This window comes from Nicotiana tabacum, chromosome 16 (assembly GCF_000715075.1).
Source record: "Nicotiana tabacum cultivar K326 chromosome 16, ASM71507v2, whole genome shotgun sequence".
NCBI lineage: Eukaryota > Viridiplantae > Streptophyta > Magnoliopsida > Solanales > Solanaceae > Nicotiana > Nicotiana tabacum.
Window position 1 is genome coordinate 106,461,585 of NC_134095.1, and position 144,179 is coordinate 106,605,763.

The 144,179-nt window shown below is 39.4% G+C and overlaps 1 long non-coding RNA gene across 11 annotated transcripts; it reads left to right on the top strand.

Moving 5' to 3' along the window:
* Nucleotides 1–49,607: 49,607 nt before the first annotated feature.
* LOC107829531 (uncharacterized) lies at nt 49,608–53,479 on the top strand. Of its 11 annotated transcripts, none has more exons than XR_012700215.1 (4): nt 49,608–49,731; nt 49,856–51,692; nt 51,907–51,988; nt 53,237–53,479. It is a non-coding gene; the product is annotated as an uncharacterized LOC107829531 (long non-coding RNA). The 11 variants fall into 11 exon arrangements; XR_012700212.1 differs by having other exon boundaries at nt 49,856–51,688; XR_012700216.1 differs by having other exon boundaries at nt 49,856–51,473; nt 51,604–51,692; nt 51,907–53,479.
* The last annotated feature ends 90,700 nt before the right edge of the window (nt 53,480–144,179 follow it).

The window sequence follows — 144,179 nt, forward strand, 5'->3', positions numbered from 1 at the left end:
GCTCAGAAGGCGATCCAGCAGAGAAGGCTGAGGTGGCTGGGTACCCGAATGGAGTAGCAGGATAATTTATGGGGACATTAGAAGTCCCGCTTGATCTGGAGAATAACTCAGGGAATCCGGGGACGACACTTGGCGGCTCTTTCCCATTATTCCAGTCGTCCAGCATTTCCAACATGCGGAGTCGTAAGATTCTATTTTCTTTCGCAGTTGCGGATTCAGGTGTGAGGACGGCTGAGATCGAGCTCTCCTCGGAGACAGGGATTGTTTGCAACGGAATTTCTGAAGACATTTCCACACTTCCTTTTGACCTGGTGAAGTAAGTGTGAGTGCTGCTTCTGGTTCTAACAACAGGTAGTTGAACACTTCTCCTTGACCTCGTGAAGTATGAGTGCGAGGCCAGACTTTCACCAAACCAACCGTCTTTTCCAAAAACCTGGAGATACTCTACGACAAACGCACGGTTAATTTGAAACAAAATAACAGATAAGCAACCTCACGTTGAGCATGATGCACCTATATAGTTAAGTGAATTCTACATGTTTGCGATGAAAGCATGCGTCATTCCGGCATTCTTTTTATTTTTTTTTTTAGGCTTCCCTTTTCTTATCATTTTTTTTCTTTTATGTTTTTTTTATTTTTGCGGTAAAAATGCGACCGGATCCGATGAGGATTGCCTACGTATCACGACGCCACGTGAATCAGATCATTACGTAGTTCAAAACACAAATGAAAGAAACACACCTTTTATTGTTGAAACGGTCTATTACAAAACTACATTTTGCAAAAGAAAGAGCAAACTTTAAAATAAACCTAGACTCATCCTAGACTAAACAAACTGATTGGAAAAACAAGCAAAAGATGCTAAGATACAGACTCAACTTATGAGTACATTATGGTTTTGATAATTTGTGTCCGCGGGGCATCGTTCGGCCTCGCCGCGGTCCTAGGTGTGAGATCCCTCTCAAGTTGCTCCAACTCATGCATGGTCTGCTTGACATAACTCATCACTGCCGAGAGGACGGTAACGCTGGTCATGTTCTCACATCGTAGACATCGTCTGGTGATGGCATGGGCAATGTCCTTGATCCTATCTCTGGTTTGCTTCTTCTCTATGAGTAGGCGTTTTATCTGATTGCTACATATCTTGAACACCTGAGCATCCTGTATATGCTGATGCTTTAGTTGCCGTACTTCTAACTTCATCTGGGCCAACGAATCGTACCAGTATCTGCTCTCAATTTGGAAATCCTTGGCCTGATTAGCTGCTTTGATCTCAAGTGTAGCCATCTCTCTCTTTATTTTAGCAACAGTTTTCTCGTGGTCGCCTTCCAATTGATTCAAGTATCGGCGATGCTTATCTGCTCTTGTATCCCACTGTGCCCTGAGCTCTGCTATGACGTTTTTAGATTTCTCTAAATCTTCTTGCCATTCCCTGACTTTGCCTTTTAGCCTTTTTATCAACTGCTCATCTGATCGACGCCTTGGCTGCTTATCCGCATCCATCTTTATCTGTTTGATCTGGGCTTTGAGCATTTCGTTTTCCTGAATCAACCTGTTTCGTTCTCCCAGATTGGTAGCAACTTGCACGCTGTGCTCATATTTCAAGCTTTCCACTTGTTGCTTCAACCTGCTGATTTCGGCGCAATAGCCTCTTTCTTTCGCTAACCAATCCCACTTCTTTCGCGATGATTCGGCGAAATTCAGGATGTGGGGTCTTTTAGCCGGTCTTTCATGCTCAATTTCCCTTCTATACCATGCAAGGTAACCTGGCGCCGTCTCTCCTTTGGCTTGATCCCGCACGCAAGTATCTGATTTCAAATATTGACACTCACTCCAGATTTGGCGAATTTTCGCTTCTAGAAACTGTCCGTCAGGACCTATCTCAATTGTTTGAGTGCCAAGATCGTCCTCATGCGGTACTGTCTGGCATCTTCCTAGCTGTCTCAAAACTCGGCAGGGCGCGTAAGGTTGAATGCACTTAAGTCCCATCAGTAAGAGATGAGTTCTAGCTGCTGGCATATATATGACCTCGTCAACAGGAAACCATCCCAGTGTCTACTGTATTTGGCTGGCAGTAAGAGCTTGAAAGAACGAGGTCCATGCCATGACTCCTTTGGGCAAACTGATCTTTTTGGTTCTCGTGTAAAATTCTTCTATGCAAGTCTTTTCCGGGGAACCATGGCTCAAAATCTCGGAACGATGGCAGAGGTGCTCGGCCATCCACATTTGTAGGAGCAAGTTACAACCTTCGAAGAAATTTCCTCCAGCTTTACAAGCTGTAAGAGCTCGAAAGATGTCAGATACCAACATAGGCGTGAGAGTACTGTCACTTTGCGTGAGTAAGGTGCTGACGACCCCGGATATCTTTAAATCAATGTTTCCGTCTTTCCTTGGAAATACCAGAAGGCCCAGGAACATCATCATGAAGGCTACCCGTCTGTGTTTGTCCCACCTCTGACGAATACCTTTGCTGCACAGTTTGTTGATTGGATTATTGAATCCTTCTTCATGACCGTACCTATCATATATGAAGCATGGAGTGCAAAAACCGGCAGCCAGATCTGGGTTGTGGACCGTTCTGGGTATCTTCAGTGAATCTAGGAACCGATGTACCGTGACAGCTCTTGGGGAGACCAAGTATTTTTGCCTCAACGGAAGTTCAGCATTTCCGATGTACCCAGCCATTTCTTCCAAAGTCGGGGTGAGTTCAAAATCAGAGAAATGGAAAACATTGTGTGTCGGGTCCTAGTAGGTAACCAAAGCTCTTATGATATCTCCCCGAGGCTGGATTTCCAACAAACCCACGAGACCTTTCAGATATTTCTTGACCTCATTTTGTCCTTCAACACCTAGATCATTCCACCATAGCCGTAACTCGACAGGGATTTTGGTCATTATTGAAAAATATTCATTTTGCATCGTGCTCATCCTGCACATTTATTAAGGTGATTTTAACAAAATGACTTGACTCAATAATATTTTTCAAAGGGCACCAAGTTTTGAACATGACCCTCAAGCGCTTCGGGGACGAAGATTTTAAGGCCGTGGGGGTCAACCGGACAAAAATACTAAACAAGACCCAAAGGTGGCTATTTATGCAAAGTCAGCCTTCCGGCGTCCCTTTCGGGAACACTCAGCTATTTATGACAAAACAGCTTCACCTGACTTATTTATGACTTTTTTTTAAAAAAAAAAAAATTGACACACATTTTTTTCTTTTTTTTATTTATTTATTGATTTTGGCTACTTTAGCAAAAAATGGGGTTGAACCCGACGATGGTTGCCTACGTATCTCACATCCTGTGAGAATCAAACCTGCGTAGTTCGGGACATCATGAATAGAGAAAATCAATTAAACCCAGAAAGCAAGAATATTTTTTTTTTCTTTTGAAAAGAGATAAAGACTAAAGAAATTTTTTTTTAAGGAAGTATTTGGACTATTAGTCTGAATTTATAAAAGAGGTGCTACGAAAAAACAACACATTTTTTTTTTGAATTATGAATGTCCAAATTTTTTTTTTACTTTTAAATAAATACCCTTTTTGATTTTTAAAAGAAAAGAAAAATTTTACATGTTTTTTTTTTAATAAATCAAACTAAAAGACAAATGTTGGTTTTATTCTTTTTTTTTAGAAAAATTCCGGCGAAGTTGTGACACTACTTGGATATTGGTTTTATTTTTCCAAAATAAGTAATTATCTCCCTACGCTGCTATTTTTCCTCTCTTTTTTTTAGAAACCGGTCAGCATGCGGAACCGAAGCAAATAAATGCGCAAAACAAATAGGATGCAGCAGGGTGGTTTTTTCATTTCAGGTTGCCTGTCCTAGACGGACCCAACCCCTGTGTTGAGCCCCCTAAGTCAAATGCAACATGATGCAAATAAACGTTCCTACTAGGGATCCAGCATGAAGTTTCGTTATACTAGGTTTATACCCTGGGTATTTCTTCTAGACTGTGTACCCGAGCGGACAACTCGAGTAGAGGAGGGGGCTACGTACCAGGGACCCGCGAGATCGTCCGGCTTTGTAACTTGTCCGACCTCTTTCTTATTTCAGGTATCGACACTAACAGAATAGGGAGTCTCGACCAGCGAGCTTCTCCCCGGAGGTAAGAAGAGAAGGGTTTCGGCACAGTTTATATACAGTTCAGATAATATCAAAGCGGTAAAAGACAACATTTAGCACATTATGCAAGAACATGTAATAAAGATCAGATAATAAAGCCAAATATAATAATTATTCTAAGCTCGAATTCTTGAACCCTGAACCAGTGGTTCTGGGCAAGTCCCCAGTGGAGTCGCCAGAGCTGTCACACCTCCTTTTTGTGCGCCCACCCCGAAGGGTAGAAATGCGCGAGTGGAGTTTTTCCAATTTAAGTGACAATATTCGAAATGGGATTATTTATTTAATTCAGAGTCGCCACTTGGGAAAAGTTGGGCTTTTGGTGTCCCAAGTCACCGGTTTATCTTGAATCCCAAATCGAGGAAATTTCGACTTTTCAAAATGAAGTCTGCGAACCAGAAATTCTAAGTAAGGAATTTTGTTGACCCGAGGGAAGGTGTTAGGCACCCTCGAATCCCGTGGTTCTAGCACGGTCGCTTAAATTGTTATAATGGCTAAATATCTGATTTAAATACATGTTGTGACTTATGTGCTTTTATTAAGTTTAAACTACTTTTATTATTATCATTTATTCTTATAGAATTGCAACATCGTGAAAATGCATCTCGAACCACGTCACAATCAATGCACCCGTAGTTATCAATACATTTCAACTCTGTTGAGATTTGGATTCGGATCACATCAATGTGCACCCGAGTTTAAGAAGGTAATTTTGATTAAGTCGTGCCTAAAGGGCCTAACGCGTTATTATCTTTGGGAAAGACCATAAATTCACTAAACGGCCCGTCCCGAATTCTAAATATTTATTATGTTTAGTTATTGAGGGACCCGCAATTTGCATTTTTTATTTGGCGAGGCTCGTCTCATTATTTTAGAAAAGGATATCCTAAAGTGACTACATTTCTATTATGTTTGTTTCCAGAAATAGAAGAAAGAAAATGTATGCTAATCGAAGTATATGCTTTGGCCTAAACCGGACTCTTATCAATTTCTGATTAATTACTTATAAAGTGCAGAGACGTCATACCTTACGAAAATGCTTTGGTTGGACAAAGAAATTACATATGAGATTGACGAAATGCAACACTTAATCCGAGCAACATCCTTAAGTCGAGTTTAAATTAAATTGCTTAAACAGGATTAATAGAGTTCCTTATTAAAGGATGTTACTGATGATGTTCAAAACTAGTCCTATAAACTGCCTAAAGAAATCGAAACTGGATGATTCAAAACTGTATTATATTTGGCTAGATTTAAAAGCCATTTGCCCCTACCTATTCAAAGCATGCTAAAAGAGTGAGTTTAAGTTTAACAATTGTATAAATAGTTTCACATTCCAGGGATTGTATTTACATCCTGTATGCTACTAAACGAATCAAATACCGCAGTTTCAGATTAACATAAACTTTAATTAAGTACAAACTTACTAATGTATTCTCTATTAGCTATAAACTAAAATTTACACAACTTAACAACATTTATGAAAAGGCAGTCAGTAAATAGCGGGTGATTATAACTCCTTCAAATCTTTCTATTCATGCTTTTCAATGTTACAATCAGCTACACCAATGTGAGACTCGAGATGTGTACCTGGAAATACTGAAAATGCAAAGGAGAAGAGGAAGAAGATAGGGAAATCAGCAGTAGCAAGAAACAGAATAGCAGCAGCAGCAGGAAACAGAATAGCAGCAGCAACAACAAACGAAACAATTGGAGTGGAATCAAGACCCCAACTAGACCAAGTCCCCGAGTAAAACAACAACAACCAGCAGACTCAGTTGGGATTTGGAAGAAATCAGTGTTGCACAACCAGGTCAAGACCAGTGAAATCAAGACAGCAATAAAAAATGTAATTTGTAACTCTGTCTGTCTGTGTTATCAAAGAGAATTCTTTTCCAGTTTTCTGTTTTTCAGAACTTCAGCTCTCAATCTCCAAACTAAGTTTTCTGTGTGTATTCTCTTTGTCTCTGTCTGTGTGTGTGTATCTATGTCTATCCTAAGGTCTGTATACCTGTCTATGTGTGTATGTGTATCTATTCAGCTGCTTAAACTGATGGAAGTCCTCCTCTTTTATAAGCCTCAAATCACCTCTTTATCAGCCTGTTAGACAATCAGAATACCCCTCCCATGTGCTACCCTCTTTTCAGATTCCACTTAGCTATTTAAGTATAAACCCCCCATGATATTCCCTGGCAGACTTACTCTTTTAAACGAGGTTTAATACTTCTTAAACTAAAGCAGGGTATGGGCAGCAGAATATAATCTGACAGCATATGCTGTCAAACTATTTTAAATCACAAAGTCTTTATGCAGGACCCAGGCTATGCACAAATGCACCTGTGGTGCACAAATGCACATGTTGTGCACAAGTGCACATGCCCTCCAATTTCAGAACTGTAACTAAACAAAACATTCATTTTACATTTCTGATTCAAATTAACAAATATAAGTACTAAACTCAGTTCCTAATTGATTCAAACAATGCTTAGCAGAAGCAAGTCAATTTATTATTGTTCAGGCAGCTGAAACTAATTGACGACACATGTCGACTCGACTATATTAATCATAACATGTACAATCGTAGCCAAAATCAGATGTCTAATAGTATCGAACACATGACTCGAGTCATACTGACCTAGCAGAATTGTACTCGAGGAATCAGTTAATCAGTCAAATTTGAAATTCAGCTAATTGCACAGCACATACATACATACATATTATCAGTGAATAGAACAAGGCCTTTAATCAAACACATAGGTTCAGGAAAGGTGGACAGGATACATTTGGTAAAATTCAAAACACAAATTATACAAAACATGAACAGCCCTTTAATCAGCACATGGACTAAAAATAAAGAAAAAGGAAAACAAAAACTCACCTTAAATCCCGAAAAATCAAAAGTCTTAGCTTGGATTCGAACAGACCCTTCTCAGGGTTGAACGGACTTTAATCGAAGTGTTTCTCAAATGAGAAACACTCCGATTAAGGTCCATTAGACCCTAATCTCTTGGTTTGAACAGGCACGGGACAGGCACGAGGAAACCTAGGGTTCTAGAGGGCAGATTTGGGTTTTGGGCTTTCTTGGTTAGATTCGGACCAAACCAAGCATGGTTTGGTCACGAGGGGGGTCCGGGGACTATCTGGTATGAAACTGGGGTGCATCGGTGTAGATCGAGTTTTGCTCGAATCTTCAAATGAAGATTCCAGAACCTAGGGGATGATTCGAACTGTGCGGTTGGTGGATTTGGGTTCAGGACGGTGAGGAGCATCTATGGTGTTAAGGGTGGGGTCACCGGCGTCCATGCCGCCGGCTTTCATGGTGAAGGTATACAGGGCGGCTAGGGTTTGGAGGGGAAGGGGATGAGGACGAAGGCGGGGTCTTGGATAGGGGGCAGGGTATGGTAGGAGGCTTATATATGGAATGGGTGGGTTGATCTCAGCCGTTGGATCAATCGAGATCAACGGCTTGGATCTGAAGGCTTAGGAGAAACGGTGTCGTTTCATCTAAACGGGGTTTGGGTTGGTCCGGGTGGAAATGGGTCAGGTTCATCATGGGTTATGGGGAGGTGACCTTGGTCGTAGGATGAGGAATGGATTAACGGCTATGATTAAAAGGCCTCATACGGCGTCGTTTAAGTAAAGGATTGGCCAGATCTGGGCCGTTCCTTTGAATCCATCAACGGCTCACAGAGATGGTGCCTAGACGACGTTGTTTAGGCGTCTTGCAGAGGGCCTGGTGGGACTGGGTCGTTTGTATTGGTTTTGGGCCTGATTTCATTCGAAATTATGGCCCAAATCCAATATTTCCTTTTTACAACTTAAAAAATAAAATTCCTAAAAAAAATAAAAAATCATACCAAATTTAATTAATACTCAAAAATAACAATTATCACTTGCATTGACATTTAATTATACTAAACACTTAATGGCAAAAATACAATGAAGGAAGCACACATTTTATTATATTTTCTTTTAATAAACGGATTACGGTTCACACGACATACAGACATATATATATATATATATATATATTTTTTTTTGTTTGAATAAAACAATTGTGGGAAAATCACAAATAATTATCAACAAAAATGCCATGTAAAAATCCAACAAATGTACAGCAAGACCAATTGCTATTATTTGTTTCTTTTGGAGCGGTTGTTGCATAAAACAAAAATCACGTGCTCACAGCTGCCCCTCTTTGTTCGGAAACACGAAGGGTTTTCGTGCATAGATAAAGTGAGCGGATACGAGCGATTTTTGCCTATGGACTACTCCGTGTGAAGCATGTTTTTGAAAGATCTGACCGAATCTTTGCTTCAAAGATTTCCTACATATCCTGGGCTAAACAGGAATCAGGTCAATGTAGTTCGGGAAGCTTCGGTAGCTGGGACTACCATGGGATTGCAATGTTTGTTGTTGCATAAATTGACTCAATGTCTGGACTGCATAGCTAATATCTGGTCGAGTGACTGTCAGGTAGAGCAACTTCCCAATCAGTTTTTGATACTTATTTGCATCTGCCAAGGGATCTTTATCTTGTATCTCAGTAACTCTGTCATATTCCACAATTGTAAGCTTCTGATTGACTTCAAGTGGTGTTAAAGCTGGCTTGGCACCTGATCACGCCCAACTATGCCTTATAAAAAGGACATGCGAGCATTGCAAATATAATCTGAGTATTTAGCCCAGAGTCGAACCCACAAGGAATTAACCTATCAATTACTCTTGTTAGACTTACTAAATTCTATGGAATCAACTTCCCAAACGTTGTAAATAACAGTTGATGGTATTTTTACTAACTACGAATGAATGTAAATAGGCAACTAAAAACTAACTATGATTGAGTTGTAAACAATTAAGAGAAGATTCTAAGGTTTTTATTTCCCCTATTGATGGAATCCCTTCCTGTTATGTTTCACATAGCTTCACCCAATAATCTCTATCAATCATGAGCACTCTTATTACCGTAAATTTCTCCCAAGTAATCACGAGTTCTAGACACACACTCCTGAGTTACGCTAGTTGGCTTTATTTATTACAGCTCACTTTAGATTACACCCAAGGATTCGTTATCCCTAATCCCACCTTTAAACCCTCAGTTATTGATCCCTCATATACTTTGAGAGTGGTGTTGTTCAACAATTACCTAAATATGCACTCTCTCCCGAGTTATGCATACTAAATAGGCACGACTAATTGAGGATCATGTCAATTAACTACAACAAGCACATAGTTGAGCAAATAGAGATTAAACTGGGCAAACTATATTAACATAACAATAAGTTAATCCTTCAATAGGTTCCATCAAAACCCTAGACTAGGAAATTAGTTACTCATGACAAAACAAGATAAAACTACTAAATTATTCATAATGGGTAATTGCAAGAAAATAAAAGGAGATAGAAAAACTCTAATGTTTGGTTGATCTTCTCACACTTTTTCTTGCCTCCAAAGTAGTCTAAAAATAAGCTTCAAAATATTTTGGGCGAGTTTCTAAAATTTATAAGGGTTTGGGACAAGTTTTCCCCGAGTTACACTTTGGTCCCCAAATTTCTGGCGCGTGAACAGTTCACTGCGGTCGCGGCAAGACCGCGGCTCGACCGCGGTGAACGTTGAACATTCTGCCTCGAGTCTTGATCTGTCGCGGTTCCACCACAGTCGCGGTGGAATTCACTTAGTCCATTTTTGCTTCTTTGTGCTCGGGTACTTCTTGATTGGGCGTTTTCTTCACATTATCGACTCCAAAATACTCTATAGTGTTTCCTCACTTAGATTAATTCCTGCAAAGCAAAAGAACACTATTTAGAGCATTTTGTCATCAATTTACCTATAAAACAATAATAAAGCATGGTAATATTAAGGTGTAAATATCATCTATATAGCCTAATATCAGCACCACGTAATCCCAATTCAGAAATGAGTTCTAAACTGTATTTCCTTTTATTGAGTAATATTCCATGATTAGATCTCAACACCTCAATCCCTAAGAAATACCTCAGTTCTCCTAGGTCTTTGATTTTAAACTGCTAATGCAAAGCTGCCTTAGCTTTATCAATTAAATCCTTATTGCTTCCAGTCAATAGCAAGTCATCAACATAGATGAGGATGATGACAATATCCTTGCCTGACCTCTTAGTGAACATAGAGTAGTCATGAGTGCTTTGTACAAAACTTGCTCCCACCAATGCTTCTGTGAGTTTCAAATTCCATTGCCTAGATGCTTGCTTGAGACCATATAGGGACTTATTCATCTTGCACACCTTCTGCTCCCCCAGCCTTTGAAAACCCTGTGGTAAATCCATATAGACTTTTTCAAGCGAATCTCCTTGAAGAAAAGCATTAAAGACATCCATTTGGTATAAGGACCAATCTTTTCCAGCTGCAAGTGCTATCACAGACCTAATAGTTACCATATTTGCAATTGGTGAAAATATCTCATGATAGTCCAATCCCTCTTGTTGATTGTATCTTTTTGCCATTAGTTGTGCCTTGAATCTTTCTACTTCTCCATTAGCTTGGTACTTTATTTTGTACACCCACTTGGATCCAATAAAGGTTTTACCTGGTGGAAAGTCAACAACCTCCCAAATCTTATTATCTTCTAATGCTTGTATCTCCTACTTTATGGTTGTGATCCATCTCTCATCCTTTACGGCTTCCTTGAAGTTATAAGGCTCCTTCAAGACTGAAAAAGCTGAAACATAGCTTCTATATTTTGATGACATCTTCTCATAGGATAAGAAGTTTGAGATTGGGTAATTGCATTGTGAGGGCTTCTGTTACTGCAGCACATAGTCTCTTTGCCATATAGGTGGATTCTTTGCCCTTAGTGACTGTCTAGTTGGTACATTAGAAACAGGTTTAGTCCTGGTTGTGTCTTGCCCATGTTGAATATCTTCAGTGACACCACCTTGAGCAAGTGAACCAGCAGATATATCTTCAACATTCTCCAGCACAGGTTGTGCAACATCATGATTTTCATTTAACACTGATGGCTCTTCCAGATCTTCTGCTGGTGATGATGCAGTACTCACTCCAATATTGCCATCCTCTACTGGTGAACTGGTGCTTGTGTCTGCAGCAGGAGGAACCTGAAATGATTTCTCAAGGTTGGAAACTGCTGGTAGTCCACCTAGTTAACCCTGCACATCAGTCTACAAAAAGCTAGAACCAAAATCATTAGATATGAATGAATGTTGTGTCATTTTCCTAAATGAAAATTCATTATCCCTAAAGGATACATCCCTGCTAATGAAGAAGGTTCCAATAGTTAAATCATATAATCTGTAGCCCTTTTGTGTAGTTGAATACCCCATATGAACAGCCTGTCTAGCCCTTGCACCAAATTTATCATCTAGGATCATATTTGTGGCATAACATAAGCATCCAAAAACCCTTAAATGTGCTATTGAGGGCTCTCTACCATACAACATTCCATAAGGGCTTTTACCATTTAGTATCCTGGTAGGCAGTCTATTAATCAAGTAAACAACAGTTTGTACACATTCCCTCTAAAACATATCTGGAACATGACATTGAAATTTCAATGCCCTGGCAGTAATCAGTATATGTCTATATTTCCTTTCAACTACTCCATTTTGCTGGGGTGTATATACACAACTACTTTGGTGAATGATTCCCTAAGATAGCAAGAATTCATTCCACTGTGTATTAAAAAATTCTTCACCATTGTCTGTTCTCAAAATCTTAACACAAGTATCAAATTGTGTCTTGACCATGGAAATAAATTGCTTTAGAAAAGTAATAGTTTCACTCTTATACTGCATCAAGAAAATCCAAGTAGCTCTAGAGAAATCATCCACAACTGTAATAAAATAATGCTTTCTATCATGAGTACTCTTCTTATATGGTCCCCATACATCCTTATGAACTAAATAAAAAACTCTAGCACTCTTTTTCTCACTGTTAGGAAAGCTAAGTCTAGACGGTTTAGCTAAAGGGCAAATAGTACACTTATTCTGTATATTATCATCTACTTTATTATGCAAAAAATAAACATAATGCATTACAGGAACAGAAGCATGGCTGAATCTCTCATGCTATAAATAAGCTGTTTCATCACTTGAACCTCTTACATCCACATTTGCTGCTAAAAGTCTGATTCCTCTTCCTTTTAGTATGTACAAACCTTTATTCTCTTTACCAATCACCTTCACCCTTCCATTGTAAAGGTCTTGAAACACACATAGTGTAGGCAGAAATGTGGTAGCACATTTTAGATCTCTAGTTAGCTTTGACGTTGATATTAGATTAAACTTAAAGTCAGGAATATGTAGTACATTCTCTAGCTTATCAACATCTGACAAATATGAACTCCCCACATGTTCAATTTTTGTAGTGACACCATTTGGCAATGTCACTTTATCGTGTATGCTGTTATCTACTCTTCTTACATTATTCATTAAATCTAAGGCTGATGAAATGTGATGTTTTGTTCCTAAGTCTACAATCCAATCATCATTCCTTTTGTTTGAGATATGCACACTAGAAGATAATGAAGTGATTATACCTGCAGTTGTTGGTTAATTTTGTGCCTTCATGTCACTTCGTGGTGAGTCTCTCAACAAATCTAGAATCTGTTGATACTGTGCTTCTATAAAGAAGTGGTCTCCTCCTCTAGCTTGTGATGTGCCTGATGTTCCTTGTGAACTCTGAGCCATATTTCCTTATTCACGATTCACAGAACCTTCCACACGATTTGAAGTTGTTAGAATTCCCTTAGGATGGAATGCTTTCCTCCTTCTGAAATTTTCAGGGTATCCTACTATTTTATAACAATTTTCCTTTGTGTGTCCTCTCATATGACAATGTTCACATTGCAGATATTGCTTCCTTCCACGAAATCCTTGACCTCTAGCTGCTTTTATGGCTAAGGGATCTGACTTGTGACCTAGAACTCCACCTCCTGCACATTGTTGACTCTCATCTTGTGTTATGAGTGCATATGCCTGATTAAGTGTGGGTTCAGTTGTCTTTATTAAAATTTATCTACGAGCTTGATCATATGTATCATTTAGTCCATCTAAGAATTGCATAAGTCTTTGTTGCTATAAATGAGTCATGTGTTCTTTAGATTTTGGACAACCACGGTCCGGATATGGCACCAAAATATCATACTCAGCCTACATCTCCTTCAATTTGGTAAAATATACAGCTACAAAATCTATTCCTTCAAATTGCCTCGAAATTGATCAGTGTAACTGAAAAATATGAACTCGATTTACTTTATCAAATCGCTCCTGTATATCTTCCCAAACTGCATGTGCATCTGATGCATAGATGATACCACTAAGCAGATCTTTCGAAATAGAGTTCATAATCCAGCTGTGCACTATCGCATTGCAAGTCTCCCATTCCTCATGGAGATTTTTCTCGAATGACCCCTTTGCACAAGCTCATGTTAAAAATCCTAACTATCGCTTAGTCTTGAGAGTAAGACGCATCGATCTACTCCACAATCCATAGTTCTCAGATCCTATGAGCTGAATCGGAATTAGAACCAATCCAGGTGTGTTTGCTGCCATTAACGCTCATGCAGAGTATCAAAAAACTAGAAATTGTTTCAAATCAGGAAATGAGAAGGTGAATTGGATCAAGTTGTCGATTAGTTGGAGAAATTTCACAATCTCACGGATCAGTCTCCATGGCTCTGATACCATGTCAAAATACCATTAGAGAGCATTTGCAACGTGAGGAAGAAGAAGAAGAAGAAAAAATTGGGAAATTTTCCAACTGCATTTACTGTGCTAACAGAATTAGTTATATACAAATAATTGAGAAAATAAAATAATAAAAAGACCCCTAACTCCTAGTAATTATATTTGGGTCCCAATAATAACTAACTTCTAATCTAACTTCTAAGCCTCTAACTTCTAATACTATCTTCATTGAATATTTACTCTATTTATGTGCTATCTCCATCTTCAAAACCAATTACTATTAAGGATATGAGAAAAGAGTAATTAATTTTATCTTGAACTTCTAAAATGACAAATAATTTGAGACAACTATTTTTAGAAATTACGACAAATAATTTAAGATAGAGGAAATAATATTTCCTATTAAAGGGAATTCAGTTCAAAAAATAAAAAGAAATGAAAGATTGACATTAATGGACATTAATTTTGCAGATTAAAGCATATTTTTGTAAAAATTAGCATAAAGTTCGTATTAATAATAACCAAAAGACTATTCACATTGAACTTATGAAACTAAGGTTCGAACTCTATATGCTAATTGTCGTGTCCTTTGTTTTAACTAAACACTCGTGAATTTTTCAATGCGAAGTAGGAAAAGAAGGTTTAAAAATAAATGTGAAAAATAACAAATCCACATAGATTAACATAAAAAAAGGGACGACTGGAAAGTGAGAGAAACTTTACCTTTTCTCTAACCTACAACTAATCTTCATCTTTTCAGTTCAAAACACTGAAATGAATCCAAACATCAATTTCCATAATCCCCCTAAACCACCAAATAAGGATACTACCACTCAAAAAGAAGAAATCCAAAGTTTTAAGGACAAACTTATCGAAGGAGTACAGTATTCCCTAAAAATTGTTGAGATCCCTACATATATTGATACTACCAAGAAACAAATGGCATACCTAATCACTCAATATTCGTGGATGAACAGAGAATCCATCTGACAGAGGAAGACCAAGAACGCATATATCAACCATGGCGATATTCTCTCATTATCAAACTAATTGGTAGGAAAATCCAACATTATATCCTCAAAAAAAAAATCACGAAGCTTGGAAAATTATGGATAATTTTCCCCTAATTGATTTGGGAGCAGACTACTACATAGCTAAATTCAAATGTGAAGAACACATTTGATCAAAGTCTTAAACACTGGCCCATGGTTCATATTTGGCCATTTTCTCTCTATTTAGAGATGGAAGCCAAACTTTGTGGCAACAGAAGTAAAGAGCTCCCTCACAGCCATTTGGATCCTTCTACCTCAATTACCAACTGAGTTTTATGATGGTATTATATTGGCAAAAATTGAAAATGCCATTGGCAAATTACTAAAAGTAGATGCATGCACTTCTTCAACTCTAAGGAGACGCTACGCCAGACTATGCATTGAGCTACCACTTGATATTCCGGTAGTCCCATACATCAACATTGGCCGCCATAATCAAATCATCCAATACAAGGGTGAGAGCACTCTATGCAAGCAATGTGGGAGACTAGGTCATGTGGCAATGAAGTGCCACTATGTAAAGACTTCACTGCCAACAAACTCCACTCCAGATAATCAAAATCCTATCCCTAAAGAAGTGACCAATGTCAGTGAAGTAATGGCAAAGCATGACAAACGGTTAAGTTCCCTAAGAAGAAAAGAACCAATGGGTGGAGTTTTGGAACCATTCAAAATTATCCAGGTATTCAATCAAAACCACCTCATCCAATACCACGTAAGTTTTCTACTCCAACCCCTAATACTATGTATATCCTCTCAAACACTGAACATACGAGTAACAAAAAAACCTCGAGTAATCATTCCTCATCTCCTCAGGGAAATTTCGTAACATGTAGTAACAAGTTCTCCACTTTGGAGAATCCGCCCACAAAAATAAAAATAAAAGAAAATTATTTACTAAATTCTGAAAATAATTTAAATTTAGACATTGATAACGTGGCTTTACCAAATACTCCCAATCACAACGTGTCTGACATGGAGGTCAGTGATTTACCCAACATGCAGTCCCTAATAACGCTAACTAATCAAATTAATAAAGATAATAAAGCTACAAAAAATAATATTATCCTTGGAAGAAAAGAAACATCTTCCGATAACAATTCCCTAAATCATCCTATTAAAATTGATAATACCTCTAACATCTGCATGGATGAAGATCAGACCCCATAACACATGTCCCACATGCCCCCACCTTCTAAAAATTTGTCCAATAGTAACTACCACGAGCCTAACCCTACTACTACACCAAATCAACTTAAAATCTCTTCTCCTGCATGCAAAGAAAGCATGCAAATAGGCGAAATCATTAACACCCTAGGAAATCCTTCTGTTGGAACCCCTACAACTTCCAGTGAGCAAGTCGTTCCAAAAAATATAAATCAACCCCTAAGTAGTCACTATGCCAAGAATTCCCATATCACAAAGAAGGAGGTTCGAACTTGTTCAAATCCTAAGGCACCAAAGAGCTCACACAATGGCCAACCTACCTCCAAATTTGAACAACCAACAGGGAAACCAAACAGCCTTCTTCATCCAACCACCTCTCCTTCAAGATCATCAACCTCTATCATGGATAGACAAGCACTGATGGGCCATGCAGCAACTTTCAACATGATGCTAGATGTCCAGGAAACAATGATCATCCTCTAAAACTCTCACTTCCTAGCCCAACTTGTCTCCGAGGGAATGCACATGGCCATGAGCAACTACCACAACCACGTTTGGCTAAACAATATACTTCAACCTTTGGACCTCACCTTGAATGCACACCAAGCTCAAGCCATGAGGAACTAGTGGAATCTTCCTCACCACTTCAATCCCCTCCAATCACAGAATATGTCACTGGATCTCCCTTTCTTTCCCCCAGGGGAGATCCAGAACTTAAACCCAATCTTCATGCCATGGGCAGCAGCCCCCCACTTTCACCAAAATCAAACTCAAGAAGTACCCCCAGTAAACAACCCACCTCCACAACCAGTCAATCCCAATGTGCAAGAACACGAAGAGCCGCCAGTAGAGAATGTAGAAGAAATGAACTTACTACGGTCAGAAGAGATAATAGAATTCTCAAGTCTAAACGATGTAAAGGTCTATCTCTTCAAAGAGATGCAAGAGAAGAGATATGTGCTCAGTTTCCCCCCAGCCTTGTACAAGTTCTCAATGGACATCAGGTCTCCACAAAATCCAAAAGTGGGGAACCATGCAATGATACTGGTTCCATCCCTGAGGAGGAACCCAATGCTCCATGTAAGAATGGAGAATAGCTCAACCAACTATCATGTTTCAATGATGTATAGTCCTACTAATATAATCATTTGGAATATTCGTGGTGGTAACAATGACAACTTCCGTATCAACTTCAGGGAGATGGTTGATACTCACAAACCTTGCATGGTAACTTTGTTAGAAACCTGTATGGAAAATCATATCACCCTCCTAAATGATTTTCCTTTTACAAATATGGTTGAGGTCCTAGCAGAGGGTCAAGCTGGGGGTATGGTTATTATGTGGGATGTCAGCATAGTGAGAGTTCATGATTTTGTTAGGAGGAACCAAGAGATTCACGCCAATGTTGAGGTAACTCCTTTCAATACTGTTTGGTTATTTTCCTCAGTATATACTAGTACTAGCTTAGGAAAGAGATGTACCCTGTGGAATAATATTGAAAACGTTCATATAAATAACTCTAAGCCTTGGTTCCTAGGGGAGATTTTAATGACATTTTTAGTGCTAATGATAAATTTGGTGGAAATCCAATCAATCGTAGGAGAAGTAACAATCCTTGGAATAGAATCAACAAGTGCAACCTATTGGACCTAGGTTATAAAGGATGTAAGTATACTTGGACTAATAATAGGAAAAAAATCTAGAGGCTTAATTATGGAAAGATTAGATAGGATTTTTGTAAATAAGGACCCACGACAATGATAGAATGTCCTGAATAATCGATTCGTTTGCCAAGCAGAGTCTCACGAAATCTTTCCTCTTTGCCTTCAATTACATTAGAAAATGACTTGTAAACTTTATTATAACCGTCCCTCATTGGTTGTCCCCGGATTCCATTATCAAGAAGTGTATCCACGGCTTCTTGTACTAATTTCTCCTGACACATTACTAATTTTCCTGGCGTAGATCTACTTGTTGTTAATAGATCGGTAAGGGTATTGTTCCGATAGATAACTCTTCTATAGAGTTCATTAATAGCTGAGCTCATTAGTTTGCCACCATCTATCTGAATGATCGATCTCAACTCAGTGACTGGCTATCCCTTTTTCCAAAGGCTATGGTCACACATCTGCCCAGAAACCACTCCGACCATAGCCCGTTATTAGTCCAATTAAGCCTAAAAAATGTAAATTTCTTAAACAAACCATTTAGACTTGAAACTATTTGGTGTAGACATCCGAATTTCATTAACATTGTTAAAAAGTGTTGGTCAAACAATAGTTTAACTAAAGCTCAAGCTAGTTTCAAAGACATTGTTATGTACCGGAAGAATGAGACATTTAGAGATATTTTTAAAAAGAATAAAATACTCTTAGCCCAACTAAATGGAATTCAAACATCCCCATCTTACAAAAGAAGTTTCTTTTTACAAGACTTAGAATCTAAACTCCAATTAGAATACAACAATATTCTGAAAATGGAGCAAGACTTTTGGAAATTACGCTCCACGATCTCTTGGTTAAACGATGGGGATGCAACGTCACGACCCAAACTGAAGGGCCATGACTAGCACCCGACCACACTTGCCGAGCACCAACGTACATTTCATCTAACCTTCATTATTATCTTTTAAGGCTAAAGAGATCAATATAAATGGTAGACCTAGATCATGGACAACCAGCAATAAAATATGACGGCATGAACATACATAGCAGGGGATGACCAGACAATCAAGAAACTACATATAAGGTATGAGCTACCACGCTACTATGAAAGACTATAAAACAAAAACTAGCCGACAAGGCATACCAAACTATACATGAGCCGACACCTGTCTATGAGCCTCTAAAAGAACATAAGTGTTGCAACATAGCCGGAACAGGGCCCCGACATACCCATAATGTCAATAACAAAAATTGCATACCAAGACCAAGGCAAGTCCGGAGAAGGGATCTCGCCAATCACCGCTGAACTGGACAGTCTACTGTGGTGGGGGAGCTGCACCTGCCTGTCTATCAGGACCTGCAGCACGACATGCAGCGTCCATAAATAAAAGGACGTCAGTACGAATAAAGTACTGAGTATGTAAGGCAAGGAACCATAAATACGATCAGTAATGTAAGCAAGGATAGAGAATATACAACCTGTAACATCTTAGTACCTCTGAGGGCTAATTACATGAAATGCATGATACATATGTATAAATACATAAACCTTTAAAGCATTCGCCTCTGTGGGCATCATCATCATCATATCGTACCCGGCCATAATAGGCTCGGTAGAATCGTACCCGGCCACGTGGAGCTCGGTAAAACCCAACTAATCAGTGGTTGCACAATAGGTGCCGTACCCGGCCAACTATAGCGTGGCTCGGTAGAGTAAAATAGATACATATATATAATGCATGTTTGACTCATGGAATCACAATCTAAACCTTTCGGAGTGACGTAAGGTCGGTATCCTCTGTACACGTTATTAGGACTAACTCTTCACTATGAACCTTATAAGAATCAGGAAGTACCAACAACATTGATAACATAAGACTAAGAGAAGCAACATTAACATCAATCGTTCCATAAGAGGGAAAACAATGTAAGTACTGCTAGCTTCTAAGAGTAGAGTATCTTGGAAGATCGTTCATTACATTATGTGCAATCGGAGTCGTGCAAAAGAAGGAAAGGGATAGCCTCACATACCTTGTATATACTGCCCCAATCTCAAGCTATGTAATTGTCAAAACTCCTTAGTCTACAATAAGAGAAACGATACTATCGTTATCATTTAAGCGTCATAACTATTATGTATCGACCACAACCTATTTTACGATGAAACGGAGAGCACCTCCCCTATATATATGACCTCACACCATTCAAAACAATCACCAAACAGCCCAAACAACATCAATAATAAACATATTGAGCCTCCCAAAATAGTCCACACACAGCCTAATCACTCCATACATACGACGACCACCGTAGTCGTGTCAAACAACTTGGAAATGTTACGAATAACTATCAGCCCATAACCCTACATATATATGGTGTTTCTCCACACCCTTCCTCCTCCAAAACTCCACAAGATAGTAGTAAAATACGCAACCCTACAACAACGCAAAACAGTCCACAAAACAATAACATTACTTCCAAGTCTTTCGATATATATTTCACAAGTTCTAGCTTCAATGGCTTAGCTGCAACTTGGATAATCTTAAATACATATAGAGTAAGAGGTTCTTTACCTTTATACAGAAATAACAACTCCAATTTGACCTTAAATTTCCATGAAATACCTCCAATGCTGCCACAACAACAAAAAAGCGAAACTAGCGATCAATTAGTGTTTTTCGGCACTAGAATCACTTTAGAAGGCTTGAAATCACCTAGGATTGATATTAAGAACATGAGGGAGTATTTATAGAACATAAAACCTTTAAAACAACCTCCCACACGAGCTGGAACGACACAAAAATGAGCAACAACAAGAAGAACAAGAGACTTACTAGCGCCACGGGATTCCCGACACTTGATTTGTGTTGTTTGCCCTTTTTTGGGTCTTGAATCTTGAGAGAACCTTGAGAGGATGTTCCTAGGGTTCTAAGGTCTGAAAATAGTGAAAAGAAATGACTTAAAACGGGTTGGAGTCATCCTATATAGGTCCAAATATCTTAAACCGACTTAGTGGGCCCCATAGAGAGGTATTTGGCGCAGTCTCGCGAAAACGCGAATATCTCTCTACTCCGAGATCGTATCGATGAACGGTTTAATGCGTTGGAAACTAGACTCCTATATCTTTAATTTTGTTGGTAGATCACCCCGTAATTCCTTGTAAATTATGAGAAAAGATTAGAAACATTTGACCCAATGTTTAAGTAAAATTATGAACCTAAGTTGCGACAACTTTTGTCGACTTTTGTTTCATAACTCGTTTGACTTCAAGACTTATGATACGGATATTATATGATTAAAATACCTTAATAAATGACCTCTTGAGTATATTAAGCACCGCTAGATTACCTGAAAATATGAGTTACAACATCCTTGATTCGTTTAACTTCTAATACTGGTTAATCACCCTTATACACTCTTGTATCACTTAAGACCAATAGGATTGACTTCTTATCATCTAAAAGATAATTCCTTCTTGGATTTATGTTAACTAATATATGGAATGAACTAACACATGTGGATATGGGTTGTAACACCCTCCCCCCTTAGGAACATTCGTCCTCGAATGTAAGGGTTTATGGGGAGTTTAAATCATCGTGGATTCCAATGGAAATTTCCGATCAATTTTCCCCTATAAAATGGTCACTAGCAAAACTTGCATGTAATTAAGCCCAACATATGGCTTCACAAGGCTACACAAAGCATTATGCGTATTTACATTATCTACATATCACCATTTTGTATTAAGGAGGAGTATTCTCAAATTATTGCTTACCTCATAGAGCCGTTTCACCTTCCAATGTATCCTGTCTTCCACCAGCATCCTTGTTATCTTCATTCTGGAATAAGTAAGGGTATTTAGACTTCATCTCCTCTTCTGCTTCCCATGTCATTTCTTCCATATTTTTGTTCCTCCATAATACTTTGACGGAAGCTACATCTTTTGTTCTCAGCTTGCGGACTTGCCGATCTAATATCGCCACTGGCACTTCTTTATATGATAGGTCCTCTGTAACTTGTACATCTTTGATAGGGACGACTCGAGAAGGGTCTCCAATACATTTTCTCAACATAGATACATGGAATATCGGGTGGACAAATTCCAATTCGGATGGCAATTCTAACTCATAAGCAACCTGTCCAATCCGTCGAAGAATTTTATACGGCCCGATATACCTTGGACTCAGCTTACCTTTCTTCCCAAAACGCATAATACCCTTCATTGGTGAGATCCTCAGGAAAACCCAATCACCAACCTCAAACTCTAGATCACGACGTCGGACATCAGAATAAGATTTTTGCCTGCTTTGTGCCGTCCTCAATCGCTCCTGTATCACTTTCACCTTCTCAATAGCTTGATGAATCAAATCTGGCCCATATAATTCTGTTTCACCGACTTCGAACCATCCAACTGGTGATTTACATCTCCTCCCGTATAGTGCCTCGTATGGGGCCATTTTAATACTGGAATGGTAGCTATTGTTATAGGCGAATTCTATGAGTGGAAGATGATCATCCCAATTACCCTTAAAATCTAGAACACATGCTCGTAGCATATCTTCCAGTGTCTGAATGGTACGTTCAGCCTGTCCGTCAGTCTGCGGATGAAATGCAGTGCTGAGATTTACTTGTGTGCCTAAACCCTTCTGGAAAGACCTCTAAAAGTTAGCCGTAAATTGAGCTCCTCGGTCTGATATAATAGATATGGGCACACCATGAAGCCTAACAATCTCCCTGATATACAACTTTGCATAATCTTCAGCCGTGTAAGTTGTCTTCACTGGCAGAAAATGGGCACATTTTGTAAGTCGATCAATTATCACCCAGATGGAGTCAAACTTATGATAAGAGCGAGGTAATCCAATAATGAAGTCCATATTAATCACCTCCCACTTCCAGGTCGGAATCTCTATATTTTGAAGCAATCCACCGGGTTTCTGATGTTCTATCTTTACTTGTTGACAATTGGGACACTGGGCTACAAATTCTGCAATAGACTTCTTCATATTATCCCACCAATATTGCTCCTTGACATCATGATACATCTTTGTCGAGCCGGGATGGATGGAATATCGGGATTGATGAATCTCATTCATAATCTTCTCTCGCAACCCTGCCACATTAGGCACACACAATCGGCTCTGGTATCTCAGTGCCCCATCTTTTCCGATCCCAAAAGCCATACTTTTACACTGTTAAATGCTTTCTCTTATTCGTACTAAGATAGGATCTTCATATTGTCGTGCTTTTACCTCTGCTACCAAAGATGATTCTGATGTATTCTGTACAGTAACACCTCCATCATCAGAGTCTAACAATCTGATTCTCATATTGGCTAGCTGATGAAGCTCTTTAATCAACCCCCATCTACCTGCCTCAATATGTACTAAGCTTCCCATTGATTTACGGCTGAGAGCATCTGCCACAACATTGGCTTTACCGGGATGATACAATATCTCGACGTCGTAGTCTTTCAATAATTCAAGCCACCTACGCTGCCTCAAATTCAACTCTTTCTGCTTGAAGATGTATTGTAAACTCTTCTGATCTGTGTAGATGTCAACATGGACGCCGTATAAGTAGTGTCGCCATATCTTCAAAGCATATATTACTGCAGCCAATTCCAAATCATGGGTTGGATAATTCTTTTCATGCTTCTTCAATTGTCTTGATGCATAAGCAATCACATTCCCACACTGCATCAATACGCACCCCAAACCTATACCTGAGGCATCACAATATACCACATAACCTTCTGTTCCTTCAGGAAGAGTGAGCACTGGTGCAGATGTCAATCGATTCTTCAGCTCCTGAAAACTACGTTCACAAGTGTCTGACCACTGGAATTTGGTAGCTTTTTGTGTTAACTTAGTCAATGGTGATGATATAGAGGAAAATCCTTCTACAAACCGCCTATAATATCCTGCTAGCCCTAGGAAGCTGCGGACTTCTGATGGTGTTGTAGGTCTCGGCCAATTCTTTACTGCATCGATCTTCTGAGTGTCGACACTAATACCCTCATCAGATATCACATGGCCAAGGAATGCTACTGAGTTCAGCCAGAATTCACATTTGGAGAGCTTAGCATATAACTTACGATCCTGAAGCGTCTGTAATACTATCCGCAAGTGGCCCACATGTTCCGCCTCCGAACAAGAATACACTAGAATGTCATCAATGAATACAATCACGAACACATCAAGATAGGGCCTGAATATAGTATTCATAAGATCCATAAAAGTTGTTGGGGCATTTGTTAGCCCGAACGACATCACTAAGAACTCAAAGTGCACATATCTTGTCCGGAAGGCTGTCTTTGGAATATCTTTCTCCCTAACCCTCACCTGATGATACCCTGAACGTAAATCAATCTTAGAGAAATACTTGGCACCCTGGAATTGGTCAAACAGGTCATCAATTCTTGGAAGTGGATACTTGTTCTTTAGTAGACTTATTCAACTGTCGATAGTCGATACACATCCGTAACGACCCATCTTTCTTCCGCACGAATAGGACTGGTGCACCCCAAGGTGAAGTGCTAGGCCTAATAAAGCCCTTATCGAGCAAGTCCTTCAACTGCACCTTCAACTCTCGCAACTCTGCCGGGGCCATTCTGTATGGAGGAATAGAGATCGGTTGAGTGTCAGGCAACACATCAATGCTAAACTCAATCTCCCTTTCAGGAGGAAGGCCCGGGAGTTCATCTGGGAAAACATCTGGGAATTTCGTTAACCACAGGGATTGATTGTAAAGTAGGCGGTTTCGCCTCCGCATCCCTAATGCGAACGAGATGATAAATGTAACCTTTTGAGATCATTTTCCTTGCCTTAAGATAGGAAATAAACCTACCTTTCGGTGTAGCAATGTTCCCTTTCCATTCAATGACGGGTTCACCCGGAAATTGGAACCTAACCATCTTCGTACGATAGTCAACATTTGCATAGCATGAGGCCAACCAGTCCATTCCCATTATCACATCAAAATCAACCATTTCTAACTCAAATAAATTTGCCGAGGTTTGACGACTACAAATCATCACAGTGCAACCTCTATATACCCTTCTAGCAATCACAAAATCTCCTATCGGAGTAGATACCGCGAGGGGTTTACTTATCAATTCAGGTTCAATGCCAAACTTATTAGCCACAAAGGGTGTAACATATGATAATGTAGATCCCGGATCAATCAGCGCATATACATCATAAGAAAACACAGATATAATACCTGTAACAACATCTGGAGACGACTTGAGATCCTATCGACCTACTAGAGCATAGGTTCGATTTTGAGCACCACTCGAACTCGGCACTGCACCTCTACCCCTACCACGACCTGTCGACTGCTGAAAACCCCGTGCTGGAGGTCGAACTGATGAGGAAGAACCAGACACAGATCCAGTCAGCTGAGCCATACCATCACCTCCTCTATTAGGACAATCTCGCATCATATGTCCAGGCTGCCCGCACGAATAGCATGCATCAGAACCTCGACGACACAGTCCAAAGTGGGCCTTGCCGCACTGATCACAATGTGGTGTTGGGGGTCTCATCTGACTAGTATCCCTGTGATGTTGCGAGCCAGATGCCCGCGAACTCTGACCTGGACCAGAATAGGATCGATCATATCGAGGCCTATGAAACTGTGGAGGAGCACTAGCTACAGGTGGCGCCGAACTCCTCGAAAACTGTGGCCTGATGCGGCCTCTGAAGTCATCAGAATACCCTGCAAATCTCGCCCTCTTATGTTGGCCTCTATCCTGCTCCCTAACTGCCCTCTGCTGGCGCTTACGATCCTCTAGGGTCTGGGCATAAGCTTGAATACGGGAAATATCCATGCCCTCCACCAAAGAGGCTATCGTACACTCATTTATTAGATGTGGTCCCAACCCATTCACGAACATATGCACCCTATCACTCATCTCGGCCACCATATGGGGAGCATACCTTGCCAAAGAATCAAACTGCATACTGTACTCTCGCACACTCATATTACCTTGTCTAAGGTTCAAGAACTTATCAGCTCGTCGTATCTCAACTGGCAAGTAGTGACGAAGAAAGGCCTCAGAAAATTCCTTCCACACAGCTGGAGGAGGGTTCGGACCCCTGGATCTCTCCCAACTATCATACCAGAGAACCGCTAAATCCCGTAGCCGATAAGAAGCCAACTCTACTGCCTCTGTATCACTAACATGCATAACCCGAAGTGTATGATGAACCTGGTCAATAAAAGTCTGTGGGTCCTCCTTGGGGTCTGATCCGGTAAACACTGGAGGGTCTAAATTAATAAAATCACGAACTCTTGTACTAACTGGTTTCTCAGCAGCACCTGTATTCTGCCTCTGAGCCTGAGCAGCTACCAAGCTAGTCAATAACTGCAAAGTACTCTGCATATCCTGGTCTGGAGTGCCAGACGGAGGAACTGGAGGCGCTGGGTGCCTTCTAATATCCTCTGAAGGAGATGGAGTAGATGAGGTATGAGAGGGCATCTCACTTTGAGCCTCACTTTGTCCTGCTCTGACTTGGGGCACCTGACTGGTACCCTCTCCCGCTGCTGTATCAAGCCGTCTACTAATCGTTTGCTTCCTAGTCGAAGGCATCACTGAAAAAAAACAAGGTGAATATTAGAGACAAACACTTACGACTCAACTCTACGCACGATCTAGATTCAGGAAGAAGGTAACAACCCTAGATGTCATGTAGCCTCCTGATTATAAATGTGGCGCGCTACACATCCATAATCAAGACTCTACTAGACACGGCTCATAGACAACCCCTAGGACAGACTTGCTCTGATACCAAGTTTGTCACGACCCAAACTGAAGGGCCATGACTAGCACCCGACCACACTTGCCGAGCACCAACGTACATTTCATCTAACCTTCATTATTATCTTTTAAGGCTAAAGAGATCAATATAAATGGTAGACCTAGATCATGGACAACCAGCAATAAAATATGACGGCATGAACATACATAGCAGGGGATGACCAGACAATCAAGAAACTACATATAAGGTATGAGCTACCACGCTACTATGAAAGACTATAAAACAAAAACTAGCCGACAAGGCATACCAAACTATACATGAGCCGACACCTGTCTATGAGCCTCTAAAAGAACATAAGTGTTGCAACATAGCCGAAACAGGGCCCCGACATACCCATAATGTCTATAACAAAAATTACATACCAAGACCAAGGCAAGTCCGGAGAAGGGATCTCGCCAATCACCGCTGAACTAGACAGTCTACTGTGGTGGGGGAGCTGCACCTGCCTGTCTATCAGGACCTGCAGCACGACATGCAGCGTCCACAAATAAAAGGACGTCAGTACGAATAAAGTACTGAGTATGTAAGGCAAGGAACCATAAATACGATCAGTAATGTAAGCAAGGATAGAGAATATACAACCTGTAACATCTTAGTACCTCTGAGGGCTAATTACATGAAATGCATGATACATATGTATAAATACATAAACCTTTAAAGCATTCGCCTCTGTGGGCATCATCATCATCATATCGTACCCGGCCATAATAGGCTCGGTAGAATCGTACCCGGCCACGTGGAGCTCGGTAAAACCCAACTAATCAGTGGTTGCACAATAGGTGCCGTACCCGGCCAACTATAGCGTGGCTCGGTAGAGTAAAATAGATACATATATATAATGCATGTTCGACTCATGGAATCACATTCTAAACCTTTCGGAGTGACGTAAGGTCGGTATCCTTTGTACACGTTATTAGGACTAACTCTTCACTATGAACCTTATAAGAATCAGGAAGTACCAACAACATTGATAACATAAGACTAAGAGAAGCAACATTAACATCAATCGTTCCATAAGAGGGAAAACAATGTAAGTACTGCTAGCTTCTAAGAGTAGAGTATCTTGGAAGATCGTTCATTACATTATGTGCAATCGGAGTCGTGCAAAAGAAGGAAAGGGATAGCCTCACATACCTTGTATATACTGCCCCAATCTTAAGCTATGCAATTGTCAAAACTCCTTACTCTACAATAAGAGAAACGATACTATCGTTATCATTTAAGCGTCATAACTATTATGTATCGACCACAACCTATTTTACGATGAAACGGACAGCACCTCCCCTATATATATGACCTCATACCATTCAAAACAATCACCAAACAGCCCAAACAACATCAATAATAAACATATTGAGCCTCCCAAAATAGTCCACACACAGCCTAATCACTCCATACATACGACGACCACCGTAGTCGTGTCAAACAACCTGGAAATGTTACGAATAACTATCAGCCCATAACCCTACATATATATGGTGTTTCTCCACACCCTTCCTCCTCCAAAACTCTACAAGATAGTAGTAAAATACGCAGCCCAACAACAACGCAAAACAGTCCACAAAACAATAACATTACTTCCAAGCCTTTCGATATATATTTCACAAGTTCTAGCTTCAATGGCTTAGCTGCAACTTGGATAATCTTAAATACATATAGAGTAAGAGGTTACTTACCTTTATACAGAAATAACAACTCCAATTTGACCTTAAATTTCCATGAAATATCCCTCCAATGCTGCCACAACAACAAAAAAGCGAAACTAGCGATCAATTAGTGTTTTTCGGCACTAGAATCACTTTAGAAGGCTTGAAATCACCTAGGATTGATATTAAGAACATGAGGGAGTATTTATAGAACATAAACCCTTTAAAACAACCTCCCACACGAGCTGGAACGACACAAAAATGAGCAACAACAAGAAGAACAAGAGACTTACTAGCGCCACGGAATTCCCGACACTTGATTTGTGTTGTTTGCCCTTTTGTTGGGTCTTGAATCTTGAGATAACCTTGAGAGGATGTTCCTAGGGTTCTAAGGTCTGAAAATAGTGAAAAGCAATGACTTAAAACGGGTTGGAGTCATCCTATATAGGTCCAAATATCTTAAACCGACTTAGTGGGCCCCATAGAGAGGTGCTTGGCGCAGTCTCGCGAAAACGCGAATATCTCTCTACTCCGAGATCGTATCGATGAACGGTTTAATGCGTTGGAAACTAGACTCCTATATATTTAATTTGGTTGGTAGATCATCCCGTAATTCCTTGTAAATTATGAGAAAAGATTAGAAACATTTGACCCAATGTTTAAGTAAAATTATGAACCTAAGTTGCGACAACTTTTGTCGACTTTTGTTTCATAACTCGTTTGACTTCAAGACTTATGATACGGATATTATATGATTAAAATACCTTAATAAATGACCTCTTGAGTGTATTAAGCACCGCTAGATTACCTGAAAATACGAGTTACAACATCCTTGATTTGTTTAACTTCTAATACTGGTTAATCACCCTTATACACTCTTGTATCACTTAAGACCAATAGGATTGACTTCTTATCATCTCAAAGATAATTCCTTCTTGGATTTATGTTAACTAATATATGGCATGAACTAACACATGTGGATATGGGTTGTAACACGACTGAAGGATCATCTCTAATGGCTTCAGATCGTAAGCGTCTTAATACCATTATGTATTTTACCAACAATAATGGTGAATGAATTATTGATCCAGGATCAATTTTAAACCATACTCTTGCTTTTTTTACAAATGCTTTCACAACCTCAAAAAAACCCTCTCATAGAAAGGCCATCCTAGATGATTACGTGCCACAATAGAATTGATTTATCTAGTCTTAACATGGACTTGACAAATGAGGAAATTAAAAAGGTTGTTTTTTCTTTCAAGACCTTTAAGACACCTGGGCCGGATGAAATTCATCCTTTTTTCTACTAAAAATACTGGCACATCATTAAAAATTCAATAGAATCCTACTGTCATAAGGTTTTTGATATACCAACTCTGCCAATTGGTATAAATTAAACCTTTATTTGTCTTATCCCAAAATTTTCCAATGCAAACAACCTAAAAAATTTTAAACCAATTGGTCTTTGCAATACCTCTTACAAAATTATTACGAAAATAATTGCAAACAGGATAAAACCTATTTTACCCTACCTCATTAGTCCTCTCCAATCTAGCTTCATTAAAAATAGGAGAGCTAGTGACAATGCTATTATCATTCCAGAACTTATGAATAATCTTCGTAAAAACATAAAATCTATCCCTGATATGCTTATGAAAATTGATCTGGAAAAAGTATTTGATAGATTAGAATAGTCGTTTGTCTATAAAACTCTTAGATTCTTCAATTTTTCCAAGAAAATCACTAATTTTATTATGCACTGCATTAGTATCAGCTCTATGGGAATCCTTATTAACGGGACAACTACTGAGTTTTTTAGTCCAAGTAGGGTTATCCGCCAAGGAGACCCTTTATCACCCTACATATTCATCATTTGCTTAGAATTGCTTTCAAAACTCATAAATTACCAAACAGACATTTTAAATTGGGACCCAATAAAAATCTTTCAAAAAGGTCTGTCCTTTTCCCGTGTTCTATTTGCGGATGATATCACCTTAATGGGTAAGGCTAACAAAAAAAATAGAAAATTGCATAAATTCTAGTATGGATTTTTTCTGCTCTCAATCAGGCTTATCCATCAATTTTACTAAGTCGAAAATCATCCTCCCAAAACTATGTCCTCCTCATATTTCTTCCTACTTATCAAACCTTATTGGAATGAAGGTTACTCATGATTTTGGAAAATATCTAGGTTTCCCAATTCTAAGTCATAGTCCGAAGCCTAGAGACTTCCAATTCATAATTAACAAACTTCATAACAAAATGTCTCACTCAAAATATTCTTTTCTAAATATGGCTGGTAGAACAACTCTTGCAACTAGCACTCTAAATGCTATCACTGCTTACTCTATGCAGTACACTTATCTACCTGGTAAAATCCTAAAACAAATTGATAAGATACAAAGGGATTTCATTTGGGGGAGCACTAGCACCTCAAAAAAACTCCATTTAGTGAACTGGAATATTGTCACTAAGAGTAAGCAGGAAGGAGGCCTTGGCATTCATAAAACTTCTTACAAGAACATTGCCTTACTAACAGTTCTTTCTTGGAGACTATTACAAAACACAAACACCCCTTGGGCTCAACTCATCTCCTATAAGTATGCCAATAAAAAATCAATCAACACATCTTCTTTTATTTGGAAATCCATTCTAAAAGGATGGAATCTTTGTAATGATGGTATTTTATGGCACCCACACTATCACTCAAATATGAACATCTGGTCTTTAAATTGGATCCACGACTCCAGTTCATTAAGAAAGAATATATATGGTCCTATTAATAAAAAAGACTTCAACATTTCCATTAAAAATATTATAAAAGATGATAAATGGGACCTCACTGGTATCTCTTTTGACATTCCTAGTACCCTAACAAAAAAATTTATTGCAACCCATACACCTAATAAGTTTTTTAAAAGGTTATGACCTGGGGTATCACTTCCAGTGGTCACTTCTCTACTAAATCATGCTACAATCTCATAAATCCTTTTACCGCTCCTAAATTAAAGTTTGACTGGATTTGGGATCTTCAATGCCCAAACAAAATCAAATTCTTCTTGTGAAAATGCATGCATAATCACATCCCTTGCAGAGCTTTCTTATCCCACATTGGCATGAACATAGACAAAATTTGCACCATTGGTAGAAATAACTTAGAAAATGCACAATACATTTTCATCTACTGCCCCGTCACTCAATCTTTCTGGAAAAATATGGGCATCTCAAATATCCAGTTAAAAGAAGGTATCCACTGGTTAATGAGCCTAAAAGAGATTTTTATTCAAAAAAGTTTTTATTCTAATAACTGGAGGACCATTCTTCCCTTCGCCATTTGGAATATCTGGAAGAATAGAATTAATAACAACATAAATAACCTTAACTATAAGGTTCATCACAACGACGTTCTTCAACAAGCTTGGGAATATAACTTCTTCACGGAGAAAAACCCCTTTAAAGAAAGCAGGATTTTAATTGAGATCATATGGAACAAACTACCACAAAACACAATCAAGCTGAATATTGATGGAGCTTTCTCCAAATATACACTGGAAGCTGGCCTTGGTGGTGTTTTCAGAAATAATAATGGAGACTGGATCTTTGTCTACTGCAAGTCAACCTATGCTTCATCGATCACACATTGTGAACTAATGGCTCTGCATGAAGGATTAAAAATTGCTCAGGAACTCGGTCTCTCAAACATTGGGATAGAGACAGACTCGACGGATGCTATATCATTACTCAATGAAAATAACCCAAACTTCTCTAATCTAATTTTTGAATGTAGGTCATTAATGCACCAGTTGAAGCACGCAATCCTGAGGCATAACTTCAGGGAAGGAAATGTGATGGCTCATCTCTTGGCGAAGAAAGTAGTGAAAAACTTTAAAGTTTCAAAATGTATTTACCATGCACGTCCACCTTGTTTTGCTGAACCTCAATTACTAAAGGACAAGTATGACTATAGTATTAGCTCTAAGTATGTTGTTACTACTGTTTGTGAAAAACTAGCCAAGTTTGGCAATGTAAATATCCTTAGGGGCTATGTAAGAACTCTGTAATCTTTTGTTATTAGTAATATAAATTATCTTTCTACTTAGAAAAAAACAAATCCACATAGGTTTTTATTTACCCAATTCACCACCTAAAATGATTTGACGTCGCTTGTTTGATTTGTTATTTTTGAAGTCGTTGATTTCATCATCAAAACTCCTTTTGGCTTAATATTAGTGAGCTAACTCAAATTCTTGATTAGAAGGTTCATTTGGTTAATAATGTTAGGTACCGATCCATTGAGCCCCGTTCAATTTAGAAAGTTGGTTTTATTACCATAGTTTCATATTTCTTCCTTTGGTTCCGAATCTAGTTTCCTATTCAACATGGTAGGCAGATATGTAAGACTGATAAGACAAAATCCCACAGTATATTTTAGGAATTTACATTTCATTCGGTTGTTTGGATACATAGCACAGCGAAATTTTTTTATTTGTGTCTCACAAGTTATGTGAGGGTTAGCTTTTTTCAAATAGAAATTGTGATTTACAAATTCAAAATTTTGAATCACAAATTTCACTCGTCAAATATAGACAAACCCTTGTTGTTTATAGTTTGAGACACTTAAAGTAAAAAGGTTCACAGCATAACCACTCATTGAAGAGGGAGTTAATCCATATATATATAAAGCTGGGAATTAGCAAGGTGATGTGACACCTTCTAATCTCCGGCAATAGTATTTATCTATTATCTCTTTTTTTTGGCATTCTGCCTTCACTCTTCTCATTAATTATTAAAAAATACAGAATAAATAAAAGCCCAAATAGCCGTTGAAGAAGCTCAACAGTTTCTAACAGCCAAAAATTCTACTATTATTTATACCTAAAAACGTTATGCTTTTTGTAATAACAATTTTCAAGGTAGGTATTAACCGGGGAATGAATGATAATTATGAACATTAACAACTATTCTATCAATACTTTCTTATAAGTGTAGCTCTCATTAGGAAATGGCATTGTTCTTGAAATTATTGAAGCAAAAATTGGTCTCACAATCCAGATGAACAAGATCTGGATGAGAGCATGACAGTTGTGAGAAATCAAATTTGAGGTAAAGGAGGAGAGATCTGATCAAAATGCTAAAATCATAGCAGAAATTTAGCAGCGGTGTATTCTCCTCACAGCATTCTTGGTGCTATTACATGTGATCAGTAATAAGATTGTATAATATCGTGTTTCGTAAGAAAATCTTTTCTCTCTGTACTATGCTATTCTACCCTCTCTTTAGTCTTTCAATTGAATTTTTGGACTATATGGTTACTCTACTTTTCTTTGTTATGAGTTTTATATGGAAGAAGGTGGTACATGATAAAAATATATTTTCTGAGACTCTAGAGTATTATTAGAATGATTTGCCTGTGGAAGAAAAGTAGATTTGCCTATATTTAAAGCAGTTATTTTAAATTAATCCAAATTAGTGGAGGGTGATAAAGAGGAAAAAGAAAGAAAACAAAGAAATATAAGGAAATTAAATCAAAAGAATATCTCTAATTAGTAGAGTAAATATTATCATGCGTTTATTGTATTTTACGGCTTTTTTTTATATGTATTTTACTTGTGAATGAATACTTAAACAGGTGTAACGACCCGACCGGTCGTTTTGAGTTTTTGCGCTTCGCTTTCTAGTTCTCGGGCATGACTAGCCCCGTGTGATGTATTATGACTTATATAAATCGTTGGTTTTGGTTTTCAGGGTAATTAGAATAAATTGGAAGAAAAGTTCTCAGTTTGAAGCTTAAAATTTGAAAGGTTTGACCAAGATTTGACTTGTTATTAGATGACCTCAGATTAGAATTTTTATGATTTGGTTAGCTCCGTTAGGTGATTTAGGACTTAGGAGCGTGGTCGGAATGTGTTTTAGGGGTCCGCGGAAGGTTTAGCCTTGAATTGGCGAAATTAAGATTTTGGCGTTTCCCAGTTGATAGCTGAGATTTTGATATAGGGGTCATAATGGAATTTCGGAAGTTGGAGTAGGTCCGTTGTGTCATTTGTGACGTGTGTGCAAAATTTCAGGTCATTTGGACGAGGTTTGATGGACTTTTTGATCGAATTCGGAATTTGGAAATTTTTGAAATTCATAAGCTTAAATCCGATGATGATTTGATGTTTTGATGTTGTTTTGGGTGTTTCGAAAGTTGGAACAAGTTTGAATGATGTTGTGGGACATATTGATATAATTGGTTAAGGTCACGAGGCCTCAGGTGGATTTCGAAAGATTAACGGAATGGATTTCGGACAAAAAAAGGTTGCTGGAATTTTGTGTTGTAGAAGCTGTCTTTGAATAGCAATTGTGCAATTATAGAGCATACTCGGAAGCTTATATATCGAAATCTATAAGGAATCTGTAAATTTTTGAAACATAAAAGTGGTAACACTGGCATCCTAGTTTCCAGAAAGCTAAATCATTAATCATTTGGATATTTGTACAGAAAGTTATGATCGATTGAATAAAGGGTGGTAAAGTTATTTTGAAATTTTTCCAGAAATTTCTGATGCGAGGAGGCTACTTTCTAAACTTATATCTCGAAATCCATAAGTAATCTGAAAATTTGCAAAACACGAAAGTTATAGCCCTTGTATGCTAGTTTTTAGAAAGTTAAACCATTCATAATTCTGGCATTTGTACAGAAAGTTATGACAAATTTAGTGAAGGCTGGTACTTTATTTTGTTTTGGCTGGAAATAATGAGCAAGTTTATATTCGAGAGTTAGTCATTTTTATTCACTCTTGAAGATTTTAGAGCTCGGAAAAAGCGATTTTCAACAGCTTTTTCAAGGGAAAACATTGGGTAAGTGTTCTATATCCGAAAGTGATTATATTTCATAAATCTAAGGTTATATTCATCTTTAATTCGGATTTAAATGGAAGAAATTGAAATTTTTGCAAAACTTTTCAAAAAATAAAAAGTTAAGATTTGGAGGTCGATTTGTTGTCGGATTTTAGTAATTTTGGTATAGTTGGACTCGTGGTTGTCGGTTTGTGAGTTTCGTCGAATTTCGAGGTGTGGGCCCCGGGGTCGGGTTTGGCCAATTTCGGGATTTTTGATGTAATTTGATAATTTTCGCTTGGGCTTTGTTCCTTTAGCGTATGTTGATGATAATATACTGATTTTGGTTAGAGTTGGAGCATCCGGAGGTCGATTCGAGAGGACAAGGCATCACGGGCTAGAGTTTGGACCAGATCGAGGTGAGTAATGATTTCAAATGTGGTCCTAAGGGTATGAAACCCCGGATTACACATTGCGGTGCTATATTGAGGTGACGTACATGCCAGATGACGAGCGCGGGGTCGTGCACCATTGGGGATTGTGACTTAGTTCATCCCGAAAGACTGTTTTACTGCGTATTTGATTGAAAACTGTTTGCTATCATCATGTTTTGGGTTGAATCTCATATTTGGGACTCGTGCCAACTATTTGGACCCTTAGGGGATTTTTGCTAATAATTCCTCACAAATTGCATACTTGTACTCAGTCATGTTATATTTTACTATTTTCATAACTAAGCCATGTTTACTTTATTTTAACCCATTAAATGATATTTTAAATGATAATTTGGGCTGAGCATCATATTTTACTGTTGCTCGAGGGGCTTAAGAGATTCTGACTGAGTAAGGCCGAGGACCTGTGTTGTGAGGATACTTTGGGTCGGGTTGCACGCTACAATAGTGATACACTGATTATGATTATGAGGACGAGGGCCTGAGATTGTACGCCACGAGGTGGCTTGTTGATATGAGGCTGAGAGCTTGCTGATTATGCCACAAGATGACTTGATATGCACTTGGGCCGTAAAGGGCCCTCTAGGAGTCTGCACACCCCCAGTGAGCGTGGGTACCCATTGTGATATGAGTTATAGCCCGAGGAGCTGGTGTTGTTCTGTGATATTGCCCGAGGGACGGATTCTGTTAACATTGTACCCGAGGGGCGGATTCTTATATGTTTATCTGTTCTAGCTGCTTTGCATTTAATTGCTTAACTGTTAAAAAGGCATTTCTAAAGAAGCTTAAACTAAACTAAAGTGACTTTACATATTTCCACTATTTTATTGATTCTATTGGCTTTTACTACTTTTTTATAGCCTGTTGATATGCTTTTACGTGATTTCTTATCGTTCAGTCTTTATTTATTATTATTACTCACTGAATCAGAGTACTCACATTACTCCCTACACCTTATGTGCAGATTCAGGTATTTCTGAATCCGGTAGAGGGTATTGGTTGATCAGAGGCAGAATTATCGGAGTTTAGCAAGGTAGCTGCCGACTTTCACAACACTGCTTTTCTCCCTATGGATTTATTAGACTGTATTTCGTACATTTTCTGACTTTCCGTTGTATTTAGACCTTAGTAGATGCTCGTGACTTGTGACACCCCGATGTCGAGCTGTATCTATTTTCGTACTTGTTCTATTTTGCTAAATTTTTGGGATTTATTCTTATAAATTACTTAAATTGACTTATTAAGAATTGTTAAAAATGAATTTGGGAGTTATGTCGGCTGGTCTTGTCTTCACGAAAGGCGCCATCATGACCGGGTCTGGTTTGGGGTCGTGACAAGTTGGTATCAGAGCCTAGGTTACATAGGTCTCACGAGTCATGAGCAGGTTTAGTAGAGTCTCGTGGATCGGTACTGAGACGTCTGTACTTATCCTCGAGAGGCTGCAGAACCTTTAGGAAAAATATCACATTCTTGAATTCTTATCGTGCGTCCTTGATTCAGCTTGAAATGTAACTTTTTGAATTCCTTCCACACGTTCGTATGTGCTCATGAGCGCTCGGTATATTTTGTGCATTGACGGCTTGTGATTTCCTAATCGAGGGGCGAGATGTGATCTCTGTGCATTGTTGTTGGGCCAGGAGGACTTGAGGCCAGGTTTTGCCAGTAGCTTGAGCATTGAGGTGTTGATTGTGTGAGCACGCACTTTTTGAATTTATATGTTCGGTAGTGTCCCTATTAGTGGAAGTGATGGCTGGTGACTATGTGATGACTATGATGTGACTGCGACATGTGTTCATATGATTTGAATGAGACAAGAAGGGTATGCTTGGGGGTAGTAAGAACTATCTGGTGCTTGATTTCCATCGTGATTTGATGTATGGCCCGAGTTATGGGCGTGTTGAAGGATCTTTTCATGTTGCCTAGTTGGGAAGTGAAGTAGATTTCACATTGTGATATGAGTTCAGACTCAGGAAGATTAAGTGACTGCATAATGTTTATGATGGTGGAAGGGTGTAAAGAGATGTTAGTTTGAGGCAAAGCAAGTGGGTTATCTCCTGTGGAGTGTTCTGAAGTTTGTGTGATCCTTATGTTTTTTGTTGGAAGATCTCTCTTACCAGTGAAATATATGTGTTACAATTTGAATTTGGGTCACTTAAGAAGTGGGCTTGACTGTTACGAGGGTGAATGCGAGAGTTGAAGAGGATTTGAAGTACTAGATGGTTTGTGTTGCACGAGCTCATGAAGGATTGAGTTTAATCTCACTATGGTATTAGAGTATATGCATTATGAGTTATTGTGTGTTTTGATCTATGGCTTTGAGCCAAGTGGGGGAGTCTACTATTGATTAGTTGATTGCACGGTTATATACTATGTTGATTTCAGTTTGAGGCGTACTGGTGAATCAGTTATTGCTTACGGGGGTTAAGACCGAGGATGGCTCGAGTAAAGGAAATTTCAATAAAGGTTATGTTATGCTTTATGGGTGTATGAGAATTATGGAATGACTTGAGTTGTTATTGGTAAAGGAGGTACGGTGCATAGAACAGGAAGTTGCTTGGTTGCATAAAGGTGAGGTTACATTCTGCGGTGCCGGAGTGCTAATGGAGCATAGATCATCCAGTTCGTTTGATCGGTCTAATTGCGAGTTGAGTAGAGTGGATGACTCTCGAGAATGGTTCTAATGGGCTCAAGTTATTACATGTAATAATTGGAGAATTTCAAGTTGTATATTTGTCTAGAAACTGAGGTTTGCATTGGAGGGTGTCAAGACTCATGGTATTTCTATATCATTATGAATTCTACATATCAGTATCAGGAAGGTGAAGGTAATGTCATTAGATTCGTAGGAAGTCTCTTCAGGGAAAGTATTTTGAATGTGTTGCTTTAGGGGATATTTGAGAGAGTAGTCAGCGGCTTATGAACTGTAGGACGGTGTGGCTTTATGCTTGGGTCTCGTGTGGCGAGTCTGGGTCGAGGATTTTGGTGTTATAGCAAAAAGAAGTATCAAGTTGAAGGTAAATTAGAAGGAACTTGGATAGATAGGACAGCTTGATAGTAGGCCGGATCAGCATGGTAAGGATATGATTAGTTCTTTGGATGCTTACGAGGTAATGAGTTTCTACAGGTGTTTCGTGGCAATGCTCTTGGGTTTTAGTGGCTTGCGTAGCTTGGTTGAGTTAGAAGGATTCAGTCCTGACGGTTTAGTTTTGTGCAAATGGAATTCGGAGAGTTCTTGATTGTTTCTACCACGGTTAGAGATGCGTATTTTCTACGAGCGTGAGGAGCATGGGATGTATAGTGATTTTCTTCTAGATGGAATCAATAGAAAGTTCTTAGCTGTTTGAGTATGTAGTTGCTTGTAGCTCGGAGTGGATTATGAAGTTCTCATATTTATCATAGGATGGCATGGTATATGCGGTATGTTGTGTAGGGTTCATATTTGTATGTGTGAGGTCACGATTCAGTTCTAGAAAGAAGGTCATAAATTCTTAGGTAGCATGGACAGTTTCAGATGACTAGGTAAATGGTATCACTAATTTGTGCGGCTTGATGAGGGCATACATTTCAGAAAAGGCAATGTGATTGAGTTAATAATACATCATTGGTATCGCGGCTCTCTCTTGTTGGATCGACTGCTGATATTCAAGTTTGCTTGGTGGCATAGAAGAATTTTAGAGTATCTCTCGTGGAATAATTGGGTATTAGAGGTGTGGTATGTATTCGGACAGCGGAATTGGGATTGATATGGTGATTCGTGTGCTATATGGATTTAGAGACTGGGAGTTCTCATTAACAGGTTATATTGTGGTTGTGGGTCGTATGTATCGGCCTTGTGTGGTGACTATCGGGGTTGAGATACTCGAGTGGATCCTTTATGGCTTGGTATGTTAGATTTTTATGTGATATTGGGTATAGACTGGTTGTCTCCGTGTCATTTTATTCTGGACTGTTGTGCTAAGATAGCGAAGTTGGCTATGACGGGGATGCCACGGATGGAGTGGCGAGGTTCAACGGGTTATGTTCTCAGTAGGGTGATTTCATTGTTGAAAACCCAGCTGATGGTTAGGAAGAGTTGTCTTTCCTATTTAGCCTTTGTGAGGGATGTCGGTGTAGAGACTCCTACCATTGATTCGGTTCCGGTGGTGAGGGACTTTTTCGGATGTGTTTCTTGCTGTCGGGAATGTCGCTGGATAGGGTTGTTGATTTCGGTATTGATTTGGTGCTTGCATCGTATCGTGTGGAACCGGCGGAGTTAGAGGAGTTGAAGAAGCAGCTTCAGGAACTCCTTGATAAAGGGTTCATTAGTAGACCTATATGGATATGTGTTCTGCATCAAGACGGCTTTGTTGACTTCGAGTTGCTATGGGTGAGGGACGTGTTGATTCGGTTGTTATTTAGCTATTAGTGTTCTGAGTTGATCTATGAGTTACTTTTCCGTGTTACGAGGCATTATGATTTGTTGGTTATAGGCACACATGGTGCGGTTCCATTGAGGTTTCATAGTAGAAGTCGAGCGGGAAGAGTACTGGGTATTGCTTGGTGGATGGCATATCGGTTATGTCCTTTTGGGTTTGTGTAATGTTATGTCAATTGCTTCGCGGTGGTTATGATGATTGCTTTGGTTTTAGACATCATATTACGCATGGTTGTCAATTTTGAGCACAGTGACTTGAGGTGTTTCATGTGGACCAGTATTTGGATGAGGTCGCGCATTAGAGCGAAGGTATGTGGAGGTATGATCCTACAATTTAGATTCGTCTGTTCTATTTCTATGATGTGTGATGGGTTCTTAACATTGTGTGTGGTTGTACTGGTGAGCTTGTGGTACAGCTCTTTCATTTAAGTCATTTTCATGATTTGAGTATGTTCGGATTGTTGCTTATTGATGCGCGGATACCACAAGTTGTGGCTTTAGTCTATATTGATGTGTCATGTCACCAGAGTAGTTGTGTTGGATTAGATGAGATGTTTGGGATCTTTAATGAATACAAACGGATTCGATTTCAGCATGTTGGAAGGATAATATCGAGGTTCAGCTCAAAAATTTGCTATGGTCTATGCCAAAGGAGAAGTGGCTTCATGAATGGTTGATCTGAGAAATGGTTATGGCTTACTGAGTGTTTTGTTTATCATTGGCAGTATATGAAAGTGTTGGGATGAGACTTTAGTTGATAAGAGGTTTTCTATCGGTATTTGGTTGTTGTGTGCAGCTGCCGTGATTAAAGGTTATTGCTACAAGTGTAGGAGTTATGTGGTATATCATGTAATTGCACCTGAGGCTGCAGGTATGGGTTATTGCAGCTTGTTCGGGCTTATTCAGAGTATAGATGTGAGATTCTGATCTTGTGGATAATTTCGGAAGTGGAAATGTGGTTCTAAATTTATGGGGTAGGTTGGATTGTGAAATTTCAGTTACATTGTGTTATCAGACCTACATGAGATAGGGTGACGTGGGATCACCCCCGGGTATGTGCATGGTAAGGTTACAAACCGATTTGATGGTTTTCGGAACAACTCTGGGCACGTTCGAGTACGAACGTATTTTTAAGTGGGGGGGGGATGTAACGACCCGATCGGTCATTTTGAGTTTTTGAGATTCGCTTACCTGTTCTCGAGTATGACTAGCCCCGTGTGATGTATTATGACTTATGTAAATCGTTGGTTTTGGTTTACGGGGTAATCAGAATAAATTTGGAAGAAAAGTTCTCAGTTTGAAGCTTAAAATTTGAAAGGTTTGACCAAGATTTGACTTATTAGTAGATGACCTCAGATTGGAATTTTTATGATTTGGTTAGCTCCGTTAGATGAATTGGGACTTAGGAGCATGGTCGGAATGTGTTTTGGGGATCCGCGGAAGGTTTAGCCTGGAATTGGCGAAATTGAGATTTTGGCGTTTCCCGGTTGATAGGTGAGATTTTGATATAGGGGTCGGAATGAATTCTGGAAGTTGGAATAGGTCCATTGTGTCATTTGTGACATGTGTGAAAAATTTCAGGTCATTCGGACGAGGTTTGCTAGACTTTTTGATCGAATTCGGAATTTGAAAGTTTTTGAAATTCATAGGCTTGAATCCGATGATGATTTGATGTTTTGATGTTGTTTTGGGTGTTCCAAAGGTTGGAACAAGTTTGAATGATGTTGTGGGACATGTTGATATAATTGGTTAAGGTCCTGAGGGCCTCGGGTGGATTTCAGAAGGTTAACGGAATGAATTTCGGACAAAAAAAAGGTTGCTGGAATTTTCTACTGCAGAAGCTGTCTTTGGACAGCAACTTTGCAATCATAAAGTATACTTCGGAAGCTTATATATCGAAATCTATAAGGAATCTTTAAATTGGCACAACATAAAAACTGTACCTTTTGCATCCTAGTTTCCAGAAAGCTAAACCATTAATCATTTGGATATTTGTAAAGAAAGTTATGATCGATTGAATAAAGGCTGGTAAAGCTGTTTTGAAAATTTTCCAGAAATTTCTAATGCGAGGAGGCTACTTTGGAAGCTTATATCTCGAACTCCATAAGAAATCTGAAAATTTGCAAAACATGAAAGTTGTATCTCTTGTATGCTAGTTTCTAGAAAGTTAAACCATTCATAATTCCGGCATTCGTACAGAAAGTTATGACAGATTTAGTGAAGGCTGGTACTGTCTTTTGTTTTGGCCGGAAATAATGAGCAAGTTTATATTTGGGAGTTAGTCAATTTTATTCATTCTTAAAGATTTTAGAGCTCGGAAAAAGTGATTTTCAACAGATTTTTCAAGGGAAAATATTGGGGTAAGTGTTCTATATCCGAAAGTGATTATATTTCATAAATCTAAGGCTATATTCATCATTTAATTCGGATTTAAATGGAAGAAATTAAATTTTTTGCAAAACTTTTCAAAAAATGAAAAGTTAAGATTCGGAGGTCGAGTTGTTGTCGGATTTTAGTAATTTTGGGATGGTTGGACTCGTGGTTGAATGAGTTGTCGGATTTTGTGAGTTTCGTCGGATTCCGAGGCATTGGCACGGGGGTCGGGTTTGGCTAATTCGAGATTGTTGATGTAATTTGATAATTTTTGCTTGGGCTTTGTTCCTTTAGCATATTTTGATAATAATATACTGATTTTGGTTAGATTTGGAGCATCCGGAGGTCGATTCGAGAGGGCAAGGCATCGCGGGCTAGAGTTTGGACCAGATCGAGGTGAGTAATGATTTTAAATGTGGTCCTGAGGGTATAAAACACCGGATTGTACATCGTGGTGCTATATTGAGGTGGCACACATGCTAGATGATGAGCACGAGGTCTTGCACCGTTGGGGATTGTGACTTAGTCCATCCCGAATGACTGTTTTACCGCGTATTTGATTGAAAACTGTTTGCTATCATCATGTTTTGGGCTGAATCTCATATTTGGGCCTCGCCAACTATTTTGACCCTTAGGGGATTTTTACTAATAATTCCTCACTGTTTTGACTTTATACTTGTACTCAGTCATGCTATATTCTACTATTTTCATAACTTAGCCATGTTTACTCTATTTTAACCCATTAAATAATATTTTAAATGATAATTTGGGCTGAGCACCATGTTTTACTGTTTTCCGGGGGGCTTATGAGATTTTGACTGAGTAAGGCCGAGGGCATGTGTTGTGAAGATACTTTGGGTCGGGCTGCACGTTGTAGCAGTGATACACTGATTATGATTTTGAGGCCGAGGGCCTGAGATTGTACGCCACGAGGTGGCTTGTTGATATGAGGCTGAGAGCTTGCTGATTATGCCACGAGATGGCTTGATATGCACTTGGGTCGTAAGGGGCCCCTCCAGGAGTCTTCATACCCCCAGTGAGCGCGAGTACCCATTATGATATGAGTTATAGCCCGAGGGGCTGGTGTTGTTCCGTGATATTGCCCGAGGGGCGAATTTTTTTGACATTGTGCCCGAGAGGCAGATTCTTATGTGTTTATCTGTTCTAGATGCTTTGCATTTAATTGCTTAACTGTTAAAAAGGCATTTCTAAAGAAGCTTAAACTGAACTAAAGTGACTTTACATATTTTCACTATTTTATTGATTTTACTGGCTTTTACTACTTCTTTATAGCCTGTTGATGTGCCTTTACGTGATTTCTTATCGCTCAGTCTTCATTTATTATTATTACCACTGAATCGGAGTACTCACATTACTCCCTGCACCTTGTGTGCAGATTCAGGTATTTCTGAATCATGTAACGGGTATTGGTTGATCAGAGGCAGAGTCATCGGAGTTTAGCAAGGTAGCTGCCCGATGTTCGCAACTCTGCTTTTCTCCCTCTTGATTTTATTAGACTATATTTAGTATATTTTCATACTTTCCGTTGTATTTAGACCTTAGTGGATGCTCGTGACTTGTGACACCCCGATGTCGGGCTGTATCTATTTCCATACTTGTTCTATTTCGCTAAATTTTTGGGATTTATTCTTATAAATGACTTAAATTGACTTATTAAGAATTGTTAAAAATGAATTTGGGAGTTATGTCGGCTGACCTTGTCTTCACGAGAGGCACCATCACGATCAGGTCCAGTTTGGGGTCGTGATATGTATGATCAACAATCTAAAATTACCAAAAAATCTTAATCTATACACGTTGTCTATGCATTGAAAATCTGAAAGAAAAATCTATGAAAGTGTATGAAATAGGCTTCCCATGTTTCATTTTAGTTTCTTCCAATTTTAGCCTATGCAGTTATTCTTTAGTTTTTTTAATAGAAAAAGAGTAATCTTATTAATCAATCGCGAGTACAATTTGGTGTGTTCCCTTGATCATCTCATGGTTATTCTCCATAAGAAGTGACCAGCTGCATTTCGCTTGATTCTGAGGAAGACGTCTCTTGATCAATTCGGCTTTAAGAAAGATATTGTTTTATGCTTGACCATTTTGTGAATATTTTGAATTTATGAAATTTTCGAAAAGGTTTTTTTTATGAATATTCCAAAAGTTTATAGAAATTTCGAGATGAATTATTCTTTAGTTGTTATGATTAGAATTGAATTGCAAATACCAAATAGAGTAGTCCATATTATTACAATTTCTAGATTGTTTATTCATGAAAAAGAAAAAAAGAAGTAAAAGGGGTTTGGAACTTTCTTATATTTTATACTACAAGAAATAAGCTAAATTGTGGAGGTTTATATGTGGGGTTATAAGAACCCCTGCTATAAAATCATTTTGCGGTGTTTCTTTTAACCCCCACTATATAATTCATTTTGCGACGGTTTTATTGTAGAGGTTTTTGATAACCTCCACATATTGCATCAAATTGTGGAGGTTTATAAAATGTTGTTATTCGGTATAATTTGTGGCAGTTAATAACCCTTACAATTTAGGGCGCCAACGAAAAATTTAATCTATGAAAAATACTTTAGAGTAAGGATTTTAAGATAAGTAGAAATAAGGTTGAATACATGCACTACAAGTTTAGTGAGCATGAGAATAGCAAAGTTCAAGTGAGATTATTCGGGATTGTGGTGCCAAAATACAAATAATTTTGATATCTAGACTTGCTATTTCAAGAGGAAGAAATAATAGATGAAGATATTATTCAAAGAATTATAACTATATATAATGGTTGAAATGGAAAAGTGCTACCAGGGTGTTATGTGATAGAAGGATATCTACCAAGGTGAAAGGTAAGTTCTACAAAATAACTATAACACTGATATTGTTATATGGTAGTGAATGTTGGGTGGTTAAAGTTCAACATATCGACAAGATGAGGGTGTCACAACCCAAAATCCTGCCTTAGGCATCGTGATGACACCTAACCTCTAAGACTAGGTAAGCTGGTTACTTACAATAGTTACACATGTTAAATATGGTATTTTAAAACAGAATTTAATATAGATACTGAAATAAATGTGACACAAGCCTACGCGGTAATAATCACAACAATCCTCCTAAGACTAGGTAATACAGAGTCACGAACTCTAGATGAATACATAGAAATATCTCAAAATCAAAATACAATATTATTCGGATAACGAACTGACAGTACAATCCGTCCCGCATAGTCACGGGCTCAATATCACAATTCGTCCAGCATGGTCACAGTCTCACTATCACAATCCGCCCAGCATAGATACATGCTCAATATCACAATGGAAGCAGATAATACAAGAATATATGTGCATGATCAATGAATGTCAAGTTTCATACTCCTGAATTGGTGTAAACGGCATGCTACGGTATATGCTTGTGAGAGTGTACTATTACAGTCCAAGTCAACAAGTAATATCAAAGACACCGAGTAGCTCATTGGAAACAACACAACAAGTCACGCACGGTGCATAACACAAACAAGGAAAATCACATCATCAAACGAATGTCATCAATATTATGCCCCCAGGCCGTCACATATCATCCCTGACATAGCACCCTTATCTCTCTGTATTGATAATATAATAACAGCCACCCGTATCACTCCGTCCAGACAATAACACAATAGCCACATGTATCACTTCACCCAGACAATAACACAATAGCCACCCATATCACTCCGCCCAGATAATAACACAATAACCACCGTATCACTCCGCCCAGACAATAACACAATGGCCACCCGTATCACTCCGCACATACAGTATATCAATCGCCACCCGTATCAATCTACCCTAACAATATATCAATAACCACCCATATCACTCCGCACAATCAATAACAGTGAGATCCCACCCTTATACTCCGCGTAGCAACAATTAAACCACACAACAAATCCACATATCTAACATCACAACAACACGACATATTGACTCGTACCATAAGTGCTCATAGGCCATACCTTTCCAAACTAACAATACCAATATCACCACTACATATAACCCACGGCTCAACCACGATGTGTACAATAATCTCAATAACAACAAAATGAAACGAGAAAAACAACTTAACAATGAAAGATGTTCCATTTAACAACATATTCAACTGGAACAGGTTAATGGCTCTCAATAACTTCAACTTCAATTAATTGCTTAAGAATAAACTCATTAATGAAGGTATTTTCATGAAATGACAGCTGCAAATTCTAGTGTATGACATAAGCTAGCAATGAAAAGTATGGCATGAAATAGCAACTACGTCTAAATGCACAAGGATAACTCGGCAACAAAGGGATATCATGTAATAACAACTTCAAATAAGAATCATTCAACAATAAAAGAGGTAACATGACAATAAAAGAGGTAACAACTTCAAATAAGCATGTAAGAGTAAACTTGATAAATAAAAGATAGAAAATGTGCTAACAACTTCAAATAAAGCACGTAAGAATAAACATAACATGGAGGGTATAAATTGTGCCTGCCTCCAAATTACCTTACATGAACGCGAAGGGATGTTCGCGATCGCGATGAACAACATCAGACACCAGTAAAACAATAGTCCAAGACAAAAGAAAATGGCTCGTAGCCCATCCGAAATACACCTGAAGTCCCGGGGACCCCGTCCAAACATACTAACCAATCCCAAAATACAAAACGAACCTGCTCGAAGCCTCAAATCACATCAAACAATACCAAAACCATGAATCACACATCGATTCAAGCCTAATGAATTAATGAACTTTCAACTTCTAAAACAAATGCTGAAATATACCAAACCAATTCCGAATGAGCTCAAAATTTGCATGCAAGTCCTAAATGACACAACGGAACTATACCAACTCCCGGAATCATAATCCGAACACAATATCAACAAAGTCAACTCCCGATCAAACCTCTCAACCTTCCAAACCTTCAAATTTCCAACTTTCGCTAAAATAAATCAAATTAACCTACGGACCTCCAACTCCAAATCCGAACATATGTCTAAGTCCAAAATCACCATATCAAGCTATTTGAATCATTAAAACATCATTTCGGAGTTGTCTATACAAAATTCAAACTCCGATAAACTCTTACCACTTAAGCTTCTAAAATGAGAATTATTTTTCCATATAAACTCCGAAACGCACGAAAAGCCGACCATACACGCTAGTCATAATACACAATACAAAGCTACTCGAGATCTTAAACTATCGAACGGAATGTTGAATCTTAAAGTGATCGGTTCGTTACAGAGTGTTATATAGATGCAGATGCTAAGATGAATATTCGACCATACAAGACTAAGTAAGATAAAAAAAATGTCCATATTTGTTAGATGATGCAAGTAACATGCGTTGAAGATAAAACGAGAGATTGCTTGAGAAGGCCTAAAAATATTCGATGTCGACCTATAGATGCCCGTACATAAATGTGAAAGGAAAAGTAAATTACATAATATATGCATATGACTGTCTTTTATTTTCATAATATTAGTAATTTTGAACTTAAAAAAATTATAATACGCTATTTGTTCTGATTTATGTGGCATAATTCGAATCTCGTGAGTCAAACTTCTTAACTTTGATCATGGATTTAGACATAAAATCTTTAAAAAAATTATATATTTGAAAACTACGTTAAAAGTATGATAAGTCATAACAATTAAGAGAAATGGCTTCCTGGCCACTTAAACTTGCATCAATTTGTAAAGCCGATATATGAACTCTTGGGTTTCCCATTTGAACATCTTTACTTGAAAAATTGGCTATTAATAAATATTTGTAATGGTGTGTGTTGTTCCATTGCTGCTAATATGGATTTAATTTAATATTTTTGTATAATCACATCATCCATTCATCCACATCAGCTACCTCTCCGTCACTGTCGGCTACCCCCAATATACAACTACTGACACTTGCATTTTCTGATTAAAAACTATCTCAATGTCCCATCGCCGGCAACTGACCAAAAGAGCAGCTGCTAATAGGGAAGATGAACACAGACATAACAGCATCGGCAAAGCCGAAATACCTAGTTATAGATCGAAACCCACCTTTTACTAAGATCATAGCCAATTTCAACACCCTCGATTACCTCCATCTCACTACCATCTCCGGCATCTCCGGCATCTCCGGCATCTCCGTCACGGTCGGCTACCTCTCCGGTAAACTTTTTTCTCTACTTTAATTTTTATCAATCAAATATTAATCAACTCTTAAATCAACCAAAACTCTAAGAAAAAACCCGTTAACAAATCATTGTCCCATATCAAATATCTGGGATCCACATTTGATCCATCGACCAACTGAAACTTAACTTCTAACAAGTCCTCCTCCGGCATTTGCAATCGCCCACCACCCTCTTTCTTCTTTACTTTTTTTCACCTCTCAAACCTAAATAAAAGGTTCCACTATATAGAGAGCAAAGGTTATAGAAATTTGAAGTATTATTCAGCTTGATTGCATTGAATTGAAGCTGGACCAAAACGAATTACAGTAAGAAAGCTAAAATAAAAAGATATAAATTGGGGAACCATAGAGCGAACATGAAAGAAATGAGAGTAAGTGACTGAAGTCGGTCGAGGGTATGAGGATATCTTAATTATGTATGTGACAGTTACGTACAGAGGTGGGAGTGAGGGGAAAAGAGAAGGGAAAAGGGAAATGTCTCTTTTTTCTTTTCTTTTTTTGTCTATTTATATTTTATTTTGATTCTCATATTTTTTTTAATAAAAATAATACATTCCACGCGCCTTTGTAGCGTGATTTGCACACAATTTAGTCATGTCAGTTGCGGCGCTTCCACATAGGCATAGTCAACGGTCAAATGTATTTATTAGTATCCATTGCATCAAGTTGGAGTGTTCAAATGGGAAAAGTGCAAGTTCATGTATCGGCTTTTAAAAGCCCTACAAGTTTAAGTGGCCAGAAAATCATTACGCGCCTAATAATTAATAACACAAAATACGTAAAACATATATGAAAAAATGACTGCCAAAGAAATAATCATCTGACTCTCAACATCCAAACGTGTCACCTAAATTGGGACAGAAGGAGTAACAATTTTACAATCAAGGTAATATAGCTATTTGGATAATAAATGAATCACTTTAATGAGTTTTTGTGAGTTTGTTCTATATCTTCATTTATATTGTATTTTTTTTCCATATCAATTATGTTTATATAATTATGCTTTAGTAGTAAGTCGGTTCTATTTTATTCCAAATTTTAAAATTTAAATAGTAAAAAGGAAAGAAATAAAAGAGAAAAATAGAGAAAATAAGATGTTAAAGGACAATATCGGCCTCCAATCTTCTTAAGTTTTAATCTGCACATTAAGGGGTAATTTGGATATTAGACCCAAAATTGTAGAACCGGGTAAAATTCCCTCTTTTTTCCCCCTCTTTCTAAGAGTACAGTTAATTCCCTCTCTTCAACTCAAAAATTAGCAGGGCTCGATTCCCTCTCTTCCCCGGCAACAAAGGTTCCTACTTTATCAAACTCTTTCTTGTTTTCCTTTTCTCTATATCGTCTTGTTTACTTTCTGATGTAGAAGTTCGTACCTGAAATTGTTTTTGATATGCTCTCGGATATATGTATTACTACAGTTATTGGGGTTGCACTTTGGTTCAATTGTTGTGTGGCTTCCAGGGGCGAAGCTACTTTGGTTGAAGGGTGGTCAACTGACCACCTTAGCCGAAAAATTATACTACATATAAGGTAAAATATTACTTGTTATTGATAAAAAACAGACTTTGAACACCTTGCATAGCCCGCTGGCAAATGATGTTCAAAATTTGAACACTCTTATTCAATTTCCTGGCTTCGCCACTGGTGGCTTCCTTTGTTTTGTAAGGTCCAAGCGCAAATTTATCTTTTTAAGAGTAATTTTATAGTGGGAATGAGTGTGTGCTTTTGAAAAGGAAGGTCTCTAGTATGAAATCGTATATTTGTTTTAGGTGGTATTTGAGATATCTTTCATCATTTACAGTTGATTAAGGTTTTCTGTATTTTGGCTATGAATGGATTATGTGCTTAGGATCGGGAAGGACAACGAACAATGAAATGGACTTTTTCTTTGTCCAACAAGTTTAATAACCAATGAATTTCTATTCTGATTTTTTGAATTATATGGAAGTTGGTCCAGTTTGGGGAGTGATGGTCTGACGTCTAGGAACTGGCTTTTTATTTTCCTTCTTGTGATAATTAAGGGGTCTTTTGTTTTCAAGTACTATAAAGAAGCCTCCTCATAATGTAATACTCTAGTTAATATTTAATCAAGTAGATCTGGATTAGCTTTTATAGCTTCTTCTTACAGGAGATTAATATGAGCTCCTGATATTAGTTAGTAGTTTTTTATATTAATGAACTGCTATAATCACAATTCACAGGCCAATGTGAGAAATTTGGTAACCGGTGGTTCTGGATTATTGGCCCTCATATTAGTTGACAAACTAATGAAAAAAAAAAAAAGAAGAATGGGGTACAGGCTTCTAAGCTTTATTTTTTATTGTATATTTGAAACTACTGCATCTTTATGTATAGGTGGTTAGAAACATGAATATAATTACGTGAACTTTTGCACTATGCTCAGGTGATTGTTGTAGATAATTTCTCTATTGAACCAAAGATTTGAGCTAATTTACCATGGTAAAGCACTCCTTATAGATTTGAGCTAATTTGCCATGGTAAAGCACTCCTAGAGATTAAACTTTACCAAGCAATTCCGGTTTTACTTTTTAGAGCCTTATCTATGGCATAAACATGTCTTATCAATGTTAAAGCTTTTTCAATGACTAGCCAGAGCAAGTGCTATAGATCATATTACCAATATCTTTGTCATATCCTCATTTCACTTTTCATAATGCATGATATGTTTGGGTGCAAATAAGCATGATGAAGAGAATTATTTCACTAGTGAATATGTGTGCAAGAATTTGAGGATTGATGTTCATCTCAAAAATAAAATAAAATTGAGGATTGATGTGGTAGTGTGATGGTATTGAGTGGTAAGTTATGCTTCTTAGCTCATTTCGTGGCCAAATATTCTTTTCAGAGAAAGTTTATTTTTTATATATTGCAAACTTATTGAATTATAGGAAGATACAACAATTGGAAGAATATTTGTAGCATTGAACACCAGTTAAAGTGAAACAATGAAATGGTAGCCTTGGGATCAATTAGCATAGTTGGCTCAATGACATCTTCCTACGTATATGGCTACAGGTAGATGGAAACTTGATATACAAGTCTAAACTCACAACTTACATAAACCTATGGTGATCATTTTAATTTATTGATTGCATATGAAATTTTCTTATTCTTAAGATGGATTGTTTACTGAAATATTCCACAGCATCCAGAAACCACAAAGGTCCCTGGCACTCTTGTGGTGATAGTTCGATCTGCTGCCTATTTTTCCAACTCCAATCATATGAAAGGCAGGTACTAATTATTTAATTAGCTTAGCAATATCGGTTAGAAGGATACTGAGATGGTTAACTGATGAAGAGACAACCAAAAGAAACTAATCAAACAAAAATTCCACAATTAATGTTGAGATGTCACGTATGTTACCTCCTTCATTTTCAAACCTTTCACTTCTTTCCTTTAGGTTACATTAAGTAACTACGAGTATTTGTTTCATATTCTTTTGCAGTTGTTACAGATACAAATGCTAGTGGAATTCGTGCCTTAGAAAATTTGATTAAGTCCCTCAAAAAATGAGATGGAGTAAGCTGGTAGTATACAAATTTTATTTTTTCGCTTCAAGTTTTGACACTTTTTTTGCTTCTTTTGCTTGTAGTTAGCTCCAAAGATTTTTGACACTGGCTTGATTTTATTATTAGTTTATCATTCCTATTTTATTAGTTCATTTCTTCTACTTCAGTGTTCCAGAGCTATTAGCGTTCAACTTTAGTTAGGGGTGGGCATCGGTTGGTTCGGTTCGGTTTTGAACATTATCGGTTTTGTCTATCGGTTATCGGTTTACAAATATCATAACCTGATAACCAAACCGATAAGATATTGGTTATCGGTTATCGGTTAATCGGTTATATATCGTTATCGGTTCGGTTATCGGTTTACCTGATAAGATAAAACAACTAAAAAAATTTGCAATATATAAAACAAAGAAATCAAACTGCCAGAACGTGTAAACTGCCAACTTTTATTGTTTCTTAACAAAAGCACGCTCCGACTTCTGTGCAGTATCTACTGATGTCTGGCGGAGAACTGGTGGTGAGTCTTGCATCTTGACTCTTGGGGGCTGCGACGGAAACAAGAATGAGAACTGAGAGACAAACGACTGAAGACTGAAGAGTGAAGAGGGAATTAGGAAAATAAATAACCCTAGTATATACTTAAGGGTAAATTAGTAAATTACATCATTCTTATTGGGTTATCGGTTTTTACCCAATAACAAAAATGCAAACCGAGCCCGAACCGATAACCCAATAAAAAACAAAATTTAACCCGTTACCGAACCGTTAACCCAATAACCCAATACCGATAACCCAATAAAGAATTAACGGTTCGGGTTATCGGTTTTACCCGATATATGCCCACCCCTAACTTTAGTACAAGTTTAACTTCCTTTAATCATTGGACTGGCTGCAACATATTCTTTATTTATTTAATTTTAATGTTGGTAATTCTATAGAGGCTGACTTATAGTTTAATAGTTATGTAAGTGTTCTTTTTCATGAATATATAGCTAGAATTTATGCTGACAAGTAAAATAATTTGTGGAGGTAAGTTTTGTGATGATATACGAGGAAAGCATTTTGTACTTTAGCTCTTATTCATGTGAGAATATCCATCAACTTCTGTTCATACAATTGTTAGACAGAGTAACAAATTTATTTGTTCGAAGATTTGGAGCTTTCGTTTATTTATGTAACCAGATTGTCCAGTAACTATTAATGCCATTGTTAGACTATGCTAGTCGTTTATAAGTTTCATCAAATTTCTTTGTTTCATTATTTCAGCATAGTAATGTGAAGACCAAGTCTGCTTCACCTGTGGATGTAAAGAGTATCATCAAGTGACAGCAATACAAATCATCAAGCAAGTACTTTGCACTTTGTATTTTTGGTTGTTGAGGAACTACTCTAGATTGTCTAATATTTAACTTATCATTAATTTGTTTGTATGGCTTTAGTTTGATATGAATTCGAATTCGTAATGTTTGTTACACTAGATATTTCTAAAGGAATTTGATTTATGTTGTATGAGTTATTTAGTAATATTATAATTGAATTCTAGAATTAAAATTTTTAAATAGGTATTTTAGCATTTAAAACTATCACTATTAAATATTTTTTTTAACCATGAATTCAAATTGTGGGGGTTATAAATCGCCACAAATATTTTTTTTAAAAGACTGATATCATATTTGTAGGGGTTACAAACTGCCCTTACTTGCCTAGAGAAACCGCCACAAATTGAAAATTTATTTTGTGGCGGTCGTCGTGGAGGTTTTAAAAAACTGTCGCAGAAATGCTCGTGGCGAACATAACTGTGGCATTTTTTTAAACCGCCACAAATAATTTTGTGGAGGTCCAAAACCACCACAAATCTACCAAAAAACCCCCCGCAAAATGAGATTTTTTTTTTGTAGAGATATAGATTGCTTATTTTCTTGTGTTTAATGTTATTATATGAATAAAATTGGAATCTCTAACATATCGAATTGGTTAGATAAGACACACTTAATTAAATTAATTATTTTTAAAAATTTTCAAGAAAAAAGAAATAAGATATATGCACATTTATATCAAAAAATATTATGTATAAAAATATATGTCCACAATTTCACTTATATAAGTAGTAAAAATATAGTCACATATTTATAAAATAAAGATGGAGTTCCAAAAATTATGTCAAAGTTTGGAATTAAAGGAACACTTATTCCTTTTTTAAAAATAAAAATAAAAAACCCCAAATGTACGGTAAATTGACAAATCAACGGCTCAAAAGGAATTTTCTTTATAAATATTTAAGTACATTAAAAATATACAATTGAACTTTTAGCTATTTATAGTGTTCATATAGTAAGATATTAATTTTATTATTAATATGAGAGTTTTTTATAATCGCGCGGAGCGCAGATATTTTCCCCAGTTGAAAAATAAGAGACAGACCAAAATGAGGCCCTTTTATTTATATTTTCTTGGGATTGGAGCGGGGGCTAATTTTTTACAATACAAGAGCAAGATGAATAATTGTATGTGGAGATTTGGTTTTCATTTACCTTTTCAGATTTTTATGCCTACTTCAACGACAGCTATATCCATAGATTGATGAAAATGTCCTTATCAAAAGTTCTTGATCTCTTTATTGGGAATACATCACCATATATTTGACAGAAGACATTATATCAAATTAAATAAGTTTTTCTTTTCTGTTATATGCGACAATAGTTGCTTGTATAGTTTATGGTACTCCCTTTAGGGAAAAAAATAAAATAAAAGAATACACCAAGTGTCTCTAGAAGTGCCTGAGTTTAGGTATACTGTCTAAAACGTATGATTACTTATCAAAATTAAGAGAACAAAAATCTCATGGTCCATCGGGTCCTTATCCCATGTTTTACTACATAATAGAAGGGGAGAAGGAGAATATATACTCAGCTCATTTTATTTTGTATGATAGTATTTAATTAAACACTTAACTAATCTAAGAAAAAAGAAAAAAAAAAACTGAAACTTAAGCTAAAGCTGTATATGACGTCCTACTTAAATATGTGACGCCCACAACATTTTATATCTTATTGAAAGTTGACATATGTCTCTTAGAAGTTCTCATGACAGGCAAAAAAAAAGTAGTTGCTTGTAAAGTTTATAGAACTTCCTTTAAGGAAAATAAACTACATGTCTCTGGATGAGTTTCTGAGATAATTAATGTATACTGTCTCAAGCGTATGATTACATATCAAAATTAATACAACATTAATCTTATGGTCCACCGGTTCTTATCCCATGTTTTACATCATAGTAGAAGGGGAGGGGGAAATTTATGCTCATTTCTTTTTATTTTATAAGACAGCGTTTAATTAGACGTGTAATTTAAGGAAAAACACACATAAGTTAAACAGATATAACAGACGAAAGTATACTTATATTACTTGATGTACAAAATACTATGGCGAGAAAATGGAAATGTCAATTAAAAGTTTTTAAATATAAAAATATGCTAGTTTTTTCAACAAACAAGGAAATATATTATCTTAAATGGAATGCCGAGAGTAGTTTGTATTAAATAAAGGTTTTATGAAATATTTGTTTTTTTTTTCTGAAACCAATTCAAATGGAATGACGAGGGTAGTATGCGTTAAGGATTTATAGAATCTTTGAATATCCTTTCCGTAGAACCAATTCAAAAGCCAAATATATTCTACTTAAAAATGTGACATCCTACATCTTATGAAAGTTGACATATAAGATCTTAGAGGTTCTCATGATGGAGATTGATATGATATTAAAGTAGTAAGGTAAAACATGGGTGTCACTTGCTACAAGTCAAAACTCAAAAGTCGCCTTTTGGAAGTTTCCTCGTGATAGGGAAGATCAGCAATAACAAGGTAGAAAGTAAAACATATAAGTATATCTTAACAGTCAAGGTCTAATATTAAACATTTTAATGCTCAATGAGTCTAGAGAAGCACTTAGCTAGGTGGCTTGAGCATGGGGTTAACTAATACGATATTCTCCCCATTAATACAACATTCCTCTTCTTCTTCTAATGATGATATTAATTCTTGATACACCCATTCTTCCCTACGAAAAATCCAAACAGCTTGCATTCCTCTCTCCCATCTTGATGAATTAATGCCTGCTAACTTGCCCTCAAATTCTACCATCCGGTAATTCTTAGGGATTATTTGGTAAGACGGATAAGGTAGGATAACATCTGGGATTAAATTTATACCAAGTTTGGTTGGCGCTTGGCGGTATAAATTTGAGAGGCTCGAAGTCCCACGGGTATCATATAATTACGTTAGGTACCATATGAATAGGCCCGAGAAAACCCCTGTATAGCTTCTTCGATTTCTCGATAAAGAGCAATATGACCAACAGTGGTTCGAATGTATATAAAAAGGATTTGTTTTTTTAGACTTCTTACTATTAGATAGTGTCCATAAATCTCTTAAAAAGTACCTAAAGATTCATAGTGAACTTCGATGGGAGTTTCTCTTGAAGTAATAACGCGTTGATCTAGTCGCCACCGGAGCCACAAAGGACTATCTAAATTGATTCGTTTCTGCCGATAAGCCCCAATTGCATCATAGGAATTAGAAAAAAACGGTTCTTTCATATACTTATAGTGACTATTGTCACTTCTTTTTTGATTTTGATAGTTTCTGCGATTACATGGATTATATCTATTTACACAAATACCTCGATGATTTCCGCTCGTTAATACATAGAGTCCAATAAGCATATCTTGCGTTGGTACGGAAATGGGATCCCCAATAGCCGGAGACAAAAGATTCATATGAGAAAACATAAGTAAACGGGCCTCTACTTGAGCCTCCAAGGATAAAGGTACATGAACAACCATTTGATCTCCATCAAAATCAGCATTGAATCCCTTGCAAACTAATGGATGTAAACAAATAGCGCGCCTCTCCACTAAAACGGGCTGGAATGCCTGTATGCCTAATTTATGCAAAGTGGGTGCTCTATTCAGCAATACAGGATGTCCCTGCATAACTTCTTGAAGGATTTCCCAAACAATCGGCCCTTTTTCTCGAATTTTACTCTTAGCAACTCCTATGTTCGAAGCAAGATGTTGTCTAATTAGACCACGAATTACAAATGTCTGGAAAAGTTCTATTGCTATTTCACGAGGCAATCCATATTGATGTAATGAAAGTGAAGGACCCATGATAATGACATAACGTCCTGAATAATCGACTCGTTTTCCAAGCAGAGTCTCACGAAATCTTCCCTCTTTGCCTTCAATTACATCAGAAAATGACTTGTAAACTTTTGTATGACCGTCCCTCATTGGTTGTCCCCGGATTCCACTATCAAGAAATGGATCCACGGCTTCTTGTACTAATTTCTCCTGACACATTACTAATTCTCCTAGCGTAGATCTACTTGTTGTTAATAGATCGGTAAGGGTATTGTTCCGATAGATAACTCTTCTATAGAGTTCATTAATATCTGAGCTCATTAGTTTACCCTCATCTATCTGAATGATTGGTCTCAACACAGGAGGAAGAACTGGTAATAGACACAAAACCATCCATTCTGATAAAATGCTTAGCCAATTCCATGTGTCTAACCGATTTTCCCATTCATTCCCTGTGTGCCCTTCTTCCCCCAATTCTTCCCATTCTACCAACGAATTCTCTATAATAATTCGTAAATCTAGATCGGCTAATTGTTCTCGGATAGCACCCATGCCAGTAGAGATTTCTCGATTGCGAAATGTATCGAAACCCTGGGTAGTAAAAACAAGTGGGATGCTGTATTTCCAAGATTGGATTTCATATTCGAATAAACCTCGTAATCGTAAGAAAGTGGGCTTTTTAGTTATGGGCCTAGAAAAAGAAAAATTGGGATAGGATTCTATAGGATCTCCCCCCCTTCAAAATCGGACGTGAAAGTTTCCTTTCATCCGGCTCAAGTAGGTACACCAAATAAGGAAAGGAGTTCTCGTTTTCAAACTCTAGAAAATCCCAAAATAAAAAGGTCTACTCCTTACTCAAGTTCCCAGTGAAGACGAAACAAGATTTCAGTGATTCCGTCTTCTATTAATTCTTTATTCAAATTCAATTCCAACAAATAAAATAGAAAATTCTGTAGTAGTCTACTTCCCTTTGAATGATAAATCCCTTAACTCTTAATAATTAAAGGAATACCTTGGAACCCATAAAGGATTTACTTGTCTATATATTGTTCCATTCGATCTTTTAGGTCCCGACTTCACCTCGATGGTTAGGCCACCACGCCCTTAAAGTCTATACGTGATAGATAGACTCCTAGAACCATGACATATTTGCTTACTTGAACATAATTTCTTTCCACGAAAAGAAAGGAAATGTTTCATTCTACAAAATAAAAAGCTTTTTTACGAGGTACAAATAGAAATTCCTCTTTATTTGATTTGTTACGAAATCGACCATAGATCAATTCCCTTTTTATTTGGGAGTATTGACTACACCCCAATTTTGAGCTTCATGTTACTCTTTCCAAGTGACATGTCAGGTCCAGGGTATCCCAATTGGATTGACTGGGATGACAGTTTCAAAGGGGTGTCATCTGACACATCTTTTGAAAAAATATATTGTTTATATAGGTAAAATTATTTTTATGTTTTTATATTATGTACTTATACTAAATTTCCCTTGACTTCTTTGTATATTATTTCTTCAAATTAATTTTTTTTTAATAAAAATCCTGGTTCCGCTACAATAATAAAATATTACATAAATAACAAGGTACGGCAGAAGTACAACATTTTCAGTGCTTGGTAGGTTACTAGTTGCACCATACAATATATGAGTGATAAAATAAAATTATATAAACTAGCTTATTTAAAATTTTAAGTTTTATTACATTAGACAAGACTTTTAAGTATTAATTTACTTTAAATCTACAGCTCATGTGGTAGCCCATCCTAATTCCGAAAAGCTGCTTCTTGGGTCAACTGATCAACTCCTCCTCCATGCCATGCGGAATGAACAGAATACCATAGACACGTAATGGATTTTATTTAGAGATTTTTTCTTTTCCTATACCATATATGAAACCGTATTATAAAAAATGTGCATAATTTCTAATTTACCCGTTCTGTTCATATTTTTTCTATAGTTATTATACCAATCATTAAATACTAATTAATAGTAGCTAAATATTCCTAATTTGTCGAGCTAAAATTGAGGAACAAAATATTCTAAAAAGATTTGGCATAAATCAGATCAAATCATATTCTTCAAGATATTCCTATTTAGGCGCGCTACAATTATGGAAGTAAATATTCTTCCAGATATTTTCCACCATTGATAGCAATTAAAAAGCTTGAAAGCTTTGAATTCAAATTTGGGTTTTCAAAAATCATTATTTGTTTAGATTGAGTGTTGTTGAAAATAATCGGGAATATGGTTTGGAGCTTATATCTCAATTTTGAGGGGTTTTGGTGAAGATTAGACTTGGTTTTGATTGAATTTCAGATTGAAACTCGAAGAAGAAGAAGAAGACATATTGCAGAAATTGTAGATAAATTGTAGATTATTTGTATTCTGATTGTAGATACTTTATTTTCTGTTTTCACAAATAAAAAACGGCTAAAACTCCTACAAATCTTATGAAAAAACGCAATTATGTCAAAAATCACAATTATACTACAATTGGATGGGAATTGAGATATAAAAATTCAATGTACCCAGTTTGTAGATATTTTATAGATTATTTGTATTCTGATTGTAGATGTTTTGTTTTTTGTTTTCACAAATCAAAAACGACTAAAACTTCTACAAATCTTCTGCAAAAAACCCAATTACATCGAAAATGCCAATTATGCTACAATCGAATGGGAATTGGGATATTAAAATTTAATGTAGCCAGTTTGTAGATATTTTGTAGATAAATTGTAGATTATTTGTATTCTGATTGTAGATGCATTATTTTCTGTTTTCATAAATTCAAAACGACTAAAACTCCTACAAAATCTTCTGCAAAAAATGCAATTATGTCGAAAATACTAATTAAGCTACAATTGAATGGAAATTGGGATATTAAAATTCAATGTACTCAGTTTGTAGATTATTTGCATTCTGATTGTAGATGCTTTGTTTTCGATTTTCACAAATCAAAAACGACTAAAACTTCTACAAATCTTCTGCAAAAAACTGTCTACTATTTATCTACAATTTTTCTACAATTGCTGCAATTCTTCTTCTTCTTCTTTTTCGAGTTTCAATCTAAAATTTAGCCAAACCCAAGTCTAAATCTTCACCAAAACCCCTCAAAATTGAGATATAAACTCCAAAATATATTCCCAATTATTTACAACAACACCCAATTAAAACAAATAATGATTTTTGAAAATCCAAATTTGAATTCAAAGCTTCAAAGCTTTTTAATGGCTGTCAATGGTGGAATTGCTGCTCACTTGTCTCTTTGAAGGTTTGTTCTTCTTCATTGAGAAAACTTGAAGTTGAAGGTAAATGTGTGTATGAACTTTTAAGATTTGACTTCAATTTTGATGAACTTTGTTGTTCTTCATTGATGAACTTCAACTGGAGTAAAATGGGGAACCAACTTTGTTGAAGGGTTTCTTCAATTTTCTGTGAATTTAGAGGGAGAATTTGGTTTTAGAAGATGGAAAATGGTAAAAAGAATGTGGGTATGGGTAAAACGTGGGTGAGACTAAGGGGTTAGGAGAGAGAAACGTGCAGATTCCTTTAATTAAGGAGTAAAAAATATACAATTAATTATACCCTTAATTAATTATGGTATAAAATTGGTAATTTGGTATACTAAGTGTAATTAAGTTAAACCTTAAATATTGAGGGTAATAAGGTAATAAGGTTTCCTATGTGGCATAGGAATGTAAAAATTCCTTTTATTTACCTGTTACAGTTGCCATTTTGTAAGCTTTGCGACTTTTTACTTCCGAACATTCTTATTTTATTTTTAATGATCATGTATGGGCCAAAATCAGGCTAAAGAAATTCGGCACGCGGACACGATTGTCATGAGTGACTTGCAAATCAATATAGGTAGTTTGGCCGAGGTCGATCCGTGATCAACAGAACAAGCTGGTGAGTGGTTCATCAGGGCCGACGTCGAACAACATAGATAGATGTAATGACTAGTTTTGTTTTGGGATCTTCAGGGGGAATATTCTATTGAATATTCTCTCTGTTTGTACTTTTTAGGGTGGGAATATCCCATATAAATAGTATGAGAGATAAGGCAAAAAGCATGTAGTATGATAATTACACTTTTGAAAAGTAAGCTCTCTAGATAAATACAAAGGATAACTTTCTGGAGAGATTCGACCTTTTTGGATTATCTATTGTCATTTTCATCAGATCCGAGAAAGTGCGCAACATTCTCTTATATTCTTGTCATTCATCATTGTCAGAGGGAGTAATCATTCACCTCATTCAATATTGGGTGAATCTTCCTCCTTATTTACATTTATTGCCATTGATTATCATTTAATATTTGATACTTCATACCCATTATTACATTCGACACATTTATTGTTAGCACATTATTTCTGTTTCTTCACTGCTCATACCTTTCGTACTGTCAACACAAGATCTGAAGTTATTAGCTTTAACTAGGATTAACCCTTCTTAATAATTGATTAATTAGTTTAACCAAAGATTATAATTTTTTGGTCAAATAATTTGGCGCCGTCTGTGGGGATATTCTAGTTAAAATCCTAGTTTCTTTCAGATCTAAAATAAAACAACACAAAACCTTGTCTTTTCTTACGTGCATAGTTGAACATGACAGGTAATGGAGAGGAAAGAATGAAGGCAGTAGACAGTCTTACTAACAACCTCCTAAACACCATCAACGAAGTCGTTGGAACAGATGCTGAGGATGTGACATCAAACGCCTCCCCCAGGTGGAGTGGTTCACCCCTCCCTCACGGCAGCATCATAGCCTCACATGGTAAAGAGGCCTCTACATCCACAATAGAAGAGGCACCACCGGTAGTGAAAAAGCTGCTCGAGGCATGGTTGACAAACACGTTGACTAGCATTCTCGACAAGCCCGCCCAAAGGACGAACAGAGAAGATGCGAGAGTTTGCGTTGCACTAGCGATAGATGAGCAACACGACCCTTCTCTTGTAACAAGTATTACTCATAACGTTAGTGATGAAGGTAACGATACCCTCACAACCATTTAAAGGAAGATAGAGGAGATGGAGAACGAGAACAAAAATGCTCCGCGACCAAATGAAAGAGCATCAAGAAAGGGTAGACAAAATACCCGGTGCCCCAAAACTCTTACCAAAAAGGGACGCCAGCCGGTTTGTTGAGCAACCATATAGTGATGAAGCTGCACCGCACGCCATACCTAAAACCTTCAAAATGTCGCCATACTTGAAAATATACGATGGCTCGGCGGACCCTGAGGATCATGTGACCCACTATATCACCGCAGTAAAAGGCAACGACCTCGCCAAAGAACAAGTGTCTTTCATATTACTGAAGAAGTTTGGTGAAACCCTCACCAAAGGAGCACTAACTTGGTACTCACAGCTACCTGCATGCTCCATAGAGACGTTCGAGGAAATAGCTGACAAGTTTGTAACTGCCCATGCTGGGGCTAAGAAAGCAGAGGCGAAGGTAAATGACATATTTGCCATTAAACAGTCACCCGGTGAAGGACTAAGAGATTTCCTCGCCCGATTCAACTATGTGAGGATGACCTTACCAAATGTATTAGAGGAAATGGCAATAATAGCTTTCCACAATGAGTTAAACAGGAAGGGTTCGAGGGCGACCATAAAATTGCTAAGCCGGCTCATGAAATATCCCCCAACCACTTGGGATGAGATACATAACGCCTACTGCGCCGAAGTGCGAGCTGACGAGGATGACCTCAACGGACTAACTCAACGGCTAACCTCAGTCCAAATGGAATCCAGGAAAGACTGAAGAAATGACAACAGAAGGGACCGTGCAGGCCCGCGATTCAAACATGAAATACATCAAAAGTATGTCATAGCCACCGTCATACCACCTCCCCGTCATGGAGACGACCCATCTAGGCCGTAAATAGGGACTCACTGAGTGAAAGAGGTATGCCTCCACTACTATCTGCTCACAATTTCTGTGTTTCCCCCTCAGAAATAGTCTATGCCCTAGAGAAGCTCTGCCCAAAAGTGAAGTGGCCGCAGAAGATGAGGTCCAACCCAAACACCAGAAAGTCAAACACCCTATGCGAATTCCATCAGGAACGGGGCCACAAAACCGAGGACTACATCACTCTAAGGCAAGAGGTCATGAACATGCTTCACCAAGGACATTTGAAAGAACTTTTGAGCGATCGAGGAAAGGCAAACTTTGCTCGAGGACGCGAACAACATGAGGGTCTACCAAAAATGCACTCCCCAACTCGAACCATCCAAATGATCATCAGAGGAGGCGACGATGTATCAATCAACAGTGTAAAATTCATGACCTCCCACAAGCTGAAACGGCCAGTCACTCATGAACGGTACAACGAACCCGAAGAGAGTATTATCTTCGATGAGTCAGATACCCACGGTTTGGTCTTTCTTCACTATGACGCCCTTCTTATTACTTTACGCATCTTAGATACTGATGTGAAACATGTTATAGTCGATGATGGGAGCGGAACGTGCATTGTCCACCCTCGAGTTCTCGCACAAATGAAGCTCGAGAATAGGATAGTGCCACATTGCATCACACTGACGAATTTTAAAATGCAGTTGAGTAGACATCTGGAGAAATCACGCTACTATCCTAGCTGGCGGCGTCACTTTGGAGACCACGTTCCACATTATGGACTAGGATACGACGTACAACACCATCATAGGTCGACCTTGGATACACGCCATGAAAGTCGTCCCTTCCATCTTATATCAAGTCTTCAAATTTTCCACCCCTTGGGGTATTTAGCATCCGAGGAGAGCAACACACTACCCGAAAATTCTATCGCATCCCCCAAGATTGCACAACCCAACAATTGAAAGGCAAAGCTGAGGCCACAAAGCAATTAACAGGGTAGGGGTCGGGTGATGACGAAGGAAAAAATGTCATCAGGGACCCTGAAATCATAAAGGCCATAGGGTTAACCGTAAAGGATCTCGACCCCATATAACTCAACAAAGACAACCACAACAAAAAAGACTACATCGGTCACAAACTTCAGGAACTAGGTAAATTCCATCAATTTTTAGCTAACAACATAGACTTATTTGACTTTTCCCTTGCATATATGTCGGGCATCTCGAAAGATAGCGAAACACAAGTTGAACATCGATCCATTTTACCCCCAATGCGGCAATTTATGCGAAAATTCAATTCTACAATCAATGACGCGGTCCGTGAGGAGGTTGAAAAACTGCTGGAAAATGGCTGTATTAGAGAATCAAAGTACCTTCAATGGGTCGCCAACGTGGTCATGGTGAAAAAGAAGATTGGGAAATGGCGGATGAGTGTAGACTTCACAAATCTGAACAAAGCCTGCCTGAAAGACTCATTCCCACAACCGTATATTGACCAGCTCATTAACGCAACGGTCGTGCATGAGCTATTAAGCTTCTTAGACGCCTAATCGGGCTACAACCAGATCCTCATGGAGGAGAAAGACCAAGAAAAGACCACTTTCATCACTCATCAGGGAATGTACTACTACAGAGTGATGCCTTTCGGACTGAAAAACGCAGGGACAACGTATCAGAGATTGGTGACAAAAATTTTCAAAGATCAGCTAGGCAAAACCATGGAAGTATACATCGACGACATGTTGATCAAGTCAAAAAGGAAAGAAGATCACATCGACCACTTGAAAGAGGCCTTCGACATACTCAGACAATATGGTATGAAATTGAACCCCGAAAACTGCACCTTCGGCGTAACCTTGGGAAAGTTCCTCGGCTTCTTGGTATCACAACAAGGTATCGAGGTCAACCCCGACCAAATCAAAGCTATATAAGGAATACCGAAGAACCTAACCAGTAAAAAACAGGTACATAAGCTGACCGGCTGCATAGCCACCCTATCGAGATTCATCTCATGGTCCTCCGACAAATGCCATAAATTTTTTGGCATACTCAAGAAAGATAATGGACTCCAACGAAACTCCGAGTGCTTCGAAGCCTTGAAAGAATTAAAAGCATATCTATCTTCACCCCCACTGCTCTCTAAGGCGGAACCTAGGGAATGTCTCCTAATTTACATGGCTGTGTCCGATGTGGCCGTGAGTGCGGTCCTAGTCTGAGAAAACAAAGGTATACAATCCCCCATTTACTATATTTACAAAACTTTGGTTGATGCCGAAACGAGGTACCCACACCTCGATAAGCTATCCCTGACTTTGGTAGTAGCTTCACGAAAGTTGTCATGCCCAAAAAATCAAGGAGCGCGACCGGCGCTCAACTGAGTAAACCTGTTAGACACTTTCTATCCGACTCAGTTATGATCAAAAGAGGACATGCTTTCATTATTGAAACACTAGGAAGATCATGTAAACATTACTAAATCGTTTCATAGATTACATCATTTTTAAGTTTCAAAATACACACATCCTTGCGATTGAGTGGAACAAGAGTTTTAACACAACATAAACCATTGGCCTTCCAATACCCATATACAACCCACATAGTGTCTACGGAGCCTCTAAAGATATAAAAGAGAGTCATAACAACTCCGGCAACAAAGTCCCGGTTATACCTTAAAACATGGTAACATATAAACAAAAGATATACTACATTACCCGGGTAGAAATGGGGCTCATCAAGGTTGCTGGGAAGATGATGACGATGTACCACTAACTGCGATCAACACTGTCTGCTATGGAACCACCTACATCCATTTAAATATTTAGCACCCCTAGCAAAAGGGACGTTAGTACTGTCGAATAGTACTAGTATGTTTAACTAGACATCATCTCATTAGAAAGAACAATAATACAAGAAGAAAGTAGTCATAAAATCAATAAAAGTCTTAAACAACACCACAATACCAAATTAAGGATCGCATAGGCTTTCAAGTATTCTATGGCTTTAAATTAGAGCATCATTAGTATCGATATCTCATCATTCACAATACCACCATACTTTATACGGAGTCCGATCACGACCCGATCGGCTAGGTCATCTCATTGGAGAGATTCACCACAATCACAAATTCCAATTTCCATTTCCAATTTTAGTTTCTAGCACAGTACCACCATGTGTGTGCATGGCGTCCGATCACGGCCTGATAGTCTAGGACGTCTCACCCAATACATTACCATTTTTCCATCGATCCTCTCATTTCATATTTCTCTCACATATATCAATTCATCGGTACTAGTGGCCACAATTGTTATATCATACCTTGGCTCTTGGCCGTATTTCTTAGTGCAAGACATTCCCCACATTTCACATTATTATCATCATTTTTAACAAACAAGCATTTCATTTCAAGATATTGAGTACACACGAGAGCAATTACAGATTATAGGTGAATAGAGGCTTTCACATACTTTGGCATAACAACCTTTATTCAAACTCAACTTGAAGTCTAGGAATTTTAGCATATATTCCCTATCTTTAACACATTCTCAAAGAGCATGATGACATGATAAACATCTAGAACAATTATAGAACACGAATCTTCCAACACAACACATTAGGGCAGCCAATTCTAGCATGATCAATTTGGGGACTTACACCAATTACACGAACACCAGGGGTTCGATTCTAAGAAGAAGGGAGTTTAGCCATACATACCTCAATTGAGCTTCCTTAAATTCTTAATGAATTCCGGAACTCTTAGCAACTTCAATCTATTTTATGAATATTACAAGTTGAACAAAATATTAGAAGGATGATCATGATTCTAGCTCATTTGAACACATTACCAAGAACTAGGTGTGAATTATGTTTTTGAGCCCTTTTTGTGAAAGATTCTATCATCCCACAACTCATATTTTACCATTTTTAGCTCATAAGCTCCCTACACTCTTTTACAACGCATGCATGTAAGATAATCACTTCCATCCCCATGAATTACATCTCTAATGGCCCATTCTAGTTACATTTTAAATTTAAAAGTTTGGGTGACAGAGTCTTACCTCTTAAGAAGATGACCTAGGTGTCTCTCTTAACAATCTTCAAGGTTTAAACAAGAATTTGTGGAGCAATTTTGATGAAGGACACTTCCTCTCTCTTAGATCCTGTTTCTCACTCTAAAAGTACTAGTAAATATGCTTAAAATGAGCCATTGTATAAGTTATAACGACATGAGATCGGGTTTCAAAATTAGAAATCTGGAGCCTCGATACGGATCTGCGGTCGCATATGCGACTGCATAATGATTATGCGGTCCGCAAAATGTCAGCGAAAAGTGGCTCTCAAGGGCCTAATTTTTCTACTTCGGTCTGTGACCATTACACGGTTCGCAAACCTGTTCTGCGGTAGCATAATGTGCTGCAGAACCTCCCTTCACAAAAGTCTAAGGACGATTATGCGACCAAGGTGCGACCTACAAAGTGGATATGCGATCGCATAACGGGCCACGAAAATGACATCAAAATTGGCCAAAAATACTACCTCACTCTGTGGCCATTCTGCGGCCCGCAGAGTGATTATGCGACCGCATAATGGGCCGTAGAAATGCAAACTTTTCCAAAACATTTTCCTTTAACTTAGTAGCGTAGTGTTCTATCCAACACATAAATCTAACTTTGCACCACGAAACTCCGGGTTTTAGGTAAAGTTTCACGGGGCCTTACATCCTCCCCCACTTAAGATCATTCGTCTTTGAATGAGGATCAAGGTTCACTTAATAGTATCTTATGCAACTTCAGTTTTCCCACCACATACCAATAGCCCCAAAATTTGGCTAACTCCCCAATTTTCCAAAAATTTTGCCAGAGTTTCCTTTGTAACTGGGCCTATCCACCTGTCAGAGAGCCTCAGATACACATCCTAACAACATATACAAAACCCACTAACACAATATAACTTATAACAACACCAACCATGGCCTCATAGGCAATATATAATCAAAACGGAACAACTTTACATAGACTAATCAAGTGATACAAAGTTTATAGGAACCATATTCATCGAAGCTATTACATGGCTATACAAACAAATGAGGGTACTTCTTTTTCATTTCTTCCTCGGCTTCCCAAGTGGCTTCTTCAACCTGTTGGTTTCGCCGTAACACTTTCACGGAGGTAATTTCTTATTTCTCAACTTTCGGACTTGCCTATCAAGAATGGAAACTGGAATTTATTCATATGACAGTTCTTCATTAACCTCAATAGTCTCAACCGACACAATAGCAGATGGATCCCCGATTACTTTCTTCAGCATAGACACATAAAATACCGGATGTACCAATGACATCTCGGGTGGTAGCTTGAGTTTGTATGCCACCTGACCGATCCTTTGAATGATTTTATATGGCCTGACATACCTCAGACTAAATTTCCCTTTCTTTCCAACCATATAATACCCTTCATAGGGTAAACCTTCAGGAATACCGACGAACATCCGAGTAGGATTTTTGATGACTCTGAGCAGTTTTCAATCGCTCTTTAATGATCTTAACCTTTTTTATAGCTTGATGCATGAGGTCTGGTCCTATCAACTCAGTTTCCCCAGTCTCGAACCACCCAATAGGAGATCTACATCTCCTACCACATAATGCCTCAAATGGTACCATCTAAATACTAGCGTAGAAGCTGTTGTTATAAGCAAACTCGATGAGTGGCAAATGATCATCCCAGCTACCCTTGAAATCAAGGACACAAGCACGTAACATGTCCTCAAGCATCTGAATAGTCCGCTCTGCTTGCCCGTCGGTCTGTGGGTGGAAGGAGGTGCTAAGATTTACCTGCGTACCCAAACCTTGCTGAAATTTCTTCCAAAAATTAGCTGTAAACTGAGCCCCTCAATCAAAAATGATGGAAACTGAAGTGCCATGAATCCTGACTATTTCCTTGATATACAACTAAGCATATTGTTCCGCTATGTCGGTAGATTTGACTGGCAAGAAATGTGATGATTTCGTGAGTCGGTCCATAATAACCCAAATTGAGTCAAACTTGTGCGGAGTGCACAGTAGTCCTACCACAAAGTCCATATTAATCATTTCCCTCTTCCACATTGGAATTTCTATATTCTGTGCCAACCCACTGGGCCTTTGATGCTCGGCCTTCACTTGCTGGAAGTTTGGACATTTTGCCACAAAGTCTGCCACATTCCTCTTCTTATCATTCCACCAATAGACTTTCTTGACATCATGATACATTTTCATAGAACCTGGGTGCATTGAATACCTCGAAGTGTGAGCTACCACCATGATTCTTTTTCGAAGACCATCAATATCTAGAACACATAGTCGCCCTTGGTATCGTAGTGTACCATCATCCATGCCAAGAGAAAAAGCTGTGGTCTTGTGTTTATGAATGCCCTCCTTTAGCTGTACCAACAATGGATCATTGTATTGCTTTTCTTTGGCCTCCGCCACAAGCGATAATTCAGCCCTATTCTACACAATTACTCCTCCTCCATTAGAGTCCGCAAGACGAACTCCCAAACTAGCCAACTGGTGAACCTCCCTGGCCAATGGCCTTTGATATGCCTCCAAGTGAACCAAACTTCCCATAGATTTCCGGCTATGAGCATCCACCACAACATTGGATTTTCTCGGGTGATATAGAATATCGATGTCGTAGTCTTTGAGTTACTCAAGACATTTTCGCTACCTCGGATTCAACTCTTTTTTTTTGAAAATATATTGAAGGATCTTATGGTCCGTGAATACATACACATGGACCCCATACAGATAATGATGCCAAATCTTCAATGCAAAAACCATTGTCGCAAGTTCTAAGTCATATGTTGGATAATTCTTTTCATGATTCTTGAGTTTCCTAGAAACATAAACTATAACCTTGCCAGGTTGCATTAACGCACACCCAAGGCCGATCCTTGAAGCATCTCAATATACCAAAAATCCTTCTGTACCCTCTAGCAGGGTCAATACCGGCGCCGTAGTCAGTCTTGATTTCAATTCCTGGAAGCTCCTTTCACAAGCATTGGACCATTGGAACTTAACCACTTTCTACGTCAATTTAGTCAACAGAGAGGCAAGAGTAGAGAACCCCTCCGCAAACTGTCTGTAATACCCGGACAAACCCAAGAAAATGAGAATCTTTGATGGAGTTGTGGGTCTAGGCCAATTCTTCACTGCCACAATCTTTTGAGGATCAACCATTATTCCTTCTGTGGAGACTACATGACCCAAAAACATGACAGATTCAAGCCAAAATTCATATTTCATATAATTGGTGCTAATGAAGAGTTTGCAGGACTGCCCTGAGATGGTCGGCATGGTCCTCCCAACTTCGAGAATATACAAGAATATCGTCAATGAACACTCATAATGGAGCCAAGAACAGACTTGAAGACCTGATTCATAAGATCCATGAAAGCTGTCGGGGCATTTGTTAGCCCAAAAGACATCATCAGAAATTCAAAGTGCCCATACCGTGTCTTGAAAGTTGTTTTCGGAATATTCTGCTCCCTTATCTTCAATTGATGATCCCCGGACCGTAGGTCAATTTTAGAAAAGTACTTAGCACCTTGCAATTGATCAAACAAATCATCTATCCTTGGTAGAAAGTACTTATTTTTTATTGTGACTTTGTTGAGTTGCCGGTAGTCAATACACATCCGTAGCGACCCATCTTTCTTTCTTACAAAGAGAACCGGTGCGCTCCAAGGCGACACACTTGGTCGGAAGAAACCTTTTTCTAACAAATCCTTCAATTGTTCCTCTAGCTCCTTCAATTCTATCGGTGCCATTCTATAAGGTAGAATAGATATAGGTTGAGTGTCTGGCATCACATCGGTACCAAAATCAATCTCCTTATTCGGCGGAGTCCCAGGTAACTCATCCGGAAAGACATCCGAAAATTCATTCACAACTAGCACAGACTCAAGGGTAGGTGCCTCGGCATCGATATCCGAGACCCGGACCAAATGATAGATACACCCCTTGTCAATCATCTTTAAGAAATAAACTTACTCTTTGGAACCTCATTGTCCCTCTTCCATTCGACCACCAACTCATTTGGGAATTCGAGCCTCATAGTTCTAGTTCGACAATCAAGCTTGGAAAAATATGAATAAAGCCAATCCATCCCCATTATTACATCAAAATCAATCATCCCCAATTCAATAAGATCGGTCATGGACAACACAATCTCTATAAACTCGTGCGGCCACAATAGGCTCACCGACTGGAGTAGATACCGAGAACGGCTCATGAAGTTGTTCTGGTTCTATCCCAAATTCCATAGCAACATAAGGGGTAACATAGGACAAGGTGGAACCGGGATCAATAAGAGCATACACATCATGAGATTGGACAGCCAATATACATATGACAACATCTGGAGAAGCCTCTACACTCTGGCAACCACTCATAGCATAGAAACAGCTGGGTCATGCCGAACTCTTGTGCACCACCTTTAGCTGCACCATGCCCTGCGGGTGCTGGAGTGCCTTGTGCTGGAGAGGGTGCTGAAGATGTAGCAACTGCATGACTGGATGTCTATGTTGTGCCCCTGCTTGCACCTGGTGGGATACACGACACTCCCTCTGAATATGTCCCCTCATCTCGCACCCATAGCATATGGTCAAGTCCATGTAGCAAATCCCTAAGTGCATCTTTCCACACTTGGGGCATGGGGGCCTCCTCTGCTGCTAGGGTCTCCTTCTTGACCTACCCTGTTGGTGGGGTCCCATGTTGCCCTGACAGGGTCTGAAACGACTCCACTGTTGCTGCTGACTGGGCCCTGATGGCGGTGCACTAGCTGAAGACTAAGCAACAGACTGAGATGGCCCTGATGATCCTCCCCTGAAAGCTGATCTTTCCCCACCAAATGACTCCCCGAAGTTTCCCCTAGACTGGGCCTTGCTGCTACCCTCTTGCTCCATCATGTTCTTCAATTTATGGTTCTCTGTGGCCTGAGCCAATGTCACAATCTTCCCATAATTCATGTCAGAATTCAAGGCAGCTGTAGAAGCCTTATTAATAGTCAAAAAACTAAGGCCTTGAATAAACTGACGCACCCTAGCCTCCATAGTGGGCAACATGTGAATAGCGTACTTGGACAAGCGTACAAACTCCATGTGGTACTCCCCCACACTCTTGCTACGTTGCTTTAGATTCTCAAACTCCGCTGCACGGGCTGCCTTTGTCTCAACAAGTAGGAAATGATCTACAAATGCGTCAGCAAAATTTTTCCACCTCGTCGGAGGGCTCCCCTCCTCACGAGAGTCCTCCCATAGCTCAAACCATGAAAAGGCCACCCCTTTTAGATGGTAGGCAGTCAACTCCACTCCTTCTATCCCAGTTGCACGCATAACCCTGAGGGCCTTGTGCATCTCATCAATAAAATCCTGGGGGTCCTCCTCGGATTTTCACCCATGAACACTAGAGGATCTAGCTGAAGAAATCTGTTTACCATAGAATAGAATCCCCTTGCTGGCTAGAAGAGTTGGGTGCAACATTTGATCTCTAGGCCTGAGAAGCCACTAACTGTGTCAACATCTGGATAGCTCCCCTAAGATCCCCATCAGAAATACTAGAACCAGAAGCTAGGGCTGGAGGTGGAACATGAATATCAGGGGGAGGGATTGTTGCACCCTCGATAGATATAGGAGCTGGTACAGTCTGTTCCGATATAGAAGAATCATGTAGTGTAATAGTCGGGGGATTATCCCCACTCGCACCATCAAGTAAAGAATAGACAGCCACTCCTGTGGTGGCATTGGCTTCTTGGCATTTTCTTGCTTTCTTCTTAGGTGCCATTTACTAAAAGTTATAACAATGCACGAGTTAGAGGAGAATAGCCTCACATTCAGCGCTATCGTACGATATGGATCAACAAAGAAGGGTATTATTCCTAAATGTCCAAGTAGCCCTCTAATTATAGATGTGGTTGAAAACACACCGATAAGAAGGGCTCTACTAGGCACTTCTCCGAGACATCCTAGGACACTTTAAAACCTTAGGCTCTGATACCAAGTTTGTCACGCCCCAAAAATAAAGGAGCGCGACCGGCGCTCAACCGAGTAAACCCGATGGAGCAAGCCTGTTAGACACTTTCTACCCGACTCACTTATGATCAAAAGAGGAAATGCTTTCATTATTAAAACACTAGGAAGATCATGTAAATATTAATAAATCGCTTCATAGATTACATCATTTTTATGTTTCAAAATACACATATCCTTGCGATTAAGTGGAGCAAGAGTTTTAGAACAACATAAACCATTGATCTTTCCAATACACATATACAACCCACATAGTGTCTATGGAGCCTCCAAAGATACAAAAGAGAGTCATAACAACGTCGTAACAAGGCCCCGGCTATACCTCAAAACGTGGTAACATATAAACAGAAGATATACTACATAACCCGGGGTAGAAATGGGACTCACCAAGGCTACTGGGAAGATGACGATGATGCACCACTAGTTGCGATCAACACTGTCTGCTATAGAACCACCTACATCCATTTAAAGATGTAGCGCCCCGGCAAAAAGGACATTAGTACTGTTGAATAGTACTAGTATATTTAACTAGACACTATCTCATTAGAAAGAATAATAATACAAGAAGAAAGCAATCATAAAATCAATAAAAGCTTAAACAACACCACATCACCAATTAAGGATCGCATAGGCTTTCAAGTATATTTTCTATGGCTTTAAATTGGAGCATCATTAATATCGATACTGTTACGCCCCACAATATTACGTCAATACTATGTCCCGCAGTATTATATTACAATGATGTTACGTATTGGAGTATTACATTACGATGATGTTATGCCTTGCAGTATTACATTATGATGATGTTACATTTTGCAATATTAAATTACGATGATGTTGCACTCTGTAGTATTGTACGTTGAATTTGTCGTAAGGTATATGGCATCAGTCCAAGAAAAAGATTATTTGGAGATTATAAGTATTATGCTATTTCAAACAAGTAATGAGTTAATTCGTGAAGGTGAGAGGGGAAGCAAGTAAAAAAAAAATAAATTTTCGTTGAAATTTGACATTTTGGGATAAAATATGGCCCGAGCTAAAATACCCGATATTTATGGACTAGTACCATACAAGGTACCCGATAATATCTGTTAAAAATGAGTATTATTTTAATTAATTTGAGATAATTCCCAGTTATGTGGATAATTGGGTTATTTAATAATTTTGATGGGATAATTAACTAAGAAATCAAACTTTTTGGATAAAGTTTAAGGGCCCCAATGTGGCAGGCAAGAAACCAACTTAAATATGACTCTAAAATCATAAATTAATGTGTCACCCTTAGATAAGTATATGGATTAGTCATTCTTATCAAGTGGAGCCCTGAATTTCTCATCTCTTAAGAGACTTTCAGCCAAGGAACGTAGAAAGACCAATCATAATACTTGTCCCTACAATCCTCTTAGATTAATACCAAAATCCATTTGGTAATGGAGACATAAGGATGCATAAGCCAAGAATGGTACTCACTCCTCTTAAATTAATACCAAACTCCATTGGGTAATGGAGACATACAGATGTAAAATCCAAGAATGATAGTCACTCCTCTTGAATTAATACCAAACTTCATTTGGTAAGGGAATTATACAGAAAGGCAAAGCCAAGAACGAAGGTGAGGGGATTTGGAAATTCACAAGGATGTTCCCCTACTCCAGGTATGTTAAGGCTATCCCTTCTTTCCTTTTGGCATGATCCATACGATACAAACGAAACGAGCAAATGCACAACTTCCATAAATGACTCTATTCATAGAAGTATTAAAGATGACTATGTTCTTGAATTCCCATATGTCTTATTATTTATCCTCTGTTCATGGGTCTCAGAAAATACGTAAGTTCATAAAGTTTATTTCATTATATTAATCAGAGGCATAATGGTCTTACGACAATTCTAAGAGATTTTATTGACGTACTTCTCATGCATTGCATTCATGTACATTGACCCATGACTAGATGACATTATATATATATATATGGTGTATGGGAAAAAGTTATAGCGTTATATACGCACCACCACCTAATCAACGGGTATACGTTGATGATTTTGCCCACAGTGGCCAAGATGATATGATGGGATTCCCTCAGAGGCCTGATGATGTTATGAAACATGTACCTATGCACGACATGACATTCATACGCATATGCATGACCTTATAATTATTTCATGAATTACAAAGTTATCCAGACTTACAGGTTGAGTCATTTACTCTATATTTCTTCCATGTCTGTTATGTACTTATTTATGTGCCTTACATACTCGGTACATTATTCGTACTGACGTCCCTTTTGCCTGGGGACGCTGCATTTCATGCCCGCAGGTCCCGATAGACAGGTCGAGAGCCCTCCAAGTTGGCTATCTTCTCAGCGGAAGATGTTGGTGCGCTCCATTTGCTTCGGAGCTGTTTGTTTGGTTAGTATAATTTAGACGTGTATTGTTTGGTATGGCGGGACTCTGTCTCGACCTTGTATGACAATTATGTATTCTTAGAGGCTTGTAGACAGACGTCATGTACGTAAAAGATTATATGGCCTTGTCGGCCTATGTTCAGTATACGAGTGGTTATTTTGGTCTTATAGGCTCGTATGTCTTATGTATAAGTTGGTATCACATGTTGTATTCTACTTATATCACGGCAGCCTTCTGGCTCAGTTATCTATGATAGTCTAACATGAAAAGATACATTATGTTTGTACTCAGTTGAGTAATGTATTGGGTGCCCGTCACGGCCCATCGGTTTGGGTCATGACAAAAGTGGTATCAGAGCAGTCCTGTCCTAGGGAGTCTACAAGCCGTGTCTAGTAGAGTCTTGTTTATGGGTGTGTCATGCACCCCACTTATAAGTAGGAGGCTATATAGCATTTAGGATTGTCACTCTTTCTTCTTACTCTAGATCGTATGGTAGAGCTTAGTCGTAGGAATTCAAATTCCTAAATCCTATTCGTAATAAGATGATACCTACATTTTGAAAGATAGGTTGTAAGATATTGTATGTGGATGTGGAAGAGTTGATCAGAGGAACCCGATATTTCATAATACTTATGATGAGTAAATGTGAGGTCTTCAGTAGATCATGTGTGTACTAAAAGGTGTAAGGTTCTTGATAAGGAACTTTAAGAAAAGAATACTTATCCACTCTTATGGTAAAAAGGAATAATATCATCGGAAGTTAGACACAAGTTTCAGCAAATAAAAGGAGCAAGGTGAAGAAGGGTGCGAGATACCCAGTTAATAAAGATTATCATTATTTACTATTCAAAAAGGGAGATATAAGCATTTTGAGTTACCTTCAACAGTAACAGATATATGTACAATCGGCCACACTGATCTCAATTATGCCCTATGGGAGCTAACAGATATAGTTTAAGAGAAGGACGGGTTATCAAGATTTGGATGGGGTTAGAGTAGCCCAAAATAGTGGATGGATTGGTAGAGTCAGTTGACATTTCCAAAGGATAGTACAAAGGTGATAATAGACCTCCTTGTGAGACACCCAGATGGTGTACTCTAGAATATTACAATTAGATGCGAATACTAGCATGAAAAAAAAATTTAGAATATAGGCACTGGAAGCCTGGAAAGGATAAATATTATCTTAGTATGACTCCCGTCCCTAGTAGAGAGATAATTCTAGGCAACCCGACAAGCCAGTGGATGGAACAAAAGGGAGCTAAAAGCAAAAGAATATCCTACTGAAGTTTTCAGAATAAAGTGATAGACAGAAATGTTAGCAGAAAGTAAGAAGAGAGCTAATGAAGCATTAAGAGTAAGATGTGATACATGGATGATAATGGTAGGTCAAAAAGATGATAGTATTACAGAGACTATAGTCAAGTGAAGGAAAAGATGAGAGTTGACAGGCCTTGAGACAACAAAAGAGTATAGGCCATAAAGTCATATCCTCATTTCGAGAAATAAGTTCGCAACTCTGACGCGATTAGCAATATGAAAGTTAGACCCCAGAGTAATAGAAACTAGTATGGATTGGTGAACAAGATAAGCTAAACATGAATTAGGGACTGAGTGATTTGATAATAGTCGGCATCATGAGAATTTCAGATTTCATTCTGGAAATAATAGAATGGACAACAGAAGAAGATTCATGAGAAATTCAGAGAATGGTCATTCAGGCAGACGCTTCCCTAAAGCAAGCAATGTGAGTAAAGTTAAACTTAAGGAACTATGTGTGCCACTTACACTAAGTGTCACCCTCGTGAGCAAGGAAATTTGGTATCCTTAGTACAGAAGGATTACCGCAAGGCAAGTAAGGGTCATCGATGATGTGAAAAGATGCCAAAGGTGATGAGGTAAAATATCTATACTTAGATCATCATAGCTCTAGATCATAGTACTCCCATAAAGAGGGGAATATAGAGTGATGTGACATTAAGTCAAAATTAAGTGGTTCTAGTAACTATGGAATGGTAAAGGAAGAATGCAATAAAAATGAAAGGGATGATATTGAACTTATTCAAATCCTACATATATGTTACAATTCTAGAACATTATGCAAGCACGACGTCAAGGAAAAGAAATCAAGGTTTATGCCCAGGATGTTATTGATAAGTAAGGAGATAGTGCAAGATGTAAGTTAAGACAAAGGAAATAACCCAAGAAAGATTACGCGAAGTAATGATATGAGAACGAGAAAACGAGTACTTAGTAGTTGATTCAGGAAGAGCTTAGTTATGGCTAGTCAAGAGGATACCGACAAATCAGCAGGTCATGCAAGATAAACACAGTAAAGCCCAATATAGTGAATTCAGCCCCGCAGTAATGATATTTTAATACTTGAGAAATATTCAGATAAGGAGCCAGGGTAGTTAAAGGTACCATATGAGTGTAATGAAAATAAAAAAGGGTGCCACTAGGAAGATAGTCCAAAATATCAGTTCAGAAGCAACCCTACAAGCACAAGGGCGTGGAGGTAAGTAACTAAGGATAATTATAGGTGAGGAAGGACATCAAAATTTCCACAGAGTATACGATGTAATAAGCTTGAAGCTTTACAAGAGTCAGAGGGTCCTTCCTAAATACTACAATGAAAGACTAGCTGAGGAAACAAGGAAGAAGGTTTCAACCTAAACATGGTAACTCGAAGGAGAAAAAAATGGTAATGTGAAAAACAGTCTCACTACAACATTGTATGCATGCTATAAGAAAGAGACAGCTACCATGGCTAATGAACGGGTAGTAAAACCAAAAGTAATATTCGAGACCATATGAGTTGCACAAAAATTTCGGCATGCGTGAGAACTAAGATAAGCTAAGTATGCATGCAACAAGGGGGGTAAAAAGACCAGGAAAAACAATTGCTTACTTTTGAAGAAACTTGAGATGGAACAAAAAGAATTATTAGATTTATGATCAGCCGTAGAAGACTCCGGTATAAGTTAAAGAAGGAATTGTGTTCAGATCATAGACAAAAGATTGAATCATTAGAAGATTGTATTGTGGTTTCCCATAGCATCCATGAAAGGCTAAAGTAATAACTAAATTCCATGAGTTGCAGATCGAAAGATATCTTAAGCCTATATATAGGCTGATCAGAAGGAAGAGGAAACTAAAGGGGTACATCAACTAAGTAAATCAAGAGTTTGATTATTAGACCCAGGAAATTATGGACATCGTGATTGAGAACATTGCAAAATCACTCTTAATATCATAGGTGCAAGAGAGATAGTACAGTAGCCATATTTTATAATGGCTCTACAATAAAGCTATTTAGAAGAGTACTAACCTCATAAGAAGACAATGTGAAGCTCTCACCAAATCATGTAAAGAGCTGCAAGTATTATAATAGAAGTTGAAATTTTGGATGTGAATTATACCTATGTGGAAGGGAGGTCACGAAAGAGATAGAAGGTATGATGAGAGACTTTAAGGTAAGTAAGGTAAAGGTGAACAACATACGAGATACTCAAATGCAAAAGGTTGTGAATAGTCTATACTTCGGATAAAAGGCTAGAAGTGCGGGGATTTAGTATCCAAGATTGATAGAGGCATCGTCAGTAGCATATCTTCCCGCCTATGGTTTCTAGGTGCCGAGAGATTTGGCCAACAGAGTAAAAAAAGAGTTAGAGACGATGTGATGTCTCGCTTGATGTTCCAAAATCACATAAGGAGATTTGTGTGCAAGCATTTTGAAGGGAGTTTGCGAGTAGTATAAATGAATATGTAGGTCGCAAGCTAAAGTATGGTAAAGCGGCAAGGTTTAGGGAGACAGGAGTAAGGATAAGAAAGGGAGAGTAAGAGGATGATGAGAATGGATAAAGTCCTTAGGATTAAGCTGATGAAAACAAGAGAGCTGATGGTTTCTCTAAGTTATACAAAGCTCAGCATAGCCTGAATCAACTCAAACGAGTCTAAGACTAATGTTTAGAAGAGAAGGAATGATGCCTTGGTAGTACAATGAAGGTGTAATTGTGATAAAATAAAGGATGACATTTGGGCCTTCGATTGAGTAATGATTTGAAGAGGATTTCATGAATGTTACGGGATTAAAATACCCACATAAGAGAATTGTATTGGGATGCTATAAAATATGGTTATGGAAGTATAGTATCGCCCCTAGGTGGATCAATCTAATTACTCCAGATGTCCTTGATGAGACGTGAGCCCTAGCGACAGTGTTATGTAAGAGATCAAGATATCAGTGGGAGATTAGGCCGTCATTCTTAAGATAAACAAGTAATGGGGAGGCATTAAAGGACTTAGATTTATACATATGGGATAAGTAACTAAAGTAACCTGGAGTTCAGTAATAGGCCTCAGTAACGATAAAATGAAGTAAGAGTTATAGTATAGTATGACCTACCTAGATGCAATAAACTCATACGAATGGATAAGCAGATCTATGAAATAAGGTATAACAATAATCGTAAGTTCGACAAAGTACCGAGCAAAAAAAAAACACTTCAGTACACCTATAAATGCCCAGAGAGGCATCCTATTAAGACTTATATATGCTTACAAAGTAAAAGCTGGAGGAAAAATAAGAGAAGAGTCGCATGAGCACACTTACAAGTTTAGTATCGTAGAGGCTGCATGATAGAAGGTAGCAACAATTACGAGATTGGAAGGAATTCGGTCACAAGTCATGGCATGGGAAAGAGTCCTAAAGGGGGGAATGCCTTGGCCTTTGGATTTATTCACAGAACAAGTGCCTAAATGGTAAGGATAGTAATAAGATATTCACAAGAGCTAGGAGTTATGAAAATAATAAGAGCATCAGTCAACATTCGAGGACAAATGTTCCAAAGGGGGGAATGATGTTATGTCCCGCAATATTACGTCGATATTACGTCCTGCAGTATTATATTACGATGATGTTACGTCTTGCGGTATTACATTACGATGATGTTACGCCTTGTAGTATTACATTACGATGATGTTATGCTTTGCAGTATTAAATTACGATGATGTTGCACCATGTAGTATTGTACGTTGAATTTGTCGTAAGGTAATTGACATCAGTCCATGGAAAAGATTATTTGGAGATTATAAGGATTATGATATTTCAAACAAGTAATGAGTAAATTCGTGAAGGTGAGAGGAGAATCAAGTCAAAGAAAATGAATTTTCGTCGAAGTTTGACATTTTGGGATAAAATACGGCCCGAGCTAAAATACTCGATATTTATAGACTAGTACCATACAAGGTACCACATGGCCATAATAGTAAGGTGTATAAGGTGTGTTAAAAATGAGTAGTATTTTAAGTAATTTGAGATAATTTCTAGTTATGTGGATAATTGGGTTATTTAATGATTTTGATGGGATAATTAACTAAGAAATCAAAGTTTTTGGATAAAGTTTAAGGGACCCAACTTGGCAGGCAAGAAACTAGCTTAAATATGACTCTTATGTCATAAATTAATGTGCCACCCTTAGAGAAGTATATGGATTAGTCATCTTATCAAGTGGAGCCCACTTAAATGTTAAATAACCTTTCTAATTCAAATTGAATTTCTCATCTCTTAAGAGACTTTCAGCCAAGAAATGGAGACATAAGGATGCATTTGGTAATGTAGACATAAGGATGCAGAAGCCAAGAATGATACTTACTCCTTTTAAATTAATACCAAACTTTATTTGGTAATGGAGACGTACGGATGCAAAAGCCAAGAATGATAGTCACTCCTCTTGAATTAATACCAAACTTCATTTTGTAAGGAAATTATATAGAAAGGCAAATCCAAGAAGGAAGGTGAGGGGATTTCGAAATTCATACGGATTTTTCCCTACTCCAGGTATGTTAAGGCTATCCCTTCTTTCCTTTTGGCATGATCCATACAATACAAACGAAATGAGCAAATGTACAACTTCCATAAATGACTCTATTCATAGAAGTATTAGAGATGCCTATGTTCTTGAATTCCCATATGTCTTATTATTTATCGCCTGTTCATGGGTCTTAGAAAATATGTAAGTTCATAACGAGGCATCGAGGTCAACCCCGACCAAATTAAAGCTATAGAAGGAATACTGGATAACCTAACCAGTAAGAAATAGGTACAGAAGCTGACCGGCTGCATAGCCGCCCTATCGAGATTCATCTCAAGGTCCTCCGACAGATGCCATAAATTTTTCGGCGTACTCAAGAAATATAATGAACTCCAACGGAACTCTGAGTGCGTCGAAGCCTTGAAAGAATTAAAAGCATATCTATCTTCACCCCCACTGCTCGCTAAGGCGGAACCTGGGGAACATCTCCTCAATTACCTGGCCGTCTCCGATGTGGCCGAGAGTGCGGTCCTTGTCCAAGAAAACAAAGGTATATAATACCCCATTTACTATATTAGAAAAACTTTGGTTGATGCCGAAATAAGGTACCCACACCTCGATAATCTAGCCCTGGCTTTGGTAGAAGCTTCACGAAAGCTATCACGCCCCAAAAATCAAGGAGCGCGACCGGTGCTCAACCAAGTAAACCCGACTGTGCAAGCCTATTAGACATTTTCTACCTGACTCACTTATGATCAAAAGAGGACATGCTTTCATTATTATAACACTATGAAGATCATGTAAACATTACTAAATCACTTCATAGATTACATCATTTTAAGTTTCAAAATACACACATCCTTCCGATTTAGTGGAACAAGAGTTTTAACACAATTGCGATGACCCGACCAGTCGTCTCATGAGTTACCGCTCCATTTTCCCCATTTATGCTTTGTTATCTATGTTATGTGATATCGGGTTGGTTGGTCGGATCGAATCCGGAAGGAATTTGGTAAGGTTTGAGACATCTAGTCTTTTTTAAGGAAGTTTAAGTTGAAATAGACAACCAGATGTTGACTTATGTGTTAGAGGGCTCGTATGTGAGTTTTGATGGTTCGACTAGCTTCGGGAGGTGATTTGTGGCTTAGGAGCGCAATCGGAATGAATTTTGGAGGGTCGTAGTAGATTAAGGCTTGAATTGGCGAAGTTGATATTTTGGCAATTTTCGGTTAATAGGCAAGATTTTGATATAGGGGTCGAAATGGAATTTCGAGAGTTGCAGTAGTTCCGTTGTGTCATTTGGGATGTGTGTGCAAAATTTCAAGTCATTCGGACATGGTTTGGTTGGGTTTTTGATCGAAAATGTATGTGAAAGATTTTAGAAAGTTTGGCTTGAATCCGATGTGTTTTGGGTGATTCGATGTTGTTTGAAGTGTTTTGGTGATTGGAACAAGTTTGAAAAAGGTATTAGGATATGTTGTTACTATTGCTTGAGATCCCGGGTGCCTCGGGAAGATTTCAGGTGGTTAACGTGAAGGTTTGAGACTTGTGAAATTTCAGAAAACTTGATGCTTCTGGTGTTTTCACACCTGCGGTTTGGGGACCGCAGGTGCGGCGCCGCACATGCTGAAGAGGAGCCACAGATACGATTGATGGGCCGCATCTGCGAAGCCGCAGGTGCGGAAGATTTACCGCAGATGCGAAAAGGACTGGGTAAAACGTATATATTTCTTCTTTCGTGATTTTTGAAGGGTTTAACCATTTTTAAACTCGGAATTGGGAGCTTTGGGCGATTTTGAAGAGAGAAATCAAGGAAACTTCGTTAAGGTAAGGATTTTGGACCTAAAACACATTTCTACGGTAGTATTTCATGGATTAAAGCTGAAATTAAAGGAATTAAAGGGCTAAAAATGGAGGATTAGGGCTTGAGTTTGAGAGGCCTTAAATTGAGGATTTGAGGGGTCATTTGGACTCCGATTTTAGTGTTCTTGATATGTATGAACTTGTGGGAAGATGAGGAATCTATTGATGTAAAAATTTCTGATTTTCGAGACATGGGCCGGGGGGGTCGGGTTTTGGTAATTTCGGGATTTCTGGTATTTTTTGATTGTTTTTGCTTGGGCTTCGTTCCCTTGGCATATTTTGACGTCCTCATTCTGATTTTGGATATATTCGATGCGCGTGGAGGCTAATTCAAGGGGAAAAGGTGTCGCGGAGTAGTATTTCACCGGTTTGAGGTAAGTAACCATTGTAAATATGGAACTGAGGGTACAAAACCCGGTATTTGACTTGTTTTTGATAAATGCGGTGACGCACATGCTAGTTGACGAGCATGTGTGCGTGCACCAGTAGGGATTGTGACTTGGTTCGTCCCGTAGCGACTATTAAGCCACGTAATTGATTTGAACATCTTATATCATTATGTATTTCAGTCATTTATACTATATTATGGGTTGTATGCCATGTTTGGGGCCTTGTGCCGACTTGTAAGAACCTTTAGGGGTATTTTGACTGTTTTTCCTTGCTTTACTTGCTAGAAGTATATCCTCAGTCTTGTTTTACCTATTTAAATGATTAAAACTTGTGTTAGAAAATGGCTTAATGTTAATGGAAAATGGGTCGTGGTTAGTTGATTGGTTGGCTTGCCTAGTAATGTGATAGGCGCCATCACAACTCGTATTTGGGGTCATGATAAGTTGGTATCAGAGCCTAAGTTACATAGGTCTCGTGAGTCATGAGCCGGTTTAGTAGAGTCTCGTGGATAGATACGGAGACGTCTGTATTTATCCTCGAGAGGCTGTAGAACCTTTAGGGAAATTCTTCATATTCTTGAAATTCTTGTCGTGCGAACTTGTTGATCCGAATACTAAACTTCTATTATTCCATTCTCTCACTGATGGTGAGGACATGGGCTACCGGGCGGGGTGGAAAACCACCAATTCCACCAGTTGTGGCCACTAGAGGCCGAGGACGCGATCGAGGCCGTGGTAGGGGCAGAGTAGCTAGGGTAGCACCTGTAGATCTACCATCTGCCCCAGTTCAGGATCATGTCCCAGTTGTGGATGCTACAACAGCGCCAGATAAAGCACCAGCTGTGCCCATTGTGATTCCAGGCCTTCAGGAGGCTTTAGCTCAGATTTTATCAGTGTGTACCGGTTTGGCTCAGGCGGTTTCAGTTACTATGGCCGCAGCTACTTCTCAGGACGGGGGAGGCACCCAGACTCCCGTTGCTCGCACACTTGAGCAGGTTGTGCAGGGACTCTAGACACCGGGGGCACCTCCAACCCAGCCGGTTGCACCAGCTCAAGAGTTCGTGGTACCAGTTATGCCGATGATGAGCAACGTCAACTTGAGAGGTTTGGTAGACTCCATCCTCCGACATTCAGCCATGCAGAGGGAGATGATGCCCAGGGTTTCTTGGATATGTGCTAGTGGATGCTTCGTACAGTAGGGATTCTTGAGACTAGTGGTGTGGCATTTACTACCTTTCAGTTTTCTAGGGATGCCTTCACTTGGTGGGAGGCGTATGAGAGTCATAGGCCGGTTGGTGCAGCACCCCTTACTTGGCAGCAGTTCTCCGTTCTCTTCCTGGAGAAGTATGTACCACAGCCGCACCGAGAAAAGCTATGCAGGCAGTTTGAGCAGCTGCGTCAGAGGGAGATGACAGTGACACAGTATGAGATGCGGTTCTCTGAGTTAGCCCATCATGCTATTTGGATGGGTCCCACAGATCGAGAGACGATCAGGAGGTTTGTTGATGGCCTCATGTACCAGCTTCAGATTCTCATGACTAGGGAGAGGGTGACAGGTTCTACCTTCGAGGAGGTTGTCGATATCGCCAGTGAGATTGAGACGGTTTGCCGGCAGGAGCGAGAGGAGAGGAAGGCCAAGAGGCCTCGGGGATCTGGTAGCTTTAGTAGTGCTCTTTAGAGGGGCCCAGTTCCAGCAGGACAGAGGCCGTTTTTTTAGGCAAGCCCATTTAGCTCGCCTAGGTTACCGTGGAGCATCATCGGGTCATGGCTTTCATAGTTCTCATCAGGGCCACTCATCATTTAGTGCCCTTCTAGCTCAGAGCTCGTCTTGTGCTCCATCAGTCCAGGGTTCTTCTATGCCAGGTCCTTCTACAGGTCATTCCGGTGCCAGGTGTTCCCTTCAGTCCCCATCTCCAGCACCAGGGAGTTGTTATGAGTGTGGAGAGTTTGGGAATATGAGGAGTAAGTGTCCTCGTCTTCGTGATAGTCAGTCTCAGTAGAGGGATCAACCCTCGACTTCTGCTCCAGTTACTTCACCACGCGCCCAGCCAGCTAGGGGTAGAGGTCAGTCAGCCAGGGGCCGCCCTAGAGGGGGAGGTCGATTAGGTGGTGGTCAGGCCCGTTTCTATGCTCTTTCGGGTAGACCCGACGCTATGGCTTCAGATGGTGTCATTACAGGTATTGTTTCAGTCTACCACAGAGATGCCTCTGTATTATTTGATCCATGTTCCACCTTTTATTATGTGTCATCATACTTTGCTCGTTATTTTGGGTATGGAGTTTCTTGCCTTACCTGTTCATGTATCTACCCTGGTGGGTGATACTGTTGTTATAGATCGTGTGTACCGATCGTGTGTGGTGACTATTAGGGCTTTGGAGACCCGAATGGATCTATTATTATTGAGCATGGTGGATTTTGATGTCATTTTGGGCATGGATTGGTTATCTCCGTGTCATGCTATTCTGGACTGTCACATTAGCTATACTAGGTGTGCCACGGATTGAGTAGCGAGGCTTGACCGATTATGTTTCTAGTAGAGTGATCTCATTCTTGAAGGCCCAGCATATGGTTGGGAAGGGATGCCTTTCGTATCTAGCCTTTGTGAGGGATGTTGGAGTTGAGGCTCCCAGTATTGATTCTGTCCCAGTTGTAAGGGATTTCCAAATGTATTTCCTGCAGACCTGCCGGGCATGCCACCAGACAGGGATATTGATTTCGGTATTGTTCTGGTGCCAGGCACTCAGCCCATTTCTATTCCGACGTATTGTATGGCACCAGCAGAGTTGAAAGAGTTCAAGGAGCAACTTTAGGAACTCATTGATAAGGGGTTTATTTGGCCTAGTGTGTCACCTTGGGGTGCGCCGGTTCTATTTGTGAAGAAGGATGACACTATGAGAATGTGCATTAATTATAGGCAATTGAATAAAGTAACAATTAAGAACAAGTATCTTTTACCTCGCATTGATGATTTATTTGACCAACTTCAGGAAGTGAGAGTGTTCTCCAAGATTGATCTCCGTTCGGGCTATCACCAGTTGAAGATCAGGGATTCAGATATTCCTAAGACAACTTTCAGGACCCGCTATGGTCATTATGTGTTTTTAGTGATGTCTTTTGGGCTGACCAATGCCCCAGCAACATTCATGCATTTGATGAACAGCATGTTCCGGCCTTATCTCGACTCGTTTGTCATAGTGTTCATTAATGATATTCTGGTGTACTCGCGTAGTCAGGAGGAGCACGTGGAGCATTTGAGAGTTATGTTGCAGAGATTGAGGGAGGAAAAGCTTTATGCAAAATTCTCCAAATGTGAGTTTTGGCTCAGTTCAGTGGCTTTCTTGGGGCATGTGGTGTCCAACAAGTGTATTTAGGTTAACCCGAGGTATATAGAGGAAGTTCAAAGTTGGCCTAGACCATCCTCAGCCATAGAGATTCGCAGTTTTCTTGGTTTGGCGGGTTATTATCGCCGTTTTGTTCAGGGATTCTCATCTATCGCATCGCCCTCAACCAGGTTGACTCAAAAGGGTGCTCCATTTGTATGGTTAGACGAGTGTGAGGAGAGCTTTTAGAAGCTCAAGACAACTTTGACCACAACTCCAGTGTTAATTTTGCTATCAGTTTCAGGTTCATGTACCGTGTATTGTGATGCTTCGAGCGTTGGGATTGATTGTGTGTTTATGTAGGGGGTAGATTTATTACTTATGCTTCTCGTTAGTTGAAGCGCCATGAGAAGAACTACCCCGTTAATGATTTGGAGTTGGTTGCCATAGTTCACACATTGAAGATTTGGAGGCATTACTTGTATGCGTATCTTGTGAGGTGTTCACTGATCATCGCAGTCTTCAGCATTTGTTCAAGCAAAAGGATCTTAATTTGAAGCAGCGGAGATGGTTGGAGCTGCTTAAGGATTAAGATATCACTATATTGTATCATCCGGGAAAGGCCAATGTGGTGGCCAATGCTTTGAGCCGAAAGGCAGTGAGTATGGGGAGTTTGGCATATATTCCAGTTAGGGAGAGACCTCTTGCAGTTGATGTTCAGGCCTTGGCCAATCGGTTTGTGAGATTAGATGTTTCGGAGCCTAGCCGGGTATTGGCTTGTGTGGTTTCTCGGTATTCCTTATATGATCGCATCAGAGAGTGTCAATATGATGATCCACACTTACTTGTCCTTAAGGACAGAGTTTAGCATGACAATGCTAGAGATGTGACCATTAGAGATCATAGGGTGTTGAGGGTGCAGGGCCAGATTTGTGTGGCCAATGGGGATGCGATTTAGGAGTTGATTCTGGAGGAGGCCCATAGCTCACGGTATTCCATTCATCCGGGTGCCACGAAGATGTATCAGAATTTGAGACAGCACTATTGGTGGCAGATAATGAAGAAAGACATTATAAGATTTGTAGCTCGGTGTCTCAATTGTTAGCAGGTGAAATATGAGCATTAGAGACCGGGTGGCTTGCTTCAGCAGATGGTTATTCCCGAATGGAAGTGGGAGAGGATTACTATGGACTTTGTTGTTGGACTTCCACGGACTTTGAAGAAGTTTGATGCTATTTGGGTGATTGTGGATCGGCTGACCAAGTCCGCGCACTTCATTCCGGTGTGTACCACCTATTCTTTAGAGCGGTTGGCAGAGATCTATACCCGGGAGATTGTTCGTTTGCATGGTGTCCCAGTTTCCATTATTTGAGATAGGGGCACTCAGTTTACTTTGTAGTTTTGGAGGTCTGTGCAGAGAGAGTTGGGTACTCAGGTGGAGTTGAGCACAGCTTTCATCCTCAGACGGACGAGCAGTCCGAGTGCACTATTCAAATATCGGAGGACATGTTGCATGCTTTTGTCATTGACTTCAGAGGATCATGGGATGAGTTTCTACCGCTTGCAGAGTTTTCTTATAACAACAACTACCAGTTGAGTATTCAGATGACTCCATATGAGGTTTTGTATGGGAGGTGGTGTAGATCTCTAGTTGGTTGGTTCGAGCCCGGTGAGGCTAGGCTATTGGGGACAAACTTGGTGCAAGATGCTTTAGACAAGGTGAATGTGATTCAGGAAAGGCTTCATACAACGTAGTCGAGACAAAAGAGTTATGCTGATAGGAAGGTTTGAGATATGTCCTACATGGTTGGCGAGAAGGTTCTGTTGAAGGTTTTACCCATGAAGGGTGTTATGAGATTCGGGAAGAAAGGGAAATTGAGTCCTCGGTTCATTGGTCCTTTTGAGGTGCTTCCGAGGATTGGGGAGGTGGCTTATAAGCTTGCTTTTCCACCCATCTTATCCAGTGTGCATCCGGTATTTCATGTTTCTATGCTCTAGAAGTATATTGGGGATCCGTCTCATGTTTTGTATTTTAGCACGGTTCAGTTGGACGATGATTTGACCTATGATGTGGAGCCAATAGCTATTTTGGGTCGGCAGGTTTGAAAGTTGATGTTAAAGGATATAGCTTCAATGAAAGTGCAGTGGAGAGGTCGGCCCGTGGAGGAGGCTACCTGGGAGATCGAGCGGGAGATGCGGAGCGGATACCCTCACCAGTTTGAGGCTTCAGGTATATTTCTTGACTCGTTCGAGGATGAACGTTTGTTTAAGTTGGGGAGGATGTGACGACCCGGCCAGTCGTCTCATGAGTTACCACTCTATTTTCTCCATTTCTGCTTCTTTATGCTTTGTTATCCGTGTTATGTGATATCGGGTTGGTCGGATCGAATCCGGAAGGAATTTGGTAAGGTTTGAGACATCTAGTCTCTTTTAAGGAAGTCTAAGTTGAAAAAGTCAACCGGATGTTGACTTATGTGTTAGAAGGCTCGGATGTGAGTTCTGATGGTTCGGCTAGCTTCGAGAGGTGATTTTTGGCGTAGGAGCTCGATCGGAATGAATTTTGGAGGTTCGTAGTAGATTTAGGCTTGAATTGGCGAAGTTGATATTTTGGCGATTTCCGGTTGATAGGTGAGATTTTGATATAGGGGTCAGAATGGAATTCCGAGAATTGCAATAGTTCCGTTGTGTCATTTGGGATGTGTGTGCAAAATTTTAGGTCATTCGGACATGGTTTGGTTGGGTTTTTGATCGAAAACGTAATGTGGAAGATTTTAGAAAATTTGGCTTGAATCCGATGTGTTTTGGGTGATTTGATGTTGTTTGAAGTACTTTGATGATTGGAACAAGTTTGAACAAGGTATTAGGATTTGTTGGTACTTTTGGTTGAGATCCCGGGGGCGTTGAGATGATTTCGGCTGGTTAACGGGAAGGTTTGAGACTTGTGAAATTTCAGAAAACTTGCTGCTTCTGGTGTTTTCGCACCTGCGGTTTGGGGACCGCAGGTGCGGCACCGTACGTGCGGAAGAGGAACCGCAAAAGCGGCTTTTGAAGGGATTTTTCAGGAGCCGCAGATGCGGTTGATGGGCCGCATCTGCGAAGCCGCAGGTGCGGAAGATTTACCGTAGATGCGAAAAGGACTGAGCAAAATGTATATATTTCTTCCTTTGCGATTTTTGAAGGGTTTAACCATTTTTAAACTCGGAATTGCGAGCTTTGGGAGATTTTGAAGAGAGAAATCAAGGAAAATTCGTTAACGTAAGGATATTGGACCTAAAACACATTTTTATGGTAGTATTTCATGGATTAAGGCTGAAATTAAAGGGATTAACAGGCTAAAAATGGACGATTAGGGCTTGAGTTTTAGAGGCCTTAAATTGAAGGATTTGAGTGGTCATTTGGACTCCGATTTTAGTGTTCTTGATATGTATGAACTTGTGGGGAGATGAGGAATCTATTGATGTAAAAATTTATGATTTTCGAGACAAGGGCCCGGGGGTCGGGTTTTAGTAATTTCAGGATCTTTGGTATTTTTCGATTATTTTCGCTTGGGCTTCGTTCCCTTGGCATATTTTGACGTCATCGTTCTGATTTTGGAAACATTCAACACGCGTGAAGGCCGATTCGAGGGGCAAAGGCATCGCGGAGTAGTATTTTACCGGTTTGAGGTAAGTAACCATTGTAAATCTGGAACTTAGGGTACAAACCCCGATATTTGACTTGTTTTTGATAAATGTGGTGACGCACATGCTAGGTGACGAGCGTGTGGGCATGCAACGATAGGGATTGTGACTTGGTTAGTCACTTAGCGACTATTAAGCTACGTAATTGATTTGAACATCTTATATCATTATGTATTTCAGTCATTTATATTGTATTATGGGTTGTATGCCATGTTTGGGGCCTTCTGACGACCTGTAGAAACCCTTAGGGGTATTTTGACTGCTTTTCCTCGCTTTACTTGCTAGTAGTATATCCTCGGTCTTGTTTTACCTATTTAAATGATTAGAACTTGTGTTAGAAAATGGCTTAATGTTAATTGAAAATAGGTCGTGGTTAGTTGATTGGTTGGCTTGCCTAGTAATGTGATAGGCGACATCACGACCGGTATTTGGGGTCGTGACAACAACATAAACCATTGGCCTTTCCAATACCCATATACAACCCACATAGTGTCTACGGACCCTCTAAAGATATAAAAGAGAGTCATAAAAACGCCGTCAACAAGGCCCCGACTATACCTCAAAATGTGGTAACATATAAACAGAAGATATACTACATAACCCGGGTAGAAATGGGGCTCATCAAGGCTACTGGGAAGAGGATGATGATGCACCACTAGCTGCGATCAACACTGTCTGCTATGGAACCACCTACATCCATTTAAATATTTAGCGCCCCCGACAAAAAGGGATGTTAGTACTGTCTAATAGTACTAGTATGTTAGACACCATCTCATTGGAAAGAACAATAATACAAGAAGAAAGTAATCATACAATCAATAAAAGTCTTAAACAACACCACAACACCGAATTAAGGATCACATAGGCTTTCAAGTAGATTTTCTATGGCTTTAAATTGTAGCATCATTAGTATCGATACCTCATCATTCACAATACCACTGTACTTTATACGGAGTCCTATCACGACTCGATCGGCTAGGTCATCTTATTGGAGACACTCACCACAATCACAAATTCCAATTTCCAATTTCAGTTTCCAGCACAGTACCACCATGTGTGTGGCATGGCGTCCGATCACGGCCTGATCAGCTACGCCGTCTCACCCAAGACATTACCATTTTTCTGTCGATCCTCTCATTTCATATTTCTCTTTCTTAGTGCAAGACATTCCCCACATTTCACATTATTATCATCATTTTTAACAAACAAGCATTTCATTTCAAGATATTGAGTACACACGAGAGCAATTACAGATTATAGGTGTATAGAGGCTTTCACATACTTTGGCATAACAACCTTTATTCAAACTCAACTTGAAGTCTAGGAATTTTAGCATATATTCCCTATCTTTAACACATTTTAAAATAACATTATGACATGATAAATATCTAGAGCAATTATAGAATATAAATCTTCCAACACAGCACATTAGGGCAGCCAATTCTAGCATGATCAATTTAGGGACTTACACCAATTACACGAACACCAGGGGTTCGATTCTAAGAAGAACAGGGTTTAGCCATATATACCTCAATTGAGCCTTCCTTAAATTCTTAATAAATTCCGGAACTCTTAGTAACTTCAATCTATTTTATGAACATTACAAGCTGAACCAAAAATTAGAAGGATGATCAAGATTCTAGCTCATTTTAGCACATTATCAAGCACTAGGTGTGCATTATGTTTTTGAGCCCTTTTTGTGAAAGATTTTATCATCCCACAACCCATCTTTTACCATTTTAGCTCACAAGCTCCCTACACTCTTTTACAACACATGCATGTAAGATAATCACTTCCATCCCCATGAATTACCTCTCTAATGGCCCATTCTAGTTACATTTTGAATTTAAAAGTTTGGGTGATAGAGTCTTACCTCTTAGGAAGAAGACCTAGGTGCCTTTCTTAACAATCTTCATGGTTTAAACAAGAATTTGTGGAGCAATTTTGATGAATGACACTTCCTTTCTCTTAGACCCTCTTTCTCACTCTAAAAGTATCAAGAAATAGGCTTAAAATGAAGCCATTGTATAAGTTATAACGACATGGGATCGGGTTTAAAAATTAGAAATATGGAGCCCTAACACAGATCTGTGTTCGCATATGCGACCGTATAATGGTTATGTTGTCCGCAAAATGACCGCGCAAAGTGGCTCTCAGGGGCCTGATTTTTCTGCTTCGGTCTGCGACCATTATGCGGTCCGCGGACCTATTCTACGGTCACATAATGCGTCGCAGAACCTCCCTTCACAAAAGTCTAAGGACGATTATGCAACCAAGGTGTGGACCGCAAAGTGGATATGCGATTGCATAATGAGCCGGGAATTGGCCAAAAAGACTACCTCACTCTACGGCCATTCTGCGGCCCGTAGAGTGATTTTGTGGCCGCATAATGAGCTGCAGAAATGCACACTTTTGCAAAACATTTTCCTTGAACGTATTGTTCAATCCAAAAATCCGATCCGCATTTCTACTATTACAACACATAAATATAACTTGGCACCATGAAACTCTGGGTTTTGGTAAAATTTCACGGAGCCTTACAAAAGCTTAGACCCTATTTCCAGTGTCACCCCATCTCAGTGGTCACGACCTTACCCCCAAGGAGTATTCTTCACAAACCCGAGCTATCGGATGGGTTGGCCAAATGAGCTATAGAATTGAGCGAGCATGATATAACCTATCAACCGCGAGTGGAGATATTATCTCAAGTGCTCGCCGACTTCAGCACAAAAATAATGCCTAAAGTCGAAAAGGAAGCCGCCCGTACTTCCCCCAGAATACAGAATCTATAGGTTTAGTATACCGATGGCGCCTCTTACGCGTCGGGATGGGTACTGGGACTCGTGCTCGAGGCCCTAACAGGAAAAGTAATTCGTCAGTCCATAAGATGCCCAGATATGACTAACAACAAAGCCGAGTATGAGGCCGTGATTGGAGGACTAAAGTTAGCACTCAAGTACGGAGCAAAGCGATTCGTCCTATGGTGCGACTCTCAGCTCGTCGTCAATCAAGTCACAAGGACTTTCCAAATCAATTAATAGAGACTACAAAAATACTAGGCCGAGATCTGCAAGCTGTTACCCGAGTTCGACGAATGCCAGCTCGACCAAATCCCTCAAGCAAAGAATATCAAAGCAGATGGCCTTACCAAACTGGCAACGGCTACTAAAAGCATAATCGGAAAAGGGAACGTGGTCACTCTCATCCACTCGTCAATCGATCAAATCGAGGTACGAACTATAAACCTAACTTGGGACTGGCGCAACCGTGTTGTCACATATTTGGAGGACGACGTGCTTCCAGATGATTAAAAAAGGCCGAGAAGCTTCGAATGCATACGGCCAGGTACAACGTCATCAACAACAACTTGTACAAAAGAACGTATGGCGGCCCCCCAGCGAAATGCTTAGGCCCAAACCAGACGCGATGCATTTTGGAGGAAGTTCACGTAGGTCACTACAGAGCTCATACCGGCAATCGAGCCTTAGTCAGATGCCTCATAATAGCAGGCTACTACTGGCCCAAAATGAAAAAAAAGGATGCTGACTTCGTAACAAAATGCCAACAATTCCAAAGATATGCCCCCATGATCCACCAAGTGGGCAAGAACCTCCACTCAGTCACCTCGCCTTGGCCTTTCAGTGTCGGACCTCTCCCAGCAGGACGAGGTAATGTACGATTTCTTTTAGTTTTAACTGACTATTTTTTTCAAGTGGGTGGAAGCAGGTGCATTTGCCAATACGCGAGTAAGAAGTGATCGCCTTCATATGGAGGAATATCATATGTCGTTTCGGCCTCCCCAAAGAAATCAGTTGTGACAACGGGCCTCAATTCACTGGAAAAAATATCGCTGAGTTCTTAGAGAAATGGCATATCAAAAGAATACTCTCCACGCCATATCATCCTGCGGCTAATGGGCAAGCGGAGTCCTCCAACAATTCAATATTAAATATCATGAAGAAGAAGCTCGATAATGCCAAGGGACTATGGCCGGAGTTGCAGCCGAAAGTGCTATGGGCATACCCCACAATGCTAAAAACAAGCATAGGAGAAATTCCATACTCACTAGTCTATGGGACCGATGCAGTAATACCGGTCGAGGTCGGAGAACCAAGTCTAAGGTACTCACATGAGAGCGGACCGAGAAATGACGAAATTAGGAGGCAAGATCTTGATGAAGCCGAAGAATGAAGAGACATGTCTTACATAAGGATGGTCGCCCAGAAACAATAGGCAGAGTGATACTACAACAAAAAAGCCAAGATCAGACTGCTCAAAGTCGGTGACTACGTACTCAAAGCCAAAACACAGGCAAGCAAGGATCCACGAGAAGGAATGCTAGGGACTAATTGGGATGGCCCATACAAAATTATGGTGGCAGCAAGCAAAGGGTATTTCCAACTAGAAATGATGGAAGAAAAACTACTACCAAAAAACTGGAGCATCGCCCACCTCAAGTACTTCAACTTCTAAGGAAAGATGTTTTCCGAGTCGTACTCTTTTTCCTTGACCTGAGTTTTTTCCTAATTGGGTTTTCTCAGGGAGGGTTTTAACTATGAGGAGGAAATTTCAAAGTTAAGCACGAGCAGGTGAAAATACAAGTTAGCAAGTTCATTGCTCGACCCCTCGAATACTTCTCCAGGTCGACCAATAAAGTGACTAGGTAGACTGGGACTGGAATACCAGCACGAAAAATGTGTAAAGGTCTCCAATGTATATATGTAAGCAAATAATACAAGCACATGATGTTCGCCTATGTCTCCACCAAGTTTTAACACTGCACTAATCAAGACACTCACATTCGACCTCATTCGAATCAACTCATATTCGACCTCGTTCGAATTAATTAAGAGTAACATTCAACCTCGCTCGAATCAACTCACATTCGACCTCGTTCGAATTAATTAAGAGTAACATTCGACCTTGCTCGAATCAACTGACATTCAACCTCATTCGAATTAATTAAGAGTAACATTCGACCTCGCTCAAATCAACTCACATTCGACCTAGCTTGAATTTCATTCACAGTTAACCTCATTCGAATTAATTATGGCAACATTTAACTTCACTCGAACTAATCAAAGACACACTCGGTCATGCTCGAACTAACGCCTACTAACACAGTTCTTTTAAATCAAGACAATCAATCGAGGAAAACATTCAAGGAAAAAAATAGAAGAGTAAAAAATAAACGGCAAAAGTAGCATTCCAAGTCAAAAGGTATCTTACAAGGTTCAAACAGATGCCCACAAAAGTATAAACAAAAGATTACAAAAAACAACACTCAGCGATATCATCCCCGCTATCATCCTCGCCGATCGAGTACACATCATCATACCAAGCACCTTGATCGATTCCGCCTAGATCCTATTCATCATTGCCCGCCTGTGGCATGGTGGGAACATAACCACAGGAAACTCGAGCTCTGCATGCCTTGGCATGAGCACCCTCAAACTCAACCTCAGTAACTCTCCCTGCCACCATCAAGTCCCTAAATATGTCTAGCTGGGCTTCAGCATGGATCCATTTCTCATACGAATCCCGTGCAATGTCAGGATAAGTGGAAGTGAGAGAGGAAGATGGTCGAGCCAATATCTGCGCCCTTTCAGCCTCGAGAGTGGTGACCTGATCATTTAAGTTTGAAACCTCTCCCTCAAGCTCACCAATCTGCTCATCAAGCCTTGCCGCCCTAAGCACGGCCGCCTCCGCTTCACTCGCCTGTTCATACCTGGCAACGCGGATGACCTTCTCTAACGCCGCCACCCTTGCCAAAGCCGCCATCCTGTCCCTCTCGTCCTTCCCCAAATATGCTGTATTTTCAATCAACTCATCACTTAAGTCATTAGCCTTGGTCGAACCCTGCTCAAGTTCAGCCCGCAAGGATGCCACTTGGGCCTGAAAATCCGCACACTCAGCCGCGACCCCACTACTCACCTCAAGCTTGTCCTTCTTGGCTTTAATAGCTCCTTCGAGCTCGCTACATACTAATGACCCTCACGAGCTTGTCGTCCTTCTAATTTAGCTCATCCTTAAGAGATTGGAAGTTACCATCCACGTCAAATCGAAGGCATATCTCATGATACTTTGCACGGTATTCTTTATACTTCGACTCCATCCTCTTGAAAATAGCCCTCGTCTTCTCTTCTCGACGGGCGCACTCAATCTCCAAAATAAGGGTCTGATGAATATGGAAAAAGCAGAAAGAAGAAGTTAGTAAAAATGGACAAAAGAAAGAGAACAAGGTATGAAAACTCGAAGAACCAAAAGCTTACCCGCAAAGCCATTCTGGATAAGCCCAACGACAGAGTGGCATCATCACACGTCCGTAAGGTCCTGTCCTCGATGCTGGAGCTTAGGGGACCCAAAGAAGGGATCACGCTCTCCGTATTCTTCAATAAGTCACGGTCGAGGGGAATGACTATGTTGCAAGTAGTCCCCTCCCTCCTCACTTCCACCCGAGTGAACTCCTCATTGAACATCCAAACCTCTTTATGGTCGATATCGGAACTAGACTCATAGGCATCTACGGCCACATCTTTCCGCCTCTCCTACGAAAAGAAAGGTACGTTGGCCTGCCCTGACGGCGATAGATCACTCCTCGGAATGACCTCCATTGCCTTTGATCGCCCTCCTCCTTCCATAGAGACCTCGGGCAAGGGAGCAATTTCTACATCTGAAGGGGGCAAAGTCTCTATGTTCAAAGCCACACCTCCCTCGGATGCGGCCGTGGTTAGCTCGAGATCACTCTTTGTTAACTCTTAGTTTCTTACTATCTCGTCGCCAACTTCTATTCTCCGCCTTTTTAACGGAACTGCTTCCTCCCGGCAACGACTCGTCCACTAAGTGTAATATGGGAGAAGTTGGAGTCTCCACCAAAGGGCCTACCGAGGTCTAATAAGAAACAGCTATCTAAACGTATGATAACTAGAGATTCTAAATCATTTTACACTCCTTTTTACTTGAGTTTAGATTAAAATGTATACAAATAGTCCCAAAGGCTTACATATTATACTTGTTTGCAGGGTTTGGTCAAAAAAAGTGACAAGTAGTCAAAACCAACTCAAAAAGAAAACATGCACAAGTACCAAGAACAAGTCAAGGCACTGCTACAACATAAAATCCACTGCAGTCGCAAAGGACCCACCGCAGCCGCAGACCATTGAGTGCGGTCCGCGGTGGAAAAGTTCAGAGAGTTGCACTTTTGGGGACTTCAACTAGTGCGGTCCACGGTGGAGTTCTTACGGTCGCAGTAGCCTCTTCACGACGGCAACCCATTTTGTGCGGTCTGCGGAGAGAAAAGTTCAGAGAGTTGGGAGTTTGAAGATAGAAGTCAATGCGGTCCGCGGTCCTTTTCGTGCGGATCACAGTTGAAGCCACCGTGACCGCAGTACATTTTATGCGGCCCGCAGTGGCCAGATTCAGAGAATGAATAATCAAGCCAAGAAGCCTCATCGCAGTCCACAACGCATTTTATGCGGACTGCAGGACCTCCGTTAGGGGTATTTTTGTCCAAACAATTTGGCCTAGTATATATACTTTCTTTTCATATTTTTGGGTATCTTTTGTAGTCTGTTAGATCCCAGAGCACGTGAAGGTCGTTTTAGACATAGTTTGAGTAATTTTGTGGCTAGTTCAACATTGATCTTTATTTCTTAGTTTGTAATCATAATTTATGGATTATTCTTCATCTAATTTCCTGATTTCTTCCATTATTATGAGTAGCTAGATCCATTAGCTAGAGTTGTAGCTAAACCCTAGTATGGTAATTTGATGAGTCTTTTCTTCTAAGGCTTAGATGTTTATGGGTAGATAATATTTGGACTGATTTGTGTTTTTCCATGTTACATTGGTGGTTGCAAATACTAATTTGTGCATGTTTGACTTGGGTTCTTCTTGAGAAAGAGAGCTTGAGTCTACGAAAATCAGTCCAACAAGGAATTGGGGCGTAATCAAGAGATTGATAGCCCCAATTAAAGGGTTAAACCTAGAGATAGTAATACCCCACTTGAGCCTATATTGCTTGCACAATTTTGACACCCAATTGGTCTTGAGAAAGTCAATTAGGTCAAAGTCACTCAAGCTATCGATAGGTATAGAGTGAGTAATTCCATGCATTTGCTATATCGCAATCCCCAACATAACTTCTTTGCCTTAGGCTTTAGATCCCGTTAAGTATTCACCTAGGATAAAGTCACTTCCTTAGTGCCTTTTAATCATTTAGAAAACTTTACAAGCATTCACTCTTAGCTAAATTTAGTATCTTATTAGTATAAAAATTAGAAGTAACAACTGAAGAACTATGATTTGAAGTGCAATTAAGAGCACTGCGCATTTCTAGTTTAGATAGGAATCCAATTCCCAATTCTAGCTCCCTGTGGATTCGACCCCGACCATCTTAGATAAAAGTTGTTTCGACCGCTCTCACCACTTTATAGTAGTGTAGGGTTGGCACTGATCACTTTTTGGCACCGTTGCCGGGGAGCTAATGGTTTTGGCTATCTATCTAAATAGTTTTGTGTATTGTTCTTCTTTCCTTCCGCGTTACTAATTTGTGTGTGTCGCAAATTCAGGTACAAAATGGCAGCAAACAACGCACCTCTTGGAGATCTTCCGCCGGGGGAGAAGTTAGATGACAATATTGATGATGAGGTTCCTATAGTACCTCAAGCTCAAAGTAGAGGCCGCCAGGCCAATGATAGTGTTCCAGACCCTCCCCTTCCACCTCCAATAGTGGCTCCTCGAGTGCTTCCCAACCAAGGATATGCTAGTGCAATTGTCCCTCCCCGAATTCGGGCGGGCAATTTTCAAATTACAAATATGATGCTGACTTTGTTGGAGCAACAAGGATTTTTCACGGGTGCTCCCCATAAGAATGCTTACAAACATCTCAAGGGTTTCGTGGATACCTGTTGGGGGAGAAAGCAAACAAATGTGTTAGAGGATGAATTTTGGTTGAGACTTTTCCCTTTCTCACTTAGAGGGAAGGCGTTGGATTGGCTCGAAAGGCTTCCCAACCATTCCATCAGTACTTGGGATGAGTTGGCGGATAAATGCATAGCAAAGTTTTTCTCGCCGGGGCACATGGCAACTTTGAGGGATGAAATCTTAGCTTTCAATAAGGATCCCAATGAACCACTACATGAGATATGGGAGAGATACCGACCATGGTAAAGGAATGTCCCAACAATGATATGACTGAGGCAATGATACAACAGACTTTCTACTAGGGCATTAACTCAACAAACTAGTGCATAGTGAACCAACTCGTCGGGGGCAATTTCATGAACACACCGTATGATGAGGCTAATACTATATTGGATGAAATGGATGACACATCCTCCGCTTGGCAAAGTAGAGCAAATGTGCCTCAGGGTGATCCCACGGTCATTCACATGCACAAAGAGCTTCATGACCATGGGCAGGCAATAGCAGAACTGACAACCACAATGAACCAGCTAGCAAAGGCACAATTACAGTAGGTTCAAACTCCATGACAAGTAAATGCTATGGAGGGTGTCAACATGCTAGTGAACAAAAGAAGACAAAGAGGGAAACAAAACCAAGGGAGTTCCGATCAATTTGACCAAGATAGTGGTGGGTTCCAAGATAATGGTTATGATGAGAAAAATGAAGAAGTGCAATATGTGAACAATTATCAAGGCTAAAGGGGAAATTCTTCCAACCAACAACAATGGAGACCCCAAGGAAATTGGGGCAATCTACAACAACAGGGGAATAGTAATTGGGGGAACAACAACCAAAATTCCAATTAGGGAAACCAGAACAATAATCAGAACAATCAGGGTAATTGGAGTGGCAACAACAATAATTGGGGTAGAAACAACAATCAGGGTGTTGTAACAATGAAAACCACAGAAATCGGTGGCAAGGCATTCAAAGGCCCCCAATATATCAACAACCGAACAATCCAACCCCATTTCCATCCCAAGGTCCTAGTTCTTCTAACAATGAAATGGGGAGAATTGAAATGATGTTTGAACAGATGATGAAAAAGAATGCAGGCTCTAATGCTCAGTTGGCTTCCCACAATACTTCAATCAGATGCTTGGAGGTTCAATAGGCCAAATCTCATAATCCTTGAATACTCATCCTAAGGGGGCTCTACCTAGTGACACGGTAGTTAACCCGAAGGGCGGGAACAATTCCGGGCATGTTATGGTGGTAACTACAAGAAGTAGACGAGGTGGTGATATGAATGCCTCCAAGCAAAAAAGAAATTTTTAATGATGAAGTTGAGTTGCAAGAAGATAAGATTCCTTTGGTGGTTGAGAATATGATTGATGAGAACGCGAATGAGGAAGTGAGGATTGATATCCAAGATACCGAGGTGGAAACTTAGAATGACGTGAACCCATCTAGGGAACATGTAATAGACATGCCGAAAATGGTTGTGCCTAAAGCCAAGGCGACATCCACCTTATCCTCAAAGGCTTGCGAAGCAGAAAAATAAGAACACGTTTAAAAAGTTCATTGACATGATGAAGTGCCTATCCATCAGTGTGCCTTTGGTGGAGGCTCTAAAGAAAATGCCGGGTTATGCTAAATTCATGAAAGACTTGGTGAAAAAGAAAAGATCCATGGATTGTGAAACTATCAAGATGACCTACCAAGTTAGTGCAATAGTGCACTCTATGGTCCCGAAGCTAGAAGACCCAGTGCTTTTACCATTCCTTGCACCATTGGGAGTGCAGACTTTGCAAAAGCTCTATGTGATTTGGGGGCAAGTATCAACTTGATGCCCTACTCAGTTTTCAAGACTTTGGGTATTGGGCAACAGAGGCCGACCTCCATGAGATTGCAAATGGCGGATAGAACGATGAAGAGACCATTGGGTATAATTGATGATGTGCTTGTCCGGTTGGAAAATTTTATCTTGCCGACTGATTTTGTAATCTTGGATTGTGAGGTAGATTATGAAGTTCCGATAATATTGGGCAGACCTTTCCTTGCTACTGGTAAGGACTTAGTTGATGTGGAAGTAGGGGAACTCACTTTCCGGGTGGGTGACGAGAAAGTGGTATTTCATGTGTGCAAGTTAATGAAGCAGCCCAATAGTTCTAAAGTGTGCTCTTTTGTGGACCTTGTCACGACAGTGATAGTTGATGATACTAGTGCAATGATCAATGTGGAGGACCCTCTAGAGGCGGTATTGTTGAATCTTGATGTAAATGGGATGAAGGCCGAGTGGAGTGTGTGAATGCTTGACGTGGAATGGGCTCTTACTCTTATGAGCCTAGGAAACTCTCTTTGGATCTTGAGAATAAGAAGACTCCACCAACAAAGCCCTCAATCGAGGAACCTCTGGTGTTGGAGTTGAAGTCGTTGCCTCCACACCTCAGGTATGAATTCTTAGGCCCTAGTTCAACTTTTCCAGTTATTCTTTCCTCTTGTCCTACTAACATGTAGGTTGATGCCACCTTGGCGGTGCTCCAAAAGTGGAAGAAGGCAATTGGATAGACCTTAGCTGATATTCAAGGGATAAGACCCACATTCTGTATGCACAAGATTATTCTGGAAGATGATGCAAAGCCCTCTTTGGAACATCAAAGAAGGTTGAACGAGGCAATGCAAGAAGTTATGAAAAAGGAGGTGATCAAGTGGTTGGATGCCGGGGTTGTGTACCCCAACTCTGATAGCTCTTGGACTTCACCGGTGCAATGTGTGCCGAAGAAGGGTGGCATGACCTTGGTTACCAATGAACAAAATGAGTTAATTCCTACTAGGACTGTCACCGGGTGGAGGGTGTGCATGGACTACCATAAGTTGAATAAAGTGACCCGCAAGGATCACTTTCCATTGCCTTTTCTTGATCAGATGCTAGACAAACTTATTGGGCGTGCCTTCTACTGTTTCTTGGATGGGTATTCTGGGTACAACCAAATCTTGATTGCTCCAGAAGATCAGGAGAATACCACCTTCACTTGTCCATATGGTACCTTTGCCTTTTCTAGGATGCCTTTTGGGTTGTGTAATGCACTGGCTACATTCTAGCGGTGTATGATGGCCATTTTTACCGATATGGTAAAGGACATTTTGGAGGTGTTCATGGACGACTTTAGTGTTGTGGGTGACTCATTTGATGAATGCTTGAAAAATCTTGATTGAGTGTTGGCCCATTGTGAAGAACCCAATCTTGTGCTTAATTAGGAGAAATGCCACTTTGTGGTTGAGGAGGGCATATTTCTTGGGCATAAAATTTCAAAGCATGGTATAGAGGTAGACAGAGCAAAAATTGATGTGATTTCCAGGCTCCATCCCCTTACTTTAGTCAAGGGAGTTAGAAGTTTTCTTAGGCATGTGGGGTTTGTAACGGAGATTTATCCAACACTTTTCAAAGGTAGTGAATCCCGTGTGCAAGCTATGTGACGCGAGTGATGTTGCGGTTAGGGCGGTCTTGGATCAAAGAGTGAACAAAATGTTTCATCCGGTGTACTATGCGAGCAAGACAATGAATGATGCTCAAGTGAACTACACGGTGACTGAGAAAGAGCTTTTGGCTATTGTGTTCACAATGGAGAAATTTTGGTTGTATCTCATGGGTGCCAAGGTCATAGTTCATACCGATCATGCCGCACTCCGGTACTTGATGACGAATAAGGATTCTAAAGCTAGGCTGATGTGATGGGTCTTGTTACTTCAAGAGTTTGATTTGGAGATTATGGAGCGGAAGGGTAGTGAAAACCAAGTGGTGGACCACTTGTCCCGCTTGGAGGAGGATGGGAGGCCTCGTGATGGCCGAGAGATCAATAATTCATTTCCCGATGAGCAACTCCTTTCGATGTCGGTGAATGGTATGCTATGGTTTGTGGACGTTGCTAATTTCCTTGTGATTGGTATAATCTTGTGTGAGCTCTCTTCTAACCAAAGGTAGAAGCTCAAACGGGATAGTTTGGACTTCTATTGGGATGAGCCGTACTTGTTCAAGATCTGCACGGATTGTGTGATTCGAAGGTGTGTCCCGGAGGAGGAGCAATTGAGTATCTTAGAGGATTGTCATTCCTCTCCCTATGGTGGCCATCATGGCGGGGCGAGGACAACTTCAAAAGTTCTTAGTTGTGGGTTTTTATGGCCAACTTTGTACAAAGATGCAAGTGAACTCATGAAGACATGTGACGAATGTCAAAGAACGGGTGGAATTTTGAAGAAAGATGAGATGCCTCTCAACACCATTGTTGAAGTTGATATTTTTGATGTATGGGGCATTGATTTCATGGGCTTATTTTTTAGTTTGTGTGGGAACACATACATTCTAGTGGTAGTTGACTATGTTTCAAAGCGGGTTAAAGTCATGGCTTTGCCCAACAATGAGGCCCGGAGTGTTGTTGCATTTCTTAAGAAGAGCACTTTTACTAGGTTTGGCATTCCTCGAGCAATCATAAGTGATGGGGGGTCTTATTTTTTAATCGAGCTTGTGACACTTTGCTTGCAAAGTATGGTGTCAATCACAAAGTTTCTACTCCTTATCATCCTCAGGAGAGTGGCCAAGTTGAAGTCTCAAATAGGGAAATCAAGAGTATATTGTCAAAGACGGTCAATGCAAATAGGACCGATTGGTCAAACAAATTGGATGATGCTTTATGGGCTTATAGGACTACTTATAAGACTTCGATTGGTATGTCTCTGTACCGGTTGGTGTTTGGGAAATCTTTCCATCTACCAGTTGAGTTGGAGCACAAGGCCATGTGGGCTTTGAGGAAGCTGAATCTTGAATGGGATGTGGTAGCAAATCTTCGTGTGGGGTAGCTTATTGAACTTGATGAATTCCGATTCCATGCCTACTCCAGTTCGTCCTTGTATAAGGACAAGATGAAGTATCTTTATGATAAGTATGCTTGTGGAAAGGAATTCAAAGTGTGTGATTTGGTTCTCTTGTTCAATTCTCGGTTACGTCTATTTCCGGGAAAGCTTAAGTCAAAATGGAGTGGACCTTTTAAAGTGATGTTTGTGACTCCGTTTGGTACACTTGACTTGAAGAACAATAATGGGGAGGTTTTCAGAGTTAATGGGCACAGAGTCAAGCACTACCTGGGCAAAATTGATGACATCCACGTGGTGGCACTGCTCCATCTAAAGTGATTTGACGGTAACCTATGTTGTGCCGCGACGTTAAATCAGGCGCTTCTTGGGAGCAACCCATGTGTCTTTCTTTTTGTTTTTCTTTGATTTTCATTTTAGTATAGGATTTGCTTTTGGCCTAACTGGTTATGAGATGTGTGTAGGATTGATTTGATGCAGTGCAGGACAAAAATTGGAAAAATGGTGCACTCTCTGAATTTGGGTTGTTGCCGCAATGTATTTTTCGCTGCCGCAATGGCCTTGTTGCGGGGGCACAATCTCATTGCGGTCTGTAGTGTTGATTGGTAAAAAGTCAAGGTTCTCTGAAGATTGTCACCGCGGCTGCGGAGCATTTCTTGCGGTCTGTGGTGCCATCATTGTCAGTGCTTCATGTGTTCGAGTACTGCGGACCATAGTGCATTTATTGCAGTCCGCGGTGGGTAGGTGAGATGGGCCCTAGGTCCTTTTTCTATAAATAGGACCTGAGGCCTTCATTTAAAACTTTTCGCTCATTTGCTTTCCAAATAATAAAAAGTATTGTTCATCCCTAACCCTAACTGCACAAATTCAACGACTGATTCTCATTCATCTGTGTTGCATCTCATTACTAGTACTTTTAATCTTTCCTTAGTGTTTAATTTTGTTTTATTTTCTTTTAATTTGTTAGTTCATGTTTCATCTACTTCCCTTTTTCTTTTAATTATTAACTTAGGATTACATAACGTTGTTAGAGTAGGGTTAATTAGTTAAACAAGGTGATTAACTACCTAGTGGGTTGCTAAAATGTTGACTAAGGCTAAAAAGATGTAAAAATTTGAAACCCTTGGTTGGTATTACTGCTTATGACTTACCGCAGTCTACGATGGATTTCTTGCGGTCCGCGGTCCCTCTCTGCGGTCCGCGATGCCATTTTGTGCGGACCGCGGTGGTAAAATTTCAGAAAGGTTGAATGTTGAGGACCACGGCCGCGGTGGATTTTATGTGGTCCCGTGGTGGTCTTTATCAGAGAATGGGTATTCTTATCCCCTCCTCAATGCGGACTGCGGTACCGTTTTGTGTGGTCCGTGGTGGTCCCTTTGCGGCCGCACTGCATTTTGTGCGGTTCGTAGTCTGCTGTCTGCAAGTATTTTCTTTTCGGATTCTTTTGATACTGTGATACTAACAAACTTCAACTGAATTCCACTTGCAGAAAATGGTTAAATCACGAGGCGATGGTGGAAAACAAAAGGGAAAAGGAGAGTCCTCCCGGTAGGGGACAAGGCATGATCAGATTGACCCCCTAAGTCTGGCAGGAAATCAAGGACACTAGAAAGTCAATAAAGACTGCGGATAGAGCTACTTCCCATTCGGGAAGTGAGTATTTGCCTTCCCGGGAGGCATCCGACTCCGAGTCAGTACTAGAGTATGTTCCTGACTGGAAGGAAAGGCGAAGATTGAGAGATACAGCTCCGGGCACTCCTACTGCTCAAGCTTCAGTTGCAATTTCTTCTGAGTCGTCTGAGGGTTTAGTTGAGAGCAGTGATGATATTTCTTCTACCTCACCTACAGCTTCAACACCCGGTGAGGATCCCATAGAAGAATAAGAAGGAGGGGGTGTGCCTCAAGTAGGGGGTGGAGAGAACTAGAAAGCCGGAGGCTTGGCGGGATAGATTTGTCAGTGAGCTTGCTTACCATAAATTCCGAGAATGGTGGCCCGAGAGGAAGTTGATACTTGAACGGAGATTCATTGACAAGGATCTTCTGCCTCACAACCCAAATGTCCAGAGGCAATTCAGAGAGAGGCCAGGATGGGACTATTTCATAGGCAACGTTGAGGATGCAAATGAGCACTTAGTCAAGGAGTTCTACACTAATGCTTCCCACATCAAAAAGGGAACTAAAGTGACTAAGGTGAGAAACTTGACAGTGAAGTTTGATGGCCAGACAATCAATCAATACCTGGGCTTTCTGGAGGAGGATGAAACTTTATACTTAGAAAAGGTAGCATTGGGGGAGGATGCCCGTTCGTGGTTAGCAGAGTACTTGGCAATCCCAGGTACCACCCCATCATGGTTGACAATGGGAGTCAAAATTTTGAGGAGAAACCTGAACTTCGAGGCAAAAGGGTGGGAGATATTTGTTTGCAGCAGGCTAGACCCCACTACTCATGAGAACTCTCTTCCTATCTCCCGGGTAATATTGGTAGCTTCTATCATGGCGGGGTACCCGATCAACATCGGGAATGTTATGTCCAGGATAATCACACGGGTGGTCAATGAATGTGATAGATCATACCCCTTCCTGCATTTCCTGACTATGTACTTTGAGGATTAGGATGTAAAAAAAAAGGAGATCCGATGTGAAGGTGAAACCTAAGGCACCCTTTTCCTGGTACAGCTCAAGGGTGAGGACAACCCCAAAGACCCTAAAGGTAAATCCACTGCCTCTACTAGCCAATCTGAAGAGCAAGTAGTAGTAGTAGCTTCTTCTCAGCCTCCTTCAGCCATACCAGAGACTACCCTAGGACCTTCTACTTCCACTGCCCCAGATATCCCCTCATCTTCAGCCTACCCATTGACTGCCCACAGTTTGAGCCAAACCCTTACTAGTATTAACAACTGGATGCAGACAACCACTTCTAAGATGTTTGTGTTTTCCATCTCAGTGGTAGCCCAGTCTGTACCCCTTCAGCCACAGGTTCCACAGTCCGTGGAGGATACTCTCAAGGAGCTTCTAGACAACCAGAAGAAGCTCCTGGAGAACCAATAATTAATATTGGAGGCTTTAGGTTCTCATAACAAAGCATTGAAGGAGCCGACGAAGGAAACAAAGAAGTTGAGAAAGACTCGGGCATCAAAGGAGTTAGTGAAGGAGTTGATGGTGGAAGTAGAGAAAATGAAGGCTGATCAATTGCCCTTGGAGCTATTATTTCATGGCCCAACTCCAGCAGCCCAGCCTGAGCCGGAGCAGGAGTTAGAGAGGGCACCGAAGAGGAGAAGGATGATCCCTCGTACTGATGATGCAGTGATTGAGTTAGCAGATCCCCAGGATGGTTCCTCCAGCCAGGCCTAGGACCTAGTGTAGGCTTAGGTCCTAGTGTAGATATAAGTTACAGGGATCCAGTCACAGGTTCCCGAGTAGTCCAACGACCCAGGGACCCAGGCTCATGATCCTATGCAGACAAAGGGCCAATAGGGAGTTTTTCCTTACTCTCTTTCTTATTTTGATCTATTTTTGGTTAGTTAGCATTTAGGACAATTCTAGCTTTCATTTGAGGGTGTACCCCTATTTGGATGATTTGGTGTTATAAATATGATACTATTTTCTTTTTATTATGCTTTGATTTTCAGTTTTGGTATGTACACAATTTTACCATTTTAGTTCATTGTTCGTACTTTGCAACTTTAGACTGTATATAAAGTTACTTTCTGATGTATATATTCATTCCCCCTTATGTATATTCATCTAAATCCCCTCTTGTATATATTCATTCTACTTTACGCATTTTTTTCTTTCATAGCTTCTTATTTTGAGTTTTGCGTTCAATAAGCCTTTGGTTTTCTTAATGCCATGGTTCTTTCCAAAGGTGCAATTTATGTGAACCGGGTGGCTCTTCCCGATGATGGATGTCATGACAACCTTCTTAAGGGTTTGAGTTTGTTTTCTTTTTGCTTTTTGTGTAAATAATAGCTAGTGAGTAATGGTGCGTCAAGCAAAGCTTCACTTGGGCCTAACACATTTGCCTTTGATCTTATGGTCAAAAACAAATTATTGTGTATAGGATGGTGAAAGTTGTGACCTTGAGACTCTTGTTGGCCGATAATCATCAAGTGGTTTTTCGGGACCATTATGTTGCTAAAATCTTAGCTAAGGTTGTTGTGGGCCCCCGACTCTTTCTCTTTAGCAATCCTACAACTTATGTGGTGAGAATTTGAATTGCAAGTCCAAGTCCCATGCCATTAGTCTAGAACTTGCCCTGAATGTTTGTCTAGGTAAAATCTTAAGTATAGTTTGACTTGAGAAGTGATTATAGGCTCTCCTTGATCCGAATGTTATCTTGAAAACATCCATAGCCTAGCAATGATAATATCCCTAGTCAACCCTTTTGAGCCATAGACCTTTTTCTTTCAAAGACCATGATACAAGCCTTTACTCATTCTAAAAAGACCCTCTCTTGGCAATCGATCTTTCTTTAGCACAAGGCAAAAACATAAGTTTGGGGGGAGAGACGAGAAATGCACCAAAGTGGTAAAAGGTACAAAATGAAGAAAAGAAAAGGCAATAAAAAAGAAAGAAAATCAAAAAGTCAAAAAGAATGATCAGTGTAGAAAAAAATGAAGGGAATCAATAAAAGTAAAGAGATGAAAGATGTGGAAAGTTTAGAAAGGAGAAAAGGGTTTGAAATTAACAAGAAAGAGTGACAATGTGTCTCTCTAACCCCCTAAGAAAGAAGTGAATGACTTTAAAAGTCAAGAGAATGTGTGCCAAAATGAAGAAATTAAGTGATTAAGGGAAGATGGAACCTACTTAGACCAAATATTTCCTATCCAGAACCAAAAGTCCTATATGATCTTGAGTTGAATGAAGCTTACATTAGTGGTGACTCACATAAGGGGCAAGCGTATGGTACTTAGAGCCAGACTTGTGACTTTTATTTGAGAGAGATGAGTGTGTTTCCACTATCCTCATTCTGAGTGTTACAATCTAAAAGTGAGGTTTTCGTAGGGAGAGTTGAGGATGTATGAGTTTGGGTTCCACAATGGCCAAAGTAGTATAAAGAGTTTCCTTGATGGGTTGAGTCAATTCATGATGCTCTTGTGTCGCACTAAAATCATAGTGCTTACTAGGTTGAATGTTGTTAATGATTCATTTGATTTAAGGGCAATTGTTAGTCCCAATTGATGCTGGATGAGGTCACTTTAGGTTAGCTGAATTTTCTTGGTTTTATCCCTAAGGAGGTGGGAATTATTTTGTTTGCTTGAGGACAAGCAAAAGCTTAAGTTTGGGGGAGTTGATAACTAGGAATTCTAGTTCATTTTACACTTCTTTTTTACTTGTGTTTTGGATTAAAAATGTATACAAATAGTCTCAAAGGCTTACATGTTGTACTTGTTTGCAAGGTTTGGTCAAAAAAAGTGACAAGTAGTTAAAATCAGCTCAAAAATGAAACATGCACAAGAACCAAGAACAAGTCAAGGCACTGCTACAGCATAAAATCCACTGCAACCGCAAAGGACTCACCGCGGCCGCAGACCATTGAGTGCGGTCCGTGGTGGAAAAATTCAGAGAGTTGCACTTTTGGGGCCTTTAACCAGTGCGGTCCGCGGAGGCGTTCTTGCAATCGTAGTAGCCTCTTCGCCGCCGCAACCCATTTTGTGCGGTCCGCGGAGAAAAAAGTTCAGAGAGTTGGGAGTTTGAAGATAGAAGCCAATAAGGTTCGCGGTCCATTTTGTGCGGATAGCAATTGAAGCCATCGCGACCGCGGTGCATTTTATGAGGCCCGCGGTGGACAGATTCAGAGAATTAATAATCAAGCCAAGAAGCCTCATCGCAGTTCGCAGTGCATTTTATGCGGACCGCAGTACCTCCATCGGGGGTATTTTTGTCCATAAAATTCGGCCTAGTATAAATACTTTCTTTTCACATTTTTAGGGTATCTTTTATAATCTGTTAGATCCCAGAGCACGTGAAGGCCGTTTTGGACCTATTTTGAGTAATTTTGTGGCTAGTTCAACATTGAATCTTTATTTCTTAGTTTGTAATCATAATTTATGGGTTATTCTTCATCTAATTTCCTGATTTCTTCCATTATTATGAGTAGCTAGACCCATTAGCTAGGGTTGTGGCTCAACCTTAGTGTGGGAATTTGATGGGTCTTTTCTTCTAAGGCTTAGATGTTTATGGGTAGATAATATTTGGACTGATTTGTGTTTTTCCATGTTACATTGGTGGTTGCAAACACTAATTTGTGCATGTTTTACTTGGGTTTTTCTTGAGAAAGAGAGCTTGAGTCTATGAAAATCAGTCCAACAAGGAATTGGGGCGTAATCAAGAGATTAACAGCCCCAATTAAAGGGTTAAACCTAGAGATAGTAATACCCCACTTTAGCCTATATTACTTGTACAATTTTGACACCCAATTGGTCTTGAGAAAGTCAATTAGGGCAAAGTCACTCAAGCTATCGAGAGGTATAGAGTGAGTAATTCCATGCATTGGCTATATCGCAACCTCCAACATAACTTCTTTGCCTTAGGCTTTAGATCCTGTTAAGTATTCACCTAGGAGAAAGTCACTTCCCTAGTTCCTCGTGAATCATTTAGAAAACCTTACAAGCATTCACTCTTAGCTTAATTTATTATCTTATTAGTATAAAAATTAGAAGTAACAACTGAACAATTATGATTAGAAGTGCAATTAAGAGCCCTACGTATTTCTAGTTTAGATAGGAATCCAATTCCCAATTCTAGATCCCTGTGAATTCGATCCCTACCATCTCGGGTAAAAGTTGCTTCGACTGCACTCGCCACTTTATAGTGGTGTAGGGTTGGCACTGTTCAATGGAGTTTCCTGCAGTCACAGCGAGCAGAGATATGTCCAATGCACCCTATTGACGAAAAATCGGGGTAGGAGCCCTCACTCTTCTCGTAGCCCTCCAACCTGACAGCAAACACAGAAGTTAAAACTGACCCCACGACATGAAGGAAGGGAGAGAAAAAGAAGATCGAAATGAATAACTTACCGGTCGAAGAAGGTTTACGTCCAAACTTCTTGTTGAACAACGACCATTTGCGGATCCCCACCATGTGGGGTAAAATTTGACTCACCTAGTCACGACTGTCGGTGACCAACGTAGGAGGGTCCCTCTCGGCTGCACAAAATATGAAGAAGAACAGTTAAGTCACCCAAGAGAGACAAAACAAGCAATTAGTTAGCAAAAACACTTACGTGCAAAGTTTCACGCTTCACGGAATCCACTGGGGTTCGCCACCATGTGCTCGGCCTTAATGTAGAAGAAGTTAAAACAAAATCGACGATTTACCCTATCATCCATTTTCACCACAAATCCCTTGGTCCCACAGTGGCGGAGGTGTATTATCGTACCCCTATGAAAGCTTGGCACGAAAAGATGTAGCATATGGCGGATGGAAATTCCGCGGTTGGCCAGCTCGGCATACTTTATAAACATAAGAAAGAGTTTATAAATTTAGGGGGAGAGCTGGGCAGGACAGATACCGTAGTAGCAGCCGAATTCCTCAGCCGGCGGGGGAAGAGGAAGACAATAGCCCACTTGGAATGTGTACACGTAAAATACGCAATACCCAAGATGATGAATATGGATTATGTCATTCCTATCTGGGACTAGGTCGATGTGGGTAGGGATGTTATACTTGGACCTAAGCTCGTCAAGATGAGCTGCATCCATTTCGAACATCACAGGTTCAGGCTCGTCCGCAGGTGACTTCGAGAAGTCCGACCTGGCCTTATCATTATGAGGAATGATTTCCTCCACGGTGGGAAAGCTCTCATCCTCGGCAGCGACAACAGCATCATCATCATGAGGGGAAATTCTCACTACTGGTGGGATTGGTTCAGGAACCTCATCAGAGATAAGAGGTGTATTAACCATTTTTAGTTAGTTGAAAATACATAAAATACGAACTTGAAGGAGGAAGAAATAACAGGAATCACTCGAACTAGAAAGGAGAGTAAGAGTGCAAAAATGGAAGCAACTGGAATAGGAACACAGGAAGAAGAAGAAGAAGAAGAAGAAGAAGAAGAAGAAGAAGAAGAAGAAGAAGAAGAAGAAGAAGAAGAAGAAGAAGAAGAAGAAGAAGAAGAAGAAGAAGAAGAAGAAGAAGAAGAAGAAGAAGAAGAAGAAGAAGAAGAAGAAGAAGAAGAAGAAGAAGAAGAAGAAGAAGAAGAAGAAGAAGAAGAAGAAGAAGAAGAAGAAGAAGAAGAAAAGAAGAAAAGATGAAGGTTCAAAGGCTGGAAAATATAAAGGTGTACTCAAAGGATTCCCCACCCTAATTTATAGAGAACACCGGCACTCGGATCAAGGCAATCAACCATCAAATGCTCAGGGATTGAAACGAGAGGGACACGGGAAGCGATGTAATGCAACGGGAACATACGTAATAATGACACGTGAGGCCATAATGTCATTATGAACTAGCGTCATTAAGTATGGTTCTCAAAATGCCACGTCACCATCTCGACCATGATCCGCTACTCGACCTCCCCATCCAAATTTCTCAAACTATGACTAATGAAGTCTGTTTATCGAGGTCAACCAAAAGGAAACCTCGATAAGCGGAGGGACTAACTGTATAGGTCAAAATCAGGCTAAAGAAATACGGCACGTGGAGATGATTGTCATGAGTGACTTGCAAATCAGTATGGGTAGTTTGGCCGAGGTCGATCCGTGATCAATAGAACAAGCTGCTGAGTGGTTCATCAGGGCCGAAGTTGAGCAGCATAGATAGAAGAAATGGCTAGTTTTGTTTTGAAATGTAAGCTCTCTAGATAAATAAAAAGGATAACTTTCTGGAGAGATTCGACCTTTTTAGATTATCTATTGTCATTTCCATCAGATCCAAGAAAGTACTCAACATTCTCTTATATTCTTGTCATTCATCATTGTTAGGGGGAGGAACCATTCACCTCATTCAATATTGGGTGAATCTTCCTCCTTATTTATATTTATTACCATTGATTATCATTTAATACTTGATACTTCATACACATTATTACATTCGAGACATTTTATTTTTAGCACATTAATTATGTTTCTTTACTGCTCATACTTTTTGTACTGTCAACTCAAGATTTGAAGTTATTAGCTTTAACTAGGATTAACCCTTCTTAATAAATAGTTAATTAGTTTAACCAAATATTATCATTTTTTGGTGAAACAGATCCATTTTTGGGTGGTAACAAATATTTTATTACTTTTATTGATGATGCTTCACGAAAATTGTGGGTTTATATCTTGAAAACCAAAGATCAAGTGTTTCAAGTTTTTCAAGTTTTTCATAGTTTTTCAGAAGTTTCATGCTCTGGTAGAAAGGGAGACAAGCCAAAAGCTAAAGCGTTCCCAAACTAACAATGGAGGTAAGTACACTTCAAGGGAATTTGTAGGGTATTGTTCGAGCCATGAGATCAGACATGAAAAGATAATTCATGAAACCTCATAATACAATGGTGTAGCTGAAAGGATTAATCACATCATTGTTGAAAAGGTGAAAAGCATGCTCAGAATGGCTAAACTACCTCATTCTTGGGGTGAAGCAGCTCAGACAGCCTGTTACCTGATGAATAGAAGTCCATCAGTTCCATTTTTGACATCCCAAAGAGAGTTTGGACCAAGAAGGAGGTTTCCTACTCACATATGAAGGTATTCAATTACAGAGTTTTTGCACATGTACCAAAGAAGCAAAGAAAAAAGCTAGATGATAAATTAGTTCCCTGCATATTCATCAGATATGGTGATGAAGAATTTAGGTACAGATTATGGGATCTTGTGAAGAAGAAGGTCATCAGAACTAGAGATATATTCTTCCGAGAAAGTGAAGTTGGAACTGCAGATAATCAATCAGAGAAGGACAAGAATGGTATAATCCCTGACCTTGTTACCATTCCTTCTACTTCTAACAATCCAAGCAAGTGTAGAAAGTAGGACCGACAAGATTGCCGAGCAAGTGGAGCAACCTGATGAGGTTATTGAGCAGGGGAGCAACTTGACGATGATGCCGAGCAAGTGGATTATCCCACTCAGGGAGAAGAGGAACCTTAACCTATGAGGAGATCATAAAGGCCAAGGATAGATTCATGCAGGTACCCGTCCATAGAGTATATCCTCATCAGTTATGAGGGGGAGTCAAAAAGTCTTAAGGAGGTGATGTCCCATTTAGAAAAGGACCAGTGGATAAAAGCAATGCAAGAAGAGATAGAATCTCTACAGAAAAATGGCATGTACAAGCTGGTTGAACTTCCAAAAGTTAAAAGACCACTCAAATGTAAATGGGTCTTTAAACTCTAGAAAGATGAAAATGACAAGCTAGTCAGATACAAAGGTTGATTGGTAGTAAAAGGCTTCGAACGAAAGAAAGGTATTGATTTTGATGAAATTTTCTCACATGTTGTCAAAATGACTTTTAATCGAAAAAGTTTGAGCTTAGCAGCTAACCTAGATCTTGAAGTGACATTTGTTCATGGAGATTTGGAAAAGGAGATTTATATAGACCAGTCAGAAGGATTTGAAGTAGTTGAAAAGAAACACATGGTATGCAAATTGAATAAAAGTCTTTATGGGTTGAAACATGCATCAAGGCAGTGGTACAAGAAGTATGACTCATTCAAGAAAAGTCAAACTTACATAAAGACATATTCTGATCCATGTATATACTTCAAAAGATTTTATGACAACAACTTCATTATTTTGTTATTGTATGTGGATGACATATTAATTGTACGACAAGACAAGAAGTTGATTGCAAAGTTGATGAGAGATTTGTCCAGGTCATTTGATATGAAGGACTTGGGCCCAACACAACAAATTCTGGGGATGAAGATAGTTCGAGAGCGAACAAGTAGAAAGTTGTGGCTATCTTAGGAGAAGTACATTGAGTGTGTACTGGAACACTTCAACATAAAGAGTGCTAAGTCAATCAGCATCCCTCTTGCTAGTCATGTGAAGTTGAGCAAGAAGACCTGTCCTACAACAAATGAGGAAAAAGAGAGCATGACTAGAGTTCCTTATTCTTCAGCAGTTGGAAGCCTGATGTACTCAATGGTATGCACCAGACCTGATAGTGCTCTTACAGTTGGTGTTGTTAGCAGGTTTCTTGAAAATCCTAGAAAAGAGCACTGGGAAGAAATCAAGTGGATACTCAGGTACCTGAGAGGTACTGCAAGATATTGTTTGTGTTTTGCAGGATCTAATCCAACCTTGAAGGGCTATACAGATGATGATATGGCAGGTGACATTTATAGCAGAAAATCCACTGCTGAATATTCGTTTACATTTTTAGGGGGAGCTATATCATCGAAGTAGAGGTTGCAGAAGTGCGTCACACTCTCTACAACTAAATCAGAATACATTGCCGCTATTGAAGTTGGCAAGGAGATGATATGGATGAAACAGTTCCTTCAAGAGCTTGGCTTGCATAAGAAGGAGTATGTTGTTTGTTGTGACAGTCAAAGTGCAATAGACCTGAGCAAGAACTCCATTTACCATGCAAGGACAAAATACATCGATGTGAGATATCACTGGATCCGAGAAATGGTAAAGAATGAATCTTTATAATTCTTAAAAATTTCTACAAGTGAGAATCCTACTTATATGATGACTAAGGTGGTACCAAGAGACAAGTTCGAGTTGTGCAAAAAAACTTGTTGACATACACTCTTACTAAAAGCTCAGTGTTATCTCCTTCCAGTGAATGAGTCTGGAGTGGGAGATTAACGGGGTCCATACCCATTAAAAGAAAAGAAAAAAAATAACAAAGATGTTAGATAACCAAAACAAGTTTTTGTCATACTTGGTTTTGATACCAATTTGCAAAGAACGCAAATTGGCAAAAGTTGCACTAACAAGTTGCAACGTCAGCTTCATTCGTTAGAAACATAGAAGCAACGAACCTTCAAGTATCCTACGGATAGAAAAATAGTTTGTGAGGAATATAGAAAGTGTGAGCGATATTGTAATGAGGTAGAAATTTCAAAAGAATATTAATTCTTTTGAGAGTGTAGTGGTCCCTGAAGTACTTTACTCGAGATTATGGAATGTAAATTTTTTTATTATAATGAATTACTTTGCTCCTCTCAGGCCCGTAATTTTTTCCTTATTCATAAGAATTTTCCATGTTAAAATCTTTGTATTATTGTTATTCATTTTATTTTTATTGATCACCGTATCTCATTACTATATTATTATTCCGTTGTTATTGGTGGGTTTATTCCCAACAAAAACTTTCAACTTTCAAAGCTGTGATTTACTTTCGATAACACATAAATCAAAGTCCTCAAATTTGGTCACTCAAATTTCAATAACTCTAGAGCCAGATAACTGGCTGAAAAATTAAAAAAAAAAAAATAGAAGAAAGAGCTAAAGCGGGTAATAAGTCGGGGCAAGTGCACAGATAGTCAGTATTTATTTTGTCCTGAAATTTTAAACTAAAAATTTTAACTTCAGGATAAAAAGTAAACCGAAAAATTAAAATTCAGGACGCACTGAGTAATTCCTAAATAATAGTCCTTGAGAGTGGCTAGGTGGTGTCATTTCCACTAATAAGTCGAGAGTTGCCCCAAAACAATGTTTATTTTCTCATTTTAGCCATATCTATACTATATTAAAAGCACGAAGACCCTTAGCGAAATATTGTTCGCCTTTTTTACCCTTTTAAAATAGTGTTCACACCAGACAAAATAGTCATTTGATTATTCTGCTAGCTAATATTTAGGAGTTTAAATTAAACCAAATTTATTACTTATTAAATATTTCCTTATTTGAATCAAGTAATAAGTCCTTATAATTAGGACTTTAAAATCATTAAAATTTTACCGTATATAAATTACAATTAAAGTATGATTAAATTATAAAAAATCTTTATGCCTAATACATTCCTTATTTGAATTGGGTAAAATAACTAATCTTTAACTCCAAAATATGAACCCTCTCACGCTAGGTAGACTTATAATTTTTTATTATTATAATTATGAGTATGTTTACCTAAACATTTATAAAGTTTAAAAGAACGAACAAAGCCAAAAAAAATTATTGATTGGAAACGAGCATTTTAGATTTGAAAGTATTAATTAGTGTAGTTTTCGAAGAATTAATTTTGAAAGTTACCTACATAGTTATTTTTTAAAAATGTTAATTTTGAAAGTTAAATAATTTGAAAGTATATGATAAATATAAAGTTCTGAAAATAAACCTAACTAAAAATAAAATATTTAAGGTACCTAACCATCTAAAAATATAGTTGTCACAAAGTTGAAGTTGGTCAATATCTTCATTTTTATAGCTTTAAAAAACTAAACTGTTCCTTCCACAAATAATTCTATGTTAATAAATTATATTAACATTTAAATTTTTATGTAATATTTAAAATTTTGAATCCAACTAATTAAATATTTTCTCCATAATTTTGATGGAATATAATTTAAGTATCGATGTTCGCGCTATTTTTTTTATAGACGAGTCTAATCTATCTATCTATTGACACAATATAAAATATTAACATGAAATGTTGATCAACTTTTATCCTTCATAAGTGACGTTCATGTTGAATAGAAATCGTAATTATAATTAATAATTTATTTTTAGTAGAACTAACATTTAAGATTTTAAGGACTTCCATGCGGTAGAACTTCTTCTTTATTGAGTAAACTTTTATTTTTGTAACTTAAACAAAATTTTCAGTATAAAAAGCATATAATTCATAGAGGCATGTTACACGCGCAAAGCGCGTACTCTAAGACTAGTACTGTATAAATTTCTCTAAAAATAATGGGGTTGATGGGAGAGGTAGACTTTCACACAATTAAAGTCAATTTAATTCTGACTATCTTCCTTCCTTTCCCAGAGTAATAGAAATTTTTTTATAAAAAGTTTAATAAATTGGTTTTTAAAAAAACTTTATTCAAATAATTTAAAACTTGTTCTCGTAATTCTTTTCAAGAAGACACACTCATTTTTTCTACATTTAAAGTTGTACACATGTTTTTGCCAATAGCATGATTATGAGTGTTGAAATATTATTATACCATTATTATTAATGTGATATTATTCATATTATTTTAAAAAAATTTGAACCACGCGTTTACCTGCCAATAGGAGAACATAGCCAAGTATAAAAATTCTGTTAGACTGTTGTAATGATATTTTCTTTAGCTATTTGGTGAAGTTCTAAAAATGGTAAGTTTTTTTTCTTCGTCTTTTTCTAACTTTTTTTTTTTGGTTAAAAGGGATATTTATATAACTACTTAAACGGAGGAGTAAGTTACAAAGTACTGCCATTGCTGGGGTACTTTAATTCCCCCAGTAGAGAGATGTTTTGAGAAACAGTATCAATATTACATGCCAAAAAATTCCTAACAATTTCAATTCCTAAAATATCTACCCAAAATACATCATTTGCAAACATCGGAGGAACTGCTTGTAAATTTGATCTACCCAAAAAGCTTGGCTTTGCTGCCTCCTTTGCTATAGCATCTGCCAACCTATTCTGCTCCCTGAACGTGTGCCTCACCACGACCCTGTCCATATTTTGTATTAACAACCTGCATTCACAAATCATAGGATCATATGTTAGGTTACCCGTGAGTAGCATTTGTATTATTTCTGCCGACTCGGTGTTATTGTCCAAAGGGATCCATCCATTTTGTTCAGCGAGCTGCACTCCTAAGCGAAAGTGTTGGTTGTATGAGGTATATTCTCCATATACCCCATAATCCAGTCCCCATTATGATTCCTGAATACTCCACCAATTCCTCTTATGCCTAGGTTACCACTAGCTGCCCCATATGTATTCAGTTTATAGCATCCTCTTCCAGGGGGCTCCCATTTACAGGGGTTAGGAAAGTCTTTTTGATGGTGGTAGTTTTCACCAACATAAAGTATTCCATTGCTTTAGCTATAGTGTTGATGGTGCTTATTCCATCTTTCTTATTGTTGTATAGATTGTGGTTCCTGCAGAACCTGATGTGCCAGAAACAGAAGAGAAGGATGTTTTCCTAAGGTATGTTTTCATTAAAGGATGTGTTTCTAAGTTTTTTTCCAAGTTAATGACCATTGTTGAGATGAGAAAATGAGATTTTGTTGCCTACTCTCAATATAAGCCTTGGATGGAAATTCCTGCCAGAATTGGGCTGTATTTATGCATTCAAAGAAAATGTGTTCGCTTGTCTCTTCAAAACTCTGGCAGAAACAGCATTGTGGGTTACAGTTAATCCCAATTTTGTGAAAGTAGCCTCCTGTAGGTAGCCTATTGTGGGTAAGGAGCCAGATGAAGTTCTTAACTTTGTTAGGAGCTTGTAATTTCCAGATTCAATTAAAGTTCCCTTCCTCTTCAGGTTCAACATTGTTCTTGCTTTTGTTAAGGAAAATGTAGGCAGAGCTGCTGGTGAACTACCCACTAGGAGTCAATCCCCATATTAGCTTGTCTTTCGTGGTAGGGTTGGGAGGAATGAAGACAGAATTGATCATGTTAGAGATGATTAGGGGCAGATCTATAGAGATGGGGGAGAGATCCCAGTTCCCTGAATTATAGACAGTGTCTACTTTGACAGATGTGTCATTTTGGGTAAAGGGGCCTTCTACCATATCCCTAATGGCTAGTTGATTAGGGATCCAAGCATCATTCAGGAAGTTTACCCTATTTCCCTTGTGGACCACCCATCTGCTAGCCTTTCTGCATGTATCCCAGCCCTTAAGGATGCATTGCCATGTAGAGGATTTAGGGGTTCTAGAAGTTCTAGGAGTTTGGTTCCAATTACAGTGTTTAGAGATAATAACTCTAGCCCATAAGCTCGAGATGTAGTGGTAAATCCTCCAGGACAAATTTGCATAGGTTGTTTTGTTTTTTAATTCTTCTTTTTGGAGCCCTATCCCTCCATTTGCCTTCTTCTTAGTAACAATGTCCCAATTAACTAAGTGCATTTTTTTTTCTATCTGGGGTGGAGCCCGAAATAAATTTCCTTTGAATTATGTCAATTTGCATTGAGGTTTTTGTAGGCAAATTGATATATTTTGCATGATATGGTTAGGGATACTATTAAGGGAAGACATGGCCAGAATGGTCCTACCAGTCATGTTTAGACAATGTGTCTTCTAGCTAGCCAGCTTGGATTGCATATTGTCTATTATGAACTGAAAGTCTGTACTAGTGGCTCTCTTATGGAACATAGGAAAACTAAGGTATTTATCAAATGAGGTAGTAGCTTGGATTGATAGAGTGTTATTGAGATTTTCCATGGAATCCTGTGTAGTGTTAGAGGAGAAAAGTACTCTGGATTTAGTGAGATTGATTTTTTGTCCAGAGTTCTCATTGAAGAACTGCATGATAGAAAATATGGTGGTGCAGTTTCTGTCATTTGCCTTGGCAAACAGAGTAAGGTCATCAGTAAAGAAAAGGTGGGAGATTTTAGGGCCAGACCTGCTAATACTTGTAGGTTGCCATTGGTTGTCCAGCATAGCCTGGTCAATTGACCAAGAGAGTCTCTCCATACACAGGATGAAAAGGTAAGGGGATATGGGATCCCCTTGTCTGATGCCTCTAGAGGGCTTGAAAGCTTCAGTTTTACCTCCATTTACCAAGATTGAGATGCTATAAGAGCTGATGCAAGACATGATTTGCTTGGTCAGTCCAGGGGAAAAGTTGAAGGCATCGAAAGTGACCCTGATGAAGGACCATTCCAGTCTGTCAAAGACTTCCTCCAGATCTATTTTAAGGATCATGTGAGCCTGCTTCCCTTTCAATTTTCTAAAGTGAGTAATGTAATCCTTGACAATGATAGCATTGTTAAATGCCCTCCTCTTTGAAAGGAAACTGGCCTGGCTAGGGCCAATTATGTCAGAATGCATTGGCTTGATTCTATTTACAATGATCTTTGTGATGGACTTGTAGATTATGTTACAGAGTCCAATAGGTCTGAAGTTTTTTAGCATGGAAGCTTGGGGACACTTTGGGATGAGACAAGCAGGGTTTGATTCATGGTCTCATCCATGGTGTTAGTAGTGAAGCATTACTTGCAAAAGTTAGTTATAGAGTTACTTACAATGCTCCAGTACTTCTAATAGAAGAAGGGATGGAGGCCATCAGGCCCGGGGGCCTTGAAGGGCTTGAAGGAGAAGATGGCCATTTTTATTTCTTCCAATTCAAGGGGTCTATCTAATCTATCCCTTTGGGAATCAGATAGAGTTTGGGTCATGGTCATGTGATTGGTGGTAGAAATAGGAGCTTGTGAGTGTGAGGAGGTATAGAGGCTTTTGAAGAAGTACATTATGGATGTCTTGATGTCATTTTGGTTATATAACCAGTTTCCACTTTCTTCTTTGAGGGAAAGGATCATGTTTCTTCTTCTTCTATTGAGGGTGGATGTCACGACCCGGAATTTTCACCTTCGGGATCATGATGGCACATAATCTTTCACTTTCTAGGCAATCCAACATTAGCGATTATTTAGCCAATTCTTTACACTTTAATGATTATCAGTAAGCTTGCAAAAATAAGACGAAATAAACGTGAAGCTATATAGATATCAACTTCATATACATGCTACTTCTACCCAGAATCCAAAGTCACAATTCACGAACATACTAAGATTTGCTACAAACATTGGTTCGAAAGAAAATACAACTGTTTATGAAAGGAAGTAAAAACAGTAAGTGTAGGAGCATAGAAGGGGACGTCAGGGCCTGCGGACGCCAGCAGGACTACCTTGGGTCTCCTAGTTGTAAAAATCTGCAGTCAACCTCTCGATCAGCCACTACTTGCTCCAAAATCTACATAGAAAGTGCATAGTACAGTCTCAGCACAATCGACCCCATGTACTGGTAAGTACCGAGCCTAACCTCGACGAAGTAGTGACGAGGCTAAGGCGGGTCACTTACGCTAAAACTTGTACGCAATATATAATAAGGACAGAATAATTGAAATATAGTACAGAATTAAACAGCCAGCAGGAAATGATATCCACAACCTCGAAAATAAACCAGTGTCGTCCAAAAATTTCAATCTTACCAGTCAAACAAAAATATCATAAAAACAACACAACTCAAGAAATATAAACATATAGGTTATTGCGGCGGGCAACCCGATTCCACCATACAACATAATACTTCCTTATTCCACCATAACAATATCAACAATCTTTAAATAATATATATATATATATATATATATATATATATATATATATATATATATATATTACGGCGCGCAACCCGATCCTATCATATATCAATATCAATATCATAATTTCACCCTTATTTCACCATATCAATCCACCCTTATTACATCTGCTATGGTGTGCAGCCAAATCCCACCGTGTGTATATATATATATATATATATATTCACCCTTATTTCACAATATCAATCTTCCCTTATTACTCCTGCTGCGGCGTGCAGCCCGATCCACCATATCAAAACCAAACACTCAACGTAGAAAATCAATAGGCTAAATCACGCGGCCTTTACGATAAATAATTACCAAACTGAACCAAGAAGAAGAAACCTCAATCAATATATAATCTACACGAATAACACTACACAGCGAGACCAATCCAGAATATCACTAAAACATAATTAAGAACAGATTAAGCAAGTAATAAGGGATAAGGAAACTGCGGTACAACAATTATCTTCAACAAGGTGATACAATATCAGCAGGTAGCAGTTAGAAATGCAAGTACAAGTAGGCATGTAACAATTAAAACAGGGAATGAACAATATAAAGAGAATGAGAAAGAAGCAGGCAAAACGATAAATTGGCGGCGCATAGGTACTCATCACTTCACTTATACGCCACTCACATGGATTTTCACATAGCAAATAAGTCAAGGGTTCCTAATCCCTCGATTCAAAGTTAGACACGACACTTACCTCGATCCACAAGCCACTCACTGCTCAATTACCGATTTTCCTCTAGTATCCACCTCCAAATCACTCATATCTAGCCACAATTAACTCAGTAACATCAATTATCACTAAAGGAATCGACTACAATGCATAAATTTAGAAATTCCAAACATTCCCCCAAAAAGTCAGATACCTACCCAAGACCCGCTTGGTCAAAACCCGATGTTCGAACCAAAATTCATTTACTCATTCACCCCCGAGCCTAGATATATAATTGTTTTTTGAATTCGACCTCAATTCGAGGTCTAAATCCCCAATTTTCCAAATCCCTAGTCTCTACCCAAAACCCTAAATTCTATTATGGAAATCTTAGATTTTAGGCTGGAAATTCATGAAATGTGATGGGAAATTGAAAGAAAGTGGGTTAGGATCACTTATCAAAGTTTTAGGGAAGAAATTATCTCTTGAACATTGCCTCTAGGTCTTCTAGTTTTGAAATTTTAGAAAGAATGGCCAAATCCCATTTTTGCTTCTGTTTTAAGTGTTGGGCGACAGTGTTCATCGCGATTGCATGAATACTGTCGCGTCCGCGAAGAGCAGCCTCATAAGGACTTATGCAATCGCAGAAAGCACTACGCATTCACGAAGATTTAGCCTGCCCTACCTTCGCATCCGCAAGACAGGGCTCGCGTTCGCATAGGGTTTCCCAGGTCCCCTGACCAACCTATCTAAAGTTACGCGTTTGCGGTCAACCAGTCGCGTTCGCTTAGAGAAACTCCCCCCAATGCTCCGAGTTCGCAACCCTGGTCTCGCGTTCTCATGGAGTAAAATCCTACCCTGCCCAGGTTCCCCTTTGCGATCACGAGAGTGATTACGTGATCACGAAGCACAATGCATCAAACATCAGATACAGCACTCTCACACCAGATTTTTCTAAGTCCAAACATCTCGTAGTCTATCCGAAACTCACCTGAGCCCTTAGGGCTCCAAACCAAACATTCATACAAGTCTAAAAATATCATACGGACTTGCTCGCGCGATCAATTCACCAAAATAACACCTAAAACAACGAATTTAGCACCAAATCAAATGAAATTTTCAAGAACACTTTGAAATTTCTATTTCAAACCGAATGTCCGAATCACGTCAAACCAACTCCGTTTCTCACCAAATTTCACAAACAAGTCTTAAATATCATAATGAACTTGTATCGGGCTTCGGAACCAAAATACGGACTCGATACCAATAAGCTCAAACATTAACCAAATTCTTAAAACCATTTAATTTTCAGACTTTCAATTTTCATCAAAAATTCATATTTTGAGCTAGGGACCTCGAAATTTAATTCCGGGCATGCGCCCAAGTCCCACATTTTGATACGGACCCACGGGACTGTCAAAACATGAGTCTGGATCCGTTTACTCAAAACATTGATCGAATTCAACTAAATCAGCTTTTAAAGGCAAAAATTATTATTTTTATTAACTTTCAACATAAAAGCTTTCTAGAAACATGCTCGGACTGTGCACACAAATTGAGGAGGGTAAAAATGAGATTTTAAAGGCCTCAGAATATAGAATTGAGTTCTAGAACATGAGATGACCCTTTGGGCCATCATAGTGGAGGTGTGGAAGAATCTAGTGTTGGTATCCTCATCATTAAGCTAGTTAATCCTAGATTTGAGCTTCCAGAAATCCTCCTCATTTTTGAAGATTGAGTCTAGCTCATTGGTCAGGTTATTTTCTAGGTTTAACAAATAGCTGTTGAATTGATAATTGGGGGATTTTTGGATTCCTACAATTCTGGCTAAGATTCTTCTTTTCTTATGGAATATATTGCCAAAGGTGTTTCTGTTCCACTAGGTCACAATTCTCTTAAAGGACTCAGTGGATTGGATTAAGGTGTAATTAGAGGAGCCTCATTTATAATGCTGGGACAGGTTGGGTGGCTAGTCCACATTGATTCAAACCTAAAGGGTCTTATTCCACTATTGAGAGAGTCACCTTTTAGAATTACTTGGATGGGGCAGTGATCAGAGTGGGTTCTAGGCAGGTGAATCACAGTAGCCTCAGGGTACTGTGAAATCCAACTCTCATTGGCAAAACACCTATCTATTATTTCATGAATCGGAGAAGGCCTATTTTTATATCTCTTATTAGACCAAGTGAATGTTTTGTAGTCTAGGTCTAATAATTTACATTCATTAAGGTAGTTCTAGAACACATTACTGCGACTAGGGTTTATTGGGTTGCCCCCAAATTTATCACTAGCTTTCAAGACTTTGTTGAAGTCCTCTCCTACGAACCAGTTGTTCATGAAGGTTTTGGAGATAGTAACTAAGCTCTCCCAGAAAAGCTTTCGTTCAGCTAAATTACAACTAGCATAGATGCCCGAAAATAGCCAAGAGGTGTGGTTAGGGAGTACCTTAATCATGGCATGGATACCCTGAGGGTTGGTGGACACCTCATCCACACTAACACTATCTTCTTTCCATATAAGAACGATACCCCCAAATAGCCCAACAGCCGGAGATTGAATTATCAGGTCAAACTGCAGTTCCTTTGCCAGTTTTTTGTGGCTAACCATCTTGGTCTCAAGTAGTACCAGCATCGCTGGCTTGTGTAGCTTGACCAAATCCATGCAATGCCTTCATTACTCAGCATTGTTTCCACCCCTAACATTCCATATGATGTAATTCATTAGGGGTGGTTGGATGGTTGGGAATTGGCTTTCCTGGGGTTTCTCCATTCCCTGTGGATTCCTCTTTGGAATTGTTTGGGTTTTTCCCCTCATGCTGATGACAGGAGTCAGGTTGCGAAGCGGCTTGGTCATTCCTTGGGATTGGTGAGACATCAGGTTCAATCCACATTTGGTCATTGACCTGGGGCACAATAACACTAGCACTTCACTGGTCTCCACACTGAACTTTATCGCTCTGATTGAGTTTAGTAGGAGAGAGTCTGTGTGAAGGGACCGTAGGTTGCTTCTTCCGCTTCTGATGGGCTTTTCTTTTTCATAATATCTAGGGCCTTGTTAATTTCCTTTGTGATGTTGCTGAGTGGTGGAGATGTGTTCTTCCCTAGTTGAGCAGAAAACAATAGGGCTTGGTGGATTTGGGGTTCGATGGTCACAAAAATCGGCTCTGCTGCTGGATCCTCTGCTAACAGGTCTGGGAAGAAAGGTATTGCTTGGAAGGCTTGGGATATTAGGTTGTTTGAGCATTGGTGGGTCGATGTTTGGTTGCATGTTGCCGTTGTTCGCCATTGTTGTTGATACCCAATTTTTCGCTGTATATTTTCATTATGCAAAATACTTTCAAAATAGCATATATATATATATATATATATATAAGCATGTCCAAAGTTTTTATTATTTTTCACATAATTTTAAGATTTTAAATTGATTTATTTTCTGCTTTTTTATCCATAAAATCTCTAATAATTATTTCCAAAATTATTGTTTTGATAATTCATCTATTGGATTTCTATATTTATGCCAAAATATGGCTATGGTGATTCTTGAATATTTTTATAATTGCATTTAGTATTTTTAAAGATAAATTGCACATAATTGCAATATTAGCCCTTTTAAACGGTCCCCATTTCCACTTCCTAAATTAAACCCAAACGACCCCCCCCCAAACCCTCTCATTCTTCATTCACTCAACTGACTCTCATCTCTCTCTCTCTCTCTCTCTCTCTCTCTCTCTCTCTCTCTCTCTCATCTCTCTCTCTCTATCTCTGGTTCTCTCTAGAACCTTCTCCCCTCCCCTCCTCTCTGATGAACCTTATCCACCATCTCCGGCCATCACCCTGCCTGAATCCATGGTGGTCTCACCGCCTACCAGCCTTATGGCTCCCTCTTGAACATGTGTCATCATTTTGAGGCCTTCAAGTGAACTATAGGCGGTTCACTCGCCTCCCATGGTTTCCCATGTCATTTTCTGGCCATCCATGGCCATTCGAGTAAGATCTGTGACTTTTCTAGCTAAAACTGGTGACTTTTCAAGGTTTTCTCACCTTCTCTGGGTTCCCCGAAACCCTAACCCTAACCCTAAAGATTTTTCGATTTTCTTTTAGACCTGTGTATATTATGAGCTTTTGATGTTTTCCTCAAAGGTTTTTTCCCGATTTTTTTAAGGTGACCCTCCGTCTTCAAGATTAGGGTTTCTTAACCTCTTTTAAAAGACTTCTCCTCTGATTTCAATATGGTCATATGATTTTGCTATGTTTAAACGGTTTATTTATGTTTTTCTTCTACTTGATAAATCATGTGGAAAACCCTAATTATTTTGGTTTTGTCCGGGGTTCCGGAACTATCTTTGCTTATGTGATTTGTATGTATACCTGTTTTGATTAATTTCTCTATGATTAAACCTTTCTCTTTGTTTATCTTGACCGATTCAAAGTTCTTACAACTTTTAATTTAACTCTGTTAAAAAAACCCTAATCTCTTAAAGGTTTTCTCCACTTGTTACTGTGAGTCATAAAGGTTTTCTTTACTTGCTTCCGTATGTTGGCCTGACCTTCTTTACCTGTTTCTGTGTGTTAGATTGGTTTCTTCACTCTGGTTCTATGTGTTAGCTGTAACTACTTGACTTTGTTAAAGTTTTTGTTGACCACCATGCTTCGAATGGGTTCCTTTTTTGTTACTAATTCCTTAGCCTACTCGTATGCCTTCTGTATGATTGTGTTCATCTAGTTTTTTCCTCTTTTGCCTCCTTTTATCGATATGGCTAACCTTGCATGTCATATATGCCTGTTCATTCTTCTCCATTTATATGTCAAAGTACAAAATCACGACTCCCTCTTGATTGATCCTGATTTCCTGAAGTTACGATTTGATTGTAAGGTTTTCTTAGAAACCCCTAAAATTTTATCGATTGTTTAAGTTGATTGATTTCATTCCCTTATTTGCTATGGTGCTTCATTCTTGCTGAATCCTTTCCCCAAATTAGTGCATTCTGTACTTAGACTCAATCATATGCTCTATACTTTTACTACCCCTTATATGGTAAAAACCAATCTTTCTCAAACTGATTTTCTTTCCTTAGTTATCCCTGTTAGTATCCGTTTAAGCTGTAATTCCTTGATTAAAGGAAGTACTTGTATTAATTGGATTCTAATTGTGATTACTTCCATAATTGTGCTAAACCTTTACTTGTTACCTTATTTTCTACCTATTTTCAAAGCAATAAATACCCTCAGTCTTTCATTAACAAGACACGAACTTGGCTTTCAAAAACCCCTCTCTTACTTAAAAATTCTATGTTATTCTACTACTATTGACTGGCTGCAAGCCAAGGCTAATCATATGTAAGCCTTGGTTCTTTCATTTGTTTACCTCTATCTTCACCGGTATGTCGTAGTTCAATTTAAAGCCTCAACAACAATATGTTTCTATTCCTGGTTCAGTTTCTTTTACTTCTGGCCTGATTTTACTTGTGGTCTTGTTGTGAAGCATACTGACATGACACCCCTCCCTTTAAATTCATGTGATTCAAGTATGCCTGGATGATTGCATTTTCTTACTTACTATGTACTTACCATCTTGTGAATCCCAGATCCCTTATCCCTCCTCTATGTGTTTTATGGTTGGTTTGTGATTATGCCAGTGTCCAACTATCTCTGAGCATCTCCCTGTCACACCTCCTTTTTCCGCACCCGGGGGCGCAAGGGAGTTTTTTCCAATTAAAGGACAATCGAAACGGGATTTGTTTATTTATTTCAGAGTCGCCACTTGGGAGATTTAGGGTGTCCCAAGTCACCAATTTTAATCCCGAATCGAGGAAAAGAATGACTCTATATTATAGTCTGCGTACCAGAAATCCGGATAAGGAATTCTGTTAACCCAGGAGAAGGTGTTAGGCATTCCCGAGTTCCGTGGTTCTAGCACGGTCGCTCAACTGTTATATTCGGCTTGGTTATCTGATTTTATACAAATATGAACTTATGTGCAAATTTTAACTTTTTACCGCTTTCATAATTATTATTTTTAAAGAATGTGAACATCGCTTAAAACATGTCTTTGGACTGCGTCACATGAAATGCACCCACAATCCGAAATATATTTTATTTGATGTTTTGGGATTTGGATTTGGGTCGCATGAAATACACACCCTACTTTAGGAAAGTAGATTATTAAACACGCGCCTAAAGAGACTATTGCGTTATTATTTTGGGAAGACCGTGAAATTCGCTAAACGGCCCTCCTGAATTCTAAGTAGTTTAAAACAAGTATTTACTGAGGGCCCCGCAATTTGTATTTTTATTCGGCGAGGCTCATCTCATTCTTATTTTTTAAAGGAGTTTGCAACGTCATGGAAATTCATCTCCGACCACGTCACAATCAATGTACCCATGATTAGAGACACATTTCGACTTCGTTGAGATTTGGATTTAGGTCACATAAATGTGCACCCGAGTTTAAGGAAATTAAATTATTAAAGGCGCGCCTAAAGCAACTAGCGCATTATTATTTTGGGTAGGGCCGTGAAATTCGCTAAACGGCCCGACCCGGAATCTAAGTATTTAATACATATATTGTGTGAGGGCTCCGCAATCTTTACATTTATTAGGCGAAGCTAGTCTCGTTTTTTATTTATTTATTTCTTCTTTTTTTCCCTTTTTTTTTCTTTTTTTTTTAGAAAAGGACAAGGCTAAAATGACTACATTTCTTTGCTACTTCGCGAGGTCATGGGTTGTCGATTAAACTTATTTGATGAAACGAGTATTTTTTCCGCGGGATTAAATTACTACTATGATTTTAACATTGCTACTGCATGTACAAACAACTATTAAGACAAACATTTAGATAACAATAATCTGAGCATGAAGAAATAAAATGCTGAATAACTACTTAACATGACGGAACAAAGGAAATGCATTCACGACCAAATTTCAATATCATACGGAGTTAATTAACAAGAAATAGTGATTTACAAACATCATATGAATATGTCTCGCTCATTTGCATACTATTCGCATGAACTAGGATTGTATTTCAACAAAACACATGTACATATTACTAAACAACAAATATGAAGGACACGGACAGAGATGACCTACTTGATATTATCGTCCGATGCGTTGGACCTGCGACGAAACCTCGGACAATAACCTTGACGTACCGGACCTCGACGAACCAAAGGCGACCTCAACGAACTGCACGACGACAGTGAAAGAACAGCGATAGCATGGGCTGGTTGGTTGTCGCGTTTGGATAGTACAGCTGGAGCAGTGGTGTTTGGACGGTGTTCAGTGGTCGTTTGATCCACTGCTGGGCGTGAGGAAACGACGGTGAGACTGGTGGTGGCGTGAAGTCGAGCTGGAGGTTTGGTGGTGTACGCCGGTGGTCGACGAGGCTGGGTAGTAGGTGGTCGTAAGCTGCTGTTTGACGGACGTGCTGAAAACGAACAGCAGCAACAATGGCTGCTGCTCGACCAACGCAGCAATGGGGTCGACGATGAACCTAGGAGGATGAGGAATGGTCGTGAGCTGGTGGACGGAGCAGCTGTGGGCTAGTAGTTTGGGCAGTGGGGTTCGTTTATGGGGGTTTCACGTTGGGGGACGACGATGGAGGGAGTTGGTCTGGTTGCGACGAGGGGGGGTTGCAGATAGGTTTTAGGCCGTAGGGTTTGGTTGATTGGTTGACGGACTGGTTGCGAAACGACGAAAGAGATGGTGTCGTCGGAGCAGGTGGTCGTTTGGACGTGGTGTTTGGGTGGTGGTGTTGGGCAGAGGTCGACGGAGGGAGGTGGTTTCGTTCACTGTTGGGGACGCGACAGTAGTGGTAGGTTTCACGGTGGTTTTGGGTTAGGGTCGCTAGGGTTTTTCCTAGGTTTTCTTCAGGAAGAGGAGGAAGACGATGAACAGCGGACGCCGGGTTTAATGGAGGATCGCCGGACTGGTTTGACGGAGCTCGGAGGAGGAGGAATGGTCGTGTTTTCCGGCGTTCGTTTGGACAGTGGTCGACGGGCCTGTTTGGTTGTTTACGGAGGTGGTGAGACGGGGTTTTCGACTGGTTTAGGTGAGGAAGGAGGTGGTGTTTTTTGTGGTGGTTTGGGCAGTTTCGGACGTGAGGGAGTCAAGGTTTTTGGAGTAGGGTTTTTCTGGTATTTTCTTCTTCTCCTTTAGGAAGAAGATGGAGGAACAGTGCCCAGTCCTTTTAAATTTTTAAAAGTCCCCCTCTTCAAAATGTTTTTGTCCGTGTATTTAGCATGGGTTTGCCCAGAAAAATGAGCCCCACGCGTGGTGGGGTTCGAGACTTATGTCCCCCACGCGTGGTGGGGTTCCCCATGTGTCAGGGACTCGGTTTATTATGGGCTAGGTCCGAAAATTAAGCCTAAAACCGGGTAGTTTGAACCCGAATATTATTCTTTTGCCCGGACCCGAGAAATAGGAACACGACGTTGCTTAACTAGTCCTATATAAGCAAAATAGCTACTAAAATAAGACTAATTATTTAAAACAAAACTATATTATTATTTTCTTAATATTTTTCAAGATTTAAAATAGCTACAAAATATTAATAAAACTATTTTTTTGTAATTTTCGTTTTTTATATAAAGATAAAATATAAAGTAATATTTTTGCATTTTTTTCAAATTAAAATGACTACAAAACCTTAATAGAATTATATTTTTTGTAATTTTCGAAATTATATAAAGTACAAAAATAAAGTGCAATTTTTTGATTTTTTCAAGTTTATGAGGGATACATAAACTAAAATTTATATATATATTTTTTAGTAATTTTTCTTTTGCGAGAAAAATAAAGTAAAAATAGTCAAAATAGCTATATTAGTCCTAAATTAAATATTTAAGCTAAGAATGTAAAAATTCCCGGGGAGGGTCAAAAATCACGTGCTTACAGCTATCCCTCTTTGACTGGAAACACGAAGAATTTTCCGACAAAGAACGACTAGACGTGTTTTTGACCCGACCATTACTTGGACGGACTACACTTAAGGAAAGGGAGGGAATGTGACCGAGCCCTGGTATCTGAGCTGCCTACATATCCTTGGTTTTACAGGAATCAGGCCACGTGTAGTTCGGATATGAGAGAGATAGTGAAGTGTACCGAGGTGAAGAGCCGATCGAGGTGCCGTTCCGTTGAGGTTCCGGTCTGTGGTCCTGTCATTACATCAAAAATGATAACTGAAAAAGACTAACTAAACCTATCAGCTACTAGTTACAAGGATTCCTATCTCTAAGTCTTCTGAAACTTGATCTTGAGTCTTGAATGGTGCTTCATACAGACTTTGGATTTGAACCTTGATACTTGCTTGTTGTAGGCGCTAGTTCTTGAGCAGATCACATCTGTTCTCCACATCCGTGTTTCGGATTCATTCATTTTTCTTTTTCTTTTTCTTTTTTTTTTCTTTTTGTTTTTGTGACTAGCTTTTGTTGACCCTCTCAGACTGTTGACTCGCATTCTTGGGGGCGAGCTTCTTGTTGCTTCTATCTTGGATTGAGTGCTGGGGATTTTTGTTGTAGCCTTCTGCCTTCCAATGAGTTACGGCTTGACTTTGAACGATCCCGCTGTTCTACAGGCGGACCCCTAACTTCTTCAATCTTTGACATATAACAAACTCCGCTCTACAGGCAGGCTCCTGACAATCAAAACAAACAAAACAAACAAAATTTCCTAACCCAGTTTGCACTGGGAAGGTTTGTGAGTCGTTAGCAAAATCGTAGCCCACTGATACTACTGATGCAGTGCTGAGAGTGAACTAAACACTAGATTAGGATGTATTCCCTTGTTATACAGGTGGGCGCCTAACTTCAATGCTTGAAATGTGAGGACTGAAATGTATTCCTCTGTTCTATGGGCGGGCTCCCAACTTCAACACTTGTAATGAAAAAGACTGAAATTATTCCTCTCGTTATACAGGTGGGCGCCTGGCAAGAAATTTAAAGACTAGAATGTATGCCTCTGTTCTATGGGCGGGCTCCCAATTTCAACACTTGAAAGTAAAGACTGAATGTATTCCTCTGTTATTATGGGCGGGCTCCCAATTTCAACACCTGAAAAGTAAAGACTGAAATGTATGCATCTGTTATTATGGGCGGGCTCCCAATTTCAACACTTGATAGTAAAAACTGAATGTATTCCTCTGTTATTATGGGCGGGCTCACAATTTCAATACTTGAAAGTAAAAACTGAATGTATGCCTCTGTTATTATGGGCGGGCTCCCAATTTCAACACTTGAAAGTAAAGACTGAAATGTATTCCTCTCGTTATACAGGTGGGCGCCTGGATTTAGGAAAATGACTCTTTTTTTCAAAATGTTTTTTTTTTAGTATCTTAGGAGAAAGATTCATCAGACTAAGATTTTGATCCTAGGAGAAGGTTCGTCAGACTAGGTCTTGTTTTTTGGTATCTTAGGAGAAAGATTCATCAGACTAAGATTTTGATCCTAGGAGAAGGTTCGTCAGACTAGGTCTCTATCTTAGGAGAAAAATTCGTCAGACTAAGATTTTGATCCTAGGAGAAGGTTCGTCAGACTAGGTCTTGTTTTTTTGGTATCTTAGGAGAAAGATTCATCAGACTAAGATTTTGATCCTAGGAGAAGGTTCGTCAGACTAGGTCTCTATCTTAGGAGAAAAATTCATCGGACTAAGATTTTGATCCTAGGAGAAGGTTCGTCAGACTAGGTCTTGTTTTTTTGGTATCTTATGAGAAAGATTCATCGGACTAAGATTTTGATCCTAGGAGAAGGTTCGTCAGACTAGGTCTCTATCTTAGGAGAAAATTCGTCAGACTAAGATTTTGATCCTAGGAGAAGGTTCGTCAGACTAGGTCTTGTTTTTTTGGTATCTTAGGAGAAAGATTCATCGGACTAAGATTTTGATCCTAGGAGAAGGTTCATCAGACTAGGTCTTTTTTTTTTATCTTTAACAACCACTTAGGAGTAAATGCATCTCCTATGGGTAAAACATAAACTTAGGAGGAAATGCGTCTCCTATGGGTAAAAACGAACTTAGAAGGAAATGCATCTCCTATGGGTGAAACTTAACCTTAGGAGGAAATGCGTCTCCTATGGGTAAAACTTAAACTTAGGAGGAAATGCATCTCCTATGGGGGAAACTAAAACTTAGGAGGAAATGCGTCTCCTATGGGTTAAACTAAAACGAACTTAGGAGGAAATGCATCTCCTATGGGTAAAACCAAAACAACCTTAGGAGGAAATGCATCTCCTATGGGGTGAAACTAAAACAATCTTAGGAGGAAATGCATCTCCTATGGGTAGAACTCTAATGATTGCGTCTCCTATTAATGAAACCTTCGCTTTCTCTTTTTTTTTTGAATTATTTACTTACCTGCGTTGCCCTCCCTCGAAATTGTTGGGGATTATTTAGATGGGGATGTCTTTTTACCCTTTTTTCTTTTTTTTTCATTATTATCTTTTTATTCTTCTTTTTTGATTTTATTCTTTTTTTTTCGCATAGCTTCTTCCTTCGAAGACTACCTCCCTTGAGAGTCGTTTTGCCTTTCCCCGAAAGGAACCGCTGAGGATACCGACTTTCCAACCTTGTATTGGACCCCTCGCAACTGCTAGGGATAACACTTTTGAGGAATTATTTACTTACCTGCTAGGGATAACACTGTTGGGTAAAATGTTATCAGCTGGGGGTACCTGACTTCCAGAAAATTTTCTAAATGGAAGGAAAATTTTCTGCCCCATTTTGATAATATCCCTTGTGGCATGCAGTTCTGGCATCAATGCCATTTCCTTTACCTGTTTCAAATCAAACAAAATTGTTAGTTTAAAACATGGTGGTTGGTTGTGATACTCCCAACGGGATGGCTTTTCCTTTTTTCCTTCCTTGCTTTGCGTTGCACAACTTGTTGGGGACGATTTTATTTGCTGGGTACAATCCCTTTCTGATGGGGATATCCCTCTTCTTTTGTGGCATAGCTCGGAAACTGGCATTTCCCCGACCTTTTAGTCTAGTATGGATTTCGCCAAATCATGCTCACTGCTTTCCTTGCTTTGTTCATGGGCCTTGGCCTTGAGGTTTATAACTTTTGATAAAGGCAACGGTATCCCTCTTGACGCTTGTCAATCCTTCTGTCAATTCCCTTTTGCTGGGGATATCTTTTTGATACTGGCCTCGCGTTTGTTCCCTGCTGACTATACCACTTGGATGTACTAGTCAGATCTCATTTTGGAAAGCTGGTGGCCTGTTTGAAGTCATTTCATACTTGTTCTGACCAGACAGACTCTATTGGGGATTTTTCTATGAAAGGAAAAGATAAAAGGGAACAGAATAAAAAGACAAAGGAAAAAAACATGACTTTTTAACAAAATAAACTATAAATAAAAACCCTATCAAATGCAGATACCGACTCTAATGGCCATGACATGCGTATGTGGCCTATCCTCTACCGTCAATCATCTTTCAAGATCTTCAATTGGCGATTCCCCATCTGATTCTCAATCTTATTCGACTTGTAGTGTCCGCAGGGTTTTCACTAGCAAGTCTCTCTCATTTTTGGTTCTTCTCTCAGATCTCATCGCCTTATGGTGCCTGTGAAGGTTTTCACCGATAAGACTCTCTCATTTGTATCACTTTCCAGCTGGGAATTTGGAGTGTTGCCGGTATGACTCTCTCTGTTGGAGATTAGAGTCCTTTCCGCTGTGGAACAGAATGTTATGTTCGCCGGTAAGACTCTTCATTTGTCTGACTTGGCATCTTTTTTAAAAGACTGATCAGAAGGTCTTTCTTTGGACCGTAATGTGGGTTTTGGATAGGCTAGAAAGAAAGGGTATAAAAGGCTCAAAAATACATTAATTTTGGGTTATTAGTTACAACTTTCGGAATTAGATTTATTTACAACAAATGCAACCTTTGCCCCAGTTTCTTGCTTGGGGATATTTTAACTGATTTTTTTTTCATTTTTCAAAACCATGACCGAGCCGTGAAGCGCCTACGTATCCTCTTTGAGGAATCAGGTCAAACGTAGTTCCCAATTCCTCTTTTCATTTGACTTTCCTTTTTTTTTCATTTTCTGTTATCATTTCTCTTTTCTTTTCTCTTTTTTTCATTTTTCTTTAGTCATTTTGCTATTCTCTTTTTTTCTTTTCTTTTTTTTTTCATGTTCGTATCTTTTAGTCGTTGCTACTGGTTCTGAACGAGGGGTATGAAAGAAAATAAATAAGGCTCAAAGGGCTAACGAAGGATAAAGTGTTTAGGTAGCAGAACAAAATGCCTTCGTTATTCCAGTCTTCAAAACATGCCAAGTGCAAACAACACAATTAAAATTTGTAGCCTCTTCTGACGGTGCTGGGCTTGACAAAAACATTTGCCTTTCCCTTTGTCACTTCTAAAGCACCGTTGGGCGACACTCTCATTCTCATTATTATGAACGACCATCATGCCAATTTAGGCGAATCTTGCTTTTAACGGTTTTCCTTGTGTTTAACTTGCCCCAGTTCCACATGACTCGAGCTCTGAATAATCTCAAACCGTCCTTATTTTCTTTAAATGGTTTGATCGCCTTTCTGGGGTTTTATGATTAACTTTAAAGACTAGGCCCAAATTGGGTGCGCATGTCATATCCCTAGAATCGGTATTGAACGAAATGATAAAAGGACTAAACAAAAGACGACTGGAACTAACAAAAGACCGACTTTGTATTAGACTATCGGCGAAATGGTTTGAATAATAAAACAGACAAAACAACCAGAATAAAATCCTAACACAAACTGGACAAAATTTAAACAAACTGCTATGACAAAATGGAAAGATAAGAAGGTTTGACACATGACAAAATCTCAATTACAACCTTAATAATCCGAACAACAGAAATGACCACAAAATAAGCCACCAAAAGCTTCTCTCTTGCTGACCAAGGAACGAAGCGTCCTCCCACTTTATCAAAAAATTGGCATCTTAGCCACTGAGCTTTGCATCAATACTGCCAAGACCATTACCCGCTTCAACATCGTCACCCTCTGTCAACAAGTTCTCGATAGGGTTCAAGTGCTCCATGTCACTGTTATTGATCACAATCTGCCCTTCTTGGATCATTCTTTCTATTTCTCTTTTCAAATCCCGACAGCTGTCAACATTGTGTCCCTGGGCATTGGAATGGTATTCACACCTTTTAGAAGGGTCAAAGCTTCTTGCACGTGGGTCCACACGATTTGGAGGAATAGGTGCAATCATGTCATGATTCTTTAACTTCTCAAATAAGCTTTCATAGGACTCTCCTATTGGTGTAAAATTATCTTTCAACCTTTGCTCCCCTTTATACCACTGGCTTGGATGTGGGTTATAGGGCATCTGAAAATTTTGTGGAGACTTCTGGAGATTTTGTGATGCTCGTGCTCGCCTCCTGGGGTGTTTTGGTGGCTGGACAACATACTGAGGTGGAGCGACAGAGTATTGAGCGTCCTGAGGTGGATAATACTGCTCAAGGGAGCCATAGAAAACCTGAGGAGGTTGCTCATACCTTCGAGATGTTCTCCTGGGACCTCTTCTAGACCCTGATGTCATCATGATTTCTTCAATCTCCTCATTTGTGTCGCTAAGATTATCTGACTCAACTCGGATAGCCTGAGTTGCGGCTTTAAGAACAGCTTGACTTATAATTTTGCCTGTCTTAAGACCATTCTCTACCATTTCTCCAATTTTGATTGCTTCCGAGAAGGTTTTGCCAACTGCGGACACCATGTTTTGAAAGTAATCTGGCTCTTGCGCCTGAAGGAAGACAGTAACTAGCTCGTGGTCATCCATGGGTGGCTTAACTCGAGCTGCTTGCTCTCTCCATTTTATGGCATATTCCCTGAAACTTTCACTTGGTTTCTTCTTCATGTTTGAAAGGGACATGCGGTCTGGGGGAATGTCGATGTTGTATTGGAACTGTCTGACAAAGGCCTGTGCCATGTCATCCCAGACATACCAGTGAGACGTGTCTTGATCCATAAACCATTCGGAGGCTACTCCCGTAAGGCTTTCCACAAAATAAGCCATCAACAATTTTTCATTTCTTCCTGCCCCTCTCAGTTGATTGCAATACCTTTTCAGATGGGCTATGGGATCTCCATGTCCATCGTACTTTTCAAATTTGGGGGTCTTGAAACCAGGCGGCAAGTGGACATCGGGGAACATACATAGATCTTTGAAGGCAACACTCTTTTGGCCTGCTAGCCCTTGTATGTTTTCCAACCATTGTTCTAAGCTTTTCAATCTTTGGGTCATCTCTTCCTGTACCATCTTTCGGGCAGGCTTCTCAGTTTTTGCAGCAAGATCAAACGAGTACGAGTGATACTCAGGAGAGTGGTACTGCTCTTGTTGTGTCGCAAATTGTGACTCATGACGAGGAACCTTCCCACTCTGAGTCTCTGGAGCACTTGTAACAGCTTCGACGTTAGTTGTCATTTTTCTTTGAGGCACAAACCAACCACCTCAACTTTCTTCACAATACAAAACCAAATATGTTAGAATGGACTCAGTCGGTCCTTATTATTATCAATATATATATTTATTTATTTATTTATTTATTTATTTACCTTTGTTTTTCTTTTTCTTTTTTTTCTCTTTTTCATCATTTTTTGTGTGTGGTCGAATCTTATGGAGATTGCCTACGTATCATGACCCCGCATGAATCAGACCTTGCGTAGTTCGGACCAATAAAAGATAAACAACAGTAAATATTTTTCAATTTTCATATTAGAACAAACTGAGTTTCAAAGGTTTGAAGATGACCTACAAACTTGAAACTCAAGCAACCCACATTATTCTAATCAAGAGATTTATAAACTCAAAAACAAAAGGCTAGCTCCCTTTCTCTGTTCGACAAATGCAATCGAACGGTTATTTTTGCAAACGTGGCCCCTTCCAAATTCCATATGAATTTTGAGGCCGGGGAGGATTATTTTATGACACTTCTACAAACTTGTCCGTTCTTTTGCGAAAATAGCCTTTCGACAACTGAGAGATACTCTAAGGATATTTCGGCAAGAACGGTTTAAGACGCGGCCGAAGCTGGCTCGGCTTATTTTGACTAAAATTCAAACGGTATTCACTTGACCGCTGACTCTTTGTTTTTTTTTCTTTTCAAATTACAATAAAATCTGGTGTTGCAAACACGGCCCTTCAGCGCCTCGGGGACGAAGATTTATAGGGCTGTGTGGGTCAACTAGACCAAAAATCCTAAACATGACCCAAAAAGTGGCTGTTTATGCAAAGTCAGCCTTCCGGCGTCCCTTTCGGGAACATTCGGCTATTTATGACAAAACAGAATCACCTGGCTTATTTATGACTCTTTTTATCGTTTTTCAAATTAGAAAACTCAATATTGCAAACACGGCCTTTCAACGTCTCGGGGACGAAGATTTTTAAGGCTGTGTGGGTCAAACTGGACCAAGTCTTAAAAAATGACCCAAAGGTGGCTGTTTATGCAAAGTCAGCCTTCCGGCGTCCCTTTCGGGAACATTCGGCTATGTCTTGATAAAACAGCGTCACCCGACTTCTTTATGACAACATTAAATTTTGACATATATTTTTGTCATTTATTTGTATTTGGCTTTTTTAGCAAAAGGGGGGTTGGACCCGATGAGGGTTGCCTACGTATCTCACATCCGGTGAGAATCAAACCGACGTAGTTCGGGTAAATAAACTATTTTTGATAAGATCCTTTTCCATTTTCTATTTTTTTCCAGAACAAACAAACAAACTATTATTTTCCTTCATAACAAACAAACAAACTAACGTAAAACATAAAACATTCCTTCTTCTTTTTTCTTTTTTTTTTCAAAATTTTGGCAGAGTTTCGACACTACTTGGACAATGGTTTTTTTTCAAAAATAAGTAGTTATATCTCTACACTGTTATTTTCTCCTCTTTTGCACGATTTTCTAATTTGTGGAGAATGATGACAACATTGTAAAATCTTTTTGAATTTTCAATGCTTTTTTTTTTATACATAATTTTTTATATATATATTTATTATTATTTTTCAAAAATGTGGCATGGGAGACATAAGGATTTCCAAGACATCTTGGATTCCGCAAATGTTCCCCATGCGCTTTTCCCAAAATATGAAGCATGGGGGACATAGGGAATTCCAAGACTTCTTGGATTCCACAAATGTTCCCCATGTGCTTTTCCCAAAAATGAAGCATGGGGGGCATAGGGGATTCCAAGACTTCTTGTATTCCACAAATGTTCTCCATGTGCTTTTCCCAAAAATGAAGTGTGGGGGACACATGGAATACCAAGGTTTCTTGAATTCCACAAATGTTCCCCATATGCTTAATTAACATAATAGCATGCTTATCTAAAAAATCGTGCAACTTTCTTATTTAATGTGATCAGCATGATAAGGAGTGCTATTTGTCCGCAACTATCATTGGTCCGCCGAATGACCCATTCACCCTTGAATAAATACAACATGTAGCACATAGGATGCCAAAAAAAAATGGTCTTATTATTTTCAGGTTGCTTGTCCTAGACGGACCCAACCCCTGTGTTGAGTCCCCTAAGTCAAATGCACATGATGCAAATAAATGTTCCTACTAGGGATCCGGCATGAAGCTGAGTTATTCTAAGTTCATAACCTGGGTATTTGTTCTAGACCTGGCTTACCCGAGCGGACAACTCGAGCCGAGGATGGGAGCTGTGTACCGGTAACCAAAGGGCCATCTGGTTTTGCAACTCCTCCGAATCCTCGTTCTATTTTGGTATTGGTATATGACACTAATAGAAAGAAGTCACGACCAGCGTGCACTCCTCAAGAGAGAGAAGAGAGGGGTTTCGGCACAGTTTATATATACAGTCCAGATAATATCAAAACGGTAAAAGCATCATTTAGCACATTAGGCATATATCATGTAACAGAATCAGATAAAACCAAATATAACAATTTATCTAAGCTCGAATTTCTAACCCTGAACCAGAGATTCTGGGTCTTGTCCCCAGCAGAGTCGCCAGAGCTGTCACACCTCCTTTTTCCGCACCCGGGGGCGCAAGGGAGTTTTTTCCAATTAAAGGACAATCGAAACGGGATTTGTTTATTTATTTCAGAGTCGCCACTTGGGAGATTTAGGGTGTCCCAAGTCACCAATTTTAATCCCGAATCGAGGAAAAGAATGACTCTATATTATAGTCTGCGTACCAGAAATCCGGATAAGGAATTCTGTTAACCCAGGAGAAGGTGTTAGGCATTCCCGAGTTCCGTGGTTCTAGCACGGTCACTCAACTGTTATATTCGGCTTGGTTATCTGATTTTATACAAATATGAACTTATGTGCAAATTTTAACTTTTTACCGCTTTCATAATTATTATTTTTAAAGAATGTGAACATCGCTTAAAACATGTCTTTGGACTGCGTCACATGAAATGCACCCACAATCCGAAATATATTTTATTTGATGTTTTGGGATTTGGATTTGGGTCGCATGAAATACACACCCTACTTTAGGAAAGTAGATTATTAAACACGCGCCTAAAGAGACTATTGCGTTATTATTTTGGGAAGACCGTGAAATTCGCTAAACGGCCCTCCTGAATTCTAAGTAGTTTAAAACAAGTATTTACTGAGGGCCCCACAATTTGTATTTTTATTCGGCGAGGCTCATCTCATTCTTATATTTTAAAGGAGTTTGCAACGTCATGGAAATGCATCTCCGACCACGTCACAATCAATGTACCCATGATTAGAGACACATTTCGACTTCGTTGAGATTTGGATTTAGGTCACATAAATGTGCACCCGAGTTTAAGGAAATTAAATTATTAAAGGCGCGCCTAAAGCAACTAGCGCATTATTATTTTGGGTAGGGCCGTGAAATTCGCTAAACGGCCCGACCCGGAATCTAAGTATTTAATACATATATTGTGTGAGGGCTCCGCAATCTGTACATTTATTTGGCGAAGCTAGTCTCGTTTTTTATTTATTTATTTCTTTTTTTTTCTCTTTTTTTTCTTTTTTTTTAGAAAAGGACAAGGCTAAAATGACTACATTTCTTTGCTACTTCGCGAGGTCATGGGTTGTCGATTAAACTTATTTGATGAAACGAGTATTTTTTCCGCGGGATTAAATTACTACTATGATTTTAACATTGCTACTGCATGTACAAACAACTATTAAGACAAACATTTAGATAACAATAATCTGAGCATGAAGAAATAAAATGCCGAATAACTACTTAACATGACGGAACAAAGGAAATGCATTCACGACCAAATTTCAATATCATACGGAGTTAATTAACAAGAAATAGTGATTTACAAACATCATATGAATATGTCTCGCTCATTTGCATACTATTCGCATGAACTAGGATTGTATTTCAACAAAACACATGTACATATTACTAAACAACAAATATGAAGGACGCGGACAGAGATGACCTACTTGATATTATCGTCCGATGCGTTGGACCTGCGATGAAACCTCGGACAACAACCTTGACGTACCGGACCTCGACGAACCAAAGGCGACCTCAACGGACTGCACGACCACAGTGAAAGAACAGCGATAGCATGGGCTGGTTGGTTGTCGCGTTTGGATAGTACAGCTGGAGCAGTGGTGTTTGGACGGTGTTCAGTGGTCGTTTGATCCACTGCTGGGCGTGAGGAAACGACGGGGAGACTGGTGGTGGCGTGAAGTCGAGCTGGAGGTTTGGTGGTGTACGCCGGTGGTCGACGAGGCTGGGTAGCAGGTGGTCGTGAGCTGCTGTTTGACGGACGTGCTGAAAACGAACAGCAGCAACAATGGCTGCTGCTCGACCGACGCAGCAATGGGGTCGACGATGAACCTAGGAGGATGAGGAATGGTCGTGAGCTGGTGGACGGAGCAGCTGTGGGCTAGTAGTTTGGGCAGTGGGGATCGTTTATGGGGGTTTCACGTTGGGGGACGACGATGGAGAGAGTTGGTCTGGTTGCGACGAGGGGGGGTTGCAGATAGGTTTTAGGTCGTAGGGTTTGGTTGATTGGTTGACGGACTGGTTGCGAAACGACGAAAGAGATGGTGTCGTCGGAGCAGGTGGTCGTTTGGACGTGGTGTTTGGGTGGTGGTGTTGGGCAGAGGTCGACGGAGGGAGGTGGTTTCGTTCACTGCTGGGGACGCGACAGTAGTGGTAGGTTTCACGGTGGTTTTGGGTTAGGGTCGCTAGGGTTTTTCCTAGGTTTTCTTCAGGAAGAGGAGGAAGACGATGAACAGCGGACGCCGGGTTTAATGGAGGATAGCCGGACTGGTTTGACAGAGCTCGGAGGAGGAGGAATGGTCGTGTTTTCCGGCGTTCGTTTGGACAGTGGTCGACGGGCCTGTTTGGTTATTGACAGAGGTGGTGAGACGGGGTTTTCGACTGGTTTAGGTGAGGAAGGAGGTGGTGTTTTTTGTGGTGGTTTGGGCAGTTTCGGACGTGAGGGAGTCAAGGTTTTTGGAGTAGGGTTTTTCTGGTATTTTCTTCTTCTCCTTTAGGAAGAAGATGGAGAAATAGTGCCCAGTCCTTTTCAATTTTCCAAAATCTCCCCCTTCAAAATGTTTTTGTCCGTGTATTTAGCATGGGTTTGCCCAGAAAAATGAGCCCCACGCGTGGTGGGGTTCGAGACTTATGTCCCCCACGCGTGGTGGGGTTCCCCATGTGTCAGGGACTCGGTTTATTATGGGCTAGGTCCGAAAATTAAGCCTAAAACCGGGTAGTTTGAACCCGAATATTATTCTTTTGCCCGGACCCGAGAAATAGGAACACGACGTTGCTTAACTAGTCCTATATAAGCAAAATAGCTACTAAAATAAGACTAATTATTTAAAACAAAACTATATTATTATTTTCTTAATATTTTTCAAGATTTAAAATAGCTACAAAATATTAATAAAACTATTTTTTTGTAATTTTCGTTTTTTATATAAAGATAAAATATAAAGTAATATTTTTGCATTTTTTCTCAAATTAAAATGACTACAAAACCTTAATAGAATTATATTTTTTGTAATTTTCGAAATTATATAAAGTACAAAAATAAAGTGCAATTTTTTGATTTTTTCAAGTTTATGAG